Raw genomic sequence first — 144,179 nt, forward strand, 5'->3', positions numbered from 1 at the left:
TATTTATGAAAAATGTATCTTAATGATGTATAAGTAGTTAATTTTATGAAATATTTAGAATCATAGGTATGTTAGGTATGCTCACATTCGGGATTACTGGTTTACAATTATGTTTTCTTTAAGCTGCATCTATGTTGTATTCAATTAATGTGAAAAGTTTTATGGCGCAAGGGTATCAAGTAATATGAAGATTCGATTCAATTGATGATAAATGATATACGTGTTCGGAATGTGGTGATGGTGTATTTATGTGCTTCGCAATGGTGTATCGCCTTGCATTCGTGAATTTAATATAAACGTATGGAACGTGGTAGTACAAGTGTGTATGGTTTTCTTACATTGTGTAAAGTGTTGCAATTGCATATTTGTGTAGGTATAGGGCGAATACTGTTTTGTGAATAGGTTAATGTTTGCGAAGGTAGCTGTGATAGGTGATTGTTGTGGAGTAAGATGGCTAATGGTAATGTATGGATAGTGTGAATTTGTGTACCTTTGTGAAGGTGGTTAAGGTCATGGTACGTAATCTTGCGGGGAGTGTTGTGCGGGCTGAACTTCGGGGACGAAGTTCTTTTAAGGGGGGAAGACTGTAACACCCAGGATTTGTAGGAGCGTTGTTGACTGACCATGTTGACTAAACAGACCTTAGGAATGATTGGTGAGAGATCAGACTGGTGATAGGAGACATTTTGATTAGTTACTCGACCTAGCGGAGGCCACTCGGCCGAGTACCACCAATACTCGACCGAGTGGAGTCTACTCGGCCGAGTGTTCCTATACTCGACCGAGTATGACTGCTGTCGACGCGTTATTATAAATGCGAGTTCGCGAGATTCATTTCTATTTTTTTTCTCATTTCCTCGGCAGTTTCTCTTTCTCTAACCCTAGACCATCACCCTACTCAATCACTCCATAGCCTCATACCTCTAAGGAGTTAGCCTAACCCCTACCATGGGAACGTCGGGACTCGCGGAGCAAGGAGATCGTAAATGGTGGTTGTCTATGTCGTCACCGATGTGCAAGGTTAGGTAAGTTGCTGCCTTGTGTCCTTTTGTATGATTATTTGAGTATAGTTGTGTAATAGGATATGGTTACCATTGTTAGGGTGCTTAATGGAGTTGTGCGTGGCTATAGATGGAAGTCTTTCATGCTTTGTTATGAGGTAGGGTCTCCCTACTCAGTCTACTGTTAATCGAATTGAATTTTATGATTGTATTGTGAATCATGGCTATCCGCTGATCATCGGAGTATAGTGGTGGTGGTAATGTTGACGTTGTCGTGCGACTGCTGTGATGTTGTGATTGAGATTGTGGTGGAGTCACTTGCGGGAGTGGCTTCACACCCTAGTTCGCCCTCCGTGGAACCCGCCACGGGAGGGGATGTGCACATTAAGGGACAGGGACTGTTAGTCGCTCGTGAGGAGCTGGACTAGGTGGGGATGGGCTGCGGTCACCCACTGGCGGCGAGGATTACCTGTTGCGATGGGTAATCTGGCAGGACTACACACTCCGTGTTTAGTCGGTGTGTATACGAGGTGGTGAGTTGGGATAGTGGATGATCAGCTATTTACTTTATTGTTTTATCTTATATTTGATTAGCCAGTACTGACCCCGTGTTGTTTTGTGGTATCTGCGGTGATCCATTCGGGGATGGTGAGCGATTGGCTTAGCGGTATTGTTGATTACTGCTGCTGGGATTGGAGGGATCGAGTCATCACGCTACTGGTCTAGAGATGTAGAATCACAAGTGTTGTAATTGAACTGTGTTCTAGGGAACTTGAATAGAATGGTATTGTAACAGATTCTCTAATGATATATATTGTTCTTGTATTGTCTAATTTGATCTACCTCCTCGGGAAACCGAGATGGTGACACCGTCATACACTGGAATGGTCCTTGGTAAGGCGTTCTGGTGTAAGGGGGTGTTACATATTCCTCGGCAGAACCAAAACAAACTCCACAATTAACACTACTCGGCCGAGTATACAACTTAATAAATTCCATAGTATTACAACTGCCTTGAGCGTCGGAGGGTCGTTGGCTATGCCATCTGCCAGCCCTAGCAGAAGTATTTCTTGCAGGACCATCATTAGACTTCCCTGCCAGCAGAAGTGGTCACATAGGCTCCAGAACCTGCCACTCTCCCCCCCAAATCAAATCGCTCCTCCTGCAGCATAGATTGCAGAGAGCAGAATGCTCCTTACAGCAAATTTTCTGCCTGCAGAAAGTGCCTTTATACGTGCAGAACAGGCCACCCAGCCAGCAAGACAGGTCGCTCCGCCAGCATCTTGCAGGACATGAACCAACGGCCTGGGGGCAATTTAATCAACGTACCGTACCCTGAACATCCAGGAGACAGGCATCAGCCAGAATGCTGCAGAACACATTCTTACATCAGCTTTCTAAAGCGAAAAATCACATTAATAGATGCTGCCACCAGCCAGGTTCCCTGGGAACCAGAACATGAAATAATAAATGACAAGCAAAAGTGCATGTCCTCCACACCCAAGCTGTGAAAACCATGCAGGGGGCAAAGAATACATATTCCACATGGTAGCCATAAACAAGCAGTCGGTGTTGTCAGAATCCCGATTCGATCCTATGATTCTACGATTTTACGATCCAAAAACGTTTGATCGATCCCGGATCCTATGATTCTATCATGTTTGTAGAATCTTCCGATACTATTTATTTGAAATTTTATAGAGCTAGGATCATAATACGATTCTACGATCTTACGATCCTACGATTTGAATCCATAGTAACTATATTAAAATATCTTTTTATATAATGATATCGTAAAATCCTAATTTCATGTAATTTGCAGAAACAGTTCATGAAATGATACTAAAACTCATTTTTTATCAATATTTTGTGTATAAATAAATGTTTTAGTCTTCAATTATATATTTTTACCAAATAAAAAACTACATTTAGTTAATTTGTAGAATCTTACGATTCTACGATCCGATTCTGTCGATTCGATCCTACCTTCCCCGTCGATTCAAAGTAGAATCTCGATCCTAACAACATTGCAAGCAGTCCATCGGACAAGTTGACTCACTATTGAGAACCTGAAACGAAAGCTGAAAGAAACTGGGGGTAGAAACTCAAAGAACAGTTCAAACACCCTTCAGCCTGGTGTTCGGAGGAGAGGCAGTAATATCACCAGAGGTTATGGTTCCCACCCACAGGTATGAATGTATGAAAGGGGAAGAGAACCAGGTGGAGATGACCAAGCGGAACAAATCAGCTAAGGACAACACAGTTACTGTAATACTACGGTTTTATGAGTCTCTGGGTACTCTATCGAGTGGGCCTTACTCTGTCAAGTACGGGTGTTTTGAAATTTAAAATAGTTTATGACCTGTAGGGTACTCGATCGAGTAGCCTTGGTACTCGATCGAGTAGGCGACACTCGATCGAGTACGTCAGTTACTCGATCGAGTAGCCCGGTTTACGGGTAGTGTTTTGTCGAGTTTTGTTAATAATGCGAATTAGTATATTAACACTTCCGTCACTTTCATAATACGCTTTTACAAACCTAATTACTTTGAAAAAGAGATTTCAACCTACGTACTTCGCATTCGTCGCATTATTGACAAATCCCGGAGCTTGGAAGGTCGGAATTCATCTTTCTTTACATCTTTGAGATCCTTGCGTCGAGGGTAAGATCTACGTACCGAATTTGTTATATTTAATTAAGTCTTGTTAAACCCTAATTTTGGGAATTGGGGATTTGTGTTAGTTTTGTGTGGTTAGTGATATATGTGATGTTATGTTAGGAGGAGGATTCGTAGAGGAGGCTTTTTGATAACATCTGTTGAGATCGTCTGACCGGTATTACATTCCGGTAGGGTTTCCCTACTCGTATTAATTACATGATGTGTATGGTGAATGGTGCTGTAGTTAGTGATTGTTGATTGATTCAGACGGTTGTGATTTCATATTGTTGATTGATTCAGAGGTTGTTATTTCATATTGTTGATTGTTTCAGACGGTTGTTGAGGTTGTATTGTGATTACTGTTTATCTGTCTGTGTTCTTCGGGGTGCGTCCCTGGCTGAGTGGAGTCACTTGCGGGAGTGGCTTCACGCCCTTGATTCGCCTCCTGTGGAACCCGCCACAGGAGGGATGTGCACATTAATGAACATGGATTTATCGCTCGATGGAGATGAGCGGGGCTTAGGTGGGAACGGCTGCGGTCCCCCACTGGCGGCGAGTAGTAACCTTGCGATGGGTACTCTGGCAGGACTACACACTTTAGTGTATAGTCAGTTGTGTGGAGATTGGAGATGGAGACTGGGGTTGTGTTGAGCTGTTTGTGTACTTGCTTCATTGTGGCATTGTTTTTGTGTAATTAGTACTTACCCCATTTAAATGTTTTAAAAACTGTGGTGATCCTTTCGAGGTGGTGAGCAGTTATTGAGCAACTATGATTGATGCGCATGGGATAGTTGGGATGAGTCATCACGTGGCAGTTAGAAGTCTTCCGCTGTGTCAGACGATGTCTAGTAGCTTTGATAGTTTTATCAGTGGACCGTTTGAGTACTTTGTATTTCATTTAACAGTTTTGTTTGAGACATGTAATCAATTAAATTATATTTACTTTTAAAGTACGTTTCTTTATTGTCTTATGATTATCATTGCCTTGGGTAACTGAGATGGTATCACTTCCATGCCTTAAGTGGTCCTGGTAAGGCACTTGGAGTATGGGGGTGTTACAAAATGGTATCAGAGCGACGATCCTGAAATATGTAACCAATGAACCTAATGAATATAGGGAGTCAAATTGGGTAAAAGTTGTAGGAGCTAATGCAAAGGCTTGGGAGACGTCCTAAAGTTGCAAACTCGCCCTACAATTTTGAACTGGTCACATGGGATATGAGTCGGGATCGCTATGTGTTTACCTTGTGTGTTGTGTATCTATATAGTAAGGTGTTGTATGAATCGATGGATGCATGCATGTGGAGGATATGAGATGTGTAGTGAAGGATGATGATGATATGATTGTATTTGTCGTTGATTGAATACATGAATTGCATGATAGTTGGTTTACAAAGTTGTTTTGAATTGTTGAAAAAGTATATGAGAATGATGAATGATGTGGTAGAAAAAGGGAGTAGTTCATATATGATAATATAAGATGAATAATGATGTTGCAGGATGGATGATTTATAATGGGGATATACTAGTAACATGTGATTAGGGGGTGTGATATGATTTTACATAATTTTGTTTGCGTAAAGCTATATAATAAGTTCGTATAATTGTTTACTGTTGTATCATATGCACTTGTTAGATGAAGAATGTGATTGAACTAGATGAATTGATTGGAAAAGATGAAATGGCAATTGCATGAAAATATGAATTTCGTGATTATAAATATGTTTAGGTGACGAATTGGATTTGTAATATTGTTGTATTAGTAACATGGAAATAGGATTTGTAATTGTATGAGTATGTTTTGTTTTACGAAAAGTTATAAAGTTAAAGTATGCGGTAGTACATGAGTGATAAGTTGAATGTTATATGAGCATGATAAATGTTATTGTTTGGCTTTTAGTAGTTCGTAACATGTGGTTAGGGATAGTGGTTTTACAAGTATTGAGTCGCTTTTATTCGCTTTGTTGATGTTTAAGTTGTTTGAAAGAGAAAATCATATAATTATGTCGTCTGATTATAGCAAAGTTGTCTTTAAACTGTTATAACTTGAGATGAATAAATGATTTTGATGTGATTCTAATTGGAGGTGATAGCTTGTTCTTTTACGATTCTAACGATAGGTCACACGCCCAAAACGACCAAGAAACGAGTGAGTTATGACCGTTTTACGAAAACCGGACAGTGCTGAGAAATGCGTAGGGTACTCGATCGAGTGGCCCACACTCGATCGAGTGCACCTCGGTACTCGATCGAGTACCCCTTACTCGATCGAGTAGCCCTGGCAATTTTTTTATACGTGTCTCTAACTTTCACCTACTCGATCGAGTAACTCATTTACTCGATCGAGTGGCCTGTACTCGATCTAGTGACCCCTATTTTGGGTCATATGCTTATCTTTTGACTTCGTTGCATATTATGTTTAATTCAAAGGTGTTATTTTGCTTCTTTATGCATTGTTTTACATGTATGTTGGTCTTGATGCGCAAGTTACCCAATCTTATGGTGTAGGGAGTGGCACCTGTGGTGAGTGAGAGTTCGGTGAGGAAGACATGAGCTGTATGTGGTTGTGATAGATAGAGGAAAAAGAAAAGGAAGATTGGCAAGGCTTAATTGAGGCATAAAGCATGTTTTGTGAGACGAGATGAGTGATATGATTGTGTGTTGAGTAAAGTAAAAGTAAGTGAATGTGGGCAAAGGGCGATGTAAGTATGGAACATGAGAACGAAAGAATGAAATGAGAGACGCATATGGTGGTAACTTTGGATGTTTAAGGGTTATGAAGGGAGGTAGTTATCACTCGGTTGGTTAAGAATATATGTAATGGAAAAGTCGTTATATGTAAATGGAAAGTAATGGTGTATTAAGAGCTTAGATTGAGTTATGCAGCGATGTGGATTTGTGGATTGAGATTTAGTTTGGGAATTTGGTTATCAAGAGGTGGAACTGAGGTGTGATTTCCTTGGGCAGTTAGCAGTATGAAATGAGTTTTGGGATTGAAAAAAAAAACGAGATGGAGTTGACTGACCGTGTAGATTGATTGGTGATAAGTGAGAGTGATAGCATGATAAGAGAAGATCCATGGTAAGGAAGAGTGAGATAATATCGATAAGAAATAATGGGATTTGAGTTTTGGAGCAATGAGAAGGTAATCGGAGCACTAAAGAGTTAGGAAAAAGTAATAAGGAGTTTTACGGTTAATTGATTTTGTCGAATGTAAAAGAAAAGAATGAGGGGAGTAAAACTAGGAAAATGTTGACCGGAGTTATGTGATATAGAGGTAAGGAGTCGTCGAGATGTGTGATACCAATCATGGGGATGTTAGTTAATGGTTATATAGGAGTTTCGGGACAACATGATTAGTCTTGAGTTTTGAGGAATTAAGGAAAGTAAGAAGTTGGTAGAATATCTGCATGATATGAGATTTTGGTGGAGAGTTAGATGATGATACAATTAAGGATAGTATTGGGAAGAATGTTGAGGTAATTTTGTTGATGGATTTGATGTTCGTTATTTGGGATGTTAACCAAAGATAGGAAAGAAATCGTGATGTTTAGAGATGAGTGTAAGAGGTTTGATGTCCGGACAGTGGTAGTGTTATGGTTTGTGACTAGTGGTTAAGGGTGATGGTATATTAGAAAGGTTGCAATTCTAAAGAGGTTGATTTTGTAGAGACCAGATTGATATGTATGGTTGTGAGAGAGTATAAGATGTAGTTATATGAGGTGGTTGTTAGTAGTTGAGTATTAATGGTACGGTTACATTTGGCAGGGGGTGATGGATATGCGAATGGGAGAATATGTTATGAGGGGTATACGAGTTAAGCTCGGATGAGAGGTAACTTTTATCAGGTGGTAACTTACGTGATCAGGATTGACTAGTTGGATGTGATTAAGGGTCTATGATGTGTATAAATGTTTGTGTGAGGTTTTGACCTCACAAGAAGTGGTATTGTCTGATAATTATAAAGTTGTTATCTGAATTTTCTATATGTTGAGTACGGTAACCTAATTGAATGGGATAAAAAAAAAAGGTAATAATTTGATTGATCTGGCATGGTTAGTTATAATTGTATGTGTATTTATAATACATGTGTATTCCGTGAAATGGTAGGAATGATGTTCATGAGGTGCTTATGCATTTACTCATATAATATGTTACGTTGTGATTTAGTAAAGTGGATTTGAGTAAGTTTTCTTGTCCGAAAAGTTATTTACGAGTCAGTGTTTATGGAATTGTAAGTAGTTGTGATGTCTATCGATGTGGTTGTTGTGCCTCGGGTGGTGATCCGGGCACGGTACGTAGTGTTGTGATGCGGGTATTTTCGCACTGCGGTGTGGCTGTTGGTGGCGGTGTTGTGATGCCGTCACCGGTTGTGGTGGAATAGGCCAGATGATTATGATACGAGTTTTCGAAAGTACATACCAGCTAAACACAGATTGTTGTTTTGTTGCTGTTGTTTCTTGTGAGTTTCGGTTAGACATATAGACTGTTGTTTTGTTTGTTGATGTTTCTTGCTAGTTTCAGCTTGGGAGTGAGGGTAGAATATGGTATGGAAGAGAGTTGTATTTGTTTCCGTGGTTGTCATGGCATAGTGATATTTTGTTGATGGGCCACAGTTGTCAGAAGTTGTTACAGTACTTTTGATCTTGTTGTAGATGGGGCATAGGTGCACATAGTCATGGCAAGTGTGGTAATGATCTGAAAGCTGCAGGTGGTTCATAATCTTTCGTTGAGACAGTGAGTGTAGGGTGTTGGGAATTAGTGCCATGTTAAGTTATGTATGAGTTTTGCGGTAAAGAAAGAAAAGAACTTGAGGATTTAGTGTGAGTGTAGGTAATAATTGTGGATCATGAGTTATGAGTATGGAGATAGGTGCAGGTATAGAGGATTATGTTGTTTTGGCAGTAATAGGGAACAATTGAAGTTTTGGTTAAGCTAAAGATTTTGAGGTATAGGTTCGGTGGTGTGACGAGTGAATTGAAGTATGAGAATTTTTTAATTAAGAGAGCCTTAGACATATGCATGGCGAGTGTTTAGAGGATAGGTGGTTATTTTTGACATGCGGTGGTGATGAAGATAATGAGAAGATATAGCTAGGATCTAGTATTAGTGAGTTACGAGGACGTAACATTTATCGTAAGAGGAGTAGGATGCGATAAAAGAGAGTTTGATGATTGTGCATATCGTAGTATAATTCGAAGTAGAGTGTTGGTGTAGCATAAAGAATGAAGTTGTATATATTGTGGTTGATGTTGTTAAAAGGCCATTGGTCGTGCTTGTAGTAGTGTGATGTTTAGGAGTGTGAGAATATTTCACTAGTGTTGACAGTTGGATGATGAGGTTATGAGTGTGAGTAAACTTCGAGGACGAAGTTCCTTTTAAGGGTGGTAGAATGTAACATTCCGTTTGATGTCTATGAGTGTCTTGATATTGGATTTGGTAGTGGATGATATATTATGGAGCTAGCAGCGTTAGTGGATGGTAGTTGGTAGTGTATGGAGTCGGTGTCGGGAGAGTTTATGATGTAGTTGATACGACATCGTGAGCGATGTGTGGAGGTAGGAATAGTTGGTGGAGTTGGTGTTAAGAGTTCATGGTCTCATGTTTTATAAGTTGGGGTTTTGTTTTGAGTTCTTAGTAGCTTTGTTGCGTCTTGACCGAGTGAGTATGTTTGTTTTTATGTATGGGTTGAACTTCGGGGACGAAGTTCTTTTTAAGGAGGGAAGACTGTAATACTACGGTTTTATGAGTCTCTGGGTACTCTATCGAGTGGGCCTTACTCTGTCGAGTAAGGGTGTTTTGCAATTTAAAATAGTTTCTGACTTGTAGGGTACTCGATCGAGTACCGCACTCGATCGAGTACGTCAGTTACTCGATCAAGTAGCCCGGTTTACGGGTAATGTTTTGTCGGGTTTTGTTAATAATGTGAATTAGTATATAAACACTTCCGTCACTTTCATAATACGCTTTTAAAAACCTAATTACTTTGAAAAAGAGATTTCAACCTACGTACTTCGCATTCGTCGCATTATTGACAAATCCCGGAGCTTGAAAGGTCGGAATTCATCTTTCTTTACATCTTTGTGATCCTTGCGTCGAGGGTAAGATCTACGTACCGAATTTGTTATATTTAATTAAATCTTGTTAAACCCTAATTTTGGGAATTGGGAATTTGTGTTAGTTTTGTGTGGTTAGTGATATATGTGATGTTATGTTAGGAGGAGGATTCGTAGAGGAGGCTTTTTGATAACAGCTGTTGAGATCGTCTGACTGTATTGCATTCCAGGTAGGGTTTCCCTACTCAGTATTAATTACATGATGTGTATGGTGATTGTGCTGTAGTTAGTGATTGTTGATTGATTCAGACGGTTTTGATTTCATATTGTTGATTGATTCAGACGGTTGTGATTTCATATTGTTGATTGTTTCAGACGGTTGTTGAGGTTGTATTGTGATTACTGTTTATCTGTCTTTGTTCTTCGGGGTGCATCCCTGGCTGAGTGGAGTCACTTGCGGGAGTGGCTTCACGCCCTTGATTCGCCTCCTGTGGAACCCGCCACAGGAGGGATGTGCACATTAATGAACATGGATTTATCGCTCGATGGAGATGAGCGGGGCTTAGGTGGGAACGGTTGCGGTCCCCCACTGGCGGCGAGGAGTAACCTCTTGCGATGGGTACTCTGGCAGGGCTACACACTTTAGTGTGTAGTCAGTTGTGTGGAGATTGGAGATGGAGACTGGGGTTGTGTTGAGTTGTTTGAACTGTTTGTGTACTTGTTTCATTGTGGCATTATTTTTGTGTAATTAGTACTGACCCCATTTAAATGTTTTAAAATCTGTGGTGATCCATTCGGGGGTGGTGAGCAGTTATTGAGTAGGTATGATTGATGCGCATGGGATAGCTGGGATGAGTCATTACGTGGTAGTTAGAAGTCTTCCGCTGTGTCAGACGATGTCTAGTAGCTTTGATAGTTTTATCAGTGGACCGTTTGAGTACTTTGTGTTTCATTTAACAGTTTTGTTTGAGACATGTAATCAATTAAATTATATTTACTTTTAAAGTATGTTTCTTTATTGTCTTATGATTATCATTGCCTCGGGTAACCGAGATGGTAGCACTTCCATTTCTTAAGTGGTCCTGGTAAGGCACTTGGAGTATGGGGGTGTTACAGTTACCTTGAAGGTGTGCAACCACCTAAACAGGCGTACAATCCCTTGAAGGTGTACAACCACCTAAACAGGCATACAATCCCTTGTAGGTGTACAACCACCTAAACAGGCGTAGAAGCCATTGAAGGTGTAGAACCACCTAAACAGGCATACAAGCCCTTGAAGGTGTACAACCACCTAAACAGGCATAGGGCCCCAGCATGCATGCAAAAGCACAAGGAGCGCATGGATCTCTGAGCTACCAGAATCCTGCAACGTTCCATTGGTCCCAGAATTACGATAAACTTGCTTAAGATACGCCCTTGTTGGCTTTAAACATGATGAACACACCTTGCGTCATGAACAAGGTTAAGTAGTCAAAACGCGGCATATGTCTAAATCATCCATTAGACTAACACGGCAGCTAGCTAAGGCTAAATCAGACTTCTCAGGCTGACACGACAGGTCTAAATCAACCTCCTAGGTTGACACGGTCATCTCTATTCAGAGCGCGGCGTATGTCTAAATCAGCCATTAGGCTGACACGACAGCTAGCTAAGTTTAAATCAGCCTTCTCAGGCTGACACGACAGGTCTAAATCAGCCCCCTGGGTTGACACGACCACCTCCAGTCTAAATCTGCTCCCTGCGCAGACACGACAAGCAATGTATTTTAAAACACTTACAAAGACTTGCATCTTACAAAGTCAAGTCCGCAAAACATTTCAACAGTCCTACAACGACGATAAACTTACCTAAGGTACGTCCTAAAATGACTTAACACTTACTCCTACCCTTTTGCTTGGGGCATGTATATTTATCATCCTTCAAAACATATCTTGTCCCCGCAGACAAAGAAAAAACATATAGGCATGATTGACATTGCATTCACAACATACTATAGCCCATATCATACATTAGAGGGTCCTCGCATGCACATGCATTGCATTACTAACATTTTGCAGGTATCACGTACTTGATAAAGGCATAATAAACTTGTGCCAACTACCAAACTCACCCTTGGTGACCAGATAACAGGATGGTAAGAGCAGGTGGAAACTATTCCTCCTGAGCAGTTGTCAGCTATTTTGGTAAGATTTTACCGACTAAAGATTTGTGAGTCAATGCGGCTATTCCAGTTAAAATACGATATTAAAAACTTAAGTAGATCGGTAGCAAGAGCATAGCGAGAAGGAAAGTAAACAGCTAGTACAAAAGAGAAACAAACGAAAAGAAAGGGAGACAAACGACACAAGCCAAATGGTGACGCGGGAAACCCAAAATGTGGGAAAAACCGCGGGGGAATGGTATCCCACTAATGATCAACTAGTAGTAATAGTATTCGAGGATGAACCTAGCTGGAACGATCAGGAGGTACAGCTCTGATCTCCAAATGACTAAGTACAAATGATATGAACGATGTATAAATTTCTAAGTGTGTTAATGATGTTAATTGTTGCAGGTGATGAATGATATTTCTTCGAGTGGGGTCAATTGATGAATGCCTTGAATCTGATGTTCGTTGCTCTTTTATAGCCTTGCCTTGAATTGTCGCACATGTTCCCTATATATGCTCAACCATATGCTCCACTTCGTATGAAATAGGAAGTGGTTGCTGACTTTGTTAAAGCTCCTGCTGATCTTTGTAATGTTCCTGCTGACTATTTCAACGTTCCTGCTGGCTGTTTGTTACTTCATTCAAACGTGGCCTTTGTATCACTCGTATGTCTAGGTTCATCCCCCCTTGTTCTTCCTTGCGTCTAACAGCCTGCTGCCTTGTCATTGATCCGTGTGCCTTTATTTTATCCAATTGCGAGTTGTCACGTCATGATGAAAATGAGAGGGTATTTTTACCCATACAATTACCCCCAAGCAACTGCCAGGTTCCGTTCTTGCTCGATGGATGTTGGGAGTTTCTTCCGTCCTGGATGCTGCATATAGTGGTGATGTCATATCGTGACATCAACCCACTTGCATTCTTATCTACTGAGTCTGACCGTTAGAGGTCCAATCAGTCAGTTCCTCTCAGTAACTCCCCACCTCCCCCATGTCTCCTTTCCCTCGATTCCCCCCAACCTAACTCCCTCCCTTAACTACCTTCTTTTAACTCCCTTCCTTAACTCCCTTCGGTTATAAATACACCCCTCCCCCTCCCCCTCCCACTCCCTTTATTCCCGTCCATATTACCCCATTTCCTAAAAAAAACCCCCTTTACTATCCATCCCCTATAAAATCTCCCTATCCACCAGGTAAACTTCTCACTTTCTATTTTCTCTCTTAATTTTTTCGCCTTTAAACCTCCCAATCATGGTCAAAAAGTCTATCCGCCGCACCGTTCCTCCTCCTTCTCCCCATGGGGGTCCATCTGCTGCTGCTCTCTCTCTCCCTTCCGATCCTCTAGGATCCTCGCAGATTACTATCTGTGCGATTCCAGCTTTGCTGACACCCCCCTCGAGGAGGTGAGAGAGAGGTTTGGCCTTGGGCAGGAGGTCGAGATTCACATTCCTCAGCCTGGGGAGGCGTCGGATGCCCATAATCCCGGTTGGGTATGCCTATACGAGTACCCTTTTACCCAGAGTTTGTATTTTCCCTTCCCTCCTTTGGTGCAAAGGATCTTGCGTCACTACAGGTTGGCGATCTGCCAGCTTGCGCCCCATGCATGGCGCATTCTGTTTTCGCTTTGCATCCTCGATGAGGATCACGCTCTGGGAATTGGTCTGGGTGACCTTGCTCTTCTTTATGCTTTCAGGCCCTTTGTTGTCGGGCTTATCACCTTGAGGTCCTGCGATCGCAGTAGCCCTGGCGTGATCCTTCCTCCCAAAGTGAGGGATGAAGGCTGGAATAAGAAATTCATCTTCGTTAAGATCGACTCTCTTACCCCCACCCCGAGTACTTATTTGACAAGTGGGGGCCTCTAAAGGTAATTTTAGTTTCTGGGTGTCTGTTGTTTTTCTTTTATCTTAATGTTCTTACTGGTGTACTACTGCAGGTTTGAAGCAGCCAGTTCCCTCAAGGGATCACAGCGTGATTAGCCGTTTATTTGCTCTCCCCGTTGCAACTCGTTCCTACCCTGGTGTACTTTCTTTCCCTGTTGGTGCAACCGCCTCCGAGCCTCTTGACATTAGTGAAGGAGAGCAAGAGGAGGAAGAAGAGAAAGAAGAAGAAGAAGAAGAAGAAGAAGAAGAAGAAGAAGAAGAAGAAGAAGAAGAAGAAGAAGAAGAAGAAGAAGAAGAAGAAGAAGAAGAAGAAGAAGAAGAAGAAGAAGAAGAAGAAGAAGAAGAAGAAGAAGAAGAAGAAGAAGAAGAAGAAGTCGGTACCTCCACCAGTCAGCAAGAACCCCCAGCTGCCGAATTTCAGATGTCGTCTGGTAGGGCTTCGTTTTTCATAGGTTTTTGTTCTTGCTATATGGTCATTTGTGTTTATGTTCTAACTGTGTTCCTGTACTAGGAAATACTCATGTTTCCTCTCTTTCCCTGCTGGATAGAAAGAGGAAGCAAGTTGCTTCTGCTCCTCCGGTCCTTCTCCCAGGAAGAGGCCATCGCTCCCTGCTGAAAAGGAGTCGGTCAGCATGCATGTCCCTGTTGAGGTTGCTCCTCTGGCTGCAGTGGCTCCTAGGCCAACTCTGCCCAATACCTCCACTGTAATCCGACTTCCCAAGGGGTATGGCTCCAGTGGGGTGCCTTTTGGGCCTCACATGGAACAGTTCCTGCTCCCTGCTGTCCATTCTCTGGGAAATACCCCTCTTCCTGCTGTACTAGATGAAGCTCCTGGAGGCGCCCTGCATGTACCTTTTTTAATTCCCTTTATGTTACACTGGTCTATTTTGTTCGTGCTGCTGACTGTTCCTCTTGCAGGTTTTGCAGGACGGTCTGTTCCTGCGCAGGGAGGTTGTCAGATTGATGGGGGAGGTGAACAACCTCAACGTCAACCTGGGGAAGGTGGAGGCAAATTTGGCTCTGGCTAGGAGGGAGAAGGTGGCTACCTAGAAGAAGTTGGCTGAGCAGAAGGCAGCTGCCCAGAAGCAGCTAGATGCTGAGAGAAGGGTGGCAGAAGGGCGTATGGAAAAGGTGATACCGTCGTTTAGTATCAAAAATAAAATTTATAATTCCGAGCTAAACTAACAGAAGCTAGTGGTAGCACGAGTCGAACCACAGGGAGGAAGGGAATTTCAATTGTCTAAATCTGGTCTAAGGTAACAGTTGTGTGGGGGTTTGATTGATTTGGTCTATAGCTAATAATAATAAAAGAAAAGTAAATTAATGAAATATCAAGAATAAAAGAGGTACTAGGATGGTCGGTTCGTTATAGTTTCGGCGGCAGCATACTAAACAGGTCTAAATCAAAACACATGAGGCGGGAAATAAAGAGGTCCTCTCGGTCCACTCTTAACAAATAGCATCTTTCGATCTCGCTATAAGTCCCTAATATCACTAATACGACTCTCGTCCTGAAAAGTGACTAATCGTCTAAACTTTACCTATCTTTCGATCTCAGCATAGTTTAGTCATTTTAATTGGTGATCTAACAACTGTCCCTATCTCTCGATCTAATGGGTCAGTCATATCCTAAACATTCAACTGGTCGTGTGCACTCGATTCGTCGAATTAAGAATTAAGACAATTAAAACGAAAGGAAAACCTCACGTGGTCAGTCGACCGACCACGCATAGCAGTCGATCGACTGACATACGATTCATCCCGAATTTATTCTACGCCGCCTACACTATAATTCGCCTACATCCTAGCACTAATTATTTAGCTACTCATTCTAAGGGTAACAACAATAACATCAATGATAAATCTAACTATTGAATTCATGTTTAAAACGGCGGAAGAAACAATTAACATAAAACAACAGTTCGGCTTTTGGGGAAACTGATCTAGCAATTCTAACACTATAAGCAAAATACTTTGAAATAGAAACAAGAGAATACCGTGTAGAATTGTGAAGGAAAAGAACAAGGCCGAATTATCCAAGCAAATTGTATTCAAAACCGAAGCAAACCTTGAACCCTAATTATTCTAAACTGAATGTAAAACTGAAAATAAAACTTGATAGCAAAACTCAATGTTCATGCTGCGTTATATAGGAAAAGTACGCAGCTATTATTCCTAAACCTAATAACTCATGGGCTTGATAAATCTCGGTCTTTTAATCCTCGTATCAGCTCGTGGAGTGGTCGATCGACCATGTTGCTCAGTCGATCGACCAACCTATACTGAACAGTAGCTTCGATCTCGTGCTCGGTCGATCGACCATAAGAATCAGTCGATCGACCAAAGTTGCTGTACAGTAGTGCATTCTGACGAATTCTGCAGCGCGCACCGATCTTAAAACAGCTGCCATTTCTTCGTTCCTTGGTCAAATCAGGCGTTCTATGCGGCGTTGGAAAGCTAAGAGGATAAGCTTTCACCTCCAATTGGAATTACTGGATTATCAGCTCTAGAACTCGAGATATTGCCATCTGAAGCAGGCTGCAATATTGTGAAGTGCTTCTTCGCTTGTTAAACTCGTACGCACCCATGCTTTTGCTATCTTTAGGCCTTGAAACGCGCACCAAGCTCATTCCTCGAGTCAATACTTCATGTCAAATGCAATGTTAATTACTTAGGGACGGATTTGGCTCGATTTCCGCTCAATTCTTCATATTTCTGCAATAATAGTCAAAAACACGAAAGTAGAGGAAAATAGGGAAATAATGGCATATATTGCACATTTGAGCTCTGAAATGCGTGTAGAATAAAGTGTGAAACATCATATTTTAGACACGCATCAAATCTCCCCAAACCAAACCTTGCTTGTCCCCAAGCAAGAACTAGACTCGATCTAAAGGAACGAGTTCAAACTCAGAGCGAAATGCAATATGTAAAGCCTAAACCAATTTAATGCACAACCAACAATCAATTAGCAATGTGAATCATGCAAACGAATTATGAAGCCGTTAAAAACTGCTGAACCGTCAACCATAGAGATTTATCAAATTGGACTCTCACGGGTCGCTCAAATCACTCAAATAAGAACAAGGTGAATGTATAAGAGGATAGAAAGAATTTATTTTGTAAAGACTCTCACCTAACTACGACCTATGAAGACATGCCAAAGAATAAAATATGAAAATGAACTCTATGACCGTACATATGCATTCCAACCAACAAATGACCATGACACATGCCGAGGTATATATGGATATGTGAGGTAAAGGGTAAGAAGGGGCTAAAATGAATTTGGATATGAGGAGTAATAAGCCAAACTAGTACTACAATCCAAACTATAAACGAATCCCAACTTCAAGCTCAATATAAATGATACAATACGGTGCCAATTCAAGGCACAAAACTCACAATCTCCACAAAATTTGACTCCCCAAAGAATACAAATGATAATATGGGAGTGGAAATCACCAAATCATAACAATTGCAACATGTGACTTTTTTCGAACTTTTCTTTCTCTCGGGATGCAGTCGATCGACCAATATGGTCAGTCGATCGACCGGATTCTACAGCACTCGTCTCTTTTTTTCTCTTCTTTTTCGAGTCATTTTTCTTCTCTTTTCTTTTCTTTTCAGTTCCATTTTTTTCTTTCTTTTATTTCCTTCCACCCTTTCACCCAACATCTCGAAATTAGCATATAACCAAACCGCAAATAAACACATTCCCAAAACTAATACTACTAGCTTGACAAAGGCAGGCTAAATATAGGATGTAGTTAAGGGACAAAAAGGATATTTTTGGCTATGAGGGGTTCATGGGTAAAATGAATAAAAGGAAACCTCTACCACATGTGTCAACAAACCACAAACCGAATGCATACAGGTATTAAGTAGATCAAGTTCATAATTATGCAAATTAAGGAAACATGTCTCATAAGGAGTACTACTCACATTCCTAGATAAACTGGTCATAGATGTCACCAGTTATAGGCTCTAATACTCAGAAATATGATGTAGCTTGCCAAAAATCCAAGTCAAGTCTAATTTGATACCGTCGTTTAGTATCAAAAATAAAATTTATAATTCCGAGCTAAACTAACAGAAGCTAGTGGTAGCACGAGTCGAACCACAGGGAGGAAGGGAATTTCAATTGTCTAAATCTGGTCTAAGGTAACAGTTGTGTGGGGGTTTGATTGATTTGGTCTATAGCTAATAATAATAAAAGAAAAGTAAATTAATGAAATATCAAGAATAAAAGAGGTACTAGGATGGTCGGTTCGTTATAGTTTCGGCGGCAGCATACTAAACAGGTCTAAATCAAAACACATGAGGCGGGAAATAAAGAGGTCCTCTCGGTCCACTCTTAACAAATAGCATCTTTCGATCTCGCTATAAGTCCCTAATATCACTAATACGACTCTCGTCCTGAAAAGTGACTAATCGTCTAAACTTTACCTATCTTTCGATCTCAGCATAGTTTAGTCATTTTAATTGGTGATCTAACAACTGTCCCTATCTCTCGATCTAATGGGTCAGTCATATCCTAAACATTCAACTGGTCGTGTGCACTCGATTCGTCGAATTAAGAATTAAGACAATTAAAACGAAAGGAAAACCTCACGTGGTCAGTCGACCGACCACGCATAGCAGTCGATCGACTGACATACGATTCAGTCCGAATTTATTCTACGCCGCCTACACTATAATTCGCCTACATCCTAGCACTAATTATTTAGCTACTCATTCTAAGGGTAACAACAATAACATCAATGATAAATCTAACTATTGAATTCATGTTTAAAACGGCGGAAGAAACAATTAACATAAAACAACAGTTCGGCTTTTGGGGAAACTGATCTAGCAATTCTAACACTATAAGCAAAATACTGAAATAGAAACAGTAGAATACCGTGTAGAATTGTGAAGGAAAAGAACAAGGCCGAATTATCCAAGCAAATTGTATTCAAAACCGAAGCAAACCTTGAACCCTAATTATTCTAAACTGAATGTAAAACTGAAAATAAAACTTGATAGCAAAACTCAATGTTCATGCTGCGTTATATAGGAAAAGTACGCAGCTATTATTCCTAAACCTAATAACTCATGGGCTTGATAAATCTCGGTCTTTTAATCCTCGTATCAGCTCGTGGAGTGGTCGATCGACCATGTTGCTCAGTCGATCGACCAACCTATACTGAACAGTAGCTTCTGATCTCGTGCTCTGGTCGATCGACCATAAGCATCAGTCGATCGACCAAAGTTGCTGTACAGTAGTGCATTCTGACGAATTCTGCAGCGCGCACCGATCTTAAAACAGCTGCCATTTCTTCGTTCCTTGGTCAAATCAGGCGTTCTATGCGGCGTTGGAAAGCTAAGAGGATAAGCTTTCACCTCCAATTGGAATTACTGGATTATCAGCTCTAGAACTCGAGATATTGCCATCTGAAGCAGGCTGCAATATTGTGAAGTGCTTCTTCGCTTGTTAAACTCGTACGCACCCATGCTTTTGCTATCTTTAGGCCTTGAAACGCGCACCAAGCTCATTCCTCGAGTCAATACTTCATGTCAAATGCAATGTTAATTACTTAGGGACGGATTTGGCTCGATTTCCGCTCAATTCTTCATATTTCTGCAATAATAGTCAAAAACACGAAAGTAGAGGAAAATAGGGAAATAATGGCATATATTGCACATTTGAGCTCTGAAATGCGTGTAGAATAAAGTGTGAAACATCATATTTTAGACACGCATCAAATCTCCCCAAACCAAACCTTGCTTGTCCCCAAGCAAGAACTAGACTCGATCTAAAGGAACGAGTTCAAACTCAGAGCGAAATGCAATATGTAAAGCCTAAACCAATTTAATGCACAACCAACAATCAATTAGCAATGTGAATCATGCAAACGAATTATGAAGCCGTTAAAAATCTGGCCAAACCGTCAACCATAGAGATTTATCAAATTGGACTCTCACGGGTCGCTCAAATCACTCAAATAAGAACAAGGTGAATGTATAAGAGGATAGAAAGAATTTATTTTGTAAAGACTCTCACCTAACTACGACCTATGAAGACATGCCAGCAATAAAATATGAAAATGAACTCTATGACCGTACATATGCATTCCAACCAACAAATGACCATGACACATGCCGAGGTATATATGGATATGTGAGGTAAAGGGTAAGAAGGGGCTAAAATGAATTTGGATATGAGGAGTAATAAGCCAAACTAGTACTACAATCCAAACTATAAACGAATCCCAACTTCAAGCTCAATATAAATGATACAATACGGTGCCAATTCAAGGCACAAAACTCACAATCTCCACAAAATTTGACTCCCCAAAGAATACAAATGATAATATGGGAGTGGAAATCACCAAATCATAACAATTGCAACATGTGACTTTTTTCGAACTTTTCTTTCTCTCGGATGCGATCGATCGACCAATATGGTCATCGATCGACCGGATTCTACAAAGACTCGTCTCTTTTTTCTCTTCTTTTTTTTTGAGTCATTTTTCTTCTCTTTTCTTTTCTTTTCAGTTCCATTTTTTTCTTTCTTTTATTTCCTTCCACCCTTTCACCCAACATCTCGAAATTAGCATATAACCAAACCGCAAATAAACACATTCCCAAAACTAATACTACTAGCTTGACAAAGGCAGGCTAAATATAGGATGTAGTTAAGGGACAAAAAGGCTATTTTTGGCTATGAGGGGTTCATGGGTAAAATGAATAAAGGGAAACCTCTACCACATGTGTCAACAAACCACAAACCGAATGCATACAGGTATTAAGTAGATCAAGTTCATAATTATGCAAATTAAGGAAACATGTCTCATAAGGAGTACTACTCACATTCCTAGATAAACTGGTCATAGATGTCACCAGTTATAGGCTCTAATACTCAGAAATATGATGTAGCTTGCCAAAAATCCAAGTCAAGTCTAATTTGATACCGTCGTTTAGTATCAAAAATAAAATTTATAATTCCGAGCTAAACTAACAGAAGCTAGTGGTAGCACGAGTCGAACCACAGGGAGGAAGGGAATTTCAATTGTCTAAATCTGGTCTAAGGTAACAGTTGTGTGGGGGTTTGATTGATTTGGTCTATAGCTAATAATAATAAAAGAAAAGTAAATTAATGAAATATCAAGAATAAAAGAGGTACTAGGATGGTCGGTTCGTTATAGTTTCAAGGCAAAAGATACTAAACAGTCTAAATCAAAACACATGAGGCGGGAAATAAAGAGGTCCTCTCGGTCCACTCTTAACAAATAGCATCTTTCGATCTCGCTATAAGTCCCTAATATCACTAATACGACTCTCGTCCTGAAAAGTGACTAATCGTCTAAACTTTACCTATCTTTCGATCTCAGCATAGTTTAGTCATTTTAATTGGTGATCTAACAACTGTCCCTATCTCTCGATCTAATGGGTCAGTCATATCCTAAACATTCAACTGGTCGTGTGCACTCGATTCGTCGAATTAAGAATTAAGACAATTAAAACGAAAGGAAAACCTCACGTGGTCAGTCGACCGACCACGCATAGCAGTCGATCGACGACATACGATTCATCCCGAATTTATTCTACGCCGCCTACACTATAATTCGCCTACATCCTAGCACTAATTATTTAGCTACTCATTCTAAGGGTAACAACAATAACATCAATGATAAATCTAACTATTGAATTCATGTTTAAAACGGCGGAAGAAACAATTAACATAAAACAACAGTTCGGCTTTTGGGGAAACTGATCTAGCAATTCTAACACTATAAGCAAAATACTTTGAAATAGAAACAAAGAGAATACCGTGTAGAATTGTGAAGGAAAAGAACAAGGCCGAATTATCCAAGCAAATTGTATTCAAAACCGAAGCAAACCTTGAACCCTAATTATTCTAAACTGAATGTAAAACTGAAAATAAAACTTGATAGCAAAACTCAATGTTCATGCTGCGTTATATAGGAAAAGTACGCAGCTATTATTCCTAAACCTAATAACTCATGGGCTTGATAAATCTCGGTCTTTTAATCCTCGTATCAGCTCGTGGAGTGGTCGATCGACCATGTTGCTCAGTCGATCGACCAACCTATACTGAACAGTAGCTTCTGATCTCGTGCTCTGGTCGATCGACCATAAGCATCAGTCGATCGACCAAAGTTGCTGTACAGTAGTGCATTCTGACGAATTCTGCAGCGCGCACCGATCTTAAAACAGCTGCCATCTCTTCGTTCCTTGGTCAAATCAGGCGTTCTATGCGGCGTTGGAAAGCTAAGAGGATAAGCTTTCACCTCCAATTGGAATTACTGGATTATCAGCTCTAGAACTCGAGATATTGCCATCTGAAGCAGGCTGCAATATTGTGAAGTGCTTCTTCGCTTGTTAAACTCGTACGCACCCATGCTTTTGCTATCTTTAGGCCTTGAAACGCGCACCAAGCTCATTCCTCGAGTCAATACTTCATGTCAAATGCAATGTTAATTACTTAGGGACGGATTTGGCTCGATTTCCGCTCAATTCTTCATATTTCTGCAATAATAGTCAAAAACACGAAAGTAGAGGAAAATAGGGAAATAATGGCATATATTGCACATTTGAGCTCTGAAATGCGTGTAGAATAAAGTGTGAAACATCATATTTTAGACACGCATCAAAAGGCTCACAAGGAGGTGGAGCTGTTGAAGCATCTGCTCTTGGACTCTACATTGGTTTCCGCTTGGGAAACAAAGATCAAATGTATCAAAGAGTTTGAGGTGGGTGAACACTCCAACTGGGATCTTGCTGAGGAGGAACGGCTATTTAATTCTGCATATCCAATCAAGCTGGACTTCAGCCTCATCAACGACTTGCTGGGTGGCGATGATGGAGAGACCAGTTATAGGATTGAACAACCAGCTGTCGCGTCAGTCGAGGAGGTCAGGGAGGAAGCCCTCATTGCCCAGAGAGGGGAAGGTCCATCTGGAGGAGAGGCTACTGTGGAGCCCAACATCCCTGTGGATGTTCCTGCTGATGCCGCCTCGCGTTCTTCTGCTGCTGCCTAGTTTAGGCAATTAAATTTTAATTTTTTATCTTGATGTTTTGTTGGGCACCCTGTGTGGTGGCCTATTGTAATCCAAATCTTGGTGCCTGATAGTTTTTGGCACCTTTTAGTACTTTCGTTTTTGCCTCGTAGGAGGGGCAAAAATACTTTGCTCAAGTTCCCCCTGCTGAGGGGTGTTTATGAATTTTCGTTTTGTTCCTTCTGTTATTTTGCTAGCAATTCTTTTATTCTTTCTGTTTGTGTGCCGGCTTCGTACTTGTTGAGGTGCCTATGGTGGTTCAGGGAGCTTTCTGTCCATCAAGATGCTCGAATCCCTCTGTTTCGACCACGCGCGCATTGGGTACTTCCTACAGGAGGAACAATTTGCTAGTTCTTGTTCATCAGTTAGCCTACTAGGACATTGCCTTAATATTCAACTTACCATATCCACATTCAATCAAAAAACATTGATAAACCTAAAAATGGAAGCGATTTCATAAATTCAAAATAGTTTAGGGAGCACAAAGTGTGTTCCCCCAGAGTTTTACAACAACTTAAAAGAAATAGAGTTTCATTTTGGCCTTTTGAAATGCTAAGTACGCTGCTTCCGCATTTTGCTCCTTGTGACACCTGTGAAGTTGACACCAAGAGAAAATAAGAAAAAGGGTTTTGATTCAAAGGATTTGAAAGATACGTTGTAAGTTGTCATTTCCTTAGTAGTACCTGTTGAATTCAGGAGACTTAGCACGTGCGTACTGAACGAAAGACCTTGCCTGGTGACTTAGTTGTTCCTGCTGTCAAAAGAGATGTTACTGTTAGACCAATGCAGGTGATACAGTCAGGCGGTACGAAACAAAATGATTAGTTCTTTGCGTATGTACCTTATGAGAGAGTGAGTGGTGGCTCCAGCAAGTGGGTTTTGGGGTTGTTCCCCTTCAAGCGATAACCGCTTAATCAAAGACACTTTTAGCAAGTTAGTTCATGTTCTAAGGTTTCTGGAGTACTAAATGCTAGGATTCAAGGGTCCTGGGATGTACCTGTTGGAGGTGGAACTTCTGGGTCTTGCACCTGGAACCTTAGACATAATACTTTTTAAGGTGAATGATGTTCCAGGATCTAGGGACAGCTTCCCCATCCATAGTCTCCAACTTGTATGCCCCATTACCCAAGATGCCTTCTATGCGGTAGGGACCTTCCCAGTTATAGGCGAATTTACCTGCACTCTGATTCTTGGTGTTTGGGAATACCTTCCTGAGTACCAGGTCTCCTACATGCAGCGTTCTCAGCCTTACGTTTTTGTTGTAACTCCTGGCTGCTGTCTTCTTGTAGGCTGCCATCCTGATTTGGGCGCTGGTCCTTGGCTCATCAATGGTATCCAGGCCGCTGGCCATTTCTACCTGGTTCCTCTCTTCGGTGGCATTGGCATACCGATGTGTCGGTACTTGCACCTCAGAGGGAATAACTGCCTTGGCCCCATATACCAGACTGAATGGTGTTTGACCTGTTACTACTTTAGGGGTGGTTCTATCAGACCACAGCACGAAGGGGAGCTCATCTGCCCAGTTGCCTCCTATTTCCTCCAGCCTTCTTTTCAGGTTATTCATGACTATCTTGTTGCTGGATTCTGCCTGACCGTTGGACTGCGGATTCCTAGGAGTAGACTTAAGCAGCTTGATGTTCCACCTGGCGCAGTAGTCTTCCGTTCTGTTGGATATGAATTGTGATCCATTGTCACATATGATTTCTGAAGGGATGCCATATCTAATGACTATGTTCCTCTTGATGAAAGATATCACATGCTTCTCCAAGATCTGAGTGAAATCTTCTGCCTCTATCCATTTAGAGAAGTAGTCCGTCATTGCCAGCATGTACGTCCTGTTTCCAGAAGCACAGGGTAGTGGTCCCACAATGTCCATTCCCCATTTCATAAAAGGCCAAGGCGAGATGATCAGATGCATATGTTCTGCTGGCTGGTGGTTGACAGGAGCGTGCCTTTGGCATTCTTCACATTTCTTGACGTAATCTATGACGTCCTTCCTCATGGCAGGCCAGAAGTAACCCTGCCTTAGTGTCTTGTTGAACAGGCTCCTACCCCCTGTGTGATTTCCACAATCACCACTGTGGATATCAAACATTACTGCCTGTGCCTCCTGTATGCTCAAGCACCTCAGATAGGGTCCTGCCAAGGACTTCCTAAATAGGATACCATAAATGAGTACGAATCTGGAGGATTTCATTTTGAAGCTCCTAGCGTCTTTCTGGTCAGGTGGTAATACCTCATCGCGTAGCCAACTAATGTAAGGCTTACACCAATCATTAATCTCTTCCTGACGTATGGCAGGTTTCATGACATGTATGAATGGTATAGTACCACTGCCCCTGGAGTGAAGGCTGCTCCAAGGGTGGCAAGAGCATCTGCTTCAACATTCTGATCCCTTGGTATCTACTGGATGTGGAAGGAGGCAAAGCGGATTTGAGCTCCTTCGCCACTTCCAGCTAGGCTATCATTTAGGATCCCTGGCCGTGTATACGTTATTCACATGGTTTACGATCAGTTGGGAGTCACTATATACCTCGATGTGGCTGACTTGCAATTCTAAGGCTAATTGGAGTCCTAAGATTAGGGCCTCGTATCGAGCCTCGTTATTCGTTGCTTTGACCTCGCACCGTACTGCCTGTATTATCTGTTCCCCCTGAGGTGATTTCAGTACCAGCCCTACCTCTGCTCCCTTCGTATTGGATGCCCCATCAACATGTAATTCCCGTACCTGCTCCCCTTTAGCCTCACTTAGGGTCAAGATTTCACTGTCGGCTTGTTCTTGAAGGGTGGGACTAAAGTCTGACACAAAGTCAGCTAGGGCTTGGGACTTAATGGCTGTTCGGGGTTCAAATTTCAGGTCGTACCCACTCAGGTGGACAGACCACTTAACCATTCTCTCTGACAATTCGGGTTTCCTCATTATGGTTCTCAGGGGGTAGTTGGTCACGACTGAAATTGTATGTGACTCAAAATAGGGACGCAATTTGTACGAAGCAATAACAAGTGCTAAAACGAATTTTTCTAAAGATGTGTACCTGGTCTCTGCAGGTAACAGGGAAGTTTTTGTGATATTTTTAATTTTAATACAGGTCAAATGGTCAATCGCTTTATTTCATATCGATTCAGGTATATTCAAATTTGGGTATCATCTGGTTAATTTAAATTCGGTTCTATTTCGCCTTGATTCAGATTGAATCGAGATTCGGGTATTCAGGTTAGTCGTATGGGGGTGTTAAATCGAGTAAAGTCCACAACAAGGACCCAAAATATTATTAAATATGGTTTTAAGGACCTCAATTATTGTTATGTGGTTTTAAGGACCTCACCGCATATATTAGACCTAAATGCCCTTATGTTTTATTACTCCCTCCCATTTTTTCTTCTCATTTTCTTTTTAAGGGTTAAATTAACAAACATTGACAATAAATAAAAAAATTAAACTTATTAATGAAAAACCTAAAATATTTATTACATTTATCATGAAAATAATATTTCACGAAATTTTATAAAAAAATTATATATATAAGTCAAATTTTACGGATAAAGTCTTGTCTTGGAGACCGCGTAAAATGAAATTGGAAGAAAAAATGGGAGGTAATATAACTAACAAATACTGTATTTTTAGTTATAGTCAGAACATCTCAATCTTTATACTTGTATTTCGTAATGGTTAACTTAACCAACAAATACAAAATTTAAATTACAATGCGGCGACATATATTAATAATAAATTTGATTTTGACGAAAATAATATAAAATAATTTTTGTAAAGAAATGTGAATTTATAAGGAATAGTGAAGTACACATGTAATTCAAAGAAAAATGTAAAGTTGATTAAAATATAAAAGTTCTATAAGAAATTATAGATAAAGATAACACATTTTGGATCGATACATGAATAAACTCGGAAAATATATTACACCTACGTTTGAAACTTTTATTTGCGTCTTTTTTCATTTCTAAGAATATATTTATATAAGTTGCAAATAAATATAAGGGTATTTTGGTCAAATCATATGATGAGGTCCTTAAAATTACCCAATAATAATTGGGGTCCTTAAAGCAATGTATAAGAATAATTGGGGTCCTTGTAGTGGTGCTTACTCGTGTTAAATCTGATTATCAATCATCAACACAAATATTTTCGATCGTTCGGGTTTATTCTGCCATGTGTATGGGAAAGCCAGATTAACTTTCCCAATAAACAGGAACAAACCCTAATTCTACATTTCTACCTCAATCGCTACCTCCTTTCTCTCTTCACTCCACTGTCTTCCTTTACAATTTATTACAGTTGAAGATCTGAGAAAATGGGAGACAAGGACCCGCATAATGCCCAGAAGGAACAAGTGATTGAGCACCAAAGCTACCTCTTTGATGATTTAATAATTGAAGAAATTCTTACAAGATTGCCCATCAAATCCATTCTTCGATTTAAGTCGGTATCGAAACAATGGTATTCTACTCTTTCTTCTTCCCATTTCGCTAATGCTCACCTTATCATCAATGACGTAGCTAGGACTGGGCCAGGGTGGGCCATGGCCCGGGGTCCTTTGTAAATACTATGTATAGGAAAGAACAGCAAAAAATACACGTTTGTTCTATTGGGACAGTTGGTCAATGCTCCCATCGTTAGAATATGCCATCTGAAGGTCCGCAGCTCGACTCCTCATAAACACATCCTTTACTTTTTTATTTTTTAATTAGACTAAATCTCTCTCCAGCCCTATTTTATTAGCTTTCATTAGTGGGCTTTCTATTTCTTTAATTGTTTTACGATTTTTATCAACTGAAGTTTATGCCATGAATGGACTCAACAACTTTTACAACTACTCTTATAATATTTCTTATTTTTATACCATTTTTTTAATTTGTTCCATGCACACTCTTTATTCATTTCTGAGTATTTTCGTATATAGTATTCCTATTTTCGTATATAGTATTCCTATAATTTTTAATTTTGTATTCAGGCATTTTGAGACATATTGAGAAGATAAGTGATATCGAAAATTGATAAATTAAATGTAATATAAGAGATATGTTAAGGTATTTTAGTTTCATCAGATATATTTAAGTCGAAGACAAAAAGATTAATTTCGGCCCCACCTAAAATTCGGTTCTGGCTACGTCCCTGCTTATCATGTCCCCCTTTTCCCACCCTTCTGCTCCTGTTAACACATTGTTTATCATGGGTCATACGGTTTGTTACATTTTTTCTTACGATGATGATCAAATTTGTGATAATTTTGAAGAAAATTTGGTTAAACTCGACTCTGAATTTTCGGTCCAGGAAGATCGTCTTTATCTTACAGGATCCTGGAATGGGTTGATTTGTTTAACTTCACGTTGTGGTGAATACTTCATTTTATGGAACCCGGCTATTCGTAACCTACAAAAATATTCGTCACATGGGTATTTAAATCATTTAGATGAAGGCAATATAGTTTATTCGATTTATGGATTTGGATATGCATCCTCTGTTGATGATTACAAATTTGTTGAAATTTGGAAAGTATCTCAAGGAAACACAAAAAGTGATATGGTTTGTATCTTCTCTCTTAGGGAAAATAGGTGGAGAAAAATTGATTTTTGTAACGATCATTTCCCACTTTTTGGAAATGCGGTGCTTGTTAGTGAAAAGTTATATTGGTCTGCTTATAGTAGCGAAGCTGGTGATTTACTTATTAGCTTTGATTTAGGGGCTGAGAGGGTTGACGTAATTAAAAACGGTTTGGATAATTCAGACTTGTTAGGAGTTATGAGAGGGTCTTTGAGCAAGTTTAATTGTAAGAACCCATTTATAGGTGACCAGTTAATGCACATATTGGAACCTCCTGCAGTAGTGAAATCTATTGGTTTACCAAAGGGGTTGATATTAGATAGGTTATCTCAAATGATCGGGTTTACAAAGAAGGATAAGTTTTTTGTGATGGGGCCATTCAGTGACGAGACAGGGAATCGCCCAAGTAGAAGAACGTTAGGGATAGTTGACACATGTACGAGACCTATGCAATACACAACGATTTTGAACATCAATGAGTTGATTAAGATTGCCAGATATGTCCCAAGCCTAGTCTCACCCTTTCCTATCGAGATGCCTTCTGGGTCATAGATATAATAATCATTTCCTTGCTCCTTGGCTTGTTTGAAGTGCTTGAAGCTAAATCACGTGCAGTATTTTTCGTGAATGTGTTGTAGTGTTGTACGTCTTCAGAGTGTTATTGACAAGTACTCGATATCTTATCATCTAGTTGCACCTGGTCTCTTGTAAACCACAATATATCAGATGTAGCGTACATCAGGATTTGGCAAGTGTTTTGTCATCTTGAAAGATTCAGTGCTAGCACATATGGAACCAAATTCTTCGATTATAAATTGAACTAATATGTTATGTACTCTTGCTCTAACTTCGGAACAAGCTGATAAAGGATGCATAGCAGGCTACGTTCCAAGTTTGATGGGACCAACATGTAATGTATGCTTTATATAACTTTGGAGCTTTGTTTTGAAATGTTTTCTGACCTTATTGACCAATTTGGTTTATGGAGTCAACCGTAGGATAATGTTTACATTCTTAACATTCTGTAGACAAGTTGGTCATGTAATTGTTACTTACGGCTAGGTTAGACTCCAGTTTACTATATTTACTAATGTGTTTACTATAGGATTGAGATTAGATTTCACCTATGAAACAATCAGGTTTACGAGGACAGGCAATTTTTTTGTGACAGGGCCTAGGAAGATTTTTTATGCAGGAAGAGCAAGTTTGATTCAGTCTCTGCTGATGAATTCATATTAGATGAGTATTTTTGTGTAGGAACTATCTTAGGATTATAATAGTATTCTTTAGTTGCTTGGAATGATGTTTGTAAGCCTAGGAGGTATGGTGGTATGGGTTTTAAGAACTGTAAGTTGCGGAAGTATGCTGCAATTGGGAAGATAGTTTGGTGGGTGGCTGCAAAGGATGACCATCTTTGGATCAAGTTGGTTAATCATATTTATTTAAAAGGGCAAGATTCGATGGAATATAGGCCTAGTAACAATTCTAGTTGGGCATGGAGGAAAATTCTGTGAATGCAGGTTAACTAGGGACAGAATTGGAAAGACGAGTTTTAGTTCTGAGACTCGTTGCTTGATTTGTGATGTGGAAGACAAGAGTCATGAACATTTATTCCTCTTTTGTCAGTATAGCCGAAGATGTTTATTTGGAGATCCTTGGTACCTGGCTGGGAAACTCTATTCCTGTTAGGAGTGCCTTAATATGGTGCTTGTATCGCCCTCTTGTACATGATATGATTTAGCAGGAATGAATGCAGAAGTAATCAAGGAAATGTGGTGGAAAAAGGTTGATATTGCTTGGCGTCAGGGGCTCTACCTAATAAATTAGTTTGTTTTTGTTTTTGATCTTCTTGAGGTAAAGGATTACCGAAGAAAGCGGGTTATTTCCGAATTATTTCTTGGGGGGTTTAGTCAATTTTTAAGGCAGTTTTTGACATGTTTAAATTATGCTGATTGTCAAATAAGACTTGTAACAAGAAAGTATCATGATGTTAAAGTAGGTTACCTAGCATAAGCAAAGATATAATTAGTAATCCGCTGTTAACACCTTATATTTATCAAATATGTTCCAAGCCTAGTTTCGCCTTAGACATGTTCTCTGAAATGGTCTGATTTACAAAGGCTGACACGTTTTTAGTGTCGGTGCCATCAAGTGGTCATGAGAATTCCGTGCGTAGAACACTAGGGTTAGTTGACACACGCACAAAACCTATGCAATAGACAGCACTTTGGAGGTTTAATATGATGCTTGAAATTGCAAGATATTTCCCAAGCATAGTTTCGCCTTTTCCCATGGGAGAGCTTTCGAGAGCATAGATACAATGAATTGTATACTCCTTATAAATTACTTGTAAAACTCTATGTTACTGTGTTTTAGGAGTATTTCTTTAGATTGTTTCTTGACATTTGGTTCCATTTTCATATACTTGTACTAGGTCTCTAGTATGGCAACTATTTATTTATCGTCAGACAAACAAATATGCCTATTATTAGATGGTAGGGCGCATGAACTTATTTCTGTTGAAAACTTTTGCTCTAGTTCAATCCTAGGTCCTTGGTTGGCGGGACAGGATCACTACATGCTTCGTCCATCTTGAAGGATTTGGAACTAGCACACATGGCAGGTGAATCTGGATTCATCAATTCGACATTGAACTAACATGTAATGTACTCTTCCTATAACTTTGGAACAAGGTGATAGAGGTTGTATTGAGCTCTATGTTTGAAGTGTGATGTCACATTTTTCAATATGAGGTTCACAGAATGAACTGATTTGCTGTGACATTTTCTCTCTGTTTGCTGTCAATGTGATGAAGTCAGTCTGCTACTTAAGTTTGTCATAATGTCTGTATATGAGAGTGTTACACCTTGTTTGGATACCAAAAATGGAGGGGAGGGAAAGGGATGGGATCTGAGAGGTTTTTGAGTTTTCCCTACAAATATTTCCTTTGTGGAAGGAGAAAAAATTGGCTCGGAAGAGGGAAATGGAGAGGTCTAGTTTCCGTCCCCTCCAAATCAATCCATCTCCATTATCGTCAGACCATGCAGTATGATTATTATTTGATGGTCTTGTACAAGAATTTGTCTTTGTTGTGAGGTCGTATCCTCCCTGCTTTCTCGATTTAGTAGTCAGTCCGGAGTCTATTAATAGTGTTTTGCTCTAGTACTAGGCCTCCTAATTCAGGGGTCCTCCTATCTCCTATGTATGTTAAGTTGGGGGATTCTGGCACTGTTGGTCACTAGGGCAAAGCTTGAATTCTTGCAACACACATTTAAAAGGGAAATACTGATCTAATTTGAAGTGACCTAAAGAAGTTGAATCTATTAAAGCTTCATTATTGCTTTTCGCCGTTCTGCTTGAGGAGTCAAAGAGAAGAACAAGCGGATGGATCATGTACTGCACATTCCCTGCGTAAGCATAAAGGTATTCGCATTTTGAGTTTTAAATTTTTATTAACACTAGTTATACAATTTAATTTATGACTTGGTTACGAAGAGAACAATAAATTTCTTTTTGTAACAAAGTCATAAATTTGTGGGCACGATGATAGAAGAGGGAAGAAATTAGTGTAGTAGTGTGATGAGATAATGGTTGTCAGGGGAACTTCTGTTCCGATCAGTGATTGATGTACTATGCAATTGAGGTAGTGCAATGACTGACTCAATGGATATATTAGTTAGACTTGTTTAGAAATACCCGCCACGCAATTACGTGTCCCCAACTGTTGGACTAGACCATTTTTATGAAAAATGAGCCTATTTTTGCTTAAATTGAGGTATACAAGTGTCATACGCTCATAAGTCCATTGCTTATGAACCTTTGATGAAAGATTGAATATTGAAATTGCCATTTATTTTGCAAGTCTGATTTCGCCCTTTGGTTGCATAGTAAGAGACTGAGAGCTACAATCCTTCTTTATTTGGACTATTGTTGGGTTAAGGAATTACTAGATAGAAATATAGAATACCTGGGTTGATTGACACCAGAGCACTCGAAAAAAATCCCTCCGTCTATAGAGACTGAGAGCTACAATCCTTCTTTATACCATGTTTATTGTTTGTTTTGTTGTACTATGCTTTTATTTTAGGACGTAATAAACATGTAGAATCAATACTTCATCTTGAACTAGTATGGATCCCGCGCATACATGCGCGGTATTCATAGATCTTTTACTTATTTTATAATGTATTATTTAAGATTTAAAATTGACGTATTATTAATTTTTCATGTTTTAATATGAGGATAAAAAATTAAAATGGAAAATTAATTAAAAGAATTAAGTAAATTCATGAAATGTATATTTTAATGAAATTTTACATCACAAAACTAATGATTTCAATTTATAAATTATCTCAAATAATTTTAAAGTTTTTTTTTGTCAAGAAATTAATAATATAAGTTCATAATTTTTTTTATACTAACTAAATACTCGTACTTGGTAAAAACAATTATGCGAAACTAATATTATCAAATTTTTGGGTTTTTCATATACGAATTTTAGATTTATACCAGTTTTGTTTTATTTTTAAATTAAAAGATTATAATTTAATTAAAAAATTTTATAATGATTAAAGATTATATCTTAACTAAAAGATAATAATTTAATAAAAATAGAGTTTTGTTTCCTTATTTAGACAACTTCTTTTTGGAGGGAAAACTATTGAAAATTTTTATTCTGTTAGTAGTAAATAAAAGGGGAATGCAAGTTGAAAAAATATTATCCCCTTTTTAAATGTCATAGAATTATTTATTGTATGAAATAAATCAGTATGGTCTAGTCAAAGATAGGATATAATGAAGCCCAAAGTCCAATATAGAATAACTCATTTAGGCGGGAAAACTTGAGAATCTCTTATTCTTTTAGTTTAAGGGGGATAAAAGGGAATGCAAGTTGAAAAAATATTATTCCCTTTTTAAATGTCATAGAATTATATATTGTATGGAATAAATCAGTATGGCCTAGTCAAAGATAGGATATAATGAAGCCCAAAGCCCAATATAGAGCAATTCATTTAGACCATCCCCAAGCAAGGTCAAGCAAGGTCAATTGCTAGGTCATGACCTTGCTTGGTCACACTAATCACTAATTAACCAAAAAATTATGGTGACCTTTGGAAAGAGGAGGTCAATTTGTAACCTTAGGAGGTCAATTTGTGACCTTTGGTGGAGTAAATTGACCCATCTCATGACCTATAGGTGGTGATATGTGATTGGTTGACAATATTAATAATTAATAAATATATATATATATATATATATATATATATATATATATATATATATATATATATATATATATATATATATATATATATATATATATATATATATATATATATATATATATATATATAGAAATGGGATCAAGTGAGTCCCTTAGTATAGGTGAGTCCCATGAGTCCTAATCTAAACCATTAGATTAGAACAAAATTAAGGGCTGAGATTGAATCTAGAAATAAAAGCCCTATATAAAACAACCAAACCCTAATTTCCTTCATTTCCCTTCCTACTGCTTCTCTCTCTTCCTCCCTTTCCCTCTCTTCCTCCCTTTCTCTCTCCGTCCCATCTCCCAACCCGACGCCCCCAGAAAACCCCGACCACCTTCCTCCTGCCGCCCCTCGCTCAAACCGACACCGCCGCAGCACTACTCTGCGCCTCTCCCTTCTCCTCTCGGCCGCAGCCACCACGCCCTTCTCATTTTTTTTTTCAGATTTGTTGTTGGTGGGTTATGTGTGGGGATGGTGGAGGTGATGTCGTGGTGGAGGTCGGTGGGTCAGGCCGCCGCCTCCTTGTTTCTCTCTTTTTTTTTTTTTTTCAGATTTGATGGTGGTGGTTAATGGTGTCGTGGTGGTTGTGTTGGTGGCTGCTGCCGCCTCCTTGTTTCTCTCCTTGTTTTTTGCATGTGTAGGGCTGGCGGAAGTGGTGATGCCGTGGTGGTGGTGTGTCAGGCCGCCGCCTGCCTTCTCTCTTTCTCTTTTTTTTTTTTTCGAAAATTTTCCTTTTTCTCTCTTTTGTTTCAAAAATTTCAGATTTAAAAATAAGGTTTTGTGACCTTTCATTTTTTTTCGTAAATTTACCAATTTTTTTATAATTTGTGTTAAAAATTTTAGACCTTCAGTTAAAAATATGAGATCTTTCATATTCAATCGAAAATGTAATTAAAAATCATCAATATGGCGACGGTGAAGGTGATGCGGCGGGACGTGGTGGTCATGTCGTGGCGTTCTCCCTTTTTTTTCTTTTTTTTTTTTCCAGATTGGCGGTGCGTGGGGGCGGTTGTTGCAGAGGGGACGATGGTGGTGGATGGTTTGGTTGTTGTGGTGGTGGCCGCGGGGTCATTTTGGTGGTAACGATGGGTGATGTGGATTAAAGTTTCAAAAATATGGACTAAAATTTCACTGATATTGACTAAAGTTTCACTTGACCCGCACTAAAATTTATTTCACGTACAGTAGTTTAAAGTTTCACATGACATGGACTAGAGTTTCATATAATATGGACTAAAGTTTCATTCCTAAGAGAATAAAGTTTCATAAACTGTTAAAATTACATTACATAAATTCAAATTGGTATAAAGTTACAATCCTAAAAAAATAAAGTTTCAAAAATTATAACTAAAGTTACAATTGTAAAACATTAAAGTTATGTTCTTAAAATGTAATATATAAAAATTATAACCAATAAAATTAATTAAATTCAAATATTTATATTTTATATTGTCTAAATAAATTAAAGTTTCAATTTTTAGTATTAAAGTTTCAGTCGTAAAATACTAAAGTTATATTTATAAATCAGTAAAATTAAAAAAATTCAAATTTTTATATTAAAAATTGTTTAAAAAAATTAAAGTTTCAATTTTTAGAATTAAAGTTTCAGTCGTAAAACATTAAAGTTTCATTTATAAATTAGTAAAATTAAAAAAATTCAAAATTTTATATTAGAAATTGTTTAAAAAAATTAAAGTTTTAATTTTTTAGCATTAAAGTTTCAGTCATAAAACATTAAAGTTACATTTATAAATTTGTAAAACTTAAAAAATTTAAATTTTTATATTAAAAATTGGCTAAAAAAATTAAACTTTCAATTTTAGAATTAAAAGTTCACTCATAAAACATTAAAATTATATTTATAAATCATTAAAATAAAATTTTATAACATAAATTTAAACTTTTATTAAAATAATGACTTTAAATATTAAAGTTATAATTGTAAATAATTAAAGTTATACTCATAAATTAAAGTTTCAATTATAAAACATTAAAGTTTTCATCTCAAAGTTTTAAAATCTCAACCATCAATCATACATGATCAATGGCCTAGATTAGGACTTAGGGACTCACCACTTTAGGTGGACTCATTTGAACCCCTCTATATATATATATATATATATATATATATATATATATATATATATATATATATATATATATATATATATATATATATATATATATATATATATATATATATAGAGGAAGGATCAAGTGAGTCCAACATGGACCATTGAGTCCATAAGTCCTCTTTAGGACCATTGAAAAGATGGGATGAGGGGCTGAGATTGAAGGAAAAAAAGGAAGGGATTAGTGCAAAAACAAGGGATTAATGCTAATGTAAGTCACTCTCTCTCACTACCTCACTAATCAACCTTTAATTTCACTATATAACCATTCTTTTTCCACCCACTTCTCTCTCCTATCACACAATATCATCATTCACATCTCTCTAAAAACCCAAAAATTCAGAAAACCCAAAAAATCCAAAATTCAAAAAATTCAAAAAATCAAAAAATAAATTCCCTCCTCTCAGCCTTACCACCCCACCCACCCACGCCCAACAACCCCACTGACACCACCACCCAGCCACATCAGCAACCCACCAATCACGCCCCACCGCCACCTCCCCCCAACCACCAACCACGCACCACAACCCGACACCACCCTTTTCTTTTCAGATCTGTCGCACGTCACCACCACAACAACACCACAACCCACTCTCCATGCCCTCTCGTCCATGTCGGCCTCCACCGACCCGCACCATCTCCCTCCCCTTCTTATATTTCCAGATCTGAAAAACGAGTACACCCACACCTCCTCCAACCACCACCAACAACCCACCATCGACAAATCGACAACCAACAACAAGAACAACACTAACGCCTCGGTCACAATCAACCAACAAAAAAAAAAAACGAGAGGAAGAGAGAAAGGCGACGGGCTGTTGTTGGTGTTGGCGAAAGTGGTTTGGAGGATGGTAGTTGTGGTAGTGGTGTGTTGGGCGTTGTCATTTTGATGTTGCCGCCCTCCGTCTTCTCCTTCATTTTTTTTTAAATTTTCAGATTTTGTTGTTTCATTCATTTTTGTTTTTTCTTCTTTTAGAATGAGTTATTTATTTTCAGGGTATGCTGAGTAAGTTGCTTGTGTTTTTGATTTTTTTTTCTTTTTTTTTTATTATCAGATCTAGGGTTTTTTTTGTTAGATTTTTTTTTTTTCTAATTTTTTTTATTTGATCTAGTTGTACTTGTTGTTGACGTTTAATTTGTTTTTGGGTTTTGTTGGTGGTCTTCAAAGGTGTATGGACTATTTCCATTGATGACACTTGTATTTTTTTCAGATTTACACTTGTATTTCCTCACATTTACACTATTATTTCTTTAAATTTACACTTTTATTTCCTCAAATTAACACTCGTATTTATTTAAATTTACACTTTTCTTTCCTCACATTTACACTCGTATTTCCTTAAAGTTACACTAGTTTTATATTTTTTTTTTCAGATTTATACTTATAATTCTTTACATTTACACTCATATTTCTTTACATTTACACTCATATTTCTTTACATTTACACTCACATTTCTTTACATTGACACTCATATTTCTTTACATTTACACTCATATTTTTTACATTTACACTTGTATTTCCTCACATTTACACTCGTTTTTATTTAAATTTACACTTGTATCTCCTCACATTTACACTCGTATTTCTCTTAAATTTACACTTGTATCTCCTCACATTTACACTCGTATTTCTTTAAATTTACACTCATATTTCTTAACATTTACAGTCATATATCTTAACATTTACACTCGTATTTCTTTACATTTACACTTGTATTTCTTTACATTTACACTCGTTAAAATTATATAAATTTGCACTCATATATTTTTGTGGATATGAGTTGGTGGGAGAGGACGATGATGGTGGCGTTTTTTGGTAGTCGGACTAAAGTTTTACTCGTAAAGGACAAAGTTACACTTATAAAGGACCAAATTCACACTCAAAGGACTAAAGTTACACTCTAAAATCTTCAAATTGACTAAAAAATTAAATTTACACTCTTAAAATGTTACATTTACACTCGTAAAACCTCACATTTACACTTGTAAAATGTTAAAATTATATAAATTCAAAATTTCCGTCACAAAAAATCAAATTTACACTCTTAAAATGTTACATTTACACTCGTAAAACTTCACATTTACACTTGTAAACTGTTAAAATTATATAAATTCAAAATTTCCGTCACAAAAAATCAAATTTACACTCTTAAAATATTACATTTACACTCGTAAAACTTCACATTTACACTTGTAAACTGTTAAAATTATATAAATTCAAAATTTCCGTCACAAAAAATCAAATTTACACTCTAAAAATGTGGATGGTTGGATTGAGATGGGTGGTTGAGATTGAAAATTACCAAAAAAAATTACCACTAATCAAATTTCTATACACTAATTAATTTTTCTTTCTCTCTCTAGCCCCTAATTAATCAGTTTTGAGTTTTGGCTTTCAGAAGTGTAAATGTAATGTTGTATGAGTTTTACAAGTGTAAATGTGACGGAAATTTTGAATTTATATAATTTTAACACTTTACAAGTGTAAATGTGAAGTTTTACGAGTGTAAATGTAACATTTTAAGAGTGTAAAATTTATTTTTTGTGACGGAAATTTTGGATTTATATAATTTTAACACTTTACAAGTGTAAATGTGAAGTTTTATGAGTGTAAATGTAACATTTTTAGAGTGTAAAATTTATTTTTTGTGACGGAAATTTTGAATTTATATAATTTTAACACTTTACAAGTGTAAATGTGAAGTTTTACGAGTGTAAATGTAACATTTTAAGAGTGTAAAATTTATTTTTTGTGACGGAAATTTTGGATTTATATAATTTTAACACTTTACAAGTGTAAATGTGAAGTTTTATGAGTGTAAATGTAACATTTTTAGAGTGTAAAATTTATTTTTTGTGACGGAAATTTTGAATTTATATAATTTTAACACTTTACAAGTGTAAATGTGAAGTTTTACGAGTGTAAATGTAACATTTTAAGAGTGTAAATTTGAATTTTTGTGACGGAAATTTTGAATTTATATAATTTTAACATTTTACAAGTGTAAATGTGATGTTTTACGAGTGTAAATGTAACATTTTAAGAGTGTACATTTGATTTTTTGTGACGGAAATTTTGAATTTATATAATTTTAACATATTACAAGTGTAAATGTGATATTTTCTGAGTGTAAATGTAATATTTTAAGAGTGTAAATTTGATTTTTTTGTGACGGAAATTTTGAATTTATATAATTTTAACATTTTACAAGTGTAAATGTGATGTTTTCCGAGTGTAAATTTAGTATTTTAAGTGTAAATTTGAAGGTTTAAGAGTGTAAATTTGGTCCTTTGAGTGTGACTTTGGTCCTTTATAAGTGTAACTTTGGTCCTTTTACGATTAAAACTTTAGTCCGACTCCCAACAAACACCACCAACGCCGTCCTCCACCACCAACTCATATCCACGAAATATATGAGTCCAAATATATATAAATTTAACGAGTGTAAATGTTCAGATATATGAGTGTAAATGTAAATAAATATGAGTGTAAATGTTAAGAAATATGAGTGTAAATGTACACAAATACAAGTGTAAATGTTAAGATTTATGAGTGTAAATGTAAAAAAATATGAGTGTAAATGTTAAGAAATATGAGTGTAAATGTAAAGAAATATGAGTGTAAATGTTAAGAAATATGAGTGTAAATCTGAAAAATGCGTGTAAATGTAAAGAAATACGAGTGTAAATGTACAGAAATATGAGTGTAAATGTGAAGAAAAACCAGTGTAAATGTAAAAAAATCTACTATATATTTATCAGATCTAAAAGTGTAAATACTAAAACTAAATCTGAAAAAACCGACTGCAAATACGAGTGTAAATGTAAAGTGTAAATGTGAAGAAAAACCGAGTGTAAATGTAAAGACATACAAGTGTAAATGTAAGTAAATACGAGTGTAAATGTAAAGTGATACGTGTGTAAATGTAAAGAAATATGAGTGTAAATGTAAAGAAATATGGGTGTAACATTAAAAAAAATATGAGTATCTATTTTATAGATCTAAGAATAAAAGTAGATCTAAAAATTTTTAACTGACCAAACATAATCCATGACATAAAGGCACAAACAAATACACAAAACAAACCAATCAACAAAACCTTTATATATATATATATAAAAAAAAAAAAAAAAAAAAAAAAAAAAAACAAAAAAAAAGACGCTGGAACATAACAACATAAAAGAACAAAACACACATAAAAAAGCAACCCATCAAAAAAGACGCTGGAACATCAAAACATAAAGAAATTAACTTTTTTTTTTTTTTAAAAACAAATTAGTTTTCAGATCTGGAAATAAAAGAAGTGGAAATGGTGGAGGCCGGGATGGACGAGAGGGGGTGGTGGTGGGTGTTTGTGGTGGTTGTCGTTGGTAATGGTGGTTAGATCTAAAAGAAGAAAGGGGGAAGTGGCGGTTGTGGGAGTTTTTGGTGGGTGTTGTTGGTGGCGGCAGTCGTGGGGTGATGTGAGGCGGTGGTGGTTGTCGTGGGGTGTTGTTGGTAGGCGTGCGTGTTTGTGGTGGTTGGCTGGGTGGTGGTGTCGATGGGGTTGGTGGGCGTGGGTGGGTGGCGGTGGAGGTGGTCGGTGGGGTCGGGTGAGGAAGAGGAGGAGGGGAAATTTGAAAAAAAAGAGCGGAGGCGACGGGAATGGTGGTGAGTGCGGCTGTGGTGGTTGTGAGTGCGGCTGTGGGAGGTCGGGTTGTGGTGGTGGCGTCTGGTCGGTGTAGGGTTGTTGGGGAAGAGGCGTTGTGGCTGGCTGGGTGGTGGGTGGTGGTAGTCGGGTTGTTAGGAGGGAGTTTTTTTTTTGGTTTTTTGAATTATTTGGTTTTATGGAATTTTTTTGGTTTTTAGAGAGATGGAGGGAGGATATTTGTGTGATAGGAGAGAGAAGTGAGTGGAAAAAGAAAGGTTTTATAGTGAAATTAAGGGTTGATTAGTGAGGTAGTGAGAGAGAGTGTTTTACATTAGCATTAATCCCTTATTTTAGCATTAATCCCCCACTTTTTCCCTTCAATCTCATCCCTTCATCCTATCTTTTCAAGGGTCCTAAAAAGGACTTATGGACTCAATGTAAAGAGGTGGACTCACTTGATCCTTCCTCTATATATATATATATATATATATATATATGAAAATGTGATATAATGTGAAGAGATGTAATTGGTTGGAAATTAAAAAATGATTGGGTTGATGACCTAGGTCGTAACCTTCTGCTTGAGAGGGTAAAAGTAGGTCAAGATAAATAAAGTGGGATTAAGAGTAAAACCGGGTCGCGACATAATTAACGCGACCTCTGCTTGGGGATGATCTTAGGCGGGAAAACTTGAGAATCTCTTATTCTTATAGTTTAAGGGGGATGAATAAGAGAAGGGTTTCACTAATGGATGGTGCCATATTTTATGCGTAATCTCGTGGCATTGGCTATTAAATTCCATCTAGACAAGAAGGTTTACCGCAAGTATGTGCCATTTAATTTACAGAATAATTATGAACGATCAAATAATTCTAGAGAGTTAATAATAAAATTTAAATGATATGTCGTATTTAAAATTGACTTAATAATTGGTATATGTGGTTAGATGTTATGCTCGTCTTCGTGCAAGAGCCACCAATAGTCGAAAGAAGAAATGTGGACATAGAAATCAGTTACGGGAGAAGGGGGGTCATCGTTAAAGTAATTGGAGGAGTATGCGAAACTAGCTTGTACGGAGTATATAGTATCATGCACTGACGTCCTATCATCGTCTTTTTTTTTTTTTTTTTTTTTTTTTTTTATAATTATCATCTCATAAGAATTTTTTTTGGGTAGTGCTAAATAGAACCTAGTGAGTTGTATGTAAGCATTAAATACCTTCTAATTTGGGTATTAATTTAGGAATCCCCACTAAACTAAAAGAATAAGAATCCTCCAAATGTTTCCCGCCTAAGTCAATTTACCTGTAATGGGCCTCACTTTTGTCCTCTTAATTACATATCTTAGCTGGGCCAAAGTATCAAGTTTGTATGAATTGTATTGGATAATAGATTATACTCCATTAATAGCCATAATTAAAGGATAAGTTAGTAGCGTAATCTCCGAAGAAATTTTCTGTAATTATGGAAGTTTATGTAAAATAAGAAAATTCATGGGCAACAAGTAGGAAAACAGATCACTCTTCACAAAGGCAAAAAAAGCAATTCTTAAACTAATAAGAGTAATAGTTTTTACAAAGGTCGCCCATATTACTATCCTCCTATTACTATCCTCCTCCTCCTATATACTAAGAGAATAAATCTATCCATAATTTTCCCTCCAAAATCCACACATGCTTTAATAAGGAAATAATTGTATTTATGGGTGTTCTAAAAAAAATTCATTTTAATAAGGAAATATATAAGAATTGGAGTTGTATCTTGTGATAAACTTAATAACAGTAATTTTAAAAACTTAAAATAAATAAGAAGTTAAATAGTATTAGTGGCCATGGAACACACCTTTAATTTTTCTTTTAATTTGGGACTTGACACCCTATAATCATATATAAATCAAGATATGTACGAATATTAAAACTAAAATAAATTTCTTTCATAAAAATCTTCTATCTCCTATCTACCAAGAGATTAAGTATCCTATAAAATTTTTCCCTCCAAAAAACTAAACATAATAAGGAAACTATATAATTGGTAATAAATGCCTATTATATGGAGTATCAATCTATACTAATTAATTGTAAAGAATTAAATTCAAAATTATGATTTTTTCATCAAAATAAAATAAAATTAATGCTAAACTATAGACTTAAGTTGGTAAATTTTTTATTAAATGCAATAATTATAACTTTAGAGAGTAACTTGCATACTTACCATCAACTTTATAACAAAAAAAATACACTTTTCATAACTTTAGTTTTTCATTATAAATAACACCTAAAATATAAAAACTTTATATATACCGCGCATTGCGCGGGATCTATACTAGTTAAGAACTAAATTACACATTAACCAATACAATTAATGCATATATTAAGATTTTATTTCCTCTTTTGGTTTCTTAAATACTCCCCTCCATTTTTTTATATATGTCGTTTTAGACTTTTGTACATTAATTAAGAAGAATTTATGAAAACTAAAAGCATTGATTATGTATAATCAATAACCTTGAAAATCATGAAAATTAAATTTTATTATCCTTAACACTACCTCTTATTGGTTAATTCTCTCCACAACTATCAATTAAATGCATAAAAAAGAAGTGAATGTGTATGGGAAAGGAAAAAGTGCATTGAAAAAGGAAAACAAGCTCTAAAACGACATATAAACTGAAAAAAATTAATTTCTCTAAAACGACATATATTAAAAAATGGAGGGAGTACAATCCAATGGATTATATTTATCATTACCCATTTTTTTATAGCATGTCCAGGATTATCTAAGAGCATCTTTGCTCGGTATTTATTTCAAAAGGGTTATTAATATTATCGGTTTAATTCGTTTTGAAGTATTTACCTTAACTTTGACCTTTCGACTCTGAAAAGGTCATGGCATAAATAAATGACGATGAAAACTTCAAAATAATGGATGAATGAGTAGTATTAATCAGACGACTTTTTATCAGCCTCTACAAATTTAAAACCAAGCAATTCTTTGAAGAGTCGGAGAAAATGGGAGACAAACAGCCAAATAGTGATAACAAGAAGCAACAAAGCTGCTTCTTCGATGATCTGATTATTCAAGAAATACTTACACGATTGCCCATTAAATCAATTATTCGATTTAAGTCGGTTTCAAAACAATGGTACTCTACTCTGTCTTCTTCCAATTTTGCCAACGCTCACCTTATCAAATCTCCGTTTTCTCACCCTTCTGCTCCCGTTGACACCTTGTTAATCAAATGTGGTAACAATTTCTACCTTTCCTCGTGTGATGATGATCAAATTTCTGGTAATTTTCAGAATAATTTAGTTAAACTAGACGCTGCCTTTGGCGTTGAGGAAAATTCTTTTCGACTCATAGGGTGCTGCAATGGGTTGATTTGCTTAACCCTCACTCATGATAACTACTTCATAATATGGAACCCGGCTACCCACAAAATGCACAAATATGAGTCGGATGGGTATTTGAATGGTATTGACTTTTCAGGATTGTCTATTGTAGTTCGTGGATTTGGGTATGCATCATCTGTTGATGACTATAAATATGTGCTAATTGTTTATATGCCTCGTGAAAATGAAAAAGGTAATATTGTTCATATCTTCTCTCTAAAGGAAAAAAAATGGAGAAAAATTGATTTTGATCATGATATGGTCATTCCTGAAGGAGGAGCAGTGCTAGTTAACGAAAAACTTTATATGATTGCTTTTCTCAGAATTGATTTTGGCAGCCGTCTCGTCGTTGTTAGCTTTGATTTGGGACTAGAGACGTTTGAAATAACCAATAAGTTCAACATAGACGGCCTCGACATTTTAGGAGTCATGGGAGGATGTTTGAGCATAATTAATGGTTATACACAAAACCCGTTCATGCACATACAGGAATCTCCTACAACAATGAAATCTATTTGTCTGCCTAAGGAGTTGTGCTTGATCAACTTGTCCTCTGAAATAATCGGGTTTACGAAGAGTGGTAAGTGTTTTGTAACAGCTCCAGTTAGTGATGACAACTTTTGGGATTCCCCGAGTAGAGAACTTTGGTTGGTTGACACAGTTACAAAACCAATGGGATACTCGATGCTTATGAAGGAGGATGAGGGTCTTAATATTGTACAATATGTTCCAAGCCTTGTTTCGCCTTTCCCAGTTGAGGAGCTGTCCGAGGCATAGAGACAGAAGACAGTACGTACATTATGTTATTATAGTTTACTTTTTTTTTTTGCCAGCTGTTATTATAGTTTACTGTAGTCTCAAGTTTGATAACTTTGTATATTTGCAAGGCAGCATTGTATGTTGTATGTACTGGTGGTCGGTGGATGTGGTCGTTCATCGTTGTATCTTATTATGTTATATACTTCGTACTCTGTATCAACGGTTAATGTATTATACAACTAGTTGTATGTACAACCCATTTAATGTAGATGAGTTTTGTCATAAAGTTATCGAGCTCTACTAACAAAATTATTGAGTTATGATACAAAGTTATTGAGCTTAACAGAATAATTATTAAGCTCGATAACTTCGTAAAATAACTCAATAACTTGTAAAATAGCTCAACATCTTTGTGTAGGAGCTCAACAATTTTGAGGTGGTTGTATAATGCTACTATACAACCGGTTGTAGAATAGTATTTGTGCTGTATCTACACTCGTATAGTTGTGTGACACTCGGATATAACTCAAAGTGAGTAGACGTGACTGTACAATACAATTTATTTTAGGCAAATAAAATGGATCTTTGAACAATACGACTATTTTCGTTAATTTATTCCATTCGCGAGGTTTGATTTTATTCAATCTCTCGAAAATATAATCCCTTTATGAAATTATAATTTTTTTAATTAAACCCTGACTATAATCTTATAATAAAAATTGGTTTTAAACCCGTGTAAATTGCACGGGTTTGCCGTTTACCGTTTACCGTGATGTTATTACCAAAAAGTCTTATTGTAAAAGATGATAAATTATACTCCGTAGTCATCATATCATATATTATATTAAAGCAACAACCGTAAGCCTATTAAGCCGACACGTGTCATCAGCTATTAGTATGCCACATCATCTATGGAAATCTGACTCGGCATAATAAAATAAAAATAAATAAATTATTTAAATAAATTATTATACAAAATCAATAAATATCAATCAGATTCGCTATATTAATCAATAATCATGGTATCATAATTAATTATGGGAAAGATATTTCAAAACCTAAAAATGTGGCAATCATGTAAAATCATCATTGATTAGCTAGTTGAAGAATCATCAAAATTATTTAAAACAATATCTTTTGATTGATTTAAGAATATTGATTCTTCCTAAAGGCAATTCACATAATTTCCTATAATACGATTATACGAATTTGTTATAGAAGGAAGTTAGCATAATTATAGGAGGAAGTGATTATCACTATATATAGGATGATGCAAGTTTTCATAATATCAAAAATATTTATTAACATAATCAATTTATTGATAATCAAAATTCAGTAATTAGTGATTTGTCACCGAAATTGAAGCCATGATTCATAAAAGTAAATATATTAGCATTATTGTAATAATCGGTTATTTGCTTAGATCGAGAATATCTAATCTACCCTATATTCATATTTCTGTCTGACCATATTAAACATAGTTTTCAACATTAGTATTCCGGGTGTGATTACGGAGCAGTGTTATGTTACCACGTAAGCTTGTAGAATGATGACTTTGCTTGACTCTTCCTTTCGGCCTCTCCTGAAACAATGAACAAACTGAGGGCTCGGCTTGGTACCGAGCGAACTCACTCCGACGCTCAAGTCAGTAAACTTAAAAGGGATTAAGTTGTGTGTTACTTGACACAAAGTATATTGTAGAGAGATAAGGGAGTTTATACCAGATTAGTATGTTTAATTGATTATTTCCGGATCCTCTCCTCAATGAGGATTGAGGAGTATTTATAGACTTTCACCTTTTGTCACGTAGTGGCTAAGTGGCCAAGTGGCAGAGCAGGTGGAAAGACTGTTCTACCCTCGGCCGAGGGACCCATGGCAGGCCGGCGGGCCCTGTTGACTCCATGCCGAGGGGTCTTGGATGTGAGTACGCGGATGTGTGTCCCGGCTGGCTAGTTGCCTGGCCGAGACCCAAGGGACAGGCCGACAGGCTGCGTCGGCTAGGCTGTCCAAGGTGTTGACTTGCTTTGGATATCTTTGACCTTGCTCAATATGTTGACTCGGTCAGCGGGTGCAGAATATGCCCCATCAATTAGAAATTTAGAATATCTAACCTATTCTAAAATCTAAATTCATATTCCAACTCTACGCTTCTTTGTTTCATTTTGATTCTTATATTACTTTCAAAAAAATTGTTTATATAATTTATAATGCTAATTATTCTGAAGATGAAATATGTTTGATGTGTAGGATGAAGAATTGTAGATCTGTATTTGGAGTTGGGGATAAATATTAGAAGACTTTATCATGGACGTCAAATAACAATTAAGAGCCCCTACCTTCGCCGCTTATTCCCTTTGGAAATTTATTTGTGTTTTTATATGACTTGACGAGTTATTTGGACTTTTTGTTAACTAGTGTTATAACATTATTGCGTATATGAGCAAGGTAATATATTGGTAGATCAGAGCTATGTAGTAACCAAATGGGATGCAAGTGGCTGGATGCTAATGAGCAACGTAAACAACAATGAGAGAGCAAGACATGGTGGATATGGCGCCTAATGTGTATATATGTATAGTATAGCAATGATTACTCCCATGATTGAATGATCAAAACGGTCAGTGGTAAGTCGTCTTTTTTTTTTTGCCAAGTAGAAAAAAAATTAATAATCGATGATAAAGTTTTTTTTTTTAATCAACGATAGTCTTTTTTTATTTTTGTTTTAAGAGAATTGAAAGGGGAGATTGTAAACGTCAAAGACTCAAAGAGGATTCAAATGAATGAAGGCCAAGGTGAGAAATTAAAGGTGTTTGTCGAGATGATCAAGGGACTTACAAAAAGGTTTATATGAACCGAGATACTAAACTTGTGCAACAACGATAACTCAATCGATTTGCTTTTAGCTTTGGGTTTATACTGAGTATCATTCTTTCATTCCTCTCTTTTTTTTTTCTCATAATTTAGTTAATTACTTCTCCACACAAGAAATGCACAACGGATAATACAAGAACATGATAGTTTGACTCTCAATATCATTTATTTTTATATATTAATCAATAAGATATTGTTAATTTGAATAAATATTCGCATTCCTTTTATAATTTGAATACTTCCTCCGTTTCATTGATTTTTTTACAGGTCAAAACAAGTGGGGTAAAGAGGCATTTGACATAACAAAACAATTACCCCCATACCAAGTGGAATAAGTAGATTATCATAGTCATTTAGAAAAGTTGTAATTTAGATAATAAGGTTCATTGTGCGATGGAGAGGGTCAAAATGGGTATAGATTATGATTTTTTCTTCAAAATGACTTGAGAAGTACAACTTTCAGGTGAGTTTGTATTAGTTATGTGTCGGGGTTGATAGTTTGGTACTGATTATGAAAGATTTTTTTAGTCCGGTACCATTTATGAAATTTTGGCATAAACTTGGTATTGTTTAATTATCAATTTTTCCTTTATTGACTCTAAATTAGTGAATCAATTGAGTATTGTCTTAAATTACGAGTGAATAGTGACGGGTTTAGACCTTGATCAAAAGGGTTGTCGAGTTAAGTCAATTTTTGACCGGTCTATTTGAAATCACTCTGTTTTTCTGATATCTTAAAACAGAGTTACGACTTCCCAAAGTTTATCCGTTTAAGAAATTTTGACTGATTTTTTTCCGACCACACGTGCAGAAATTGACTTTTTTTTTTCAAAATGATTGTCTTTTCAAAATCTACAATTCGAGAAAAAACCACGCCTTTATGAAATTTTGACTAAGAGATATGAGTATATGAGTAGTTGAAGTAATTTTTGAGAAAAGTAGGGGCATTTGGTAAAAAAATTGCACACTTTAGGGGTACCATGAGAATTATTCGTATAAATTATGACAATTACAATTATAATATAAATACTATTTATAATGCAGTTTTGAAGATCGCCTCGTACACACGGGTTTAAAAGCTAGTTATCATATAAGATGCATTAGGGTTAATTGTTTAATTACTCTTTTTTTTGTTTAAACACTTTTTTTCAAGTACTCCTTGAAGTGTGATTTATTTTTTTATTGACCAAGTCTCACACTCTGAGTTGCATTTGCCTTGGTAATCATAGTGGTACATTAAAAACCAAGTTAAATACAGAATATAATGGAATGGATTATGTTATTGATAGGGATGTTGTTGGGCGAGGGACGGTGGTGGATGTAAGCTAACTTGCACGGTTGCACCCGTACCTACCAAACAATAGTCGTATAAGTATCCGCTGCACTGCGCACTGCAGGTAGAAATTTCCAAACCTGTACCAAACCCACCGGTGTAATCTAAATTCAAACCTGTACCAAACCCGCTAGGTTGAATCTTAATCCAAAGTCGTCCTATTTACCACGCTAACTCGTTATATCATAATTTTTCGTTGATAATTTTTTTCAATAAAATGCAGTTGAATCAATATAAATATCCAAAAAATTTATTTTTAGCTTTGTAGTTTAATTTTCAACAAAAGATTACTCCCTTTGTTCACTTGAATTTCAATAAAATGTAATTTAATTAATATAAATATCCAAAAAAAAAAATCTTGTAGCTCTGTAATTTAATTTCAACAAAAGGTTCACTTTAATTCCATTCTTTTTATTTTTTGAGTGTTTATTTTGATTCCATACGTTTCTATATTGTATAACTTTTACCATTTCAAAATGCAACATACTTCTGGTCGTTTTTTCATTTTATGGAATCCAATAACCCGCAAATTTCGCAAATACTGAGATCTCCAAATTTGCTACCAAAGAATGTACGGTCACTTGGGGATTTGGCCGGGTATGTTTCTAGTGTTGATGACTAGAGGATTGTTCGGATATATGACGATGTGTTTTGTACATTTAGAGTCCATATCTACTCGACTAGGTTTAATAAATGGAAAAGAATCCACCGCGAGTTTTCTCATAATTTCTCTACTACGAGGACCGATAGTCAGTTAAGTAGACCAAGGGTGATGTTTATAGAGACACTGTACTGGACGGACGAAGAAAATCCATCTATCCTCGCCTTCGATTTAGCCTCTGATATGTTGTACACGTTTCCTCACCTCGAGTATTACACACCTTGTTCATATGTTAATTTTACTGAAGATAATTACATGGATTATCTGGGTGCGTTGTTATGTGTAGTAAATGGGCATTTATCGATGTATTGTAGACTTCTTACAAGTGGTGAGGATGTCATAACCATGTTCAAAAGTCCGGGAGAAACGGAACATATCATTATTTCAAGGGACGGGATAGACAACTTAATTGGATCACCAGGAAGTGACAAGATCTTTACACAATCTTATGAATTTTATGGTGATTCACCATGCTTAGGGGTTGCCAATATAACTTCGCAGGCATCCCGGCATTTGATGCGCACACCATTAATGATCCTTGAACGAAGTCGGAGAAGTGAGATTGTTAGTTATTATGCAAGTCTTATTTCGCCAAATATGCTCATGTCATAAGACATACATTTGAGGGTGAGGATTCGAACATCTAACCTTTGCCTTTTGTTTTTAGGTTTCTTTGAACTCTTTTACCTTGCTTTGATTTTCTACTGTTGTTTTGTGTATAACAACATTGCTGTTATTTTTTGAAAGGTAATATGTATACTTAACCGCTTAATGTGTTCAAAGGAGTATTGTACTTTTTCTGGGATTAGTTTTTCTTGAGAAAATGTATGCATGCCGATTATTTTTAACTTCTTTCACAAAACTATGCATGCTGATTATTTTCAAGTTCTTTCACAAAGGTATTAAAGTTACGTAGGTCTTATGAGAGACCGTAGTGGGAGACATAATAGGGGAAAAAAAAATTTAGTTAGTCAAATTCAGTAGGTCCTTCACCCATCATGTGAGAGGTCTTTCAATATTGAGAGACCGTATCTCTGGAGTTTTTATGTTAAAGTTAAATGATATTCCCTCCAATCTTCTATTTTCTTCCTCTTTAGTTTGGGCACAAGGATTAAGAAATGAAGTATTATATTGATAAAATGTTGGGTGGGGTTTGGTGATAGGAGAGAAGGATGAATAATTAAGAGTTAAATAATGAATTGTGGGCCACAAATATTAAAATAAGGAATAAAATAAGATTAAAAGAGTTGGGTGGGGTGTGGACGTGTGGTAATAGGAGAGAGGTATGAATAAAATAAGAATAAAAGTTACCAAAAATAGAAAGGGGAAGAAAACCTAAATAACCGTTTTAGGAAATAGGGAAGAATATGGTGAATTAAAGGGAGTACTAGTTTTACACCCGTGTAAGAATGTACGGGGTTGCTTATCACACTCGTAATATTTTTAATTAAAATAACACAAATAATATTTCTAATGATACTGATCAACAATATAAATGGTCAATAATAAATACTCCCTCTGTCCCAGTCATTTGTTGTCATCACACTCAATTTGGTCTATTTGTCATTTAGTAATTGGTCTCATCCTCTTTCCTTGGTCTTACTTTGTGACAAAACCAATTTGTGAGAAAATCAAAGGACAATAATTGACCGAAACGGAGGGAGTAGAATGGTCTTACGTAACTTGGAAAATTAACTACTTACAAATATAATTAACTACTAATTAAGAGAAAAAGGATTACGCATCTGAGGTAGTACCTCAGACCTTGTAGTTTTTGAGCATATACACATTTTTTCTGAGTATATTATCATTTATAAATATAGTTTTTGAGCAATATTATATTTTTTTAGTGTAATGTTTTAATGAATGTGCTCAAAAACTTTATACTAAAGCAGAACTCAAAATTTTTAAAATAAAACTCAGAAAATAAACAATCAATCAATACATATATATAAAGCAGAAACTTTTCGAGCGATATTAGAGAGTCCAACTTTTTTAGAAATCCTAACAAAAGTAGATTTCGAAAAAAGTTAAATAAATAAAACTATCCTAATAAAAGTAGATTTCATAGTATTTAAAACAAATTTTAATAAAATTATCCTAATATAAATAGATCAAATATATTTTAATAAAATTATCCTAATATAAGTAAATTAAAATTATCAAATAGATAATAAAAATTCATAATAATTCAAGTTATCGTATTTTTTTTCCCCAACTTATGGTCTCATATATTTTTAGTTTGTATTCTCGCATGAAAATTCAAGAAGCTGGTGGATAAAAGATTAATTTATTTATTAAAGTGTTATGTTAAGATGATGTAGTGTAATCTTACGCGATTACACGAAATATAAATTACGATTTCATCAAAATGTAATCTCTAAATAATCATTGGAGTGTGTGTATAGAAATCATAAACATAAATGCCTCTATATACATTCAAGTTATCAATACATAAAACATTTCACTAATCTATATATGTTACTATTTTTGTTTAACTAATTTACTTTGTATAAGAATGTGGAGATCATTAGATGGAGGAATGAAACCGAACTGAAGTATAATTTGGGGGTTTAAACAACTCAAAGCTTTTGTGTAACAATGGAAAACTCACAGTGTTATTTATATGATGAATTGACGATGGATTGTAGACTCACGCATTAGTAGTATCACCTAATTTCATCTACTACAAAATTTCATATAAACCACCCGCATATATCTAAGTAATCTAACCATTACGAAATAGTAGGTGCTACATACTCAAAAATACACTATGTAACTAATTATATTGTATATTAATGTCATACACATTATTCATATACTATATCTCAGATTTCATTATAAAAATTAAATGAAACCTAAAAAATGAGCTTAGAAGATAACTGGAAATTCGGAACCGATCAGTTAACTGACTAAATAAAAACTGCTTTTTAAACTAACCGAAAGATTTTAAACTAACCGAAAGATAAGTTTTTTTGATAATATGGCATAAAAGGACATAGTAAGTACTTCATATTTAATATTATAAATTGAAGTATTTAAAAAAAAAAAAAAAACAGGTAACTTATTACTCACATGCTTCGCTTATTTTGGTAAATAATTTATCCACCAAATACTTACAACAAAAAACATAAATGAAATTTTGGTTAGATAAATTTAAGTTTATTTTTTCGAAACAGGCCTAAATATGAGATTTTTAATTCCATGATCTCTTAACCTTCATAATATTAAATTAATTTCTTTTTGATATTTTTTGGGTCCATGTTTACTTACTTTTGAACCTATTGTTAGGAGTTAATCTTATGTTCCATTTTTAATTTTATAAACTTGATTAATAAAATAAATAGCTATTGGTTCAGAATAAATATTAGCAATGAGACATTGTAACACAAAGTACGTATATCTCATAATCATGAGAAATAGAATAAATAAGCAATTGGTTCAAAGTAAATAGCATTCCATATTAAAAAATTATTAACTCTACAATAACAAAAAAAAAAAATTGATCAAAAGGAAAATCTATCACAATTATCCAATTATATCTATTTTGTCTTGGATACAGCGAATATAAATAAAGTTTCAGAATCAAACTGAATTTTAAATCACGTCAACCATGGGTGTTAGCTAGACATGGGTAAACAAAATATCAGAAATATTTGAAAACTATAGAATAAGCGAGAATATAACATTTTTATGGAACGAACTATTTTAAGATTTACACAAGTTGATCTATGGTTTTGAAATTTTTTACTTGTGACAAATAAGGGCATGTAATTTTTCTAACTAATATGGGTATGAGAAAACCTACATTCGTCCCGTCCCCTCGCCCATATGACATCTTTGCTTTTAGTCTTTTTTTCCCTATTATTCGAGACTTGGTAGAGTATTTTAGTCCCGTTAGACTTTGGGATCAAAATTCATTATCTTTTAGGAAATTCACACTAAATGTACGTCCTCTTCCCAATGATCCTATGTATTTCTTTTGCAGAGTCGTCAATACATTAGTCTAACCATAAAATACTTATTTGGTAACTCAACGATTTTAAATGATTTCATAAAACTAATAAATGATGTTTCCCCGTGCATTCTATGCAATAGAATCACAAATATTTTTTATTGTTGTTTAGAGAATAATAATTCTATTGGAATTCAGTTTGGATTTGATGTTGCGAGAAATTATACAAATAGGATTATACATCCAGTTGTACCATAAGCATTGTACAACCAGGCATAAGAACCCGAGTTTATATGTATTTTTTCTGAGTCAATTCAAAGTTCATGTTTTTAATGTGTAAATGGATGAGTTCAATACTTTCTAATAAAGCTCATATTATTTAACATGAAGCTCAGATACTTTATCACAAAGCTCAGATTCTACATTGTACAACATATACAACTGGTTATATAATCAATGAATTGGAGAAGTGAATAAGAAGCAAATACTCTTAATTGTAAATATATATAATCAAGGTAAAATATGTTTAAGAAATCTAACATTTTATTTGAACACACTATATATAATTATGATAATTGTTGTTTTACGTAACATCATTCAGTTTTACGTAGTTGTTGTAGGTTAAAATAATTTACAAGACTCATAAAAGACTGTCTCCGTTATTAGGATTCATTTTGGTGAGCTCCACCATATTTACAAAAAGAGCGTTTTTTATTGAATTAAAAACCAATTGTGCTTGCGACAATGAAAAAGCAAAGTACATATTATAACTAAATCACTTGATGTTTTAAGTACTATTGAATGTCAAATTTTTACGGTAAAAGCACTAATAATTCATCAATCAACTATACTAATCATGAATTTTTTTTCATCAATGATTCAACATAGTTGGATTTTTTTTGTTACTTAAAAATATATTTTTACAGATAATCCTAATAAGAGCCCCGTGCATCGCACGGGCTTTCCAACTAGTAAGAGGTACTACCTCATATGTATAGTCTATGAATTAACTAATTAACTACATACGGAGGGAGTATAATTATATTCGAACTAAGACCGTTTTTAATGATACTGATCAACACTTGTAATATCCTCAGCAACCCCAGTATCGCCAGCAACCCTGAGGATGAGTACAGCATTGTTAACAGAATCACAGACTTCATTTACTGCTTGGTTGACCAGCAAAGCAGAATCTTGGATGACCTTGGCAGAAAATTCTATAGCCTCCACACAGCTTAGAAGCCCATTCAGCTTAGTAGAAGTGGATTGTGAACAAATTTTTCGAGCCTATAGCAAAATAATTCCTATTAATAAAATTCAAGGACTAATAGGAGTAGAAAAGAAAAACACGAGAAAATACGAGGATTTACCACACGTCGGTGTAACTCCTTGGGGAACTTACTCAGAACGACTTTCCTTAAATCTTCAACTTCCTTCGAGGTATGTTCGTTTGCTTTTTTCAAAGACAGTGTTTTTTCTTCTGCCCAAGTAAGTGAACGGAAGCCAGCGATTGCCTCCACCACTTCAATCTCTGACTTCTCGGTGGCTAACACTTTTGAAATATCATTTAGGTAGTTTTGCAGACGTAATGCCAGGACGGCGTGGGACTCGTACTTACTCATGTTTTTTTTTATTGGAAGGAGCCGGTGAAAATTAGGGGAAAATTAGGGTTATAGAGACTTTGTAATATATTTATACGCTGGAGTTAGGACGCTTCAATTTTTATTAAATTTGTTTTTTTATAAGGTAATAAAATAAAAAAAATACTCCCTCCATTGTGTAATAGAGAGATAATGTAGAGAGATAAAGTGAGAGAAAAAGTGAGATTATGGATAAACTACAAAAAATCAACCCACAAAAAATCTACCAACCTTCTCAACCACCGCCCATTCACAACACAAACCATCGTCAACCTGAACCACCACAGTCTGCGCCACCCCGTCGTCACCATGCCCCTCTCCCTCCGACCTCTGGGAGTCCTTCTGGCCCGCCTTCGCAATCTGGTCCTTCGCCACCCACCCCTATTCCTACCCCATCCACAACGCCGCCCACCTCCTATCGTGCCGCCCTTACCAACTCCCTCCTTGAAAACCTGATTCCCTCACCTAACAAAACCCACCCTTCTCCACCTGGTGAGGCTCCGATTTCCGCGCCCTCCATCAACCTCCCCCCAAATGTCCTTTTATCTATCAGATCGAAATGGGAAAAATCCCTCATTGTGAAACTCACTGGGAAATCCTTTGATTCAAACCATCTTTCCTCCTCCCTTCGCTCTCTTTGGAAGATCAACCATCCTCTCCGGCTTATTGGCTTAGGGAAAGGTTATTACGCCTGCTCAATTGATAAGAGTGGCGATCTTGAGAATATTAAGGCTAATGGCCCGTGGTTCATCCATGGCCAATACTTGCATGTCCAATCCTGGACCCCCAATTTCCAAGCATCCCAGGCAAGAATTATCTCGGTCCCAACTTGGATCATCTTACCAGAGCTACCGCTTGAATACCACAGGCTAGATGTCCTTCGTGCTATTGGAAACTCCCTGGGAGGCTTCATTAAACACGACTCTAATGGTTTAATCAGGAACAATGCTCGGTTTGCCCGCATCTCTGTACATTTAGACCAATCCAAGCCGCTCCCGGATTGCATTTGGATTGGGTCTTTCCGTCAAGAAATCAAGTTGAGTGATGCTTCCCCCTTTTGTGTTAGGTGCCAAAGCCAATGTACTGGTTTGTGCCTGGAAAAAGTCCCCACCACTGAATTCAAAACCACAAAAAAGAAGTCAACTATCACCATTCTAGACCCTGGTACTTTGTCATCCCCTGTTAACCCTCCTTCTTTTGTGAATTCTAAGGAAATCCCTTGGACTATGGTCCCTTATAAAAAGCTTGATGCGACCCCACCTACTTTACCTCCCAGTTGCCTTAACACATCAATTGTCAGTGTCCTTCCCTCTTTTAAGCCTTCCTTCACTGCCCTCCTTTCTTCTTTTATTCCCTCACCCTTTGTTTTTCCCTCTGACACACTTCACCTATCTCCTTCCTTTTTCCCCTTTATTACTCCCTCCTCCCCTTTATCCTATACTACAATAACCTTACCTCACCAAAAAAACTCACCAGACAAAAACCATAAAAATAACCATACTTCAAAAAATGCCCCTCCAAAAAGACATGATCCTATCCCTCACAACCATCCCCTCCTCCTACAGGCGCCCTCTGCCCCTGTTTCACCAGCCTCCCTCCGACCAGGACTTGACCCGGCCAACTCACGTGGTGGTCTTCCTACCATCTGTGACTCCCGAGGCCTTCTTCCAACCCCCACTATTAACCTTCCCGGAACTCCCTCTCAACAAAGAAACCCTCACATTCGATCTTCGCCTCGTCTCGCCTCAAGTAAGCGTTCCCCTAATCCGAGCCATCCTTCTCAACCCGTCCTCTCCACCCCCTTCCTGTCTGAACATCTGTCGGATAGACACCCGCCTGAGCCACGGTTGTATGGCCCCGGCTCACCTCCCCGACCTTTCCGACCTCAAAAGAATCCCACCTGTTCTCCTCTGCTTCCTCCTGTGGTCTCTTCAGACTGCCCCCTGCCCTCTTCACCCGACCATTGTCCCAGAGCCTCTGGAGTTCATCATAGACCCGGTCCCAATCCTCCCTCGATTGAGAAGAGTCTTTTCGTTGACCTTGACTTCTGTGGACCTCTGGGCAGCGAGCTTCTCCAACACGGTGCTCCTGTTCCGAACTGCAATTCCCATGAGGGAGTTACGTATAATGATAAGCTGGGACATGAAGAGGGAGTCAAATCAAAGGGAGCTTCTGATGACTCTGTCTGGAACAAGCAGGAACATTTTCAGTGCTCGGTTAAACCGCGAGCTAGACGTAGTGGGCGACGGGGATGACCCGGATGCCTTGCTTGAGCTTCTGAACTCTTACCTGGTTCCAATTAACATGAATATTTTATACTGGAATTGTCGCGGAATTGCTCGACCCTTCTTTCGCACCCACCTCTCGTATCTCATTAATGCTCATAAGCCGGATATGGTGATCCTTTCTGAAACCCGTGTCACCTCCCCCAACTCCCTTACCATTTTGCGAAGGCTGCCTTTCGACTCCTTTGAGGTCCTTGACCCTGTTGGGTTTACCGGAGGAATCATTATTCTCTGGAACGAGAGGGACGCTGCTGTCACTTTGGTTAGTAAAGGTGCGCAACTTTTGACTGTGGCGGTTCAGGTAACTTCCTCTAACTTCCTTTTCTTCCTTACTGCTATCTATGCTAGTCCAAAGTTTAGATTACGAAAACTCCTCTGGAACGACCTCAACGCCCTGTCTCAAAACATCGCCTCCCCTTGGATTTGTATGGGGGACTTCAATGAAGTTACTTGCTCGACTGAAAAATTGGGTGGAAATGGGATTAAGCTTAATAGAGTCAATCTGTACAAAACTGTCATGGATAACTGTAGTCTGATCGATATTGGGTTTTCGGGACCGAAATTCACCTGGACTAACAAAAGGCGGATCAATCCCATCTTTGAGCGCATTGACCGAACTTGGGTAAACCAACCCTGGCTGGACCACTTTCCTAATACCCTCCACCAACACCTCACTAGACTCTCCTCTGACCACTGCCCCATTCTTCTTAGATCCTCCCCCCCTTTCCAGACCCGGCCTAGACTTTTTAAATGTGAGTCTTTCTGGCTCTCTGACCCCGATTTCCTCCCTCTTGTCTCTGACTCTTGGTTGAACTCTGCTGCTTGTGTCACCTCTAAACTCTACTCCCTTAGTAATGTCCTCCTTCTCTGGGCTCGTGACTCCTTTGGAAACCTGGTCATTAAAAAAAACCGCCTCAATGCGAGGTTACTGGGCATTCAAAAAGACTTTTGTATCCACCCCCACTCTGTCTTTCTCCACAATCTGAACGACTCTCTCCTTTCTGATCTTGACCGTGTCCTTGATGCCGAGCATGGCTATTGGAAAGATAGAGCCCGCGTTAACTGGTTGGTTGACGGCGATCGGAACACTTCCTTCTTTCAAAAATCTGTCACCCTCCGTCGCAGTTTCAACCGTATCACCACTCTGGTTAATGATGTGGGACATTCTATCTCCGGGCATGATGAGCTGAGCTCTCATGTTACCTCCTTCTTTAGCTCTCTTTATTCTACTGGGAAACTCTGCGTTCCCCGCCTGTTGGATATTCCCCAACTTCCTCCTCTCACCACCTTCCACATCCCCTGTGAGACCGAGATCAGGGCCAGTCTTTTCTCTCTTGGCTCCAACAAAGCCCCGGGGCCGGATGGCTACCACGCGGGGTTTTTTAAGAAATGTTGGCCTATCATTAAACCTGACCTTGTCCCTTATATACAAAACATCTTCAGCAACAAATGCATCCCCCCTAATATAAATGGCACCTCTATCTCCCTTATCCCTAAGATTCCCTCCCCTCAAACTATCTCTAACTTCCGCCCTATTAGCCTTTGCAATACCACCTATAAGTTGGTGACAAAAACCATTGTTAACCGCCTCAAACCCTTTATGGTTGATATCATCTCTCCCAACCAAGGAAGTTTTATCCCTGGCAGGGGCACTGATACTAACTATGTTGTTGCCACTGAAATCCTCCACTCCATGCACACTTCTAAGAGCAAAGTTGGATGGTTCGCTCTTAAGCTTGATCTTGAGAAAGCCTTTGATCGCCTGGAATGGGATTTTATTAGGACGTGCCTCTTTAAGGCTCGTATTGATAGTGACACCATTGCCCTCATCATGAGTTGCATCTCCACTTCTTCTTCCCACGTTGTTCTTAATGGTTCCCACTCTCCCTGTTTTCTTCCTTCTAGGGGTCTGAGACAAGGATACCCCCTCTCTCCCTACCTTTTCATCATCTACATGGAAACTCTTTCCACCCTCATTCATCAGGCTTGCTTGGATGGAGATTGGACCCCCTTCCCCGTTGGGAAAGGTGGTGCCACCTTCTCCCACCTCCTTTTTGCCGATGATATCCTCCTTTTTGGCAGAGCCTCCGAGGGGAACCTGTGCGCCCTCCAGGATACTCTTCTCTCTTTCTGTTCCTCTTCGGGCCAAAAAATCAACTGTCTTAAGAGTAAAATTGTCTTCTCTAAACACACCCTCCCTTCCGACATTACCCTCTTCGAAACCTCTCTTAGCATCAAGTCTGCTAAAAACCTTGGAACCTATCTTGGTTTCCCCCTCACTCCCAAAAAGCCGAAGAAAGCTGACCTTCAACACATCTTTGACTCCATTCAGACTAAGCTTGCTTCTTGGCAAGCCCGCTTCCTGACCCGAGCGGGTAGATTGTGCCTTATCAAATCCACCCTCAATGCTATTCCCTCTCACTCCATGCAATGTATCCGCCTCCCGTCCTCTCTTCTTCTTGAGATCGATAAGATCACTCGATCCTTCCTTTGGTCTGGCCAATCCTCCAAGAAACTCCACCTCTCCAACTGGAATTTAGTCACCCAACCTTTTGCTACTGGGGGGCTGGGCATAAAAGCCTCCCGCCCCCTTAATGATGCCCTCTCTACTAAACTTAGCTGGAAGCTCCTTTTCAACAAATCCTCTTTGGCACATAGTGCCATCAAAAGTAAATACATGCACCACTCTCCCTCCCCCTTCCACACTGGCTCACACATCTGGAAAATGTGGGACTCGGGTGGTCTATTCTTAAGCATCATCTGACGTGGTCCATTGGAGATGGCTCCTCTATCCTTCTTTGGAATGACCCCTGGTCTCCTTTAGGGCCTCTCAGGGGTGTTGTCTCGGGCCCCCTCAGCTTGAGCTCCAGGAATGCGAAGCTTAACTCTCTTATCTCCAATGGACAATGGTCCTTTAACTCTCTTGACTTCATCCTCCCTGACCATGTTATCACTGCCATCCTTAGTATACCTCTCCCTTCCACTCAGAAATCTGACTTTATCACTACCTCCCTTGCCCCTAAAAACAAATTCTCTGTCGGTACCACTTACTCCTTCCTTCTGGACACCTCCCCCGCTCTCCCCCCTTACTCTCCCGACCTCTTTTGGCTTTGGAACATTCCCTCCATGCCAAAAATCAAAGCCTTCCTTTGGCTCGCCTGGTGGGATAAGCTCCCGCATAACCTCACCCTCCATACTCGATCCATTATTCCCTCGCCTAGGTGTACCATTTGTGCTAGCCCTTCCCTCCCCGAGTCCACCCTCCACGCCCTCCGGATTGTGACCTTCTTTGCAGCTACTTGGTCACATTTTAAGGTAAATCATTCCTTTTTCCTTCTTGATCTACAATCGTGGATTTTTGATAACTGTACTGCGTGCGGTAAGTGGCCCACCCTCTTTTCCTTCATTGTGTGGCGTCTTTGGACAAGACGTTGTGATACTATCTACTCCCTTATCCCTCCCCCTGCTCCTCTGTTTTTTTGCAATTCTATTAGCTCCCTGGCTGCTTCTTGGAGCGCTGCCAACACGTGCCCCCCTCCTTCCGCCCCCCTGCTCTTCCTTATCTGCCTTTCGCTTCCCTCGTAGCTGGGCCCCTCCTCCGCAACATTGGTGTAAGATCAATGTAGATGCGGCCTTCTCCCCCTCCTCCTCGGTTGCTTGTTTTGGGTGTGTTGTTAGGGACTCCTTTGGTTCTTGGGTTCATGGGTGGTCCAGTCGGTGTTTTGCTACTACCCCCTTTCTTAGTGAGGTCCTTGCTATTAGAGAAGGGATCCGATTTGCCATTTTGTCCACGGATAATTTTGTGATTGCTTCTGACTGTATTAATGCTGTAAAGACTATTCTTAGCTCGGACCATCCGTGCGGCCCCTTTGCTAACATCTTCATTGAGTGTAGGGAACTATTAAAAGCTTCACCAAGACTGGAGCTTGTGTTTGAGACGAGATCGGCTAATAGGGTTGCGGATGCTGTCGCCAAATTCTCCGCGGCGGACACAAGCCTTGCTAATGGATGTTTTATTTGGGAACTTGCCCCATCTTTTGTTACGAACTTATGTATTCTTGACTTTTTAGAGGCTTGCACGCCTCTTAACCCCGATCCCCCTCCATGATGTACTTGAACTCTTTGCTTCTTATTTAATATTATGTTCCCTTCGACCAAAAAAAAAAAAAAAAATAAGGTAATAAAATAAGATTGTTCCTCTAAAATAAGTACCAATCTATCTCGTTCTTTCGGATGAGCGGGGTAAGTTGAAATAATTGACAATTGATACTAATATCAACATTTAATACTAGTTTGAAAGTTCTGGATAATTAACTTATTTATAATGGAAACAAGTTACTCCCTCCGTCCCGGTCATTTGTTGTCCTTTGATTTTGACAAAAAGACCAAGGAAAGAGGAGAGGGCCAATTATTAAATGACATGTGGATGAAATTGAGTGTGAATGACCAAATTGTTCATCAAATGCAATCCTAAAATAGAAAAGACAACAATTGACTGAGACACTCAAAAATGGAAAAAGACAACAAATTACCGGGACAGAGGGAGTATAACACAATATTCATCAACTCTCCTATAGGACCGTCCTATAGCATAGAACTGGCCCAATAAGAGATAGCCCACACTTAATAGTTAAACTAGCATATGATTATGATCATAGAATCTTATGCAAGTAGCTCTGATACCACTGTAGGATTATATAGATGTGAAAGCGGAATTTCACGAAACAATTTCTTAAGATCTATCTTAGGAACACATGCATAAAATAACATAAATCGTAATAAAAGGTGAAAAGAATATTTAACTCTTGAAATGTAAATTCCACAAACAACTCATATAGAAGAGATCTAAGAGCCTCACTTGTTGCCCCTCTACTTAGTCCACAAGCACAACCCGAATACCCACGTCTGCTAGAATAGAACAAAAGGATCAATATCACTCTCTACTTTTTATGGGTGCTTGAGGCAGACGGTATATAGGAAAGACAATATGTTTTCTCCTTTGTGGTTACTTATGGAAAAGCTTCATCATTCTTTTCATCACCCTAGAACCCTTTATATATAGTATAAGTAGTATAACATACCATAATAGAGTCTAGGTAGAATGAGTAAAGAACTCCTATTCTTTTCCTAAAACCGATGCCTCATATCTGTTTCCTTATAAGACTAATATTTTTTGATTGTGCTTATATGTGTGACCTCATAGATTATATTATTTTAGTCATTAATCCAATCTTATTGTGATTAATTACCATACTTATTCTCGAGCAAGCAATTATAATTTACTAAAATAACATAATAATTATCTCTATAAAATATCATATATTATATTGGGTTTAGTAATTGTCGAAAATATTTTAGGACATATTCCTTCAATTCACCCTGGTATGGATCCTCTGTTAATGAGTACAATTATATTCGAACTAAGACCGTTTTGGGCAAGTGAGAAACGAATTAGTATTGTTCATATATAATCCTCTATTTACTAAATGAATAGGTGAACTCCAAAATTTTCCCTCCAAAAAGCATCTTTATAAATAAGGAAACTATTGAAAATTTAATTGTATTAACTAAATAAAATAATTAATAATTATAATGTATTTCATTATATAATTTTTTCATTAAATATTAACTTTTTCATCAAATTTTATAATTTTCACTAAACACTAAACTATAGTATTTTAATTAAAATATAAATAATATAAAGCTATAAACTATTAGATCTTTTATTGATGCTATTATTTGAGAATGACTTGACTCATACTATGTATAAACAAAACTATAAATCGTTTTGATTACTTCCATGACAAAAACAAATGAGAGAATTAATAAATTTGAATCATTAGCTTTGTGGTATAAAAAATAGTTTTTAAAAAATACATTTCAGCACGTTACTCAATTCTCTTTGATTAATTTTCAATTTTATTTTTTTTTTCTCGAAAAAAATATACAATAACGAGAAAATGAACAATTAATTAGATACCACACTATTATTTTGTAGTTCAATTTTACTCAGTTTTCTTGAATAATTTTACAGTTCAATTTTTTTTTTCTCATATCAAAGTATAATGACATGAAATACGAAAAATTAGTGAGATATTAATTTAGCATTATTAAGTAATTTAAAAGTAAAACTCTATAAATACCGCGCATTCATTGCGCGGGATCTAAACTAGTTAATGATTAAACACCTTAACAAAGACTTGATTTTTCAGTATAACATACAATGTCACCCAAAAGTATTGGCCTCTATACCTCAGACCACGTCCTTATAAAAGAAAAAAAAGGCGAAACTTGGCTTGGGACATGTCTCGCTACATTAATGGGCTTATTGAAACTCAAATAACGTTGTGTATGGCATAGGTTTCGTATTTATATCAGCTTACCGCACCATTGTTCTCCAAAAACCACTTTCCCCTTCTATGAATGATGGCCTCGTCACAAAAACCTTACTAAACTTAATAAACCCGATCATAGTGTCATATTTTAAAAAAAAAATTAAACAGTATACGCTCCAATTTAAGCCGATCTATATCATGTTTTCGTAGAGCGATTCACGACTTCTTCGTAAAGGTTCAGTGTACACATGACCTAGTAAGCTTATTTTTCAATCTCTATAATCTCATAAGCAATCTCTATTCTCATAAAGGTTCAGTGTACACATGACCTAGTAAACTTATTTTTCAATTTGTAGTAAATAATCATTTTTCTGTAAATAAAAAACGATGAAAACTTCAAAGTATTTGCTTAGTACTCAAGAATCAACCAACAAAAAATAGTGCACGAATATCCACTGTAGTAGAGAGGAAAAAACAGAAATGGAAAGTCAAAGTGTTAGAAAAAGTGGAGCAATATATTACCGTAAATAATATTATAATAAAATACAAAAATAAATGATATAAATAAAAGAACAATAATATAAAATAGAGTAGAGAAGAAAGATGTAGCCTGGGTCGAATCGCGCTAGGCGCTTTCCTAAGAGAGATAACGCCTCCACTGCACTGGTTACCAAATAGTGCGTTCCTCTCCCAAGATACGACAATCCGTTGGACTCCTTCGGTAGCAGCAAGAGGAGCCCCCGAACCGACGATCACCCAATGCTCAATAATATTTATTTTATATTATGAAATAACTTTGAACAAAAAACAATTGCCAATAAGATCAATATCAAAGACGTATATATTTGTATATCCACCTCCTTATGCCAATGATATCTTATTTATATAAAAATGACCATTACACAAATGATCCACCCATGCAAATATATGGTCAAAGCAATTAACGTACAAAACCAACTTAATGGTGGTCAATTGATCATAATGATGATGTCCATAATTAACATTTAAAGCCATTGTTATTACCCTCATGCAAACCGTAAATTTCTATATTAGTGATAATAATCACCACTCACAACCAACATAAATGTAATTGACCACCTTTATACAAAATATTGACCATTGAAATAAATGGAGAATAAATACCGTAATAAACCATATTTAATATATTTGTTCAAATATTAAAACTCATTAAATAATTCTTAAATCACAAATATTTTTCAACAATCCCCCACATGATTTAAGAATCCAAAATATTTTAAAATAATAAATAAATAAATAAGATTTAATAATCCAAAAATAAAATAATCTTTTTATATAAAAATAATAATAGTGAGCATACAATACCGCGTAATAGGTGTAGCTACCTTTCGGGTTTGAACCAACACTTAGTGTAAGTGAGCTTGCACTCGAAAGAACCATAGTAGTATAAATACTTTGAACTAGGCCCCTTAGATCAAGCTTGAACTCACCACACACACGGTACGGGCAATCGATCAGGTTCTATCAGTGGTGCGCGTTAATGGTCATGCGCAAGTATCTTGTATCATGAGTGTCTCTAGGGAGTTGCCCACGTCCCATAGTAGCGACCACACTACGAACACTCACTAGGTGAATCCTCCAAGGGTAGGTGTGACATCCACCCCGCAAAAAATTATGCCTTCGGATTCATTAAGAGTCAATGCTCAACCTCAAACCGTCACAACCAAAAACAATGAGAGCACCTCATAAAACACAAATATCACACTTCGCCATAGGAATGAGACGCGGACCAAAATAAAATATCCGCCAAATAAATGGTGCTCTCCTTAATTAGCCCACCCACAGCTTCGTTATTACCCGTTGAACTTCTGTCATGGGATCTCCAATCTTTGAAGACGGGTTTCCACTGCGATGGCTACCACATGGGCAATAAGTCTCATTCCCCTCGACGATTCAATTCTCATAATAATTCAAGTACGTACTTGCTGGCCAGCTTTTTCATAAATGGATCCGTGATATCACTTTGAGAATATTCAAATGAAGAACACCATCATGATGAAAATCACGTGTCTCAAAGATCACGTCTCAAATATCAAATTTCTCACTTTCTCATCACGCTTTTCCTATTTAGCTTTAGCTAAAATTCTTTGATCAAATAATAACGGAATATGAGGCATAGGCGGCTCGGATAATATAAGTATATAGAATATATCTCGATAACTTTTCGATCATTTCGCTTCCATGCTCGTGGTATCCAACATAATATAATAGTAATAATAATCCACAACGAAAATTTCCATGATACCGCGCACATCTCTATAAAAATAAATAGCAATGATACCAGACCTCCGCCATATAAAAATAAATAGCCATGATAAGAGTCCTCCGCCATATAAAGATAAATATAATATATAACCATGGCTGCCTTTGGTCTCAAAAATAAATAACCATCTCGCTTTAACATATCCTTCAAGTAAAGAAGGAAAACACAATTAGTGAGATATATTATAAACATCCAATAAATAATATATGTCTCAAATTCTACACTTTCACCATATTAAAACTAGTACATGTGATAGAATCTCATGAATATCTGTCACCAATTTAATATTATCAAAACTCACACAACAAACCAAAACTCTAGATGTTCTCAATATATCACATATCAAAGCTAAATAAACATAGTGATATGATTAATATTAATACAAACATTACTCTTTAAGCATTTACAAAATGCATTGATAATATTGATAACAAAAATAACCAGTCATGAAACCAAAGATTAAGAAAATAAATCAAGCTCAAAAACATACTCCATACTTGTTATAAACGTCAACTTATGAACAAACTTGAATAAACCATAAACTTAATAGAATAAATGTGACAATCAACCTTTAATTTTCTCATAAGTTACAAATCACCAAATGAATAGTGATGTAGTCATGTAACATTATAACAAAAGCAACGACAATATAATTAAAATGGTAACATTATAACAAAAGCAACGACAATATAATTAAAATGGCAAATAAGCATAATGATTCACAATATATGCTTATAAATCCCAACATAAAAAGTATTTATCATCTAACTTGATATTATTGACAGTTAAAAGGTTATTCTCAATTCAAAAAAGAATTCTCAATACTAATCGTAGAGACATAAATATAGTCATCAACTTTTTAAGGAAAATAATCTATTTAGACAAACATAAATAATCCATAATATATTTCTCATCTCCCCAAAAAAAAAAAAAAAAAAAAAAAAAAAAAAAAAAAACTTTTTTTCACGAACTAAATTCAAAGATCATACATACTCATAAGTCAGAAACAACCCCCACATTTATCAAGTCCATAATAATTAACAAATTAAACAATTATAAATTGTTGATATTAACAACGTGATATATAACTCTAAGAAATTAATATGATCAAACCATCTACAAATGTTAGACAAAAGGTAAAGAAATAGTAGATGAACAAGGTGTTAATGGAGACCGTAAAAATATAACAACAACAATAATAATTCCATACTTAGAATTCACAATCCACACAAATGACAAAATATATGTATTTAGATAATAGCCACGTCTAAATTTGTAACATAGTTACGCAAAAACTTACCTCATAATTACTAAGGGTGAATAACAAGTTAGTATACATACCATCATGCCACAATTAATATAGATCAACGAAGTATACATGTAAAAAGAACACATAGAACACAAATACACAATACGTAGTATACAAAGTACTAGATTAGGCAAACTTTCAAAACACAGGTAAACTATAACCTCCTAGACAAGTTTCACGCAAATTTTCTCCTTATATAGCAATTGTTTGTTTAAATTTAAAAAAAAAAGTTAGCCAAATAATAAACCAAACGCTGACTATTTATTCCAGAAACAATTGTGGACAAGCAAGCTTATGAGTAATAACAATCAGACGAATTATTAGGGACGCCATCTTTCAATACAAGTCAATCATATTATAATATTATTTACGATAATGCCGCTTTATCTCTCTTAGATTGTTAGAAAAAGTGGAGCAATATATTACCGTAAATAATATTATAATAAAATACAAAAATAAATGATATAAATAAAAGAACAATAATATAAAATAGAGTAGAGAAGAAAGATGTAGCCTGGGTCGAATCGCTCTAGGCGCTTTCCTAAGAGAGATAACGCCTCCACTGCACTGGTTACCAAATAGTGCGTTCCTCTCCCAAGATACGACAACCCGTTGGACTCCTTCGGTAGCAGCAAGAGGAGCCCCCGAACCGACGATCACCCAATGCTCAATAATATTTATTTTATATTATGAAATAACTTTGAACAAAAAACAATTGCCAATAAGATCAATATCAAAGACATATATATTTGTATATCCACCTCCTTATGCCAATGATATCTTATTTATATAAAAATGACCATTACACAAATGATCCACCTATGCAAATATATGGTCAAAGCAATTAACGTACAAAACCAACTTAATGGTGGTCAATTGATCATAATGATGATGTCCATAATTAACATTTAAAGCCATTGTTATTACCCTCATGCAAACCGTAAATTTCTATATTAGTGATAATAATCACCACTCACAACCAACATAAATGTAATTGACCACCTTTATACAAAATATTGACCATTGAAATAAATGGAGAATAAATACCGTAATAAACCATATTTAATATATTTGTTCAAATATTAAAACTCATTAAATAATTCTTAAATCACAAATATTTTTCAACACAAAGCGAGGATGATTTTATAACAAGAATAACAAGATCGGCTATCAAATCCATTGTTCGATGCTGGTATTTCCTTTCGCTTTCGCCCATTCTTCACCAACACAATCCTTGCTCATTCGATCAGGCAACGAATTCGAGATTTTGTGTCGTGAAAATGGTGAAATTTACTCGGTCAATATGGAAATTGACTTTGATGTAGGTGATGAGGAAATGGTTTTGGTGGGCACTTGTAATGGGTTGGTTTGTTTAGGATCGATTTCTGGTCGTTTATTCATTATATGGAATCCAATATAATATAAATTGAGAGACAGAGATAGAAACGATATTGCGTATTATTCACTTGTGTGTTTTGTACATGTTACAACCATATATATATATACACATAGGATTGCATCTAACAGCTAGAAAATAAGATAAATAAGGCAAAGGTACAAAGGTGCCATATATACATAAGTAGCCGTTGGGGGAGAAGATATGGAGATCGTATTACCCCCCTCAAGTTGGAGCGTGTAAGTTGATCACGCCCAGCTTGGATAGAAGGTCTTCGAACTGTGTGCGCCCGAGTGCCTTGGTAAGGATGTCGGCCAATTGGACCTCGGTAGGGACGTAGCTTGGTTTGATAAGACCATTCAAAATCTCGTCCCGAATGAAATGGCAATCCACCTCAATATGTTTAGTGCGTTCATGAAAGACCGGATTGCGGGCAATGTGAAGAGCCGACTGATTATCGCATGATAGAGCAATAGATAGGTGAGCGATGTGGTATACCGAGAAAATTAATAAGGCCTTTCAGCCACTTTAGTTCGCATACGGTATAAGCCATAGCTCTATATTCGGCCTCGGCGGAGGATTTAGACACGGTAGATTGTTTCTTAGTCTTCCACGAGATGGGGGAGTTCCCAAGGAAGACAATGTAGGCCGAGAGAGAGAGCGACGAGTAGTTGGGCAAGTAGCATAGTCTGAGTCGCAATAAGCATGAAGGAGCAGAGAGGCGTTGGAATGGAGCAGCAAACCTTGACCCGGGTTATTTTTAAGATAACGGACAACTTGTAGAGCAGCCTGCCAGTGATCGGTACGAGGCGCGGTCATGAATTATGCAAGGGTGTGGACCGAGTAGGTTATTTCAGGCCGGGTAATGGTGAGATAGACTAGACGACCTACCAACTGACGGTATGGTTGGTGGTCGTGAAGTGTAGGAGACTTGGATTCGGCGAGGTTATGATTGGGCTCCATAGGTGTGGACGCGGGTTTGGACCCAAGGAGACCGGTTTCAGTGAGAATGTCCAAAGTGTATTTGCGTTGAGAGATAGACAATCCACTCGAATTGCGGGCGATTTCTAGGCCGAGGAAGTATTTGAGAGGACCCAAGTCCTTCATGTGTAAGCAAGTGCTTAAGTAATTTTTGAATTGTTGGATCATATTTGTGTTGTTTCCACATATGACTAGGTCATCGACATAGACTAGTACATGTATCTCGGCATTTTGTTTTATAATGGAGAAAAGTGAGTGATCGAAAGGACATTGTGTAAAACCATATTGTTTAAGGGCGGAAGCGCGTTTTGCATACCAGCATCGTGGGGCTTGTCGAAGTCCGTAAAGGGACTTACGAAGACGGCATACTCTGTTGTCGGAAGGAGAATGGAACCCGGGTGGCGGTTTCATGTATACTTCTTCTTGAAGGTCGCCATGGAGGAACGCATTGTGGACGTCCATCTGATCGATATGCCAGTGCTTAGCTGCAGCAATAGTAAGAAGGGTACGAACTCTAACCATCTTGATTGTAGGAGCAAAAGTTTCTTGAAAATCGACTCCTTCGATTTGCCTATTTCCCATGATGACAAGACGAGCTTTGTATCGCTCAACGGACCCATTAGCATGATATTTTATCTTGTAGACCCATTTAGAACCAATAGCTTTTTTGTGAGGAGGAAGAGGTTCGAGGGTCCACGTATTGTTGCGTTCGAGGGCGTCAATTTCACTCTTCATTGCCTCGCGCCATTCGGGTACATGCATAGCCTCTTTAAAGGAAGATGGCTCATGATTTTTGGTCACGGTCGCAAGAAAACTTTTATGGTTAGGAGAAAATTTATCATACGTCAGAAAATTAGATATAGGGTAGCGTGTACCTGAAGATGATGACGCGGTGACGTGGTGAGTTGAGGGACCGATAGGTGGACGAACATAACCAGTGAGACGGGTGTTGGGAATTTTGGGTCGATGCCCCTTGCCCATAGGCTCGGTGTTGGATGTTTCGGGTGGAGAGGGTGGAGTAGTGTTGGGTTCGGCCGTGGTAGCGAGGGTGTCAGGCGTCGAATCGGGTGTGGTGGGGTGAGCTGTTGAGGGGGTTGAGTCGTTGATGGGAGTAGAGGATTGTTGGTCCGTGTGGGGTATGGTAGTGGAGATAAGAACATGTTCGATGGGTTGAAGTGTATCATTGAGAAAAGAAGACGTGATGGGTGGAGTATCGTGTATGTTTAGAGAATGATAGGGGAACTCATGCTCGATAAAGATGACATCACGGGAGGAAAAATAGGTACCCGTATCCAAATCGTAGACTAACCACCCCTTTTTGCCAAAAGGATAGCCTAGGAACACGCATTTCCGACCACGAGGAGTGAATTTGTCACGAGAGCGATTTATATGTTTAGCATAGCAGAGACAACCAAAGGTGCGGATATGGGTCATAGGTGGTGGTTCGTTAAAAAGCATCTCGTAGGGAGTTTTACCATTTTGAATCATAGACGGAGTTCGATTAAGTAGGTAAACGGCCCCCAATATACACTCGCCCCAAAAATGAATCGGTAGACTAGCTTGAAAGAGAAGGGCACGAGCGACGTTTAAAATATGAAGGTGTTTTATTTCGACTCGGCCATTTTGTTGAAGGGTATCAACATTTGACGTTTGAAAAAGAATACCATTTTCGCGAAAAAACCGTTCAAAACAATTAAATTCAGTGTCATTGTCACTTCGAAAGACTTTGCTGCGGACCAGCACGCGGACCAGCACTGGCTGAGGCAGAATGTTTGCTGCGGTCTTGCTGAGTTCGACGGGGGTCAGGAACAAAGACGTCCTGACTTAGGTCTGTCACATTAGGATCAATGTAGACGCGGTCACGGGGTCTATCGCCCCACCAGTCGGAGAAATTTCCCGTAACGCTATAGCAAGTTCGTAAGTAGTGACCATGTTTTCGACAAACTATGCAATACGGTCGATTAGAATTTGGAGGTTGATTATTAGTGAGATTGTGGGATCGATCAGAGGAGACCTCACGAGTCCCTCCTTTACTGGACTTCGAGCCATATGAGGCTTTGGCTGCGAATGCCATGGGTTCAGGGCGGGGGTCAGACACGGTTTTAGATAGGGAACGAACCCCTTCCTCTTGAAGTAAACGGTTATAAACAAGATTAAGATTGGGAAGAGGGGTTATACCAATAATTTGCGAGCGGGCAGTGTCAAAGCGATCATCTAGACCCATTAACAAATCACGGACCTGATCTTTTTCACGACGAGAGTCAAAGATGCTTACCCAATCACAGGGACATACCTTGCAAGAACATGAAGGGAGGGCATCGTGTTCCAACAACTCGTCCCAGAGACTGGTAAGGCGACCATAGTACGTCATTATTGATTCATTCGGGGCTTGATGGCAGGCACTAATTTCGGCCTTGAGAAGGTAGATACGTGCTTCATTCTCTTGACTGAAGCGTTGGCGAATAGTGTCCCAAACCAGTTTAGCTTCGGGACGATAGGAAATCGATTTGGCTAATTCGACTTCAATGGAGTTGTAGATCCAAGCCGTGACAAGGGCATTGGTTGAACGCCAAATTTTGAAATCTTCGGCAGACTCTGCGGGTTTGACGATGGTCCCCTCAATGTAACCTATCTTGTCTTTAGCGAGAAGGGCAAGACGGAAGGCGCGAGACCACTCATCGTAATTGTTACCGTTGAAAGTAATATGAGTAATTTTGGTGCCCGGATTCTCGATTTGGATGACTGAGACCGAGGAGGAAGGTGGCGTTGTGGTTTGTGATGTGTTAGTCATGATAGAGATGGTAGGGTTTGAGATGAGGAAAGAAAAAGATTTTAGAGAAACCTGTTAACTGATACCATAATATAAATTGAGAGACAGAGATAGAAACGATATTGCGTATTATTCACTTGTGTGTTTTGTACATGTTACAACCATACATATATATACACACATAGGATTGCATCTAACTGCTAGAAAATAAGATAAATAAGGCAAAGATACAAAGGTGCCATATATACATAAGTAGCCGTTGGGGGAGAAGATATGGAGATCGTATTACAATAACCCGTGAATTTTGTAAATACTTTGACCCTGAAATATCTGTCTATCTTAATCAACGGATATGTGTAGATGGGTTTAGCCGTTCTTATATGGTGAGTTGGGGATTTGGGTATGTTTCCGCCGTTAATGACTACAAGATCGTTCGGATATGTAAAAAACGGTTTGTCACCTCTTTTAAGGTTCGTGTCTACTCGACTAAGTTTGATAAATGGAAATTAATCAACCGCGAGGCTTCTCATCATAATTTCTCAGGTTTGGTGTTTCCGGGGTGCTTACGTGGATGAGGGGTAATGGTTAACGAGACTTTGTATTGGATGTGTGACATCCCTCCTGTCATGAAAGGGCATACAAGGACAATTCTTTCCTTCAATTTGGCATCTGAAATATTTGACACGTATCCCCGGCTAGAGGAGGTGAGCAATCTGAGCACGCAGTCATCGCCCTATGTTAAACGTATAAATGAATATTTTGATGAGCTCTTTTGGGAAGGAATTGAGAGTTTATCTAAGTATGGTCGTCTTGTAATATGTGATCAAGGTAATGTAAAAATGTTGAAAATTCTTGAAGAAACGGAACAAATCATTTTTTCTAGCGACTGGACAATCTCAACGTATTATAAAAACTTGATTGGATTCACTGGAATTCACAAGATATCTTCACGACAAAGTTCTAGTAGTCATCCACCATGTTTAGGCATTATCATTATAAATCCGCAGACTTTGGAGCACTCACAGCTGATGAACCTTGAAAGAAGGTCCGAGTGGGAAATTGTTAGTTATTGTGCAAGTCTTATTTCACCATATGCTCATGTTACAAGGAGTCCAGAGAATGAGCATAAGAACATCTAACTTTCGTCTTTATTTTTGCGTTGAGCTATACTTTTGTTTTCTACTATCATCATATTGTTGTTTCTGTTTTATAAAGAGCACTACTTTTGGTCCTCTAATCATTTAATGGTTGAATTATATGAATGAGTCGTTGTGAACGAGTAATTGTGAATTACGTGTTTGTTGTAAGACAAAAATGCGTTGTTGATATCGAGTTGACGGAGGGACCAACCATGTGTAGTGGCGAGGGATAAAATTAGGCGAATGGTGGTTGGTTTAATGACGGGGCTGAAGGTTTCAGAGTAGTCAATGCCGGGGCGTTGATGAAACCCTTTAGCAACTAGGCGAGCCTTGTGTTGCTTGAGAGAGCCATCGGGATTATATTTTAAACGGAATACCCACTTACATCCAATAACATTTTGAGACGGATCGGGTGGTGTAAGGGACCAGGTGTCATTTCGTATGAGGGCATCATATTCTGACTGCATAGCAGTGCGCCAGAGGGGGTTAAAAAGTGCCTGTTTGACGGTATTAGGCGTGGTGTAAACAGGGGTGGCAGTGGAATGAGAGAACTTGGCATAACGGGGATTCAGTTTATGTATATTGTTGGAGAGACGGGTGACATAAGACGGGGGAGGAGGTGGGGGAGGTGGGGGAGGTGAGGTGGAGGGTACAGACGGGGTGGCTGGTGAGGCAGGGGAAGTAGGTGAGTGGGGGAAGAAGGAGTGTCGTGTGGATTTTTGTTATCAGGGGAAACAGGGGAAGAAGTAGTGACGGGTGTGGTGGGTTGGGGTTCAGGAACGATGGGGGTAGTAGTGGTCGTGAGTGGAGAGGGAGTGAGTAGAGGAACCGTAAAGGAGCACCAGTCCTCGGCAGTGGTGGAGGATGGTGAAGTTTTAAGTTGAAGGAGTCGAGTGTAGGGAAATTCATTATCGAGAAAACGGACTGTAGATACCTCATTTCACCTTCCGCAAACCACCCGGTGATGATTGGGCCGCATGTTTGGTACGCGGAATGATTTGCGACAATTCGTAAGTTTATCATCAAGTGATCGCTCAAACATTTATGTCTACCTCATGGTCGTCATCTAGGTGTCATTGCGGTCGTTTTGGCAGTAATTAGAGTACATTTGGAGTCCGGGTCAAAAACCGTCTTCATTTCCTAAAACCGTCAAATCCCGAGTCAAAGCAATGTGCTTGTCTACTTAAGGTTAGGATGTCATAAAATGTTATGGGTATATCTCATTTTGAGTCCCATGTCACTTCTTTGGGCTAAACTTAAGGTTTACATTACAAAATGTGCATTTCATTTAGCTAAAATGATAATCTGAACTTTAGGCCCGTTTTACGAGGTGATAACGACTTTTTTGGGCCAGGCCTATTTCACAGAAAGTTATAGATCTCTTTCTTAGCTTTCCAACGCCACCGAAATCACCTTATTCCGAGTTTTTGAGAGAAAGTTATGCCTAAAATACGACAGGCTGTCAAACGCGCTTTCTTGCGCAAGAGGAACCCGCTGAGGAAAGGACGCAGCAAGTGTTGCGCCTCTTCCAAGGGACGCAGCACCTGCTGCGCCTTTTCCTCAAGGTTTTCTTTTTGTCCATGTTTCCGCGTTTAACCTAAGTCGGTTATTTCCGGATCTTTCTCTCCTTTCCTAAACCCTAATTCCGTGATTAGTATAAATAGGAGCCTTCGCTCCTCATATTTCTCACGCGAGTGTCCGCCCTTCTCTTCTCCCTTTGCATTTTAGACCTTTGTTCTTACTTTTTGGCGTCTACGTGCTTGAACATTCGACCACGTAAGCTCGGATCCTTCTGAGTACCAGCCTCGTTTGCATGACCGACCAATTTGACCAACTCCACAATCAATCAACTTAATCAATCTGTTTTAATTCCTCTTACGAGGGCACTTTCGTTACATTCGAGTCGAGCATCACTAATCGTAAACTTAGTTCATCTCGTTTCGTCAAACATGTAAGTCTGAGAGTGTAAATCTCTCTTTTATTTATTGTTATTTATCTTTTGTAATCATATTATAAGATTTATGTCGAAAGTATTTCTAAAACCGATTTCTAAAAGCCATGTTTAAAACCCTTTTTACGGATTATCAGAAGACAACCGTCGAGAAAGGACGCAGCAACTGCTGCGCCTCTTCGAAGGAGCGCAGTGCCTGCTGCGCCTCTTCGTGAGGCTGCCGCAGTTCCTGCTTCCTTTCTTCTTCCTTCGTCCTCTGTCAATTCGTTATTTTTTATTTGTTTTCATTTGTTCTTCAATTCCTTGACATAATAGCATAATAATTTCACAGGTATATTGCTCATCATTAACACGTTTAATTCGTCATTAAACCCGACTTAAATCCCTTATAATCTCATATTTGCGGGTTTTCGTCATTAAATTCAATCCGGGTTGTAGAGATTCAATTCTTTCATATTGGGTTTCTGGAATTCGATCTTTGATATATTTTCATCTATTTATTGTCATATTCGTCATTAATTCGTCATTAATTCATTATGTTTAATTTATTTCATTCACTCATGTCACTAACTAATCGTTCATTCATGTAAATAATTCGTATTAATTCCGTCTCATCCATGTTTTATTGCTTTTATGACTATTATTCACATGTAAATAACCTACTAATCACTTCCATCCGAGTCGAATATATTAATCAATCCTTAAATTAACCAATTAATGTTAACGATTTGCAGTTCCGGCTTCACAGCCAGAACTCACCCTTGGAACAGACGCAGCAACTGCTGCGCCTCTTCCAAAGGGCGCAGTCCTGCTGCGCCTGTTCCATGTTGAGTTCTGTCTCTGAACTCCGTTGTTGCTTGACCTAGTTTAATTAGCTTACGTATAATCAACTATTATCCGTATTATCACTTTCTGTTCTGTTCGTTTATTCTTCTTTTATTCGTTTTTCTCAAATTATCCGTTTTAAAGGTATTTTCGACATAAATCAATAAGTCCATTGTAATTATTGTAATTTTCATTATTGTAATTTTCCTTTATTGTATTTATCATATTTCTTGCATCACTTATATGCCTTCACATGTAATTGAATTTAAATCCTACTTCGACATTAATTGTATGCTAAATTAATTGTTCACCGACTTAGTCTAATTCTCACATGCTAGGATTAAAACTTGGATGTTGCATTGCATGCATATAATCGAAAATATATCAAGTATAGATGATGTCCCTAATCATTAGGAGAGGCCGCTATCGAGGCGGGCGGGATTAGGTGTTCGATCAAAAGAGCTTCCTAATACGTACCCTCACCCCTTACTCCAGATCTCTGTGAACATCCGTGTTCATTGGCATCCACGAGAGTCATTCTAGACATAGAATGCTAAGGGTAACGAGTTCTTGGTGTTCATGTCACTACTTTGTGTCTTGACATGGCACGAGGTATTCGAACGGTTTCCAATTTTCCACAATAAATTGGTGGCGACTCCACAAATGCAAACGCTTGTTCTCCCAAGTGCCCCCGTGGCCCATGTCCACACGGACATGGCGAGATGTGTAAATTCGAGAGGTGACGGGATCGATACAGAGGTAAGCACTCTGTGTGGGCGAATAACTAATGAAAATACATTGAGTTGAGCGAGGATCAAGTTTGTGAGAAGTATACGGGCGAAGCCAAGGAAAACACAGACAACCAAAGTTGTGAAGCTTCCGTAAGTTTGGCTCCTGTTTAAATAGAAGGAAGTATGGTGATTGGTTGGAGAGTGTGATTGTAGGCAGACGATTAATAAGATAAACGGCCGTGGTGAAGGCGTAGGGCCAGAGATCAAGTGGAAGTTGAGCGTGTGTGAGGAGGGATAGGCTGGTTTCAACGATGTGTCGGTGTCGTCGTTCGGCAAACCCATTGTGTTCGGGAGTGTGTGGTGGTGACGTTAGATGAGTGATACCTGTGTCGTGGAGATGAGGGGTGATGGTGATATATTCACCTCCATTATCGGAGTAAAATTGTCGAATTTTCCGTTGAAGAAGGGACTTATCTTTGAAACCAATAGCATAGTAACCGAGTAACAATCTGCCAAGAAATTGTGACATCTTGCCGTCATAGAATACTAAACTCAATATAATCAAACGCAACCATAACCAAAGGAGCTCATGAGTTAAGTTACATGTACGATTGCTTATAAGACCACTCATAAATAATCCGACACTAAATTTGGTTCTAATTGAGATTACAAGTCCCCAATGAAGCATAAGAAAACCAGACAACTGAAAGTCCACCTTACTCAAAATAAGAAGGCACTGCCGAAGCCAAAAATAGAACCATGTTTGATGGTTATAAAAATGCTGCAAACTGATAAGGCTCAGTAAAAATGGCCAAAAATAATAGACAAGATAATCAAAAAGATTACCAAACAACAAATTGTTCAAATGTACGGACCAGTAATAAAAGATGATCCGAAAAAAAGCTATAGCAAAGATCCTGGGACGAGCCACAAGCTGACTAACAAACTTCAGAATTGGTACAAAAATACAAAACACCGAACAATCATCAAAAAAGAAATGATTATATGCAGTGATCAAATTCTCAAGAAGCCATCTGACAACATAGCCTATTCGAGTAAGAACGAAATCGTCAAATATGAAATTAAGCTTTACAACAGTCAAATTATAATTCACTTGAATATTAACCATGTATATATGGTCTAACTCAACAATCAATAAGGTGTTATCTATAGAAATAACAACATAGTAACAGAGGAAAAGTTTCTTATAAGTATAATTACTGGACACAATTATACCTTGAGCTACAAATAACCATCTTGACAAGACTCCTAAACGGGCAAAATACATAGTCTGATCAGAACAAAAATTGTTCAGATAAAATTTGGCTTTTGCTTGGGGAGAACCTATGTCCAAAGTTTCTTTTATGTAGACAAAAGACTGAAAACTGCTCTCCGGTGCTAGATTGGAGAGCAAATCGAAGTCCACAGAAAAAGAAAACAATGGACAAGGTACAATGACAGGATTCAGTAAGAGCAAGGACTTAAAAACGGGTAAAAAGACGGACAAGAGACGACTTACATCCGTTACAGGTGACCGGCTCTTTAGCAAAAATGTATCACCGAGATGCACGACATCGACACAATGGATGGTATGGATCAATCAACAGTGGCAGGCCAATGCGAAAGGTTGAAACCTTTGTACTCCATAGGCTCAGCAAGAGCAGCGAAAGCGGCGAGTGAAAAAACTCGCCAACGTCACTATCGATGAAAACACCAACAGGCCACGACCCGACAAAAGGAAAGACCTTTAAGGGAGGAGTAGAGCACCAACACAATGGTAAAACACCAAAAGAGGCATTCGAACAAGAGATAGTCCAAATCTCACCATGAATTTCCTCAAACGATAGAAAAGAATGAGATCTGAATGGAATAGCAATGATGTTAATCAGATAAGAGAAACTGGGCAAAGATGAATCTTTTGCATGATAAACAATTTTGGATTGCTTTTGTGCTAAAATAAGAGGGATTGGAAAACAAAAGGAAGGACGGATCCTGCGTTTTGATGGTTGCTTCCAAACATTTGGTTTTCTTTTTTTCTTTAGATTTTTCATTATTCGAGAGAGAATTCTCTCACTTCTTTCTCTCTAATCTGCTTAAAAAGCAAATATAGTATCGATATACGTTAGTTTCTCCTTTGGGTCCTTATCGTCAGCCACAAGCGCCTTACGTACTAGCTCTTTCACCTCGTCGATGTCCTCGTATCCTACTTCCACGTTAACTCTCTTCCGTTATATATAGAGGACCAGGAATTCACAAATTGCCATATCCGAGATACTATAACATGGAGTAACAGTGACAGAAACTATGGTCAACGAAGAAGAGTTCATTGGACATCTAAGAGAGGATGTATGGCTGGAAAAGGCGGTCTTGATAACTCGACATGCAAATACAGAGGTGTTAGGCAGTGAGTTTTTGGTAAATGGGTGGCCGAGATTCGCAGACCTGCCACAGTCTATAGAGACGATAATGCAGGGCGTAATAACGAACGGTTATGGGCCGTCTATAGTGTAACACCTCCATACTCCAAGTGCCTTACCATGACCACTTAAGGCATGGAAGTGCTACCAACTCGGTTTTCCGAGGCAATGATAATCATAAGACAATAACGAAACGTACTTAAAAGTAAATAATGTTTAAAGTGATTACATACCAACTCCAAAACTGATAAAAAGAAATACAAATTCTCATACGGTCTACTGCTAAAACTATCAAAGCTATAAAACATCGTCTGACACAGCGGAAGACTTCTAACTGCCACGTGATGACTCATCCCGGCTATCCCATACGCGTCATATCATACCTGCTCAATAACTGCTCACCACCCCCGAATGGATCACCACAGTTTTTAAAACAATTAAACGGGGTAAGTACTAATCACACAATTTATATAATCCAACAACACAACAAACAACACAGCTCAATCGTCACAGATATACTCCGAACTCCATCACCAACTCCACAATACTGACTACACACTAAAGTGTGTAGCCTTGCCAGAGTGCCCATCGCAACAGGTCACTCCACGCCGCCAGTGGGGGACCGCAGCCGTTCCTACCTAATCCCCGCTCATCTCCGTCGAGCGATAAACCCAAATTCCTTAATGTGCACATCTCTTCTGTGGCGGGTTCCACAGAAGGCGAATAATGGGCGTGAAGCCACTCCCGCAAGTGACTCCACTCAGCCAGAGACGCGCCCCGAAGAACACAGACAGATACAAACAATCACAACTACTATCAACAACCAAATCCAACAACCGTCACAATCCGAGTATGATAATATTCAACAATCACAAAACACCAACAACACATTATGGGACTAATACTGAGTAGGGAAACCCTACCTGAAATAAGCCATCACCAAGATCGTCACAATCAGCTAATCATAACCATTCTTCAACGAAATCACCTCCTATAGACACACAATCATACAATCACAATCTACAACAACAATACTCCCCAAAACCCCCAAATTACCCAATTAGGGTTTTAAAGAAACTCAACGAAATACTATAAAATTGGTATGTAGATCTTACCCTTGACGCAAGGAACACTATGATGCAAAGAACGAGATGATCCGACACTCCTAGCCTTGGGGATTTGCCAACAACGCAACGAGAGTAACTCTTTTTTCTTTTGAAAGGTTTAGAAAGGGTAAAAGTGATTAAAGAAACTGACGGAAACCTTTTATATTAAACTCGCGTTATTAGCAAAACCCGACAAAATAACCCCGTAAAACACACTTACTCGATCGAGTAACTGACGTACTCGATCGAGTGCCGCCTACTCGATCGAGTACCAAGGCTACTCGATCGAGTACCCTACAGGTCGGAAACTATTTTAAATTGCAAACCACCCTTACTCGACAGAGTAAGACCCACTCGATAGAGTACCCAGAGGCTCATAAAACCGTAGTATTACATATAGAGACGATAATGGCGGGCGTAATGCACGGGGTTCATGATTGTGTCAACTAACCACAATATTCTATTCCCACCATCGGATCTCCCCGTCACAAAAAAAAACTGCCAGTGCTGGTGTACCTGATCATCTGTTTGAGATACACAAATTCTTGTTTACATCCGTTATTATTTACAACGGAGGTATAAATCCAACCTAACCAACACCTTTTTTCGGGGTGATAGGGTGATACACCCCTCTGTTATAATTTACAACGGTTATAAGAATACTAACTGTTTAAGATAATAAGTCTAATATTATTCCCTTTGGTAAATCAATAGATTTCTTTATTATAGTAGATCCTAGTATTTGCATTACTAACTCGGCCCCTCTATTTGTGATATCATAGTTGCAAACAATACTAAGATTTAAATCAGAACCACTAAAAGCAGCCCAATATATTTCTTCATTAACAAGTACTGGTTGTCCATGAATACAAACAACATCATCATCGAAATCAATTTTTCTCCACTTATTTTTCCTAAGAGAGAAGATATGAACAATATTACTAGCTTGTTCACTTGCCCAACGCAGTGTCGCAATTCGAACATATTTATAGTCATCAGAAGATAATGCATACCCCAAATCCACGGGCTACAAAAGGGCGACCAACATCATCAATACCCTTTAAGCACCCATCTGGCGCATATTTGTTCATCTTGTTGGTAGCCGAGTTCCATAAAAAGAATTGTTCAACAAAAGGTTTGCTTATCCTATAAGGATAAGATAATCCTTGACATCAAAGTCGAGTTTAATCAAATTATCTTCCAAGTTACCACAGATTTGATGATTATCATAAAAAAATAGGTAATAATCCTTATAACTCTGGATAAACAAGGTGTTTACAGGCGCAAAAGGGTGAAACAAAGGGGATTTCAGAAGGTGAAAAGTAGCAAATTTGGAAGAAGAAAGAGTAGAGTACCATAGTTTGGAAACTGACTTAAATCAAAGAATGGATTTAATGGGTAATCTCATAAGAATTTCGTGAATAATAAGATCATCAGAGAGGTAGCTTCGTTCTTCAATAAAATCATTCATCTTACTCTCCGCCGTAACTCTTGAGATGCAAACGTGAAAACAACCGCAGGAAACAGTATCCGCCTTCTACTTTTGCTGTGAGCGTGTTAAACAAGGTTTTTCTTTGGCTTTTAATAAACTCCTAAGGTTCCGATTTCGGACTAGGGTTGGTTTGGTTCGCTATGGAAATTTGCAACTTCTAGGCCGTTTTCCCCAAGAATTGGGAAGTACGGAGAAATTTTTTTTAAAAAATATTTAATATTTTGGCTATATTTAACTTCGGTAAAAAAAAAAAAAACAATTATGTTTTATGATTGAGTGAAATATATTGATATTATTACTCCTCAAATGCTTGCGAACTAATCAATTGGAAATACATGAACTAATCAGTAAAAAGTGATAGATTAGAACATTGAAGTATTTTAGGAAACATTGAGGTCGCGAGCGTGCTAAACAAGAATTTCTATTTTTAATAAACCCAAAACTGTTATGTAATATTATTATGTAAACATGGATGTCCATATGTTAGGATATTCTAGAGATATTATATTATGGAAATTCTACTCTATTGTGTGTATATATAAACCCCCTCATAATGCAATAATACATAGTTTTGTCTCCCTTATTTTCTCTCTACCTTCTCTTCATAATTCTATTTACTCTATATTTTACAACACGTTATCAGCACGATCTCTAACCACCCTTATTATTATTATTATTATTATTATAATTATAATTAGGAAGTTTATAATAGATCTTATTATATTATTTATGACGGATTCAGGTACGTTTTTTTTTTACAACTATAAATCGACAAATACGTCCCATGTTAATTATTAGGTGGAGAACTATTCTCTAGGTTTTGTCCTGTTTTATTTTATTTGCTATATACTTTATTCATTATTACGTACATGTTACCTTTGATTACTTGCCAAAGCATGGCAATTTTACAGACATTGAATTTACGTCCTTTTATATTTGACACACATAAGTGATTTAATCAAGACGTTTTATCGACGGAGATCTATAAATCTATAATTGAAACTTTTGATCAATTGTGAATTAATGATCCAAGTTTTAAGCAAGGATGTATCATATAATTTGGACCTAAAGTTGAAAAAGATTTATTTTACAAAGATGAGAGATATGTCCATATTATGACTTTGGCCTGAAGTTCAAAGTTTTAAAGGTGTGTAATATTTTAACACCGTCTCATCTGTACAATATATTCATATTGTATAAGTGTAAGTGGACAGAATTCCACGTCTAGGAGTATATGAACCGATGTTCAATTTTTAAGCGGTCTTTATGAAAGGCGAATTGATTCTTGTTCACCTGAAGTTGAACAGTATAATGAGATATGAAATTTAATCCATTCTTTGAAGTGGATGTGACATCTCATAAAGACTCTGTCTATAGCAGAGATCGAGAATATGCGTTATGATAAACCTAATATTGCGGCCTTAATTTAGCCTAATAATGTGGCATTTGATGAGCCAAGTAAAGAGGCCTTAACTGAGCTTTAATGATGCGGCCTCATTGAGCCAAATTCGTTCATCTTGAAAAGAACATATCTCATGAAAAAGTAGTGTGAGACTCTGATATACGGAAAATTCGATATGAGAAAGGAAAGAAAAATATATACAATGGCCCGAAATTCATAGGGTTGAAATTATGACTAGAAATTCACACCCACAAAATATCTATTCTTTATTACTTAATAATATGTCAATATTATGGCCTCTATATTACGATAAATATAAATTAAGTTGTTTCATTCATCTTTTAACTCTTTGGATTTTGGATTGCTTGCACATCATATATCATATATAGAGTTATAGTGGTCATTCTATATATAAGTAGTTTTGCAAACGTACTCGTTCTCACTGAATAACATATAATAATAATAATAATAATAATAATAATAATAATAATAATAATAACATTAATGAGTAACATTGATATAACTACGTACACATAACAAAGTATACATACCTACATAATAGGTACACTAATTGATTTGTTCACGAGTTGCAGCATTCACAAATTTGCAGACTCTTACGTGCGAACGTTATCTACCATGCGCTGAATTTACTTACCAAAATTTGTCTTATGCTAAATTTAGTTCGTACATGTGTTTACATATACTAATTTGTCTAGTCTAATACTAACTTCACTATTATTGTTAATTAGTACAACATATAGTGTTTTGATTAACCGTAATTATTGATATGAATGAATGAAATTATTTTACATCGTTTCATGTATGTATCTTATTATATGTAATTCATTTTATGAGAATAATGAAAGCTACACCTGAAGATGTATGCCTCGCGGATTATTGGACCATAGCGAGTATATTTTTTCTTATCAATATTTTGACTTGAAGTTCATTTTTTTTTTACCTATTACCTATTTTGGACTAGAAGTTCCATAAAATAGAAGTTGTATACCAGAAGTATACATATGATTATCATGGAATGTTAGAAAGATAATCTCACTCTCAAAAGAGTAATATAGTCATGTTCCCTAAAGGAACATTGATGAGTCTTGCCTAAATATTGAGACACCTGTTGTATCCAATGTCATGTCATTTATCTGGCTGGATTCTTAGAAAGTTGACATGAAATAATTCAGATGTGACATAATAAGGCCATCCGGGTTCTTATTATTTTACCCGTTTTGATAAACCTGAAGTTTATCCTAAAGAAAATATAAGTGCTGAAACTCTCTCGTGTAAATTTATTAAAGGCAAGACATTACACGAAGACTAAGTATATTAAATATTGGAGATCACAGTTTGATTATTATATGGAATCGTTAGTCTCCAAATTGTGCATTGTGATTCAGCACTTTGAAAAACCAACTGCATAAGACAATTGAGGTGGATATAATGATTTATTGCCCATTAAATCTATCTGGTATAGATAGTTTTTACCACCCTAGGGGGATAATATATGATAAGGAAAAGTTGGTAAAAACAAAAAACAAGTATATTATCCCCAACAGAACCTGAAGTTCAGTGATTTGTTTTCAATATGAAATACATCAAGTAGAGGTTCATGAAATTAGAAATGATGGCATTCATTTGGTTATGAAGATGTATTATGATACCACTTTTATCACCTTATCAAAATGTGATATGTTACATTAAAATCTATGATTTAATTATAGACAGTTTAGCCCTATATGTGGTATAGCGAGCTATACATTAGTCATAGAAAATATATGTAATGAAAAATTAGATTCTTGCCAAATTGAACAATAAAGCACACGTGAAATATAGTGTGAGAGTCATATCGGTTCACATATTTCTAGTAATAAGAAAATGGCAAGTTATGACAGTTGGTACTCCTATGGAGTAAAGAAATTTGGATGTCCTGAGAGTGACATCAATATCTGAATGATAATAGATGGCCTATATAGAAAAGGAATGGTACCAAATATATTCAGATATCATTGATCAGTACTGACAATATCACGAGATATTGAAATTATATCGATATGTTTAAGGAACCGATATGCATTTGCGCGCGGAATATAATGGACTAGATAATGGGGATCTTATAAGTAAGTCCAGTTTTGATTGTCGACATATAATTTATGATTATAAATGAGCTCATGGACTAAATGTCCAACTATTGACCTGAAGTCAATTGAAATTATGAATATTGGAAAATGAAACTGTACAGTTTGCATTATCGAGTCATCATCATGTGTATTTAGAGATTAAATTCATTTGCATATTAATTAGTTTTATTTTATATAAGTTATTACATTGTTTTAGAATGTTGTTTAGAATTAGTTACATATCATATGCATGCACATGATTAATTATATTGTTATATTTTGATAAATATTTTAAAAGGAGAAATGTTATCTTACGAGATACTCCAACGAGGATAACTCCCTATAGGAGCCTCTTGAGTTTTGGGAACTCTTGATTATATATGAACCTCTACGACACGAATGAAAAGTTATCGTGATTATTTCCAAAATGGAATATTTAAATTCATGTAAAGTTTACTTGAAGGAAATTATTATTGTCTCAACCTGAAATTTGAGCATATGAGAATAATGATTTAAATGAGTTTCATGCTAAATAGAGCTGATCAAGTGCGGACCGACCCGTTCGGCCCAGCCCGTTCGTCCCGCTAAAATAGCGGGCTTGGACAAGAAAAATCAAAAATTAAACGGGTAATGGACAAGAAAATTCGGCCCGCTAGAATAAATGGACGGGCTTGGACTAAACAAAATTGCTCATGGGCGGCCCGCTAGGCCCGCTATTATTAGTAACCTCATAAAAGTCCTCAAACCCTCAATCTCAGACGTTCTATGCTCATTTCATTTGCAATTTGTACACTCTAAATCAATTAGGTAGCGCAAATGAATACTTATGCTTTACGTATAAGTGGGAGATTGTCGGTATTTACACTTGTCGTATAAAGATTCTCCGAGATTGGACATACTAACGGGATTGTCGTATAAAGATAGTACCTTTCAAGTATTTACATGGGAGTGTATGTAACCGCTAAGAGTGCCGCACAAATACCGAGGCAAAAATGAACTTTTGATGTTTGTAGTAGAACATTGCCAAATTTGTGTTTTTTCCAAAATTAGTAAACTTATCTTTTGAAAATTAGTATACTTTTTTAAGGGTAGACTTTTAAAGATAATTGTTAAGATTTAGGGGATGTAGTCAGAATAAACTCGTGTTTTAATAAAAACACTAATTTTTGTATTTTATTTTAGTCAGGCCCACGGGCCGGCCCGCTCTCTTGAAGTGGGCGGGTACGGACAGTGGAAAATGGCCTGCTTAGCGGGCTCGGGCTATTAAATACGGCTCGCCGGACACTTTTTTAGCAGCTAGGCCCGGCCCATGTCCGGCCCAAGCCCGCTTTTGATCAGCTCTAATGCTAAACATGTGAAATTAGTTTATGGTCCAGAAGTACGATTGGAATAAATTTTTAATGCCTAGGAAATGTAGGAATAAATAAAACTCATTTGATGTCCCATGGAGAAAGAAGAATATTAACGAGAAGCAAGCTACTTCTTCTTCCTTCCGGGAGTAATTAAATTTATGGGAAATTTATTCCCCATGTTTTTTCGTTAAATAAACAAGAAACTACTTTTTAATTAATTTTTACTCAAGCAATTCCTTAATCAAGGCTTAGTTCATCATTTTCAATTGGTTTTTACTCTATTGTAAAACATACAAGTAATATTTTTTTCACCAAAATTAAGACTAAAATAACTCGACTTTTATTACTTTTATTTTAATTTACTAAAGTTTAGACGTGTCAGATATGTTTGAAGAAAATGAGAGTACTACCAAACATTCGAAAACCTGGATAAAAAAAGGGCAGCCCGGTGCAGGATGACGGCGTCCCTGCTAGGCGAGGGTCCGGGGAAGGAAAACCTGGATACATAGAATTACTAGAATTCATGCCCGTGCGTTGCACGTTTACTAAAATATTCTCCAACAATAATGTTTTGCATTGCTACATGGTTTATTTAGATGTAAAATTTCATTGATGCCACTATTGTTGGCAATTAGGTAAAACTGAAAGGAAGAAACTATAAAATGCAATCTCATCACGACAATTGGAGAACAGTTACGTGACTATTTTTTTACCTGTATTGTGACCCTAATCTCACTCGTAACTTGTATTTGTAACCGACCCGCCTGACCCATTTAACAGTTTCACTTCGCTTTTCACATCTTTCATTAACAAAATCATTATTAAAATCATTATTAAATTATTATTTTAATTTAGGTACGATAATTAACTACTGCATACAATTAGAATATTAATATTATTATTAAATAAAATTTAAAATAAAATATTTTGATCTTGAAAACGAAAAAAAAAGGGCAAGATAAACTTTTTCTAACACGTAAACTGACACAAATTTTGGCCTTATAATTCGATCCGACTCCAATTGTATCCCAACCCATATGATTCGACCCTCCTTACGCGTTTGACAAGTTTAATCATTATTGTTAATTTTTATGAGCATACGTAGGCGAAATAAGTATGTGCACCACTTATTTTAAAAAGCGTTTTCAGTATTTTGTTAATTAAAGAGTAAATTTAACGATAATATGGAGAGATATATAATGACCAACCAAATTATTAATACACAATAATACTTAATACAGAGTGTAACTTATAGTAATATCATAATTTGATATTGTTATACTTGAAACTCTTATTACGGAGTAGTAGTTTTTGTTGTTGTATACTCAGTAGTTGTTATAAGGAGAATTATATAGACTGAGTTTCGAACTCGAATATCACGTCTTTATTTATTTTTCATATATTCTGCAAAATCTTTGAGGGCAGTACCACCACTTTTTAAATGACGTAATACGTAAATTTATATGGTGTTTGGATTTTAAACCAGACTCATGATATTTTATGATTGATTAAGATAGAACAAAAGTTCCATTTTACGGCTAATTGTTTAGCACATGTAAAAGTTGACATCTTATTTTTATCCTTATTTATATGAAAAATTGTACCATATTCTTGTAAGACGGTCTTATGAATAGTGTCAAAAAATAGAAAAGTAACCATTTTTTATGCGAGATGTCTCTCAATACTGTTATTGTGAGACCGTCTCGTAGGAGAACACCAAAAAATAAAAATATAGTCGTGCTATTATTACTTATCTTAAATTAAAATACTACTCATAAAAAATAAAAAAGATAAACAGATGAGACGAAGGATGTAACTGAAATATATATCACCCAAAAAAACTTACAATTTGTAAATTCCCACGGAGTTCATACTATAAATTGAATAATATATATATATATATATGCGCAAACAACAAACTATATCAGATATTGCACATCCAATTAAAAACAAATATTAAGTTGTTAAGCACCATGAGAAAGTAATAAAACTAACAAATTAATTAAACATTAGAATAACTAAATTATGGTGGGAGGAAGAGTAAGAACGAAGAAAGAAGGAAACATTATAATAGTTGCTGCGAAACCATTATGCTATATATATATATATATATATATATATATATATATATATATGTAGGTGGGATCCGGTGAGAACGATCATTCAGTGAGAACGATGAGAACGATCATAAATAAGGGGATTAAAACAAATTACACGGAAAGAATTACACGCGCGTAATCCCAACTTATGCATGCACTGATCATATGACCCACTCCTATTCTTACACTTTCTCTCTCCTCTGTAATTTTCTCAATTTGGTTACCTTATCTCCTCTGTTACGCATAAATCACTAGTCTCAATCAATTTTTTTGTTTTTTATTAACCCACTGCAATTTCCTAATCAGCTGAACCTTTTTTAATCTAATAATCCACATACATCGTCACTTCAAATCTGTTCACCACCTGGCAACATCACCCCCACATCGCATCCTTTTTCGGACATCACCGGCAACACCACACACCATTATCACCAACGCACTCCGACACAAACACAACCAAATCCGGAACACGCAGGAAACAGTTGCAATCCAACTTCAGAACCTTTAAATTCCGACGACAAGGCAATTCAGACGAACAACCATAATGCTGACAAGACAATTCAGAGGAACAACCATGATGGCGAGCCACCGACGAACAACAATGATGCTGACGCAACTCCGGCAGGCCATTGAGCATCACCAACAACTCGGCTTTCATTCGATTGCTCCTTTTTTCCCTTCAACCACCAAATTAGATTATTTATTGATTAATATTGGCAGAAATCTACACGAATTTGTGATGTATCTACACTAATCTTTGATGTATCTAGGAACTATTTTAATGTATCTAACATAGATACACAAAATTAGTTATTAGGTACATTAAAATTGGTTTGAGATACATTGATAAATAAACTAGGTACACTAATTTCGTTTAGCTCGGACAATGGTAATGGTTGGGAGGAGGAAACAAAGGTGACGATGAGGAGATATCTAGTGCTGCGATATGGTCGGACGCAGTTGAGGTGCTGTCATTGTTGGAACTTTTCGGCGGCGACAGCTAATAGGAGTAGGGGTATTTCTATGATAAACAGTATAGTTGGGTAGGATAAAAGCCTGATTGGTCTTCGGAGTTAGGGCCGACATCAGGGGCGGTCGGTGGTGGATCTACGGCGTTGTTGGTGGTCGTATATGGCGGCGGCAACATGTAGTGTGTGGTGAAGGGGAAGATGAGGGGTGGTTATTTTTTTAAGGAGGAAGGAAATGGGGAGTTTCAATTGACCAGCGCTTTGTTGGTCGCCGACGCCGACGAGGTGGAGTCGAACCTCCGGTGGTCGCCTGACAGCGTGTCAGGGTGGTGGCCAAGTGGTTGTTTTTAGCAAATGGGAATGGTACTATGGCAGATTGGCAGGGAGTTTGGGAAAATGAAATAAATTGTAATAAATTCTTTTAATTGTTTTTGTCAAGGATCTCAGCCGTACAATGTTTTTAAATCTAATGGTTGTGGGTCGTTCTCACCGGATCCTAAATCTCTCTCTCTCTCTATATATATATATATATATATATATATATATATATATATATTAGATTTCATGTCCGGCTGTTGGCCGGGTAATATCAAAATATAATTTCTAAATATGTATCTTGAGACTGCTACTTTAAAAGCATTTTATAGCAAATATATACCTATATTTTGGTTAATCCGTGTGATAATTTTACTCTACAAAGAACACCATGATGTTGATTTTATAACTGTTATTGACCCATGCTTTGCTCGCTTCTTGTAATTAGGGAGTGTTATAAGTATTATATCAAAGAAGAGTAGGAAATGAGAACTCGTCCTGAAGTTATATATTGCGAAATTGAAATGATTGTAATCATTTGTAAAATTTATGAAAATTTTTAATATTAATCTTACTAAGATAAAGGAGGCTTTTCCAACACTTTCTATTTTATTAAGGTTATATTTTGTTGGGTTGAATGAAGCTGAACTGAACTGGAGAGAATTGAGCTGAAGTGTTTAATAGAGCTGACCTGAATCAAAGTGACTTGAGATCAATAAAGCTGAAATGACTTTAGCTGAATGAATTTAGCTTAACTTAGCTGAAATTAAGTTGAAAATGACATGGTCTAAGTGTGGCAATGTGCAACCAATTTCTTCTTTATGCATTAGCTCAGGATGACTACTTATATGGGTCATTAATGATAAGTTTTGTAGGACTTTTATTGTAATGTAAGGGTAGTATTTCAAATAATAATTGAAATGGAAGAAATAACTTTATCTATGAACCTAGTAATGTTGAGTTGCTTTATCTACATTTATAAATGCAAATAAAACGATAAAAACGAATATGAACCTAATAATAAAGCTTTAAACAAACCTATTTTTAGTGAAAATTGTTAATTACCACCCACTATTTATCGTATTTTACAAACTACCACCATGTATTTCATTTATTACAAAAAACCACCTACATTAGAGTGTATATATCCCAACTCACACCGTATTTCACTCCCGAACATAATTTCACTTATTTCCGACTCGGTTTACTAATTACACTAACAAATTACCTTAATTAACCCTCTAATTCATACCCACAAAACAATTACAACTCCTACCATATCATACCTTATCCTGATTAAAAATCAACACACTTAAAATTAGCACATCATTCATACTATCCTCCGTTTCCTTATTTGCTGCGCTGCACTTTTACTAATCAAGCAAACTCCTGATCAATGACATCAACAAGCTAAGGAATCTCAGGTACGTCTTCGTCCTTAATGTTCATTGTTTTAAGGTTTGACTTTCTTAATTCTTGATTAATAAAAGTGAATTAAAACCCTAATTTTAGTTAAATTAAGAATTCTTAAATTCTGGGTTTTTGTTTTTTCTGATTTAATTGTGATTGTTTGTTTAGAAACCCTAATTTTGATTAAAGTTTTAATTTTTACTTTGAAGTAATTGATTTGTTATTGTTTATGAGCTAAATTTCGTCCCCTAAATTAATATGTAGGATGTTAAATTCAGAAACTGCTGATGTGAGATATTATTATGGGGACCAACTTGAGGAGCATCATTCTGTTTCAATTAGGAGATCCCCAAGTACTGTGGGTAGCCCTAATGGATTCAATGTGTCCCCTTTAAAAAGGGCTCAGAAGCTGGCCCCTAGAAAAAAATTATCAACATTATTTGAGAAAGGGACTATCTTGGATGAGGGTTCTAGAAGAAGAGCTATTGTGAGGGAAGGAAAACAGTCAAGGAAAAATAAGGAGGAAAGGGTGGTCTTGGAGGGTAAACAGACTAAAAAAATTGATGACTTGGGCGATGAGTTTGGAGATGAATCTGAGGATGATTCTGGTAATTGGAGTGAAGATAGTGCGTTTAGTGCCGTGGAGTTTGGAGATAATGAAGTAGAAGGTGATGTAGTAGAAGATGAGGATTTGTTTTCTGATTTTGTCGATGATGCTCTACTAAAGGCGGTTAACAATGGCTTGAATCAATCATGTTCAAAATCTAAGGCCACTGTACAAAGGGCAACAATTCCAAACCAAGGTACTTCATATTTGTTTAATGTTGATGATATAGAGGTTAATGTTACTACTGAGGCTGACTTGGACTTAGATGATGACAATAGAAGTGTGGTAGCTTCTGATGATGAGACAACTCCTAATAATTTGATATTTGATCCAAATGTTGATTTTGGAAAACCTATTGTCCTGAAAAAGAATTTGAAGTTTCCTTCAGTGCAAGACTTTAGGAAGGCTATCAGGCAACATGCCATTGAGAATGGCTATGAGCCTTATTTTCTTCACAATGAGAGTGTGAGAGTTACTGTCCAGTGTAGATATAGGTGTGACTGTCAATGGAACTCCAAGAGGGCAAGACTGCCTAAATGCACTTGTGGTGCAATTACAAAGTGTGAGTATAAAGTATATGCCACAAAGTGCGAAGACGATGAAGACTTGACATTTGAGATAAAAAGTTTACACTTAGAGCATGTATGTGCGTATACAACTAAGAATAGGATGGTTAGCTCTGAGTTCATTGCTGAAAAATACTTGGAAGTATGGAGGTCAGATCCACAGTGGAGTTTGAAAGGCACACAATCTAGGGTTAAGTTGGACTTAGGTGTTGATGTAAACTACCATAAATGCTGGTTGGCAAGAGCTCGAGCAAACTTGATCATTCATGGGAATTCTGACGAGCAGTATAGTAGGGTATGGGATTATGTTGCTGAAATTATGAAACATAATCCAGGTTCTTCTGCATTTGTAATGGTGCGTAATATTGAAAGACCACCCCCTATATTCCAAAGAATGTATATTTGTTTCTCAGCTTGTAAGGAAGGCTTTTTGAAAGGCTGTAGGCCTCTTATTGGGGTGGATGGTTGTCACCTCAAAGGGATGTATCCTGGGATGTGCTTAGCAGCTGTAGCTATGGATGGGAATAACAACATTTTTCCATTAGCTTGGGGTGTTGTTGAGGTAGAGAATAGAGAAACATGGAAATGGTTTCTTGAATTACTTGTAAGGGATTTAGATCACGAGGAAGGAGATGGCTTGACTTTTATGTCTGACAGACAGAAGGTACCAAATTACCTTTCTCCTTATTTTCTTAAAAATTAACATTATTGTTCTTTTATTGACGTTCACTAAATATGCAGGGCTTACTTGAATCAATGAAGGTTGTGGTGCCTAAAGCTGACATTAGATTCTGCGTAAGACATATTTGGGCGAACTTCAAACTTCAATTCCCTGGTCAAGCATATAAAGAGAGATTTTGGAAGGCTACCTGGGCCACGACACAGGTATTTACCCATCCCCTAAAATGATTTCCTTACACATTTAGTCATAGTAGTGCTAACTTTTTAATTTTCACAAATAATCAATCAATTTCATGAATTTAATTAATTACCACAAAATTTACAGCAATAGTAACACTGAGTTAGCTGAAATTGGATATGATAGGCTGAGTTCATGGCAGAACTTGAGGGAATCAAATGCTTGTCAGAGGCTGCTTTCAGGTATATAAATGGGATTCCACCGAAGCATTGGAGTAGACATGCCTTCTCAACAAAGTGCAAGTCAAGTATGATTACGAACAACCTATGCGAGAGTTTTAATGCTGTTCTAAAAGTCGCTAGGGATAAACCAATTCTCACCCATATGGAATGGATGAGAAGGTATGTCATGAAAAGAAACTTTGAAAAAAGAGAAGGTGTTGCTAAATATGTGAAGAAGTTCATGCCATACATTGACAAGTGCTTCAAAAGACTTATCAGTGAAGCAAGGTATTGTAAAGTTAGTGCTTCTGAGTCCGTACATTTTGAGGTGGACTATAAAGGTGTAAGGAATGTTGTGAACTTGACTGAGAAAACATGTGATTGTTTTCATTGGCAATTAAGTGGAATACCTTGCACTCATGTTATGGCATGTATACTTGACCAGCGTCATAAGCCTGTAGACTATGTTGATGAAGCATACTCCAAAGACAAGTACTTGTTGGCTTATACGCCAGCTATTTGTCCTATGCCTGGAGTACAACAGTGGGATAGGACTGAACATGAACAACCACTACCTCCTGCATTTAGAAAAATGCCAGGAAGACCTTCAAAAAGAAATCGTAGAAAGGAGCTTGATGAGGGTAGTCAAGTGAAGAGGGGTAAGAAATCAAAGAAGTGCTCTAAGTGTGGTACACTTGGGCATAATGTGAAAAGTTGCAAAAATCCTCAAGCTGATCCTGCTCCAAGAAAAAAGGGTGGAAGACCTCCAACTGACTCATCTTGGGTAAAAGCGTCAAAGAAAAAGGCTGAACAAAGAATGGCTAAAAGGGCACATGATCAAACCATCTTAAGTCAAATTGGAAGCAGTCAACCATCTTTGGAAGAGCCATCTCAAATTGACTTAAGCTAATTTAAGTAGCAGCCCCATTGTAGTACTGATCAGGCTAGTATTTTGAGTAGGTGGTAGTTTGTTAACAGTTTAAAACTTGTATTTTGTGACCACTTTTGGAATGCTTTTTCAGTAAATGGTAATATGTAAACAATTATCTTTATTTTATGAATGCCTTGTATTAATATACAAGTGTTTTATGAAGTCCTGATTTGATGCACTTTCATTCCATTGCAAATATTAGATTGACAACACAAACAAATTACACCATTGATTGATAACAATGCATTCATTGATAAATAGATTACACCATTGTTTGGTAACATTTCGGTCATTGATAGAGCATATATAGGAGTGGATTACTTCATCCAAAATAGAGAACTAATATAATACACCTACATCTACAACATACACCATTATTACCGATACATACACAAAAAACCGTATACAATGGCACAACAAACCATGATAACCCCTTCACTTGTTCACATTTCTTTGTCAAAGTCATCTTCTCGACCAATTGCTTATTATTCACTTTCAAGCTAAGATTTTCAGCTTCAAGTTTCTACTTATCAGATTTTAGCTCAGCTTGTAATAACTTTCTTTTGTCATTCAGTTGTACCATTTGAAATGCCCACAACCACACTACTCACTGTTAAGCTTGTCAAGCTTGCAATCCTCAAACCTCTTCCCTGGATTGTGAAGAGTCCATGAAGTCATGAGCCTAGCAGAAAAGCCACACTTGCACTTGTCAATATCTAGAGGCGTGATCTCCGAATACCCCAAAGATTAAAAAAAAAGCGATAGGGCTCTTCCCAGACTCCATTATATTTCCAGGCAAATAATCATCTTCCCCTATGCATATCACCAAATTCAATTAAATAAAAAACCGAACTATGCATTCTGCTCAAATTATCAGTACCGAATAATGCGAATTACGGTAAAGATACTAACTTTCGAAATTAATCAAACCCTCGAAACAGTAGAGATGGAGAAATTGGTGTAAACCTGTTGATTTTGGAACTAATTTTTTTACAACAACAACAAATCCTAAAACCCAGAAGCTTTACAAACAAATAAGTTTTTAATAAGCCCTAAATTAATCAAGAAAAAGAATCCTAAATTCGACCATCTTACCAAAAAAAATTAAAACAAATGAAATCAAATAACTTACTTCTTTATGTGAGAATGAGGGATGACTGAGAAACGCCGCTATCGTGGGAAGAAGATGAAGATATTAGGGAGGGAGATGATGAAGTTTGATGAAGAAATAAGCAGATAAGGAAATGAAGGATGACAGTGATGAATGATATTCTAATTTAGTGTTTTGATTTTTAATATAGCTGGGTGCCTGGGTATGATATGGTAGGAGTTGTAATTGTTTTGTGGGTATGAATTAGAGGGTTAATTAAGGTAATTTGTTAGTGTAATTAGTAAACCGAGTCGGAAATAAGTGAAATTATGTTCGGGAGTGAAATACGGTGTGAGTTGGGATATATACACTCTAATGTAGGTGGTTTTTTGTAATAAATGAAATACATGGTGGTAGTTTGTAAAATACGATAAATAGTAGGTGGTAATTAACAATTTTCACCTATTTTTATTGTCGTCTCTATCATCTCGTCACTTTGGTCACCATCAAACTTCAAATTTTTAATTTTTGTATAATCAGTTAAACTAATATATATTTATAGCCAAAACTCATTCATAAGTTAGAAACAATAGAATTCCTTAAGTAAGATGTATATCTGATACCATCATGACAATAATTAATCATTTAGCTAAGAATTTCTTAAGTGATATAAAAGACAACAATTAATAATAATAATAATAATAATAATAATAATAATAATAATAATAATAATAGTGTTTCCATTGGCAGCCAATTCTAACAACGTAGTCGTGTACTTGATAATGGACAATTGGACATGCGTATTCTAGTTCTAAGCAAATTCTTGATGTGTTTGTGTACTCGGTCTTATTGATCGTCCCTACAATTTAGCTAAGAATACTTACCGGGTATGTTATGATGATATAATTTGTATGTTAATGTTTCTATGCAAAATAATTACTCGTATATTTTATTAAAATTAAAATTTATACTCCGTACAATTTATCAAAACTTGAACACTGTAGTATACTCAAAATCCCATATTTCTACGAAATCACTTGCCCGATCTCAGAGGCAATTGACAGTCATTGTTATTTTTATATTCTCACAATATAAAACCTCTTGTACATCACATATTATAGCAAAGGCGGTTTCAGCATGTGAGAAGCTCATTTTGTACGAAAAAAGGACGATACTATGAGATCGTCTTAGACAATAGCGTACGGAGTAAGTAATAAAGAATACAAAATTTCAGAGAGACGGTCTCTTAATAGCGTTATTGAGAGACCTCTCACATGATGGGTGAGGGACCCACTGAATTCTTTTTTCCCTATTATATCTCTCATTAAATTAGCGGGAGACGGTCTCTTATGAGACGTATTGAATAAAGAAAGATTTATGGCTTGATACTAACTATTAAGGCTCCGTTTGGCACGACATTTCAGGTAGCTTATTTGACCAAAGTAGCTTATTTGACCAAAATTTCAGCTACCTGATTTTTTTTTGCAAGTGTTTGGCAAGTAGCTTATTTGGTCAAATAAGGTATCTGAAATGAAATGCTACCTCAGGTAGCATTTGAGAAATCAGGTACCTAAAAAGACTTATTTTCCATTTTTTACCCCTTTATTCTATAATATTAAATAATTTTCATATCCTTTTACGTCATTTTACCAAAATCAGTTACCTTTTTAGCTAGTTTGCCAAACACATTTTTATATAATCGATTCCTTATCACCATACTTTTCAAATACCTTATCGATTCCTATTCGTTTTTCATCTGTTTTCGCCAAATTTTACCTTTTTAGGTAGTTTTATCAAACAGAGCCTAAGAAATCAACCGAGTAACTATGACGTATATATCTGGCATGTCTATATTCTTCCACATACTCCGTTGTGAATATATATACACAATACATTGTAATTTTATTCTCATCAAAATATAAAATACACCATCTATAAGTACACTTTTGATAGTCGTGTACTTGATAATGGAAAATTGTGCATGAAATTACAGCCAGTGTCCATGGACTATATATAGTCATATAGCCATCATCAAGAAGATAAGATTGCAGTAATTCAGTAAGAATATAAGAGTTGTTATGCCACCCTAAGTCTAACATTTGCCTATCTTAATTATAATTCGTTATCTTAAGTAGTCCACACCTGATTATTTATACTCTTATTTTTTTATTTATACACATAATTTATTCAATATATCTTTTTATTTATTTATTTTTTATTTTTTATTTATACACATAATTTATTCAACAAAAACAATAGCCAATGAAATCGCTTCAAAATAATAGCCAATGAAATCGCTTCAAAAGTTTCTCTTTTAAGTATATACTAGATTTAATGTCCGTGCGATGCACGGGCCACTTGTAATATTCTATCTTATTAACTTTACTACTTCGATGGTACAATAGGTAGCTTCAAAATGTATATAAGATTAATTCCCTATTCTTTTGCACTAAAATTATTTGAACTGAATTGAATTGATCTGATCCGAACTGAACTGATCTGATCTGAATAAAATTGAACTGAACTGATCCTATACTTACGCCCCGTTCTTTTTGGATGAAATGAGTCGAACTCAACTTAATTGAATGAGACTTAATTGAACTAATCTGAATAAAACTGAACTGAATTAATCTGAATAAAACTGAACTAAACTGATTCTATCCCTAGGCGAACGTTGTTCTTTTTTGATGAAAAAAGCTGAATTGAACTTAATGAAGATTAACTAAACTGAATTGAATGGAGGTGAGCTGAACTAAATTAAACTGAAGTAAAACTTAACTTGTGAAAAGATGGTCGGGCTAAACTGAATAGAGCTAAGTTGAACTGAAATGAGCTGAAATAAACCAAAAAGATAAGCTGAACTAAACTTATCCTAATGAAACTGAACTGATCCTAATGAAGCTGAACTGAACTGAATTGAATAAAGCTGAGCTGGACTGAAATGAGCTGGAATTAAGTCCAAAATAACATGGCCTAATAAGTTAAACTCAGCTGAACGAAACTGAACTTAATAAAATTAAATTGATCTTATTAAAACTGAAATTAAGTTAAAAAGAAGAGGACCTACAATCTGCTTTATCACTTGTTATATATGGTGTTCATTCATTTCAATTTCACAAGTCAAAATATAGGAAAAGCGTATCTACAAATATTTCTGACTCGTTTAGAACTCTTTTGCTTTGAATAAAACTCTAAACTTAAGGTTTCTACTATCAGGGTTGGTGTATGATTTTCACTTGCCGTAAGTTCCTAATTCCGGATTCTAATATGAGTATTCTGTACTTGATAGGTTTTCAAAACGATATATTTACTTCATACAATTTTATATTTATAAAGGAATTGATAAACTCATAAAATTATCTATCATTTCTATATCGTTATTAAATTTGATAATCAATTTTTATTCCATGTCATGTTATTTCTCGTGGGATTCATTGTTTATACTTTTCATTAACGTCACTCAAAAGAGTCATAAATATTTGACTTTGTATTTGCCAATGCCCGATAACATGTTCCATTAATGTATAACCTCAATTTGGCCACTGGTTATATAACTGTTGTCTACCATTAAAGGCATTGATAGCAAAAAAATCTTATGCTAGATTAAAGTCCACATTCTTATAATATGTAAATCAAAATAATTTGTTGTTAAGACGACAATAACTATCATATCTTCTTAACATTAAAAAGGTCATAAATTGACCTCTTCTCCCCAAAGATCACCATAATATTCTAGTTAAACGGTGATTAGTATGACCAAATAATGTCATGACCTAATTATTGACCTTGTTTGGGCATGATCTAATACAATTAAACAATCCCAAAATTGTCCTTCTACAATAAACAACCCATTGCATCAGACTTCAAAAGCTACTACGTACTTCTCAAATTTTGCTACCATAAACAATTTTTATTCTAATACTTGATGGGAATTACTACATATAAAATATTCTATAATGAGATTTTTTGTATATAAATTGAGGTTTTTAATATCGCTCAAAACTAGTTAAACAAAATAATGATCCTACTAATAACTTTAACACTAAAACTTAGGAGAGACGGTCCTTTAATAAGTTATTGAGAGACCGGTTTTCCGTATCATTTTATTTGTATTTCGTGACCATTTTATTGTTGATCGTGATATAGTAATTTCGTACCTATTTACATTGTGCGTTTGTGTATATAATTTAGTGAATTGAAGATGTTAAATGTACTCCCTCCAACTCTAATGCCCCAAATTCCATTTTATACCTATTGAGTATAATGCTTCATGTCTGTTTAGAATATATTTTTGTTAGGCATAATCAATACTCTACTTAATTAAGAAGATTTGCCAGACCTCACAACCTTAATCCTTACTGACAATTTTTTGTCAAACACCTTGGTAATGATGATGAAGACGTAAGATAATTGATTCATTGGTATATTGCCGGGAGGTTGTGCAAAATAATTGCTTCTTCAGTATATTTCTTTACTGTAATACATTTTTTAAAATCTCTTATAGACTGAAAATCTATTTTGATCAGTTATGTGTTTATAAGCAATAATACTTTGCCGTATATAAATATAAGCAACACATTCTTATATCGTCCATAGAGTATATATACTCCAAGTCCATTGTGTTATGGTGAGGGAATAAGCTAAAACGACGTTATTGCATGCATGCTCTTTAGTTTTCTTCGTAAATAATTGCATATCGACCTACTCAGTGAGCAAATTGAAAATATAACACTTTTTGTATATAGCTAATCAAATTCTTACCAAAAGTGTATATAGGTGAACGACAATTTTTTAATGATTTAATTTGTTTCATGCATTTATATTTCACCAATCGAAGCTTCTTGGCTTCGGTAGCTCACTTGACGTCTCCTTTTCATCTAAAAAGCCTTCTGAATCACAATAAGGATCTTCATATACAATTATGAGCAATATATACTTCGACGTACCAGCTATGCACTCATTTATATTTTTTCTATTATCCTTTTAATGTCCAAACTTACACTATTAAGATCAAACTACTTTTTTTTTTTGCTTAATAATGAGCGCGACATAGTCATTTTATTAATTTTGGTCAAAAAATATTGTTTTTGAGTTTTCATACTCCATATAAAGCATATTCAATGTGAATTGTGGTGGAATGATATTGTAAGCAGGCTCATAGATTATTATAAATAAATATTTTAAATCTTAATCAATTCATAAAATTTGAGCAATGTAATATAAAAAAAAAGTGAAATACGTATATAGGTTATATACTCTCTTACATATAAAATCACATTCATTCGTTTACCTTTAATTAAAATATATTAAAAAAATGATTGGAACGAAGGGAATACAAATTTAAAACATTAATTGTGTCTCTTAAGTCTTACCTTCATTCATTAGGATAACAAAGTCTCTAATTTCTATACATGTATCTCTAACCATCAATGATGTCCCGAATATAAATATGATCTTCAATATATTTTTCTTAGCACAATCTATTAACCTGTAATATATATAACTGTTGGAGTAAATGAAGCAGTAACAATGTAAAGTAAGGAAACCAGAAGAAATATAACCCGATTCGTAGTGCCGTGGTAAAAGAGCCACTGCCTTGAAAACTATATTTCCGGTACGACCGTGGTGGCGATCAGCTAGTGCCGGTAGTTCCCCAAGGATAACACTACAGTCTCCACGCAGTTTCGCCCACTCGGAACTGTGAGACTTGGAACGAAAATAATGAACTTTACCCAGAAATTAGTATAAAAGGAGAAGAGGAGAAAGAAGAGAGGAGAGTGAATGTTGTGTGTGTTCTGGAGTGAAGAGTGTTGATCTATTTATAGTAAAATAGATCAACAACGGAGCCAAAAACTGCTCCACTAAAGCAGCAGTCAAAACGTGATTAGTGGAGCATTAACAGCTCTTTAATCACGCCACTAACAGTCTCCATTGACTGACTGTTACAACTTCCAGTACACTGAATGTAGACAGTCCACTACACACACAAGCCCAAAAAAAGATTAAAATTGGGCCGTTGGCCCGCACCGTAAGTGCTCTACCCAAACCCAAACCCGAGCTCGAGCTCGAGCCGGGTCGGGCCGGCGCGCGCGCGCGTGTGTGTTTGGACCCAAACCCACAGGCCCAACAATTCCAACAAAAGCCTCCTTGGTCCACACAATTGGCTAGTGATAGACAAAAGACAATATAAACACAAGGAAGGCATGCTATTCCACCGATGTGGGATATCAAATGAAAAGTTCGACAAAACAACTTGGCTTTCCAGCCATCATTTCCAACAATCCCCCACAGATGGCGAAGAAAAGCAAAGAGAAGAAATTCCTGGGTAAAGGAAGGATTGGATACTTAGGTATCAATATCTTTCGATTTGAATTTACACTTTAGTGAAATGAGGAAACAACTTACTTGCAGCGAGAGAATATCTTGCGATTTGAATTCCTAGCTGAGCTTCGGTCGATACCCCCCACAACACATATCATACCTTTAGAATTAAGATCGTTCCGCGTTTCAAAGTGCAACGCGCTCTTTTAGAGCTATGCGTTTACCTCGGTACTAATAGATGTGTTCAGAAGACTTCTCATAGTCTAATGATCGTTACACCTACGTAGGTGACTCAAGTGCTTCTCAATAGCACTTCTCACATGAGTCATTAAGGAACTAAGTCCACTCTGGTGTATGATCCATCAAGTGCGTCTCAAAAGCACCACCATAAAGGCTATGAATCATACGCCGCCATAGGAATAGAAGCTTTAAACCTAGTCAAGTCTCACTCTTGACCTAAGGACTTAAGCCCCATTTCCCTCGACGTATCAATGACTAGTCTCCTAGCCAGCCCTTTAGTAAAGGGATCAGCAAGACTGTTTTCGGACTTCACATAGTCCAAAGCAATCACTCCATTGTATTGGAGTTGTCTAACTGCAGCGTGCCTTATTCGAATATGTCTCTTTTTCGAATTGTAGACACTATTCTTTGAAACACCAATAGCAGCCTGCGAGTCACAGTGCAGGGAGACCGGTGTTAGCCGTCCGCCCCACACTGGTATATCAGCTAAAAGGTTTTTCAACCATTCAGCCTCTTGTCCTGCCAACTCAAGAGCCATGAACTCAGATTCCATGGTAGAGCGTGCGATACAAGTCTGTTTAGAGGACTTCCACGATATAGCACCTCCACCCATGGTAAAGACATAACCACTAGTAGAACAAATCTCATCGTTACCTGCAACCTAGTTTGCATCACAATAGCCTTCTAACACAGCAGGAAATTTACCATAATGCAAACATAAGTCAACTGTTCCTTTTAGGTATTTTAGTAAACGACGAAGAGCATTCCAGTGTTCATTACTAGGGTTATGTGTATAACGACTCAGTCTACTAACCGCATAAGCAATATCTGGTCGAGTACAGTTCATTAAAAACATCACACTACCTAGGATTTTAGCATACTCTTCTTGGGAAACACTCTTGCCCAAGTTTTTACACAATGGTACACTAGGATCATAGGGTATTCTAGCAGGCACATCATCAAAGCAGTTAAACTTTCTCAACACTTTTTCAACGTAATGAGATTGACTTAGACAGATTCCATTGGGGTTTCGGATGACCTTAACTCCTAGGATAACATCAGCTTCTCCTAAGTCCTTCATCTCAAATTGTGATGACAAAAATTCTTTGGTTCTAATTATCACCTCCAAATTATTACCAAGTATTAACATGTCATCAACATATAGGCATATAATTACACAATCAGATCCCATCATTTTTGAATAAACACATGAATCGAATCTAACCACATAGCCATTACTTATCAAAGTGTTGTTAAATTTCTCATACCACTGTTTAGGTGCTTGTTTCAGTCCATAAAGCGACTTGTTCAATTTACACACTTTACTCTCTTGACCCTCAATCACAAAACCTTCAGGTTGAGACATATAGATCTCTTCCCTTAGTTCACAATTCAAAAAAGCAGTTTTAACATCCATCTGATGTATAACAAGGTTATGAATAGCAGCTAAGGCGACAAGAGTCCTAATGGTCGAAATTTTGGTCACAAGAGAGCAAGTATCAAAATAATCAATACCCTTCTTTTGTGTAAAGTCTCTAACTACAAGTCTAGCTTTGAACCTCTCTATTGTACCGTCAGGTCTCATTTTATTTTTAAAGATCCATTTACTCGTAATGGGTTTACTACCTTTAGGTAAATCAGTCAACTCCCAAGTCTGATTTGACACAATAGAGTCAAGTTCACTTTTAATAGAATCTTTCCAAAAATTAGCATCAATGGATTTCATTGCCTCACTATAGGTTTTTGGGTCATCTTCTATTAAAAAAGCTGAAACAAACTCATCACTAGCACAAACAGTGTATCCAAGTTCAGACAACATAGTTGTATCATAATCATCACCAAAGTTCTTTGGGCATCTAGGTCTTTTACTTCTTCTAGGTTCAACAGAAACATCAATAGAAGTGCTAGCACTAGCATGTGAAGACAAATCAGGAGATGCAACAGATAAACTAGGAGATGGTACAACAGTTTTCTGAAAAGGAAAAACATGCTCAAAAAATTCGGCATCTCTAGCCTCCGATATAGAACGGTCACTCAAAGACATAAATATATAACCAGAGCTATTTTGAGCATAACCTATAAACACACAATCATAGGTCTTAGGTCCAACGGTAGGTCTCCTAAAATCAGGTAAACCCACTTTAGCCAAACGCCCCCATACCCTAAGGAAGCTCGGGTTAGGAGGATAGCCCTTCCAAATCTCATAGGGCGTCTTGTCAATTTTCTTATGAGGTACACGGTTAAGAATGTGACAAGCTGAAAGAATTCCTTCCCCCCATATATCGTCAGATAGGCCAGAACTTAAAAGCATAGCATTCATCATCTCTTTTAAAGTTCTATTTTTTCGTTCAGCTACACCGTTAGACTGAGGTAAGTAAGGTGGACTAGTCTCATGTATTAAACCATTAGCAGAACAAAAGTCGGCTAGATAACTGGATATATACTCACCACCTCTATCAAACCTTACCCTTTTAATTTTTCTGTCAAGTTGGTTCTCAACTTCATTCTTAAAGTTTATAAAAGATTGTTCTGCTTCATCTTTAGTCTTAAGCAAATAGACACGGGTGTATCTAGAACAGTCATCTATAAACGTAACATAATAATTCTTGCCACCTCTACTTGCAACATTTTTGAAGTCAGCTAGGTCGGTGTGAATTAACTCAAGAAGACTCGTGTTCCTAGTAGTCACAAGTTTACTAGGTTTCTTTGTAAACTTAGCCTCAACACAGCTAGCACATTTAGAGAATTCTTGACTCGTCAAACTTGGAATTAAACTCATAGTTCTAAGTTTTTTAATATAATCAACATTCACATGACCTAATCTACCATGCAAACATCAATAGACTCAGCAATATAAGCAGAAGTAGATGCAATATTATTAAAAACTGAATCAGTGTTCAATACAAAAAGACCCCCAGAAATATAACCCTTGCCCACAAATTCCCCATTACGCGCATTACAACCTTGTCAGCCTCAAAAACAAGTTTCAAACCAGCTTTGTTCAATTAGGCACCAAACACGAGGTTTTGACGCAATGAGGGTACAAATAAAACATTGGTGAGAGCAAGTGTTTTCCCCGGGGTGAGTTTGAGAAAGATCTTGCCTTTGCCTGTGATCATTGCAGATGAAGAATTACCCATGGAGACTCATTCCCCATCACCCACCTCCTCGAACTCAGCAAATAATCCCTTATCAGCACAGAGATGCCTGGAAGCACCAGTATCCAAGACCCATTCAGCAACATTACCCACCAGATTAGCTTCCACAACCACAGCAGCAATGACATCATCAGTCACAGCAACATTGGCTTCAGCCGTTTTCTTTTCAGTGCACTGGTAGGCTTTGTGACCAGTTTTCCCACAGACATAGCAAACAATGGGACCCTTTGGTTTCTGAATCTTAGCAACAGGTTTGGTATGCTTCCCTAGATCATTCTTCTTAGCTGGACCCTGATTCTTACCCTGACCAACCTTGGACTTACCCTTACCCTTGAACTTCTCAACATTGGACAGACCACCAGACTCAACCAGATTAACTTTAACAGCAGCAACAGAAGCATTCACAGAAAGACTAACAGGTTGGTCTTTAAGGCGATTTGCCTCTTCGGTCCTCATGTTAGTTCTTGGAGAGACAGGTCTTTTCTCTTATGCTTAAGGTGGTTCCTGAAAGATCATAGATCCATATTAGACTCTCTAATAAAAATTAAATTATCTCATAATTTATCATTTTGATAATCTATGTAACATGCATGCAAATATAAAAGCATAAAAATGAAAGTTTAAGGAAAAATAATTTCCTTACATTGAATTTATGGTAATAAGGGCACAAACTAGATCACCTTTCTAGTTTGATCTTGAGCTTATAACAAATGGATGATCCTCCTCACAAATCTTCAAAGAGAAGATCTCCTTTAAGATGCACCCAAGAACTTAACCCAAAACTAACAAGTATTTTACTAGAAACTTATTAAAATTATACCCTTGATATTATTTGTAATATTACTAACACTTCTTAGTAATAAAATTTGATTACTAACTTCTTACTAATAATGTATATTATTTTAGAGAGAGGAAGACCAAATAAAGATATCACATGCAAAATGTACAAGTGAACACTAGAAAAATGAACAACAATTTGGTCTATAAAGTGGGGAAAACCGGTGGAGTGTAGGTGAGGTGGAGTGTTCAAATTGTCTTATATTTTTTAAGCTTACATCACATGCAAAATCACTATAAGATAACTTATGGTAGTATATAAAGTAAGGTGAAATGATTATGTTCCTAATCATCCACTACTCTATTTTACACGGTCCACTTGCCCATTTACGGGACCATATTGGTTCTTATATTTGTCGCACAAATACGTGTAATTTTATTTTAAACATTGTTTCATGTTTAAATACTTCCATAATTAATTCGTCCAAATCACTCCGTAAATATACGTGTACCACTACACATATTATTTACGTACTAATATTAATCACATTAATCAATTAGTACAATTTTAGTGAATTAACAATTAATTAACTAAAACCCGTCTCCCAAAATTTATTATTCAATTATCACATAATTAAATAATAATCAAGCGTATCGTGCCTCGAGTTCGCAACTCGAAATCTCTCTAAAAATAATCGACTAACCTCTTAGTCTATAAATCAAGGGACTAAATAAATTATATCTCATACAATTAATTAGTTGTCAATTGGGGTTCGTTCCTTTAGGTGTGACCGAAAGGGGTCAGTTGATCACCGCCGTCTCACGACAATAACGTCAAACTCTAGTCAGCCAATCGTTATCGATTTACATTAATCAACTGACGAGGATCAAATAATTAAATATCTGATGATATTTCATTAATGAGATTTATTATTGATGCGTGTCATTTATATGATATTTCACACCCTATTTTACACGCATTTCAGAGCTCATTTATGTAGTTTATGCTACATTTCTCCCTATTTCCGTCTACTTCCGTATTTTTGTACATTATTGCAGAAATGTGAAGAATTCAGCAAAAATCAAGCTAAATCCGTCCCCGAGTATCTTGCATTGCATTTGACGTGAAGTATTCACTTAAGGAACGAGCTTGGTGCGCATTTCGAGGCCCAAAAGACAAATCCACGAGAAGTTAAAAGCGGATTACCAGCTAAAGCAGCCGATCGACTGGCCCCCTTAGTCGATCGACCAACCCACGACTACAGAAGCTACTGTTCACAGCAGCTCAGTCGATCGACCGCTCACTGTGGTCGATCGACCAGACCGTACTTCAGACGAGAATTAAAAGATCGAGGAACTTAAAGCCCAAAGCTATATTAGGTTTAGGAATAAAGTTACGTGAGTTTGCTATATAACGTAACCTAGTTTACAGATACAATCATCAAGCTTTTATTCAGAAAATTATCTAGTTTCTGTTCAGTTTTTATCAGTTTACTTCACAAAATAATTAGAGTTCTAAGTTGTTCGGAATTCTATACAATTTATCTTCGTTCGGTTTCTAATTCTTTCTCTGCAATTTCGGTATTCTTCTGCTCTTAGTTTAGTTCGCTTTATTATCGTTTGTAGGAGAGAATTGCTAGTTAGTTTCCCGAAACCGATTTATCGTTTATGTTAATTGTTTGTTCTATTATTTCAAGTATGAATTCTTCTGTTTATTGCATTAATTTTATTGTTGTTATCATTCCCAGTATGAGTAGCTAAATTGCTTGTGCTAGGATGTAGGGGAACTGTAGGATTAGGCGGCGTAGAATTAACATGGACTGAAATCGCGTGTCAGTCGATCGACTGCCATACCTGGTCGATCGACTGGCCACGTGCGGTTTTTACCTTCGTTTTAATTGTTTTAATTCTTTATTCGACGAATCGAGTGCACACGACTAGTTGAATGTTTAGGATGTGACTGACCCGTTAGATCGAGAGATAGGGACAGTTGATTGACCACCAATTAAAATGACAAAATTATGCTGAGATCGAAAGATAGGTAAAGTTTAGATTATTAGTCACTTTTCAGGACGAGAGTCAGTATTAGTGATATTAGGGACTTATAGCGAGATCGAAAGATGCTATCTGTTAAGAGTGGACCGAGAGGACCTCTTGTTTTCCCGCCTCATGTGTTTGATTTAGACCTACTTAGTATGTTGCCGCCGAAACTATAATGAACCGACCATCCTAGTACCCTTCTTTTATTTGTTTTATCCGTTTATTTAGTTTATTGTCTTTTATTGCCATTAGCTTTAGACCAAATCAAATCAACCCCCACATTCGTTACCTTAGACTAAATTTAGTCAATTATTGATTACATTCGCCTCCCTGTGGTTCGACCCTGTTACCACTAGCTTCTGTTAGTTTTAATAGGTTTTATAAATTTTATTTTTGGTACTCACAACGACGGGTATCAAATTTTGGCGCTGTTGTCGGGGAGGCAATTGTTCTAATTTTTAGTTGTTTTTATTTAGTCTTTCTTAGTTTAAGGGACATCCGTTCCTTAAACTTTTCTTATATTCTTTTTGTAGTTTCTTCTTATGCGCATGTCACAGGGTGGTGAACTAGTACCGTTCAATCCTGAGATTGAGAAATCCTTGCGTGAGTTGAGACGATCATCAAGGGTATTACCGACAGAGGAAGAGCTGAGTACTCTGTCTAGTTACTACGAGAACGAGCTGTTTGAAGAAGATCCACCTACATCTCCTGCTTCTACTTCTTCAGCTGAGACAGTCACATCTCCGGAAATTCTAGTCATGGCTGAAGAAGCAACCATAGCAAGTCACTCTGAGCCGACAGCTGCAAATCTATACAAGGGGTTCGAATTACCTGGAGCTGATAGGAAATTCGAACCGAAGCCTTCTTATATCAACTTGGTTGAGAGGAACTAGTTCGGGGGTGCTGCAAATGAAGATGCAGCCAAGCATATGGAGATATTTATCGATTATTGCTGCTCTATACCCCCGCCGACCGGTGTGACCCAGGACCAGATAAAGGAGACTATGTTTATATTCTCACTCCGCGATGCTGCAAGGGAGTGGTACAGAGATCTGGATCGAGCTGCTCATGGGATCACCGACTGGAATTCTTTGGCCCTGGCATTCTACAAGAAATACTTCTCTGCCTCGAAGACGAATGCTATTAGAGCTCAGATCACGAGCTTTAAACAGGGACCTGATGAGAACTTTCATGAAGCATGAGTCCGATTTAAGAAGCTAGTGCGAACCATTCCGCACCATGGGTTCGAAAAATGGAGTCTTTGCAATCAGTTCTATAACGGGTTGTATGACGACCAGAGGGCTATCTTGGATGCTGCAGCCAATGGTCGATTTGCTGAGAATATGGGAGAGACTAAGGGGTGGAAGATCATTGATGACTTAGCCACCCATAAAGCTGAATATGGGAATTCGAGAGGCAATCAGAGGAGGAGTGCTGAATCCCCTTCTGTAGCTGCATTAGAGGCTCTCACGGCGAGGTTTGACAAATACGAGTTGGGAGGAGCTTCAAAAGGAGGGATGTATCATGTGAATGCTGTTTCAGACGGTCCTTTCGTCTGTAGAAGATGTGGAGCTGAGGGACATGTTTCAGAAAATTGTCCTAGTCCCTTCGAGTCTTGTGCTGCGTTTCAACATTACAAGCAGACAAACACGTACTATGAGCCGAATGTCCATCCCAACTTGAGGTGGAGTAGCCAGAATGTCCTGAATCCGACTCAACCTCCACAGCAGCAGCAGTAGCAGACTTATGTGCCCCCTTATAAGCAACAACAGTACCAAAAACCTCCCTATGTGCCGCAGCAGCAACAAACCCAAAATTCCGAGTTTGCTGAATTGAAGAATATGTTGCAAAAGGAGTCCCAAGCTAGAGAGGTCGGGATGAAACTGCTAGAGAGCCAAATTGCTCAATTGGCTAGCAAGAACACCACTCGAGCTCCGGGACATCTACCGACTCAAACTGATCAAAAGGAGACCCTTAATGCCATCACTTTTAGGAGTGGGTCCACCCTGGAGGGGCCTGTCATGGTCGAGGACGATGCTGCAAAAGATGAGGTCGAACCGAGTCAAAAGAAAGCTGGAACGAACAAAGGAAAGAAGAAGGTGTCTACCAGGTATATCAGTCGATCGACTGACATACCCGGCGATCGATCAAGTCGCGACAAACGAGCTTCGGTCTGTTCAAGTCAGTCGATCGACTGACCTCACTAGTCGATCGACTGAGGCCGCTGCTGATAGTGAACCTTTTCATCCTCCGATGCCTAATAATTTGAAGGATCACTTGTTTCGGGGTACGACCGTCCCGAAAATATTGGGGCAAGACCCGAGTGCTGATGGGTCAGTCCCGGTTCCGAAGTACGACCCAATGTCGATCAATGTCTCACATTTGAGACGGTCTGAAGAGGGTTCAAGCTTCAACAAGGAGAAGGTGGTGGACTTTCAGCCTAAGTCCACGGATGCCGGCATGCGAGATTTAGAGGAGAGGGCTAAGTTACTTCTTACAGCCCCATATGCAGAGAGATTAGTGCCGACGAAGAAACTGGTATCTTTTAATAAATTTGAAAAAGTTATTCGTAGCTTGAATGTACAAGTTCCTTTTCTAGAGTTGGTAAACCAAGTGCCCGCTTATACTAAATTCATGAAACAACTTTTATCTAAAAATCGGTCACTTGAAACTGTGCATACTGTCGCACTTACTAAAGAGTCGTGTTCTTATCTGACCCACACTGCACCTCACAAACTAGAAGACCCAGGTAGCTTCTCCGTCCCTTGTAGCATTGGTACCTTTTCTATTGAGAAGGCATTATGTGACTTAGGAGCCAGTATAAGTGTAATGCCCTTGAGTCTTGCTAGAAAGCTCAAATTGACTAGGTTTGCAGTGACCGACATGACAGTACAGATGGCTGACCGATCTGCGGTCCAGCCTATAGGAGTCTTAGAAGACATTCCCGTGCAAATAGGAAAGTTCTTCTTCCCTGTAGACTTCGTTGTACTTGATATGCCTGAGGATGCCCATATTCCTATCATATTGGGTAGACCATTTCTGCACACTGCTGGTGCAGTTATTGATGTTGGTTCGGGTACTTTGACCTTTAAAGTAGGGAAGCATTCCATTGTTTTTGCCCAACCTGCTAAGAAGAAAGACCTCATGTGGCCTGTAACTTGTAATACGGTTTCTGAAAAGAAATCCTACTTTGTGCTTCCTGATATGCCTGTCTCTATTCCTACTCCTGTTGTGACACCTCCGCCCCAGATTGGGAGCAAATTGGAGGAAGATTTGTCTATTTCGATATTGCGGAGCTGGTTTGGGGAAGGAAGAGCTGCAAGTTACTCCAGCTGCGAAGGAGCCAATCATTTCACGAGGCGGTCTTGGTTGCCTTAGCTATGGCACTGATGAGGAAGTTGATGACGAGCCGGTCAAGGTGAGAGAGTCAGATTTGGACTTTGATGAGCCAGAGGAGATCATTGACTGGGGAGATATAGAAGCTGTTGACCCGTTGAGTTCGGCGGATGCTGAAGTTGTGAAGGGTGCAGCTGAGAAGATCAGCACCGTTGAGGCTACCTCTTGTAGCCAGAAGCCAGTCAAGTGGGCCATACCGTGGCCGTTCTTGATCAACTATTAGTTGATCAAATGCTTTATCAAAAACTTTCTTTTATTTGCTTTTGTTAGACTCTCTTTTTATTGCTTTTGTGTGCGCGAGACTTCGCATTTAATTATTTTGTTTAGGAGTTTTTAAGCACTTTAGACCTTGCTTTGGGTTTTGCGCAATTTTGGGCGCGTATTATTGTGCATTTGCAGGTTTTTAGACCTCATTAGCTCAAGTAATTGAGCAAATACGAAGAAATCAGAAGTTACAGCAGTATTTTCAGTCGATCGACTGGGCTCTATGGTCGATCGACTGGTGTGCAGTTTCCAGGAGCTACTGTTCCTTTCACCTTGGTCGATCGACTGAGTGATGTGGTCGATCGACCGCCCTGCACTGATGTACTTATTCACGACCTCTCCCCTGCTGTGTTTGGTCGATTTGTGGAATCGCGGGAGTTTTCTACTCCACTTTATCTTCCGTCACATTATCTATTTCTTCTACCTTCTTAATTTATGCACATAATATCGCTTCAAAATTGCTTTCTCGATTTTATGCGTGGTATTCGTTTGTCTTTCAGGTACTTATTAGTAGCACTGCTGGCTACTGAAACCTCCTAGCTCACGCTGGTTTGGGGAGGTTTCCTTTTGCTGCGCTTAAAGTCTTGTGAGTTCCTGACTTCCACTTCATGTTGTATTTATTTATTTTCTCGCAAATTCCCGTTTCTCTTTTCTTCAATACATGATTTTGCACAATGGGGGCATTGTGCGATTTGATTTGGGGAAGGGTTTTGCGTCGCATATCATTTGCTTGCATTCACGTTTACATTTTTGTTTTGCATCGTTTATTTCATCTTTTATATTTACAAAATCCAAAAAAAAAAATAATAAAAAAAAAAAAAATTGAAAAATTTCAAAAATTTCAAAAAATATGCACGTTTATTTTAGCATATAGGTTGAGTCGGAACGGTAGTATCTCAATGATGACATTGCATTTGCATCTGTTTATGCCTAAGCCTTGCTTAATTGACATGTTATTAGTAGAATCGTATATGCATATCTACGAGTTTTCGTTACATTTCTTGCTGAACTTGAGACTTGACTTACAATATTGGCAAACTACATCATATTTCTGAGGTTTAGAGCTTATAACTGGTGACATTCATGACCGGTTTATCTAGGATTGTGAGTAGTACTCCTTATGAGACATGTTACATAAATGTGCATAAATATGAACTCAATCTTCTTAATACCTGTATGCATTCGGTTTGTGGTTTGTTGACACATGTGGTAGAGGTTTCCCTTTATTCGTTTTGCCCATAAGCTCCACACTGCCAAAAACAGCCTTTTTGTCCCATTACTACATCCTACATTTAGCCTGCCTTTGTCAAGCTAGTAGTTTAGTTTTTGGGATTGTTACTTCGTTTTCGGTGGCATATGCTCTTATTGAGATTTAGTTGAAGAAAAAAAGAAAAAAAATGATTTGAAAATAAGAAGAAAAAAAAAAGAGTTATGTACTGTTCATTACGGTCGATCGACTGCCCGTTCTGGTCGATCGACTGGGTTCCGAAAGAAAATCAATTCGCATAATTCAAGCCTTTATCTTATGGCGATTTTTGCTCCCATGTTGCACTAGTATCTTATGGGGAGTTGGTTGATTACTATTATTTTGGAGATTGTGAGATTTGTGCTTGCTAATAGCACCATTTCGATTGATTATGAGCAAGAAGTTGGATATTATCACATGGTTCTGTTACGGTACTAGCTTGATCACCTGTACCCCCACATTCTCATAAATGTTTTGCCTCTTCTTACCCATACCTCACATTTCCATATATATATACCTCGGCATGTGTCATGGTCATTTGTTGGTTGGAATGCATATGTACGGTTATAGAGATTGCTTTCATATTAGATTGAAGGCATGTTCTTATAGGTCGTAGTTAGGCGAGAGTCTCTACAAAATGAATTCTTTCTCTCCTCTTATATATTCACCTGTGTTTATGTGTGATATGAGCGACCCGTGAGAGTCCAATTTGATAAGTCTCTATGGTTGACGGTTCAGCAGTTCTTAACGACTTCATAATTCGTTTGCATGATTCACATGGCTAATTTATTGTTGGTTAATGCATTAAATTGGTTTAGGCTTTACAGTTTGCAATTCGCTCTGAGATTGAACTCGTTCCATTAGGTCATTAGATCGAGTCTAGTTCTTGCTTGGGGACAAGCAAGGGTTTGGTTTGGGGAAGTTTGATGCGTGTCATTTATATGATGTTTCACACCCTATTTTACACGCATTTCAGAGCTAATTTATGTAGTTTATGCTACATTTCTCCCTATTTCCGTCTACTTCCGTATTTTTGTACATTATTGCAGAAATGTGAAGAATTCAGCGGAAATCAAGCTAAATCCGTCCCCGAGTATCTTGCATTGCATTTGACGTGAAGTATTCACTTAAGGAACGAGCATGGTGCGCATTTCGAGGCCCAAAAGACAAATCCACGAGGAGTTAAAAGCGGATTACCAGCTAAAGCAGTCGATCGACTGGCCCCCTTAGTCGATCGACCAACCCACGACTACAGAAGCTACTGTTCACAGCAGCTCAGTCGATCGACCGGTCACTGTGGTCGATCGACCAGACCGTACTTCAGACGAGAATTAAAAGATCGAGGAACTTAAAGCCCAAAGCTATATTAGGTTTAGGAATAAAGTTACGTGAGTTTGCTATATAACGTAACCTAGTTTACAGATACAATCATCTAGCTTTTATTCAGTAAATTATCTAGTTTCTGTTCAGTTTTTATCAGTTTACTTCACAAAATAATTAGGGTTCTAAGTTGTTCGGAATTCTATACAATTTATCTTCGTTCGGTTTCTAATTCTTGCTCTGCAATTTTGGTATTCTTCTGCTCTTAATTTAGTTCGCTTTATTATCGTTTGTAGGAGAGAATTGCTAGTTAGTTTCCCGAAACCGATTTATCGTTTATGTTAATTGTTTGTTCTATTATTTCAAGTATGAATTCTTCTGTTTATTGCATTAATTTTATTGTTGTTATCATTCCCAGTATGAGTAGCTAAATTGCTTGTGCTAGGATGTAGGGGAAGTGTAGGATTAGGCGGCGTAGAATTAACATGGACTGAAATCGCGTGTCAGTCGATCGACTGCCATACCTGGTCGATCGACTGGCCACGTGCGGTTTTTACCTTCGTTTTAATTGTTTTAATTCTTTATTCGACGAATCGAGTGCACACGACTAGTTGAATGTTTAGGATGTGACTGACCCGTTAGATCGAGAGATAGGGACAGTTGATTGACCACCAATTAAAATGACTAAACTATGCTGAGACCGAAAGATAGGTAAAGTTTAGATTATTAGTCACTTTTCAGGACGAGAGTCAGTATTAGTGATATTAGGGACTTATAGCGAGATCGAAAGATGCTATCTGTTAAGAGTGGACCGAGAGGACCTCTTGTTTTCCCGCCTCATGTGTTTGATTTAGACCTAATTAGTATCTTTGCAAAACTATAGTGAACCGACCATCCTAGTACCCTTCTTTTATCTGTTTTATCCGTTTATTTAGTTTATTGTCTTTTATTGCCATTAGCTTTAGACCAAATCAAATCAACCCCCACATTCGTTACCTTAGACTAAATTTAGACAATTATTGATTACATTCGCCTCCCTGTGGTTCGACCCTGTTACCACTAGCTTCTGTTAGTTTTAATAGGTTTTATAAATTTTATTTTTGGTACTCACAACGACGGGTATCAATTATGTAAACGCACTATTGTGGAGGACACTAACTCCAACAGTTCCTATAGTCAGACCATGAGGGAGGAAATTTCTCTAGCAATACATTAGCCACAAAAGTGTCATCTAATTTCATACCCTCATTAACGACATTAACACATAGGTTCTCGTAGACATGAACTTGTTCCATGATGGGTTTCCCGTCAGCCATTTGAAATTCCAGCCACTTACCCACAACATATTTCTTTTTCCCCGCATCATCAGCCCCATACTTGGCCTCTAAGGACTCCCATATCAGTTTGGAAGACTTATGAACCATAAATAGGTCAAAAAGGGTGTCAGTCATGTTGTTTAGAAGCTGGCATCTAACAAGTTTATTGTCCTTATCAAATTTCTTAATATCCTCTTCGTTTGACTTAACAGCAGATTTAGCAGGGGGGTGTTCTCTACAGTCTCAGTAACAACAACCTCTTTAACAGGAGCAGACGGGTCACTAAACAGCACATATTCAATTTCCAGTTGTTCGAAAAACATCAGCAGTTTCTGTGACCAACGCTTATAGTTATGACCGTCTAGTTTTTCAAGTTTAGTCAAATCAGGAAGAGTTTTTGCTAAAACAGACGACATTGTTACAGCAATTAACAACAACAGATATAGAGTTTTCAAATTGTTGGAGTAAATGAAGCAGTAACAATGTAAAGTAAGGAAACCAGAAGAAATATAACCCGATTCGTAGTGCCGTGGTAAGAGAGCCACTGCCTTGAAAACTATATTTCCAGTACGACCGTGGTGGCGATCAGCTAGTACCGGTAGTTCCCCAAGGATAACACTACAGTCTCCACGCAGTTTCGCCCACTCGGAACTGTGAGACTTGGAACGAAAATAATGAACTTTACCCAGAAAATATAATAAAAGGAGAAGAGGAGAAACAAGAGAGGAGAGTGAATGTTGTGTGTGTTCTAGAGTGAAGAGTGTTGATCTATTTATAGTAAAATAGATCAACAACGGAGCCAAAAACTGCTCCACTAAAGCAGCAGTCAAAACGTGATTAGTGGAGCATTAACAGCTCTTTAATCGCACCACTAACAGTCTCCATTGACTGACTGTTACAACTTCCAGTACACTGAATGTAGACAGTCCACTACACACACAAGCCCAAAAAAAGATTAAGCATCGCAGGTGCTCTACCCAAAACCAAACCCGAGCCCGAGCTCGAGACGGGTCGGGCCGGCGCGCGCGCGCGTGTGTTTGGACCCAAACCCACAGGCCCAACAATCCCAACAAAAGCCTCCTTGGTCCACACAATTGGCTAGTGATAGACAAAAGACAATATAAACACAAGGAAGGCATGCTATTCCACCGATGTGGGATATCAAATGAAAAGTTGGACAAAACAACTTGGCTTTACAGCCATCATTTCCAACAATAACAAATAACCCGTGTTAGTGAAAAAATTACTCCGTAACTAAAACCATGACTCGCAAAAAAAAAAGGAACAAAGCAAAAACAAAGTCGAACGGAAATATAGTAATTTGGGAAAGTGATATGCTAGAGGTAAAGCTTAAATACTTGCATACAATATCCTAGTTGGGTTGTGATTGTTCTTGGATTCTTAGCACTTAAAGTCTAAGCCATAAGGAACACTAATCCAGGCTCGCAAGCTTGAACAGCTAACGCAATTCTAATATATGCAGGTATGACATCTTACATTCTTACTACCAGCTTTTACAAAATTCTCTTATCCTGTTCTGTGTTACTGGCTTACTGCTGTTTAATATCACTATACTTTTAACCGTCTAATATTACTCTTTGATTGAGACTACCGGATATGTAATAGTTGAGCAGTTATGCAAGTTGTTAGTTATTGTTTAAATGGTATTCGGTCCACCTCACTTTCAAGAGCTACTCTTGATGATATTTTAGCTGGTAGCCCATAATGACTGATTAACTATCATAAAGGTTGTTTGCTTTTTATTTAGGCAGTGTCAAATGAATGTAATTAAACTATCTCGAGACTGTTACATAAGAATACAAATGAGATAGTCATACTTCTTATTTGGATTAGTCGGTTAATAATACTGTCTTGAGACAAATTGATCATGGTATTCCTGACTATGTATTCCGACATGACGAATGCAATTTAGTTTATGTTTAATTGCTGAGCCAAACACCAGCTCACCATTGAACACACAAGTTGCAACTCTCTGTCGCAATCAAGAAAGCGGGTAATGATTTTTGATGTACTAAAATTTTAAAGATAAAATGATCATTTTTTGCTAATTGGGTATCAATTAATACGAAATGGATGATTTTTGCAGATTATAGGAAGATGGTTCAAAAGTCGTACAAGGCGTCAAGAGATTAGAGATGGCAGGGTTTGATTGATTGTGATGATTAAGTTGGTTGGTTGGGTAGTTGATTTTTTGCTGTTGTAATTTGTATTGGTTTGTTGTTGTTACACACTAACAGAAGTGATAAATAAAGGTGCAGGAAAGCTTACCAATCATATAAATGCGATCATGGGTAGGATTTATGTAATGGGCAACAATAGCATAATTTATTTTTTTTATGAAAAAAATAATTATAGACATCGTTTTTTTTTTATATCTGATGTCCATTGTCTTGAATAGACATCTAATTTTTGTAAACATCTGATGTCTATATAATATATAGACATCAGATTTCCTAAAACTCTGATGTCTATTTTCGAATAGACATCAGACTTAAGACTGATGTATAAGCATAGAGAATATACATGTGTCAACTGTGCATCAGTAATAAATCCGATGCCTATTGGTGAAAATGTCTGATGTCTATGATGATTTTTGTAGTAGTGTACATCCATAATTTTGTATGCTAACCTTAGCTAAACTATAGATATAATAAATCACATGAAACAGTAGAAGATCGTTGTTGCATTGAGCTGTTTTTGCTATCCACGAAATCACGAACAAATCAACGCTTTTAACCGTAACTGCAAATATTAAGACACAATTAGAAATCACTTTGATAAAGAAAGTAAACTGAAAATTAGCATGAACATATTCTTTTGCTACATCTAAAACACACACAAAAAAAAAACCAAAGAAAAAAATGGGTGACATGTATAAAAAAAAGCACTACATGCCTATATATATATAATATATATGATCTTCAATAATTAAGTCTTAAAATATATTTTAAAAAAGTTGAGTTGGATTTAAATACTACTCCGTAATTAAGTCTTCATACAAATACAACTCATACGTAAAATATATCTTAAAATATATCTAATTCAAATGATAAAGTTCAATCCAATAGGTATAGTCTTACCCAACTTCTTTATCTTTCTACATGAGCTATACGTATTATATAATAATATTTTTTTTTATTTTTTTTTTATAGTTATGTTTATTTATTATTTATTTATTAGACTGAGGTGTTTTGACAATGTTGGAGTCTCCGTAATTGCTCAGAAAAAACTTCATTTATTAATATAGATAGATATTGATACAATTAGTTAGTCATGTCTAATAAGAATTCTTGACTACATATAACATTAATAATTAATAACGTATACATACATGCATTACAAATTTACAATATTACACTACTCCTTTACCGTAAAAAAGTACATCATTTATTTATCTCTTACTTATTCTAATTTTATTTATTATTTATTTATTTATTTAAGTGTTTTAAAATAGCTGGAGTCTCTAAGAGTGCCTGAAAAAAGCCTCTTTTATATATATCTATATTGATTGATTTTGGTAAAGATAAATGACGGGTCACCGAGTATAAGCTGGCCTATTCTCTTACTTGCGCTCAACTCGGCCATTTGCACTGGCTAACAGACCCATAACACCCATTGTCGTAACTAGTGTTGTATGGCTTAAAACAGGGCCGTCTGGGAGATTTCCGGGGCCCGGTGCAAGACATTAGTATTGGGCCCTCGCACTATAAGTTTAAAAAAAAAATTATGGTCATAATTAAGATCTTCACATATGAGTACGATTAAAGAGTCATGAAATCAATACCCGAAATTGAATATCGAGATTAGTATAGTTTTTAATCGATTCATTAGCAGTTTTCATCATGATAAACAAAAATTAGTGTTTGAGACCATCTCACAATATAAGATGGCTCATTTGTATAAAAATCACTCTTTTATTAGCAATGAAATGATTGATTTGTTTTTATATAGAAGGACCGTCTCATGACGTGAGACCTTTTTTTTTGTATAATTTGTGCATGATAAATATGCTACGGTACTCATTTAGAATTTATTAAAACATGTTTGGAATTTGAAGGACACTAATCATATAATAAAGAAACTAGTTTAGATCCCGTGCAATGTATGCACGGTATATATAGGGTTTTACTTTTTTAGTGTATTATTTATGAAATTTAAAGTAACTAATATTTTTTTTACGTTTCTCATCGTTATATATATTTTGATTTGAAAAATCAAAATCGTATTAATCATGAAATAATTATTTCAATGAAAGTTTTTTTTACCGATAGATTAATGGTGTTATTTTACAAAAAATTTCTGATAAAATATTTTTAACCGCAATTTTTATCATAAAAAATCAATGAGTTTTTTATCGTATTATTCTTCAAACAAAGAAAGAATTCTTTTTCATATCATAAAAAGACTGGAGATAAATATGTGTAGAATTTGAAATACTAAATGACATAAATCAATACATATATATAAAGCAGAAACTTTTCAAGCGATATTAGAGAGTCCAACTTTTTTAGAATTCCTAACAAGACTAGATTTCGAAACACATTTAATAAAATTATCCAAATAAAAGTAGATTTCTTAATATTTTAATAAAGTTATCCTAATATAAGTAGATTAAATTTATTTTAATATTAAGATTATTCTAATATAAATAGGTGATACTCAAAATACACAATATAACCAATTATATGATATATTAATTATAATATACATTATTCATATATTATATCGAGTTAATTATATTTTACTCCCTTTTGAAATTCACATTTTTAAAATTACCGCACTCCCTTTTGAATTTTTTTGCTAAAATTACTCCGAAATTGCATTTTTTTCCTAAAATTACTTCAAAATTCCAATTTAAGTGACCTATTTCGTTTGTTTTTGAACTTATTCCAATTGTGCCTTAGCCAATTTATACTTTGAAAGGTATAACTATGGTAACAAATGGAGGGAGAGTTCAAAAACAGGGAAAATAAGTCATAAATTGAAGTTTTAAAGCAATTTTAGGAAAAAATGCAACTTAATGGAGTAATTTTAGCAAAAAATTTCTAAAGGGGGTAATTTTTAAAATGTGGATTTCAAAAAGGAGTAAAATATAATTAATTCTACTATATCTTAAATTTCATTCGTCATACTAATCAAAGTTAATCAAAAACCTAAAAATGTATTAAAAGGTAACTGAAAATTAAGAGATTATAATTTAATTGATTAAGCCAAAAATATTTGGCAAACTAACCGAAAGGTAGCTGTTTTTTTGGTAAAATGATATAAAAGGACATAATAAGTTCTCTGTATTTAATATTATAAATTGAATGAATAAAAAAACAGGTAACTTATTTCTCACATGCTTCTCTTATTTTGGTAAATAATTTATCTATCAAATAGTTACAAAAATTTAAGATAAATCAAATATTGCTCAAAAGCTAATTTCTTTGCAATAAAGCCTAAATACGAGACTTTTCATGATCTCTCAACCTTACCTCATATCTAATTAATTACTTCTTGATGTTTTTTTTTTGCCAATATTTACTTATTTTGACCCTATTGTTAGTAGTTGATCTCAAGTTCCATTTTTAATGTTATAATCTCCATTATAGCTATTGATTCAGCATAAATATTAGCAATTAGGCATTGTAACACAAGGTACATATATACTCCAAAATCACGAGGAACAGAATAAATAAGTAATTGGTTCAAAATAAATGTTAGCTTTCTACATAAGAATAAAAATTATTGTTAACTCTTTAATAAGAAAAAAGCAAATTAATTTGATAAAAAAGGAAAATCTATCACAAGTGCCCAACTATATCGCATTTGTCTTGGATGTAGCGAATAAAAATAAAGTTTTAGACTTAAACTGAATTTTAAATCGTGCCAACCATGAGTGTTATATATGGGGAAAATAATATCAGAATTATTTGAGAAAGTTATAGAATAGACGAGTATATGACATTTAAATGGAACGAAACTATTTTAAGATCTCCCAATGTTGAAGCTGTTATGGTTTTGAAATTTTTTACTTGCGACAAGTAAGGGCATGTAATTTTTCTATTAAATACGGGTATGAGAAGGCGTACATTCGTCATGTCTTATCCCCCATTTGGCATCCTTACTTTAAGGCGTCGCTTTTGTTTTCATTATGCGAGATTTGGTTGGTATTTTAGTTGGTATAGACTTTGGGAGTAAGATTCATTATCTTTTTGGAATTTCACACTAAATATATTTCATCCTCTTCGCAATGCTCTTCCGTATTGCTTCTACACAATTGTTAATGCGGAAGTTTGATCATAATTTTCGACATATTAATGGTCAAAGTTATAAAAGTTTGACCTATAAGAAGCAAGGCGGAAGAGTTTAAGAAGGGGAGAGAGTATACATGATGAATATTTTTAATATAACTCATAATAGTATGCTCTACCAAGTGCGGTATGCCGGTTACGTTGTAGAGGAACATTAACTCCGTAAGAGAATTATCTAACGGGACCCGTCTTATTATCAATCGCCCTAGAAAATTCATAGTAGAAGGGAAGATACTTACGGGTTCCAAAGTCGGCAAAAGGTACTGAACCCGAGGATAGTAATGACTTCCTCAAATACAAAGATTCTTTTCGTTTTTAAGCAGAGACAATATACGTTGAGGCCATGCTACGTAGACGTGACAAATAGATCAGGTCGTGTTGGGTTGATGTGTCACATTTAAACGGATCACGAACTCTTTAACCCAAACCCAACCCAATTAAATCTCGTGTCGTGTTCGTGTCGATCCAGTTATATTAATAGGTCATCAAACCTCAACCCTAACCCGTTAATTTCGTGTCGTGTTTTCGTGGCATGTCATATTTGGAAAGTGTAAGTATCTTTATGTGAGGATCAAGAAAATTTGGGATTAATTTAGTAAATAGGTTATTCGTGTCGGGTTCGTGTGTAGAGTGCTCAACCCAAACTTACCCAATTAAATCTCGTGTCGTGTCCTTGTCGACAAACTTACACAAATTGGTCGTTAAATGTCAACCCAAACCCGTTAATTTCGTGTCGGATTCTTGTCGTATTTTCATGTCGTGTCATTGTTTATCGACTCTAATACTGCGCTATAACAATAAACAGGAGTTAGGGACAGTCACTAAATCATGCTGAAATTTACCTGCCGAAACCAATTTTTATTTATGGCCAGCTTTATGTAGTTTTAAGAACAACGTTATCCGAGAGATTAAGGTTCTACATCGATGATAGAGACCAAATGTATCAAGGCCACAAGAAGGACATTGTTTACAAAGAAGTTTTCATAATTTACCAAATTAAGATGTCGTATTATATATTTTGCATGGAGTTTTTAAGAATAAGTAGTCAAAGACTATTTCGGTAAAAAATAGATGGTGCTAAGACAATAAGAACGGTAACTCTATAATTCAACTCTATCTCTGAATGTTAGTATACAACTGATATAGTTAAATACCAAATGCCACAACGCTTTCGTTGTTTTTTTTTTGTTATAGGAACTGATGATTAATCTGTCCTCATCTAAATCAACTGCTGAAAATTTTGTTTGCTTCTATTGTTAGCATAATTTGACTTTTTGTAAAATTTAATAGTTTTCTATTACCAGACGATGGTAACGTAAAACAACGTTTTCAGCGGTGCAATAAAATATATACTACTAACTGACATTATTATACTAACTTGGTAACCCAACTATTTTAAAAAATGACATAAACTACTAACTGATGTTGTCACAGATAATACTACTAGGTGCCCGTGCATTCTATGTAATAGAATCAGAGATATTGCGAGATGTCTATAAGGAGCAAATACTCTTAATTGTAAATAGTCAAGGTAAAATTATGTTGTAAGAGATCTAACATTTTCTTCCAATGCACTAAATATATATAATTATGATACCTGCTGTTTTTTATAACATCATTCAGTTTTACGTAGTTGTAAGATAATTTACAAAACTCATAAAGATATGTCTCCGTTATTAAGGTTCATATTGGTGAGCTCCACCATGTTTATAAAGAAAGCGTTTTGTATTTAATTAAAAACTGGTTGTGCCTGTAACAATGAAAAAGTTAGCGACATACTTAGTGATTGTTTGGTTACCCCTTCTAAAACACATGAATTGTAATTCATGTGATTTGCAAAATAAGTGGGTTGTTTGTTTACCCAAAATCCCATGAATTAAAGTTCCATAGGAACTCTAATTCCTCCATAATGGAGGAAGTTGCTTACCTAGCCTCCCCCTAGGTAAGTGATAATTCATATGGAATTCACTTCCCACATTCCAAGGAAACAAATTTCCTCAATTTCATGTGAATTGCAAAAACATGTGAATTGATACTTCCTTGGAACTCCAATTCCGGTTGTGAACCAAACGACCCCTGAAACTATGTCACTTGATGTTATAATAAAGGGTTATTTAACAAAAATACTCTGAACTAACGAGGTGCTTCTCAAAATACTCTACACTCTATTTTAACTACCAATAAAACCAACAATTACACCCCTTCTCTTATATTAGAATTGATTAACCGGTTACCTGCTAAACAGGTAAACAATTTCTTACACCTGTTTTAACCCCTCTTTTTCTTCTAATGTTTACCCCTCTTTTAAACCGTCCCTAACCTCTATTGTTTTTTCTACCTTTCTATATTATTTTGATTCATTCATACCGTTGAAATCTGCCGTAAAGTTGGACTCTTTTATTCTGACTTCATTTCATTGAATTTTGCAAACAATCCATTCAATGTTTTCACTGATTTGATTATGATTCTTTATTCTGAAAGTACAATAATGGAGTTTATGTCATTCAAAGAGCTCTTGCTCTTTACAAGTATGAGATTTCTTGTCTTTATTTTGCCATATAATTTTGATTACGCTAATTTAGTTTTCTAGCGACATCGATTTAAAGGGTATGTATTGGTGTTTTGTTGTTAGTTGAAGGACATTCAAGGGTCATTGATCAAAGAAACTAGATTTTCTGTATGTGTATTGATGTTGCCAATTTGCCATGGTATATGCCTTAGATTTATATCCAAGAGGTGATGGTGTGAAGGGATTGGAACAACTGATCTATAATACGCGATGCCTAAGTTTTGGCGATGTACCTGAAGCACACCTCAGTCGCCGCGATAGTTTAGGGGCTGACGAAATTATGCACAAGCTCGCCAATACTCAACTGGACGGCGTTAAGTTGGACCCAATTTTTGAAGTATGTTTGCGACATTAATCAAGGGTTATCGATAAAAAAAAAGATGTTCGCTGAGGTATTCCAATACGATAATGGTGCTTGCAAAGTTATCTTCTACGACATCGTGGACCCAAATTAATCTTGATGTAATGAAAGGGTCTTATTCTACTTTGTATCAAAATCAAGTTAATTGTGCGCACTGAGAATGACATTGCTATTATCAAATGAGTTTCTATTTGATGAAGATTAGTGCTTCGAGGAAGAACGGATAAACTATTAAAATTCCAAATTAAATAGTTAGGGTTGATATATTACAGTAAAATTGGAAAAAGAGGAAGATGAAGACTCATAAAAGGAAAAAAAAGTGGTCCGTGCTCAAAGCTACCTGCTACAACAAGTTATAAAAACACCAATTCTATTCATAGAAAAGGGGTGTGATAGTTTGTTTTATTGGTAGTTAAAATATAATTTGTAGTATTTTGGGAAGCACCTTGATAGTTCAGAGTATTCTTATTAATTAACCCTATAATAAATGATGGCAAAACTTTTATGATAAAAGCATTAATAATTCATCGGTTATCACCTATACCAATCACGATTTTTTTTTCCATCAATGACAACATAGTAGGACTTTTCTATCAACTTAAGAATATATTTTTACAAATAATCCTAATGAGAGCCCCGTGCATCGCACTTGCTTTTCAACTAGTATATAAATCTAAAATATTATGTGTATTATAGACTTATAGTCTACCATACTTATAGAATATGCTAAAAAAAACCAACCTTATTTTAGGAAATATGTTTAGGCGGAAAAACTTAAAGTTTCACCTATTCATTTAGTAAATAGGGGATACTCCCTCCCATCAAGACCAAAGGTTACGTTTGACTTTTTGGCACTATTCATAATTGTAGAGAATCTTTGATATTATTAGTAATGTATAAGAGAAAACATAGTCATGCGAGATCTTATTTAATTCATCGTCATGAATGCTATAAGAATATCAAGTTTTTATAATCAATACATATATATAAAGTAGAAACTTTTTGAGCGATATTAGAGAGTCCAACTTCTTTAGAATTCCTAATAAGTGTAGATCTAGTTTTTTCCTCTTAATAATTTATGAGAAAATTATCATAATCAAAGTACATCTAATAATTTATGAGAAAGTAATCCTGATAGAAGTAAATCTAATATTTTATAAGAAAAAAAAATACTAATAGAAGTGGATCTAACAATTTATCGATTATTCTTTACTAACATAATAATAGAAAAATAATGTTATAAAGAATATTTATAAAGCAAAAAAAAAGTCATATAATAAACGTATAAAAGTGTTAAAATTGTATATTTTATAAGCATATAATTAATCTTTGTGAGAAAAAAAGATCCTAATTTCTTACAAATATAAATATTGTCAAAAATATAAATAAGTTGTTTGATTTTAACTACTTGGTGAAATTCGTGTAGTAAAAAAGATCATTTTATTTAGAAACGTTTTTGAATATCTAAAAGATTCGAGTTGGTAATTATAACCAAACCTGTAATTGTCATACAAAAACCTTAGGAAAAAGCTGAACTTTATTTTTTAAAAAAATACTTCATGAAAAAGTAACATGTCATAATAGGAAAAAAGAGGTAAAGAATGACATTTACTTAGCATTTGAGAGAGAAAAATTTCTACAATGACAATATTAGAAATAAACAACTTAAACGATGACATGAAATAGTTTTAACTCTGACTTTTTATAATGTATCAAATGTGTATGATTAGATTACCAATAATATTCACATAAGATTAAAAAAAATTGAGCTACCATTTAAAAATATTAAATAAGTATCATATCGATTTTGTCAAATGAGCCAAAAAGTTAAATACAAATGAACAAAGTCAAGAATTTCGATTTTATGCGGACTAATAATTCAGGAACCAGCTAACTATGAATAAATCAGTGTAAATATATATACAAATTGTGAGAACTATATATAATCTACTGTTATATCACCGATTTTTTTTTTCAAACTGGTTTCAAATTCATATCAAATCCATAATAGACGTTAAAATTGTATTGAACTGCCAACTATACAAAATTATGCGGTTAGATCAATTTTTACTTTCTAAGTTCCAATTCTTCTATATGTTTTTATTCACTTAATTATTAACCGCGGTTTGCGAATGGCTGGTTATTACTTTGTCATGTACCGATTGTATATTTAAAAGTGCAATTGTTTTTAAGGTAGCTTTTCAAAGTTGTTTTTTTTTTGGAAAATTTCCATTTTGGTCCCTGAGCTAGGTTTGGGTTAATTCCACTTTAGTGTCATGGGGTTTGCATAATTCCACTTTATTGTCCTAAGGTTTCGAGTATTCCACTTTGTTGACCCGAGTTTTGAATAAAATTTCATTTTGGTGGCCTAAAACATTTAATAGTCAACTTTTATCTTAAGTAATTATATTTTCAGTAAAATAAAGTGCAAAATTGGATATTAAACTGCATACAAAATAGTAATATTGCAAAAAATGCCTGATTTGTTTTGTTCAAAGTATTTTTTTAGTACTCCCTCCATTATCTTTTATCTTCTCATTTCAATAAAATTCTCTCACATATATTAGAGAAGTGGCTGGGGGGATAAAAGATGATATGGGGGAGTATAAAATATTTAAGAATGCTATGTATAGGTCACTTCAGCGGGAAGTAGACCTCAAGGCAACAAAGTGGAATTATGCAAACCTCAGGGCACTAACGTGAAATTAGGCTAAACCTTAGGGCACCAAAGTGGAAATAATCATTTTTTTTTTGTTAATGGTTAACTATGGGGTATCCCATAAGGGTTTAGTTGAATATAAAGTACTCCTTAGTGTAATAAATTAGGTCAAACTTAAGAGTTTGGCCTTAAGATAAAAAACCCAATTGCATATATATTGGTTAAAAAGTGAAACAATTGTAAGTATATATTTAGTAATTTGAAGCAATTTTCTTAAAATTGAAACTCTTTCTGAAAATTTGTTCATTTTGTTGTTATAAATAAAGAGTAGAATAACAATGTAAGATAATGAGACTTGATTTTGTGAATAGATATCATTTCAAATAAACAAAAATGAGCTATAGTATAACTTTAATAGAATTAATCTAAAACTAATCGACTTTAAGAGTAGTATCATAATATCCTACTCCCTCGAATCCACACAAAACCCCTGATTTGTTTTTTCGAGGTCAAACTTTGCAATATTTGACCGTTAATTCACTTAAAAATGTATCTCACATTTAAAAAATTAAATTTCGTATTACATATTTTACGTGAAGTTCACAGAGAACAACGAGTCTTAATGGTTAATAGTCAAAAACATATTTATATTGTTTAGAGATCTAACAAAAATCCTCCAAACAGGCTACATATATAATTGAGATACATGTTGTTTTGCGTACCACCATTCAACATTTACATGGTCCTATGCGTACAAAATGGAATATTCGTAAATGTTGTAAGTTAATCTAATTTATGAATCTTATCAAATCGGCCTCAGTTATCACGTGTTCATTTTATGGAATTAAACCACATTTTTGGGAATGCCGTTTTAAATTAACTAAAATCGGTGGTGCGTATAACAATAAAAATAGGTAATTACATAACACAATTGTGTCTTCGGATGTTATACAACTTATATAATTAATACCACATTATAGTTTTATGACGTCAAGAATCAAATTTTTCTAAGCTTATATGTAATTTTTTTTAGTTATAATGGAACTTTTTGAGATTAATGTTTAAGTAAATAAACTCAAAAACTTTATAATAAAACTCAAAAATTTTAAATTAAAACTCAAAAAATTTTTCTTAATGCTCAAAAACTATACTATCTGATGTACTACATCAGATGTATAATCCACTTATTGAAAGGAGTAGCTTTTAAGTTAAAGAGACTGATGATCCATCAATAATCAACCCAAAAGTTTTCTGTGTTCCGATTTTCAAGATGGTTGGACTTTTTTTTTATTAACTTAATTGACTTCTACAATCAAACCATGACAATGTAAACAAACGTTTGCAATCTGTTATTCAACAAATTCTTAGAACATTCAACATGCATATTGTTAAAGATGATCCTAATGGGAGCCTCATGCATTCTATGTAATAGAATCACATATATTTTTGTACTGTTGTTTAGAGACTACTAATTTTGTTGGAATTTAGTATGGATTTGATTTTACGAGAAGGTATATAAAGAGCAAAACACTCTCTTAATTTTAGATATTCAAGGTAAACTTTTGCTTTAAGAGATCTAACATTTCTCTAAACACACTAAATATAGATAATTATAATACTTGTTGTTTTACGTAACACCATTTAGTTTTACGTGGTTGTTATAGGCTAAAATAATTTGCAAAACTCATAAAGGTCTGTCTCAGTTATCAAGGGCGGTTCATTTGGTGAGCTGCACTGTATTTATGGAGATAATGTTTTGTATTTAATTAAAACAAGTGATACCTATAATAATAAAGGAGAAACTAATTGCATACTCTTATTATGTTACTTGATGTTTTACAACTGAAATGATAACTACTAAATGACAAAATTTCTATGCAAGCACTAATAGTTCATTGATCAACTATACGAACCACAAACTTTAGTTTATCAATGATTTAAACATAATTGAACTTCTTTTATCAATTATAGAATATATTTATATAGATGACCTTAATGGGAGCCCCGTGCATCGCACGGGCTTTCAACTAGTTTTTAATAATGTGTAACTAAAGATATTCACGTTGCAAAACACGCCTCGACAAGCATAATAAAGTCAAATGTAACCTTTGGTTTGGATGGGAGGGAATAAGTTACTAAATTAATTAGGATTGTTGGAAATTGGAAAAGGAAGCAAATGTGTATCATATACCCAATTGAATATTGGTGGGGCCAGCTCGAAACTGAGAAAAAAAGGGCAATTGAGAATCGATCTTATTAGACCATCTTTATCAATGAAAGGTCATGACCTAGGTCACACTTACAAATATTACTTTTATATTCATGACCACCTTATTTGACTTACACCATTTATTTGATGTTTATCAATGACCACCTTAACCTACCTTCTCTCTCTTACTTTTTACTCAAACTTCTCTCTTACCTTTTATTTTACCATCAAATATATTTTTCATGTCAAAATTTCACAAAAATTGAAAATATATAGTACATGGATCATAATTTTATATAAAAAAACATTCATTTTTTTTTATTATATATTTTTTTTGTTCGAAGTAAAGTCGCAAAAAACATACACCAAACTAAGATAATGCCAACAAAAATCTCAATTACCATTAAAACTTGAATACATACGTTACTCTAAAACATAATAAATATTGCAATAATAAAAATAAAAAATACATTTTTTCAGTTGACATTACCAAATGTTTCCCAAATATGCTCAATTAGATCACTTTTTAGATTATTATGAGTGTTTCTATCCCGAAGTTATGATCGACGTTGCATATATCCATTTAGACTTGAATCTCCGATAGAGAATTGCGAAGTCCCGTTATCAGGAACTTCATCTCCATTTATTGCACTTCTTTCTGTTGACATGTCTTCGTTAAATTCAGTTGTATCCCAATGGTTTAGGTATGTGTCTCGCTCATCCTCAACTATCATATTATGCATAATAATACAAGCCATCATAATTTTACCGATGATACTAGGGTTCCAAATACGACAAGGACGTTTGATAAATGAAAACCTCGCTTGTAAAACTCCAAACGCACGTTCAACATCTTTTCTAGCCGCTTCTTGGTATTGAGCAAATAACTTGTGCTTTCGAAGTTGTGGAGCGGTAATTGATTTAACAAATGTAGCCCAAGAAGGATATATACCATCAGTAAGATAATATCCCATATTATATTGTTGACCATTCACAACAAAATTTACTTGCGGTGCTCGACTTTCTAAGATATCATTAAAAACAGGTGATCGTTGAAGAACGTTAATATCATTACACGAACCTGGTGTTCCAAAGAATGCGTGCCATATCCATAAATCATGTGATGCAACAACTTCTAGAATGATGGAAGTCTTTGTACTTCTTCCAGCATATTGCCCAGCCCAAGCTGTTGGACAATTTTTCCACTCCCAATGCATGCAATCTATGCTACCTAACATACCCGGAAATCCTCGTTGTTGACCCACATATAGTAACCTTGCTAAATCTTCTTCATTAGGCGTTCGTAAATATTGTGTACCAAAGTTGGCGATTACACCTTCAACAAAGTGTACGACGGATTCTCTTATAACTTGTTCACTCATACGTAAATATTCATCAAGTGAATCGGCCGATGCTCCATAAGCCAACACCCTTATGACAGCAGTGCATTTTTGTAATGCAGCAAAACCAAGTCTACCGCTTCCATTAGGCGACTGTTCAAAGAAATCATCACTAGTAGAAAGAGCCTCAACTATACGGAGAAATACATGCTTTTGCATTCTAAATCTACGGCGAAATATATGAGCAGGGTAAACTGGATCATCAGCAAAGTAGTCATTGAACAATTGTTCATAACCTTGCTCACGATTCCTCTCAATATAACGTCTATTAGATCTTGGAGTTTGATTTTGTGGTTGGAAAAATGGGTTTGGATTATATATAAGAGAATCTTCCAAAATGCGATCCATAACACGATTTTCTTCCATAATTCGATTTTGCCATTGATTAAAAAATATTGTATTTTGATCCCAACCATTCACACTATTAGAGTAATTGGGATTGGAAGCTGAATCACTAAGGTATGAATTTTCAGACATTTTCTTAAATTTTTAAAGTATAATAAGAAGAGATTTTAATAGGTAGAAGAAGAGATTTTAATAGAAAGAAGATGAAGAGATATTTGTGAGTTTTTCAATTGAGAAATTAAGTATTTAAAGAACAACTATGACATAGACAATTCATATAGACAACTCCTCTTGATGTGAGTTTGTGAGTTCTCATTGTGTTGTCAACACTTTGATGTAGATAATACAGTTAGATGTAGACAACTCTTATTTATGTTGACAATACACATAGTTATCGACAACACATATATATGTTGACAACACAATGAAAACTTAATAAAAATATATTACAATAATTAGCATAACATCAATATTTTACAATGATAACATAAAAACGAAGCCTAAACTAAACTAGGATAACAGAAAAACTAAATAATACTAGGATAACGTAATAACTAATTAAACTAAGTTAACATAATAACTTATTTTACAAAGATAGGACAAACATTAATTAGAAGGATAATATTTTTGGATCAAATCTAACTTAACTCGTTCTTCATGGGGTGATAAGTTGTGTCTTCCAAATAAATTGCTCAACATCCTCATCTCCGTCATTCTATCGAAATCTTGCGTCTTCTTGTTCTCCATTTCGATCCTACATTTTTCAACTTCAAGCCTAGATTTCTCAACTTCCCTATCATAACCGAGTTTCTGACGTAGTACTTCAACTTCTGCTTGTCGTGCCATACTGAGAGTTTTAATAGAATCAAGATATTCAGGAGGGTATGAAAATGATTCAGCTACTGATTTACCTTTCCTTTTCTTTTTTGCCGCATCTCTACCCTCTGGTCGATAGCCAATTGATTCAGCAACATTATTATTTGGAGGGGTTTGGAGGTTGCACTCACCATCTTCTTCCGCTCTTGATCTTTTTGAGCTGCTACCATTCAGTTGCCACTTCGTCATCCCCATTGATCTCTATTTGTTGCACCCCAATTCTTTCAAAACTCCACTTTTCATGCTTACTCATGACATTATTGAAAACGTTTAGATCAACGAATTTTTTTCCATTATTGTCAGCAGCATAAAGTTGTTGAGCCGCACTTTCATCATCTTCGATGTTTGTTCCACTCTTTCGTGGTCGACTAAACACTTCTTTATAGGCCGAAATCCACTTATTTGCATACTCATTGAGTCGTCTAAAACGACCTCTCATAGCTTCCGTGGTCTTCGTACCAATTTCATTAGGATTTTCTAAGTGAGATTGGTCATAAATTTCTTTTACCTTACTCCATCTTGTGTTTGTACTTTGATTTTTGCCGAGTATTGGATTCGTGCTAGCTACACACCAAGCTGACATTAACGCTTCATCTTCTTTCTCGCGCCATGCGTTGCCTGTGTCTTCTCCACCCTTCTTCGTTTGTCTTTGTTTTTTGGTAGCCGTAGAAGGAGAAGGTTGTGTCGCCTCTTCTAAAATTTGATTTGAGGCTCGGGATAATAAATTTAGATTTATCGAATTTGAATGATTTTGGGAGATTTGAAAACTTGTATTATTATAGGAAGAGTTTGAAAAATCATGAAAATCTTGAGAATAAGGATTATTAGGAATATTTGAATTATGTTGGGAGTTGGAATAATTTTGCATATTTGGGTTATTTGTTGAGCTTGGACGATAGGTTGGAGAGTTTGGATAATCTTCGGAATTCAACAAATCAATAAAAATTTTATCCATTTTTTTGTTTATGTTTATTTAAGGGATGTAAGAAAGAAAATAAAGAAAATTAGATTGAGCAAGAAAATATATCAAGTTTGTACTCTATTTATAGATCTTGAAAAAATATAGACGTTGGTGTTTTTTATTTTTGAAAAAAAAATGACAGATTTTTTTTATTAATGTTAGAAGATTTACAACGGTAACAATTGTGAAAAGTAATTGAGTTCTACACACTCTCTTGAGTTTCACACACTCTCTGCGTACCATTCAATTTTAATATGCCACATGTCAAACTATTATTGGGCTAGTTTGTTTTTATTATTTCTTTTTATTTAAGAGTTGCTACTATCCACTTATTTTTTGACACATGGCGGTCACCAAAGAGGGCATGAAGTGTGGTCATGCAGGTTGTTAGAAGGCCATATTCTTCTATGTTTTGCTGAACGGTCGCCTACTTATATTTAATTTTCTTTTTTTTTTTGGCTCTTTTATTGTCATGAACGGTCAAGAATTTCTTTGATAAAGATAGTCTTAGCGATCCAATAGCTAGCAGATGTGAACTACATAAAGAACAAGACCACTGGGGCATTCTTACCTTTTGCTATATCAGAAAATATGGGGCCCTAAAATATGGGGCCTGTTCATTTGAACAGGTTGAACACTCATTTATCTGGCCCTGAGCCCCTGACTTAAAAGTTAAAAATGCTGTAGTAGATTTGACAATCAGATTAAATTATTAGACGTAGAAAATGGTGTTAGATAAATTAGCAGACTAGGATATGATAACTAGAAAATTTTCATGTATATATAAAATTGAATATGCTATTCAAACTATTGATAGACTTGAACCCGTAGACCAGATCGTATCATTTTCTATGAAAGGGCACATTACATTCTGAACAAAGTTGGCTGGAGTCGAGACAGACGATTTATTTGGCATGATTAAAGGCTCATTGCTCACCTGAAATTTTGGACATTCAATGTACAAGTTTCCACATTAGATCTCTGTCGGAAAGAGAAAACCCAAAATTCCTAAAAAACTCTCGATTTGCATTTATGATGATAGAAATCCAAAAACTATGGGCCATCTAACGCTCTCAATTTTCAATAAGATTCGCTGTTTGTATGTAAAAGAGCCACATTATATGGTCGATTTGGAGCACGCTCATAACCTCGTCCAATGGAATAAGCTGGTACAAGTCCCATAGTCGGAGCAATTCTAATGCGAAAATCTGGTAGACACATTTTGTCCAGCTTCTTTTATGCAAAAGCTAATCAAACTTCCTCTATTAAATTGTGTTCAGTCTGAGATAGTAGTATTTTACTAGTCAGACCAAGATTATGTTCCGAAATTTTGTCCAAAATTGACATGACAGAGGTCTCGACTAGTAGAGGATTTTTACTATTTAAAAGAACATAATTAGTCAAAAATCCTCCCTATTTACGCTAAACATTCGGTGTTATCAATACTACATACAAGTCAATTACACGACTCAATTAAATTAGATTAGACAGTGCAGCATTGAACAATTGTTTTAAGAGGTAGAGACAATCAAATAGGAAAGCCCCCCATACTGGTCAAGGAGGCAGCCTTCCGTCGTCGTCTTCTTGACGATCTTTGTCGATTAGTATAAACTTCTACAGATGTGGGTGCTCTTTTATAGAGAGATTTTTTTTTTTTTTTAATAAAATGCTGAAATCAGAAATACCTCACAAACAACCCAAAGTTCTACAATATAATCTAGTAATAATAATCATATTTGAACGGGTCTAACAATATTATGATTAAAATGGTTTTGAAAGAGACTTATCTTAACAATAATGTATGTTTTAATACTGGCCACGGAGCAAGGGAACAATGGGTTAATCATACCACAATGTATCGTCTTTATGCATCCGACAACTCATCAATGGGAAAAGGCGAAACCAGGCTTGGAACATATCTGGCAATATCAAGAGGCGCATTGAACTTCATAAGAGTTTTGCATTGCACAGGTTTCGTACCTGATTCAACTAACCACAACGTTCTACTGCAACGATCTTGCGTTACATCTACTGCAGCATTGGATTTCACCGTCACAAAAAAACCGCCAGTCCTCGTGTACCCAATCATTTGAGAGTCCATATCCAATAACATCCTCTCGGGTAGATCAATAGATTTATCTATTATAGTAGATCCTACTATTTGAATTATTAATTCATCACCTTTAACTACGTTATTATATTCGGACTCGCTCAAATGCGCTCCCATGACTCCTAAGTAGGAGAACTTGGCCAAGTTCAACTTAATTATGTCAAACTTCTCTAGCTCAAAATCGAAGCAAACAAGTAAAGTCCCAACTTGTTCCCTGTAACCAACCCAATATATTTTTTCATTAAGAAGCATCGGGTGTCCATAAGGAAAAACAACATCATGACCAAATTCAATTTTTCTCCACTTATTTTCCTTAAGTGAGAAGATATGAGCAATATTACTAGCTTGTCCACTTCCCCATCCCAGTGTGGAAATTTGAACATATTTATAGTAATCAACAGATGATACATACCCAAATCCAGAAGCTACGAAGGGAATACCAACGTTATCAATACCCGTTAAACATCCATCTGACGCATATTTGTGCAGCTTACGGGTAGCCGGATTCCATAAAAAGAAGTATTCACCAAAAGGTTTGCTTAAACAAATCAGCCCATTACAGCATCCTGAAACTATAAGATTACCCTTGTCGCCAAAGTCGACGTCTAATTTAACCAAATTATCTTCAAAGATACCAGAGATTTGATCATCATCATCATAAGTAAATAGGTAACAATCCGCCTGACTCATGATAAACAAGGTATTCACCGGAGCACTTGGGCGAGGGAAGGGGGATTTCGTAAGATAAAAACTAGCAAATTTGGAAGAGGAGAGAGTAGAGTACCATTGTTTCGAAACTGAATTAAATCGAATAATGGATTTAACGGGTAATCTTGTAAGAATTTCGTGAATAATAAGATGATCAGAGAGGTAACTCCGTTGCTCAATAACTTCATTCTTCTTATTCTCAGTCATGGCATCCAAACTCTGGTAGCCGCAGGAAACAGTCTTTTTGGGGGTTTCGTGAATAACAAGATCATCATAGGGGTAGATTTGTTGCTCAATAACATCATTCTTCTTATTCTCCGTCATGGAATTCAAACTTTGTTGCTCAATAACATCATTCTTCTTATTCTCCATCATGGAATCTAAACTTTGTTGCTCAATAGCATCATTCTTCCTCCTACTCTCCGTCATGGAATCTAAACTTTGTTGCTCAATAACATCGTTCTCCTTACTCTCCGTCATGGAATCCAAAGTCTTGGGCATACGTGAAAGCAAACACGGGAAACAGTTCCCCATCTTGTATTTCTTCTGTGTGTTTTTAGTTTGGTTTTAATAAACCCAAACTTACAAGTTTGTAATGCGTGGAACTCTTTGGTGTCACGGAGGAAGTCGGATTCGTCCATCCATGGGACTTGCTATTTCCAACACGCAAATTTACTTAATCCTACACAAATTTTAGACTGGTTCCGACATTACCCCTCTCATTTTTTTTAACTCCAACTCTAAACCCTTCCCACATCTCTCTATACTCTTTTCATACCCAACACAAAAAAACCCATGTCAACCGCCAAAACAACCCTACCAGCCGCCCTTCACCCACCACCGGACTGCCTGAACCGTCCCACCCTCACCCTTCCACCACCGCACGCTCTACCACACCGACGCGGCGCCGCTCCATCCCACATCCTCTCCTTTGCCTATTCACCTTTGCCACATGTTGCTGCCCTACCAACAACCCTTCAAACACCACAACACTGCGTTTACCACCCACTCTTGCCGGCGCCCAACCCTGACACGACATCTCCACCCTGCCGGCGCCCCACCCGTGAGCAAACCAGATTGAAACATGAAGTTTATAAATTCAATCCATGGAAGAGTTCATCAATTACTCCCATATTTGACTCACAAAGTTCATAAATCCAATTCACAAAACATTCGATCAATTTTTTTGTAATCTAATCAACAAAATGATGTAATTATCTGTTTAATTGCTATCTAAAATTTATAATTGAAAATTTGGGGTAATTTTAATTAGGTTTTGAAAGAGGGGAAAAGAGAATTTTTTTTAGAGGAAGGGTAATTGTGGAAAAAGTTGACAAAATGTGTAGGATTAAGTAAAAGTGCGTGTAGGATTTAGCAATTAAATAGTTTTATTAGTCGAATTTTATCTACAATTTATGCTAGTTTAATGCTACTTTCTTGGCTTGTCTAATGCAGGATAATAAAGTAACACACAGAACCACCCGTAGTGAGGTTGACGGAGAATCATTAGTGATGAGCTTATTGTACCTGTATGCCATAACTATCACGAATGGTGCAAACCATAACGGAGAATCATACAAAATTGTAACGAATAATAATACAAAAAACAACCAAAGTGGCTTGAGTGTAGTGGAGTGCGGGAGTGCCTCAAAGCGTTGCAAATTGACAACGAATTGGAGTGCTGCGGTTACCTGTCATCCTAAGGGATGTCTTACTTGGCACACGTGGTTTGCAGGGTATTGCATGTGCCCGGGATTAAACCCCTCGTCATAAAAAAAAAAAAAAAAAAAAAAAAAAAAAAAAAAAAAAAAAATCATCCTTTGTCACCGACATACGGTCAATGATTATCTCACTCCAACTTACTACATCTAGATGACCTACAATTTTTTATTTTTTTTTAAAAAGTGAGGGTGTTATGTTAATCTGCAATTAACTTCTTGCCGGTAATGGAAATACACAATGCTTGACTATGACATTCTAAAAGGAAAATGGATAAATATTAACAGAATGAAGTAGTCAATTTAATTACTTTTCAGATTTTCTTTCGCGTCGCAAATTCGACGTCGAGTTTCACTAGATCATCTTCCAAATTAACAAAAAATTGTTATCACCACTGGAGAAAAGGTAACAATTGTTACTGTTACCTCATTCGATAAACAAGGTGTTTGAAGCAGAAAAGTTAAATTAACAATGATTTTATTGAATTGTGATGATAATATTGTTGTTAAATACTTATTACCGTTCAAATAACAACAATGGTATACCTAAACAATGGTCTACAGTCCAAAAAAAAAAAAAAAAGAAAAAAGCAGCTGTATGTTTGAATGCTTGTGCTCAGGCGTCCTTGTAACATGACATTAGCATATTTGGTGAAATAAGGCTTGCATAATAACTAACAATCTCACTTCTCCGACTTCTTTTGAGGATCATCAATGGTGTGCGTTTCAAATGCTGGGATGGCTGTGAAGTTATATCGACAACCCCTAAACACGGTGCGTCACCATAAAATTCATAAGATTGTGTAAAGATCTTGTCACTTCCTGGCGATCCAATTAAGTTGTCATAATATAGCGGCCCTATCCCGTCCTTAGAAATAATGACATGTTCCATTTCTCCCCGACCTTTGAATATAGTTATAACATCTTCACCACTTACAAAATGTCTAAAATACATCGATAAGTATCCATTTACGACACATAACAATGCACCAAGATATTCCATATCATTATCATCTGTAAAATACTCGGGAAGAGGAAAAAAATACAACATATCGGATGCTAAGTCGAAGGAGAGGATGGGAGGCTTTTCATCGCCTGCCCAGTACAAAGTCTCGTTAAACAACACCCCTGGTCTACGTAACTGACTATCTATCCTCCCATCGGAGAAGTTATGAGAAACCTCGTCGTGGATTCTTCTCCATTTACTAAATCTTGTCGAGTAGACATCAACTCTAAATGTACAAAACACATCGTCATATATCCGAACAATCCTGTAATCATCAACCTCAGAAACATACCCAAATCCCCAAGTGACCATACACTCTTTGATAGCAAAGCTGGAGATCTCGGACTCAAAGTAATTGTGAAATTCGCGGGTTATTGGATTCCATAAAATGAACATACGACCAGAAGTCGATCCTAAACAAACCAACCCATTACAAGATCCCACCAAAACCACATTCTCATCACCTACATCAAAGTCAACCTCTATATTGACCAAGTCAATTTCAGCATTTTCATAAGACATAATCTGGAATTTGTTGTCGGATCGAATGAGCAAAGATTGTGTGGTTGAAGGTTTGGGAAATTTGAAGTGGTCGAAAGCGAAACGAGAAGAAGAGAGAGTAGAATACCAGATTTTGGAAACGGACTTGAATCGAACAATGGATTTTATAGGCAATCTTGTTAGTATGTGTTGAGTTACAAGATCGAATGGAAGCTCTCTTTGTTGTACCATGTCATCTTCATCCTTGCAATGACTTTCCATCTCTGTTTTTTCTTCACTTTTTGTGTTGTTTAATTATTATTAAGTGTCAAGCATTATACTTTGAAGTTTTCTGCATTCAATTATTTTGTAGACAACATGATAATTTTATACTAAGCTCATTACATCATGTATTGGCATTGGAGAAAATCAAACCTCCAATTAAAGAATTGAATACTATATATTACCAAAAACTAAATAAAGTCTACTGTCGTGCCTAATCACGCTGAGTTATTCGGGTATTATCACACGACTACACACGGGTGTAGATGTAATGTATGGAAAAACTATGCAGCTGATTGAACATAATAAGATACAACAACGACTTGTTAAACGAACTAGTCGAACATCAAGAAGGCACAGTGTAGAAGACAATCTTATGTGGAGTAGTAGTAAATCATATTTTGATTAGTCTGACAGTAAATTATGGTTAATCGGTCTTACGACAGATTTAGTGCAAGTAAATTATGAAGATAAATTGTCCAAGCGGTCTTTAAAGACTTGATTTTAAGTACAACATGCAATGCCTTACAAATATACAAAGCAAAGAGCAAGCAAAGTTAGCATACAATGGGTAAAGTATAATAACATGATGTACTGTCTTCTGTCTATTAAGGATAATTTATCGTCTCAAGCAGTTACACTCGAGTCAACAATATCGGAGCCCAAACCGAGTCATACTTGACTCCTTGATCTTCTCCTATTTCTACTAGTTTGTTATTTACTGTTCATATTTTCTCTCCTATAATTTAGCCTTTAGACTAGTAGTTGTTAGCTTAGCTTTAACCTAGTTTATCATGTATAAATAGACACATTTGTAACCTCTGTAATTAATCAATTCAATTACTATCAATTTAATTCTTTACATGGTATCACGAGTCTGCCGATCCTCACGATCATAAAACGCATTCCGGTTTCGTTCTCTGTTTTCGTTCTCAGTCAAACGTCCCTTCCGTTCCCGTTCTTCCTCATGGCCCATAATCATCTTCAACTCGCTAATACAGCCGAACCAAACTCCCCTCTAACCCTTGTCACTCTCTCGAATTGTATCCAGCTCAAAGATACAATGACCTTCCGTCAATGGCGGTTTCAAGTCTGTGCCATCATGAACGGACTTCAACTCTTCTCCTTTCTTGATGGTACGACCCCTGAACCTGCCAAAACGATAACTGTTGTTCTTTACACTGTCTCCATGCCTCGGACAGCTCTTTGATTGAAAAAGGCAAAACAAGGCTTGGAACATATCGGGCAATATTAATCTCCTCATTGGCGATCACAAGCATCGAGTGTTGTACCTGTGTCAACCAACCCCAATGTTCTACTCGGCCAATCCCATAAGTCATAATCACTAAATGAATCCGTCACAAAAAAAATTACCACTCTTTGTAAATCCGATCATTTCAGAGGACATGTCCAAGCACAACTCCTTTGGCAGACAAATAATAGATTTCATTGTTGTAGGAGATTCTTGTATGTGCATGAACCCGTCACGTGTGTAACAATTAATTATGCTCAAACATCCTCCCCATGAGTCCTAAAAAAATCGAGGCAGTCTATGTTGAACTTAGTTATTTCAAACTTCTCTAGTTCAAAATCAAAGCTAACAATGACGACATGGCCAAATCAAGTCCGGCAAAAGCAGCCATATATAGTTTTTCATTTACTTGTACTGCTCCTTCTTTAAGAATTAACCTATCGTGATCATTATCAAAATCAATTTTTCTCCACTTTTTTTGTTTTCCTTAAAAAGAATATAAGAACAATATTAACAAAGGTATCTACCGGAGAAGAAGGGCGAGAAAACGGAGATTTGATAAGGTGAGCATTGGCGAAATTGGAAGAAGAAAGTGTAGAATACCATTGTTTTGAAACCGACTTAAATCGAAGAATCGACTTAAATTCATCAAATAATACGCGTATTTGTTGTCTGGCAATAAATTAGTGGTTAAACAGCAAAAAATTAATAGTTAGACCTAGTGGATGTGAGCTCCACAGATAATGACAAACGTAAATACTTTTAAACTGAATTAAACCGATAACAATGATAATCTTTTGGAAATAAATACAGGAGCAAGGATAATGCTCTTAGACCATCTTTAAGCAAGGTCGTGAAGAAGGTCGTGACCTTGCTTGGGTCACCTTAATCATGATTAAGGGAAAAATTAGCGTGACCCAGGTCGTGGCCAAGGCAAGTAAAGGTCAGTTTGTGACCTTTTCTGGCGACCTCGACCTCTTCCGTGACCTGCTAGGTGTCATGTTCTGTTTGGTTACTCAAAAATAAAAGGACACACTTCACCCTTGTCTGCAAAAGTAACTGCTACTTCCCCTGCATGCCTGCAATTTCCCAAATAAGAGAAATATATGAAGAACTAGTTAAGAAACTAGATGAGAATTATACAATAAATCAAAACAATAAAAAATATGAGCATATAAAAAAGAACTATATTTTTAAATTGTCTATTAAATGAGCTCAATTTTGATATATTTTGACATTCTTAATATTTTTATAACTAAGAAAATTAAAACAACCTCAAAATAGAAAAAAATAAAGATAAATACATGGCTACCTGATGGGGTTGTGAAGGTGATGGTGAAGACGGTGTTGATCGACGACGGTGATGGTTATCGTTCAAGATGACGGTCGTGAGTCGGACGATCTGAATAGGAGATGTTAACAATGTTTGATTGATTAAGAAATAGAAGATCGATGATGGCGAAGATCGGCTGATGTTGAAGATCGATGATGGTGATGTTGATGTGTTTGTTTGGGATTTTATTTGAGAAATTGTTTTTGGGATTCTTTGTTCAACTGGGTTGGGGGGCAATGAATTTGGGAAAAGAGGATTAATTTTTAGTTTGGTTTGCTGTGTCTTTGTGGTCTAACCACGTTAAAACTTTTTTTTTTGAGTTAGTTTAATACTCCGTATTAAAGTTATCATATTGACTCGTTATTTTGGAGTTTGTTTAATACTCCGTATTAAAGTTATCATATTGACTCGATTATGTTGTTCAAAATAATAATACATTTATTACATTGAATAGATTTTCGTTAAAATACGGCGGTAAAATTAAATTAATATTTTTACTAATATCTGAATTAAAGATAAAATATTTATTATCTACTCGTAATTATTATTTTACAATTAAATTAATTATGAAATTATGAAAATAAAATTAAGTTATATAAATTATATGATAATTGGAAAAAATGAGAAAAACTTTAGTGGGGGTAATTATGTGGGGGTAATTATGAGCACCGAAAAGAAATGATTGAAATTGTTGGAAAGTGGGAAATGATTGAGTTGATGATCTAGGTCGTGACCTTCTGCTTGGGAGGGTGAAAGTGGATCAAGGTTAATAAGGTGAGATTAAGAGTAAAACCGGGTCGTGACCTAATTAGTGCGACCTTTGCTTGGGGATGGTCTTAGATAATCGTCCTACACATCATATCCATAACAATAATATAACTTTACATGCTATAGGAAACTTCGTTCTTATCAGACGATAATTATAACAAAGGCGATGATAGGATGTCATCGGATGATACAAGCTAGTTTAGTATATTCTTCCAATCATGATAATGATAATCCTTCTTCTCCCTTAACTGATTGCTATGTCCACATTTCTTCTTTCGACAATTGGTGGCTCTTGGAGGAAGACGAGCATAACATCTAACAACACATACCAATTATTAACTCAATTTTACAATGTTATATCATTTAAATCTCTAGAATTATTTGATCGTTCATAATTATTCTGTAAATTAAATGACATACTTGCGGCGGCAAATCTTCTTGTCTAGATGGAATTTAAGAGCCAATGCCCGGATTGTATTGTTCGCCCTGTAGTAGCATGCATTCCCTCCTCTTATTAGCCATTCAAGATGAACTATTGATTCTGCATATTTATTATGTCAAAAACATATACCAATTTCAGTGTGTAAAACCGTCTTATATAAGACTAACCGAATAAATAAAGGGATGGATGAATTTAGATATATACCATTCTGGATGCCACAATTAGCTAGGGTATGACTATTTTGCAACCGCTTTCCATTGAAAATCAAACAATTTTGATTCGAAGGAATACCTACTTACGAATAGAAATCAT

At 36.4% G+C, this 144,179-nt stretch overlaps 4 protein-coding genes, 2 long non-coding RNA genes and 1 pseudogene across 6 annotated transcripts; 2 read left to right on the top strand and 5 right to left on the bottom strand.

Moving 5' to 3' along the window:
• Positions 1–23,324: 23,324 nt before the first annotated feature.
• On the bottom strand, positions 23,325–25,730 carry LOC141608179 (uncharacterized). The gene is made up of 7 exons (XM_074427541.1): positions 25,482–25,730; positions 24,763–25,097; positions 24,567–24,645; positions 23,860–24,410; positions 23,652–23,703; positions 23,494–23,561; positions 23,325–23,400 (listed from the first exon to the last, which is right to left on the bottom strand). Exons 1-7 carry the CDS (start codon positions 25,728–25,730, stop codon positions 23,325–23,327), a joined length of 1,410 nt encoding a protein of 469 aa, XP_074283642.1.
• Positions 25,731–27,077: 1,347 nt separating this feature from the next.
• Positions 27,078–31,153, top strand: LOC141605911 (uncharacterized). The gene is made up of 2 exons (XR_012526535.1): positions 27,078–27,266; positions 30,909–31,153. It is a non-coding gene; the product is annotated as an uncharacterized LOC141605911 (long non-coding RNA).
• A 12,255-nt stretch (positions 31,154–43,408) lies between these two features.
• LOC141608180 (F-box/kelch-repeat protein At3g23880-like) lies at positions 43,409–44,566 on the top strand. Its single transcript, XM_074427542.1, has one exon. The coding sequence runs from the start codon at positions 43,409–43,411 to the stop codon at positions 44,564–44,566; it is 1,158 nt and encodes a 385-aa protein (XP_074283643.1).
• A 26,761-nt stretch (positions 44,567–71,327) lies between these two features.
• LOC141608181 (uncharacterized) lies at positions 71,328–72,407 on the bottom strand. The gene has a single exon (XM_074427544.1). The coding sequence runs from the start codon at positions 72,405–72,407 to the stop codon at positions 71,328–71,330; it is 1,080 nt and encodes a 359-aa protein (XP_074283645.1).
• Positions 72,408–77,784: 5,377 nt separating this feature from the next.
• Positions 77,785–79,128, bottom strand: LOC141609170 (uncharacterized). Its single transcript, XR_012527263.1, has 2 exons — positions 78,552–79,128; positions 77,785–78,079 (listed from the first exon to the last, which is right to left on the bottom strand). It is a non-coding gene; the product is annotated as an uncharacterized LOC141609170 (long non-coding RNA).
• Positions 79,129–130,662: 51,534 nt separating this feature from the next.
• Positions 130,663–132,063, bottom strand: LOC141608182 (uncharacterized; annotated as a pseudogene).
• A 6,857-nt stretch (positions 132,064–138,920) lies between these two features.
• On the bottom strand, positions 138,921–140,072 carry LOC141608183 (F-box/kelch-repeat protein At3g23880-like). The gene has a single exon (XM_074427545.1). It carries the CDS (start codon positions 140,070–140,072, stop codon positions 138,921–138,923), a length of 1,152 nt encoding a protein of 383 aa, XP_074283646.1.
• Positions 140,073–144,179: the final 4,107 nt, after the last annotated feature.

Source organism: Silene latifolia, chromosome 10 (genome assembly GCF_048544455.1).
Source record: "Silene latifolia isolate original U9 population chromosome 10, ASM4854445v1, whole genome shotgun sequence".
Taxonomy (NCBI): domain Eukaryota; kingdom Viridiplantae; phylum Streptophyta; class Magnoliopsida; order Caryophyllales; family Caryophyllaceae; genus Silene; species Silene latifolia.

Excerpts from the sequence above, each read along its gene's own strand:
- LOC141608179 (XM_074427541.1), bottom strand. The coding sequence starts at position 25,730 with ATGAGGAAACCCGAATTGTCAGAGAGAATGGTTAAGTGGTCTGTCCAC. Across the intron at positions 24,411-24,566 it reads CTCAGATCTTGGAGAAGCAT|TCCAACGGTCAGGCAGAATC; the intron begins GTGATATCTTTC and ends AGGAATCCGCAG. Across the intron at positions 23,562-23,651 it reads ACCACTCACTCTCTCATAAG|GAACAACTAAGTCACCAGGC; the intron begins GTACATACGCAA and ends TTTTGACAGCAG.
- LOC141608180 (XM_074427542.1), top strand. The coding sequence starts at position 43,409 with ATGGGAGACAAACAGCCAAATAGTGATAACAAGAAGCAACAAAGCTGC.
- LOC141608181 (XM_074427544.1), bottom strand. The coding sequence starts at position 72,407 with ATGACTAACACATCACAAACCACAACGCCACCTTCCTCCTCGGTCTCA.
- LOC141608183 (XM_074427545.1), bottom strand. The coding sequence starts at position 140,072 with ATGGAAAGTCATTGCAAGGATGAAGATGACATGGTACAACAAAGAGAG.